The 139,797-nt window shown below is 51.7% G+C and overlaps 5 protein-coding genes across 11 annotated transcripts; 3 read left to right on the top strand and 2 right to left on the bottom strand.

Annotated features, from left to right (window-relative positions):
• Positions 1 to 64,515: 64,515 nt before the first annotated feature.
• On the bottom strand, positions 64,516 to 74,976 carry SERINC2 (serine incorporator 2). Its single transcript, XM_049820217.1, has 10 exons — positions 74,875 to 74,976; positions 68,333 to 68,494; positions 67,579 to 67,766; positions 67,393 to 67,472; positions 67,102 to 67,239; positions 66,808 to 66,977; positions 66,628 to 66,718; positions 66,360 to 66,495; positions 65,810 to 66,022; positions 64,516 to 65,288 (listed from the first exon to the last, which is right to left on the bottom strand). The coding sequence occupies exons 1-10, from the start codon at positions 74,911 to 74,913 to the stop codon at positions 65,150 to 65,152; spliced, it is 1,356 nt and encodes a 451-aa protein (XP_049676174.1). The 5' UTR covers positions 74,914 to 74,976; the 3' UTR covers positions 64,516 to 65,149.
• An 11,873-nt stretch (positions 74,977 to 86,849) lies between these two features.
• LOC126047053 (cAMP-dependent protein kinase inhibitor alpha-like) lies at positions 86,850 to 100,479 on the top strand. Of its 2 annotated transcripts, XM_049820220.1 has the most exons (5): positions 86,850 to 87,296; positions 98,325 to 98,417; positions 99,218 to 99,336; positions 99,719 to 99,870; positions 99,949 to 100,479. In XM_049820220.1, exons 4-5 carry the CDS (start codon positions 99,726 to 99,728, stop codon positions 100,029 to 100,031), a joined length of 228 nt encoding a protein of 75 aa, XP_049676177.1. In that variant the 5' UTR covers positions 86,850 to 87,296; positions 98,325 to 98,417; positions 99,218 to 99,336; positions 99,719 to 99,725; the 3' UTR covers positions 100,032 to 100,479. The 2 variants fall into 2 exon arrangements, with proteins under 2 accessions (XP_049676177.1, XP_049676176.1); XM_049820219.1 differs by lacking the exons at positions 86,850 to 87,296; positions 98,325 to 98,417 and having other exon boundaries at positions 99,218 to 99,373.
• Positions 100,480 to 102,683: 2,204 nt separating this feature from the next.
• On the top strand, positions 102,684 to 107,094 carry FABP3 (fatty acid binding protein 3). The gene is made up of 4 exons (XM_049820218.1): positions 102,684 to 103,595; positions 104,329 to 104,501; positions 106,582 to 106,683; positions 106,796 to 107,094. Exons 1-4 carry the CDS (start codon positions 103,376 to 103,378, stop codon positions 106,847 to 106,849), a joined length of 549 nt encoding a protein of 182 aa, XP_049676175.1. The 5' UTR covers positions 102,684 to 103,375; the 3' UTR covers positions 106,850 to 107,094.
• A 989-nt stretch (positions 107,095 to 108,083) lies between these two features.
• ZCCHC17 (zinc finger CCHC-type containing 17) lies at positions 108,084 to 124,652 on the bottom strand. Of its 6 annotated transcripts, none has more exons than XM_049820051.1 (8): positions 124,632 to 124,652; positions 124,077 to 124,222; positions 123,599 to 123,656; positions 122,084 to 122,184; positions 120,335 to 120,426; positions 119,462 to 119,562; positions 118,025 to 118,173; positions 108,084 to 108,924 (listed from the first exon to the last, which is right to left on the bottom strand). In XM_049820051.1, exons 2-8 carry the CDS (start codon positions 124,116 to 124,118, stop codon positions 108,745 to 108,747), a joined length of 723 nt encoding a protein of 240 aa, XP_049676008.1. In that variant the 5' UTR covers positions 124,119 to 124,222; positions 124,632 to 124,652; the 3' UTR covers positions 108,084 to 108,744. The 6 variants fall into 6 exon arrangements, 5 of the variants coding, with proteins under 5 accessions (XP_049676008.1, XP_049676006.1, XP_049676005.1 ...); XM_049820049.1 differs by lacking the exon at positions 124,632 to 124,652 and adding an exon at positions 124,301 to 124,604; XM_049820048.1 differs by lacking the exon at positions 124,632 to 124,652 and adding an exon at positions 124,323 to 124,604.
• A 247-nt stretch (positions 124,653 to 124,899) lies between these two features.
• SNRNP40 (small nuclear ribonucleoprotein U5 subunit 40) lies at positions 124,900 to 135,848 on the top strand. Its single transcript, XM_049820046.1, has 10 exons — positions 124,900 to 125,210; positions 125,430 to 125,559; positions 126,121 to 126,214; positions 126,834 to 126,999; positions 127,496 to 127,618; positions 128,609 to 128,729; positions 129,486 to 129,568; positions 129,993 to 130,054; positions 133,368 to 133,471; positions 135,242 to 135,848. The coding sequence occupies exons 1-10, from the start codon at positions 124,935 to 124,937 to the stop codon at positions 135,289 to 135,291; spliced, it is 1,209 nt and encodes a 402-aa protein (XP_049676003.1). The 5' UTR covers positions 124,900 to 124,934; the 3' UTR covers positions 135,292 to 135,848.
• Positions 135,849 to 139,797: the final 3,949 nt, after the last annotated feature.

Here is a 139,797-nt window from a genome sequence, read left to right as displayed (position 1 = left end):
GGAGCTTACACAGGATCACAGGCGATCTGGGGAGCGGCAAGAAAGCCCTGTGTAATGTTAAAAATAATAAAACCCAGATAGGGAAAAATACCTTGTGCTGCTTCTTTTTCACCCTCCAGTGTCTGGGGTTGTCTCTGGTGTAAGGTCCCTGGAAAGGGCCCTGGGAAATGCCTCTCCTTCTCATGGGTGAGATGTGCCTCGTGCCAGCTTCCCGGGGCAGCCCCACGGCAGGGCTGGGCTGTGCCGTGCTGGGTGCTGAAGTGGATCTGGCATTTATGGACTGCAGGGTATTTTCCTTAGCCTGGAATTTGGCGCAGGTTAACCCTTCCCTTGCTGAAGGCTGCAGGGGCATTCATAGGCTCAGAAAAGGGCTCGGTATCCACCACCTGACGCTGGGCCAGCCTTCAGATGTGTTTCTGCTTCATCTTGGGGTAGCACAAGTAGATATGCACTAACAGACATGGTAGAGGCACTGCTGCAGCATCACAGCCTGCCTGGGCCCTGGGGTACCCCTTGTATCGCACCCTGTGCAGTTGGACCTCCCTGCTGGCAAGGCTGCACTGGGTGGATAGAGAAAACCCCGTATTATGTCTTCACTCTGCGGTCCCAGCTTGGTTATGACAGAGACACAGCAGCAGCGGTCCATCAAGCCACGCTCACAGTTCGGCTGATTTCCAGCCAGAGCTATGGGCTTTGGCTCCCCTCTCACAAGCATCTGGGCACACATGCTGGCACACGCGTTCCACGCTGATAGCACTGCCCTGCTGAGAGCCCAAGGTGCAGACGCCTTTCAAGCTGGACAAAAAAGCAGTGTTTTCCTCTTAACCAGAAGATGAAGGAGAAAGACCCTTTTGAAATGGAGAAAGAAAGCATGGAAATGATTAGAAAACACCTGAGTCTTTAAGATACTGCATGTTGCAGCTGACCATATAGCCATACTATGCCATCAACAACTTACTGCCTGCCTGCATTTACCTAAGCAGGCTGCCTGCCAGTGACTCCAAAGCTAATGCTCTGGACATTAGTAAATGAATACGGAGCTGCCTGCTTAAATATCCAATAGGAGAAAGTAGAATGGATTGTTCTGTGCTTATGTGACTAATTGGATTAGAGAGAAATAATTTAATGATTTGGAAGTAATGAGTTACTGGATGGCTGATTCCAGCAGAAAGTCCGATGGTGGCATTATGCCAATGAGAGCACGCTCTGCAAGTGAGATCTCACTTGAAGTTTGACAGGGAACCAGGGATAGGTCTTGGGCATGGGAGAAAGCTCCAGGGCTCGTTCTGATCTCATTTTATGCCTTCATAGCTCCATAGCCCCAGTTTGCACTGATATCCCTGAGACTCTGATCAGGCCTTGGAAATTTAATTGTGTATACAGCCTTTCCTAAAGCTGTGGAGCACTTCTGTGGACTGTGCCCATTCCACCAATGAAGAAGGATGAGATATCTAGGCACTGATAGCATCTTTTGGCTGCCTTGATTGCTTCTTTGTGTAAATTGTATTCTGAGGGTTTTTTTGACCAAAGGTCCTAAGTTTGATGTGATATGCTGAGGTGTGGCGGCTTTTGGGGGGTGAAAAGGGGATGTCTAGTCCACTTAGTCCATGCTAATGAGATATGGGCTTGGATGCCTTACGTGGTTCTTTCTCTCTTATGTTGCAGCCACCTTCCTACTGCTTTGCAGTGAGAACAAGGGTTTCCTGGCGTGCAGGGTTCTCCCTGTCTGCAAACCCACTCATTTCTTTTGTATTTCTGCAGCTGCTGCTCAAGGGTCTTGAGGTAGTTTGAAAATAGTAACTTCTAATGTGAAATTCAAGCTGGTGGATGTCCATTTTTGCACAGAAAGAGACACCCTGGCTCACTGAGATGAAATGTGTGGCTGAGGTCATGCAGCAAGAAAACTCTGTAAAGACCAAGAATTAGGGAATGACACCGCTAGCTTTAACTGCAGCTCCCATACAGGAAGACACAGAGAACCAGGGAGGAAACCAAGATCCCCAGTTTGGGGTCTTGTCTGAATCAGCAAATGCAGACACACTCTGAGCCCCTTGTGCTCCTAGGAAAGGTTTCTTCCTTGTCACAAAGAAAGATTTGCTGTTATCCACCAGATAAGGTAAAACAACAACAACAAAAATATCTCCAGTGCTATTATTAACTATGTTCTTTGAGTTTTGCCAAACACAGGGATTAATAAGACAATTAAAGAAAATAAATCTGATTAAGATCTTGAAATACCATTTCATTCATCTGTCAGAGGAGAACTTATCTGTAACTACCTGGTTTTGAGAGATCTTTGTCTATCCTGTCCTCCAAATCCTTGGAGGGCAGGCTTCCACAGCCACCCCAGGAAATCCCCTTGTTCAGAAATCCTACCATTAGATACTTTTCCTAAACTTTAACTTCCAGCGTCATCTCTGCAGTTTGCTCCTTTTATATTTTGTCCTATCTCCCCTGCACACAGGGTGTACGTTCCACCCTTTCTCTTGCTGGTAGTCCTTTGTGTGTTGGAAATTGTTACTGTGTCTTCCCTCAATCTTGTCATTTTTAGACATCTCAGCCCCTGATCCTTCTTGTTCTCTTCTGTGCTCTTTCCGATCAGCCCGTATCTTTGCTGAACAGCAGAACTACCTTTTTTTGCAGCAGTATAACATCACTGCCAGATGTTCAGTTTGCAAACCATTATCTTCTCATGTTTTGTAGAACCACCCAGATGTTCTCCTTCCTGTATCTATATGATTATTCTTACCCTATATGCCAAACTTTGCATTAAGCTTTATCAGAGAGCATTACATTTCTTTGGGATATTTTTCCAACTGCCAAGGTAATTTCGAGTCTTAACCCTCAGCTCAACATGCTTGCAGCTTCTTCCAGGTGCCATTGCATGTGCAGCAGGTTTATTCCCTTCTTCTCTCCTCTCCTCTCCTTGCCTCTCCTCTCCTCCAGCTATTAAGGACAACAGTGAACAGTGTTGAGCTGCTCCATGTACAGTGCCAGTAATACCATTCTAGCAGTGAGCCCTGAATCTCCAACATGGTTTTCCAACCAATTTTTACCTTGCAGTATTTATCCTTAAGACCTTATTTTCAGAGGTGACTTAGGAAAATGCTGTATAAGGCAATACAAAAGCCTTCCTAAATTCAAGATAAATTACTTTTTACTGTTCCTCCTTATCTCTTTACTCTCTCTTGCTCTGTCAAAGAGGAAATTAGATCAGTTTGCTATGATCTAACAAATTTGTGTCAGCTATGAGTCACCATACATCTCAGGACCATCCTTCCTTATCAGACTAGTAGTTACACAACAACAAAGGTTAATACCTTCAAACTAATTTTCAGTAGTACTAGCCACTGTTTATTACCCAGAAAATTGGTAAATCTCACAGAAAGCTAGAGATTCCTCCATGGTTAGAGTAGCCTTGTAAAAGCCCTTGAACGCCAGACACCTTGAGTTGTGATCTTGGTGTCTACAATCAAAGCTGTCTTTCAAATACATTGTAGATTGGAAGTTAGTAGTTGATAATTTACCAGTCACACAATCAGTGCTAATTGCTATGCTTCCCTTGTGGAACAAAGAGACTGGGGGGAAAAAAATGGATAAAAAGATTTCTTTAGGAGAACAGTAGCTAATTCACAGATTTCTGTTATTAGCATTTTCCTTATTTGGAAATGTAAATGTTCCAAAAATACGTTCTTATCAGCAAAGAACAAGAAATTTTGAAGTCCTTAATTCCTTGTGTGTCCTTAACTGGGATATATGTTAATACTGATGTACACAGCTCAAGGATTATTCACAAGTTAATAAAATTCATCTGACTGCGTAGGATGGACTTTTTTGGGTTTCATTCATGGAGAAGCTGTATTGTCTAGTATTTTTTTATATCTCATAGGATCTATTTATGAATGTATTCAGGCAAGTAAAATATTTCCCAGAAACTTCTGGTGGCCATTTAAGTCCAGTAAGCAGAAGATACTCATTTGAGTCAGCAAACCTCATAAAGGAAACTCTGTTGAGTTTTTGGAAGGTCTGCAAAGAATTTCTGCCAAGACTTTACATAAAATGAACATAAAAGACCTTGAAAGTTGGGTGTTTCTTCACCTTTTCCTTAGCACTTCAAAGAATTTGTAATGGCAGAAAGCGGTATTGGGAACGGAGGTGGTGATCCTTGGTTTCCATTTCCAGAGATTCAATGTCAAAATGCTGCCTGAAAACATCTGTTTGTTTGGGTTTTTTTCATCAGACACAAAAGTTGTGGTTTAATGTAATGAAAAATGATGCCTTTGTTCACTCATTTTGAGTGCTCTTCTTGCATGATGGAAGCTTCACTGCAAGTATTTGTAAAGCTAAATCACCATCCACATCAAACCAACAGTGTGGTTTTTGGCAGCTTTGTTTTTTCTTGTAGGGTAGCCTCTTGCCTGTGGACATGTGGAACTATTGTTCAGAACTGGATTTACGTCCATCGCAGATTGGTTACAGACTGAACAGCAGTGATGACATCCTTGAAATTTCCATACATTCCCAGCATCATTAATCATCTCCAGACAATCTGAAACAATTGAGTTGACAAGTCATTGGGAAATGCCCTTTGCTGGTTAATCATGGATAGGGTTAAGATGCTGCCCTGCTACTTGCCAAATTCTCTTTTCTTTCCTAGATGCATGCAGGAAGATGCAGGTGTATTTAGCTTTGGGGGCTGACAGAAGGCTTGGGAGCATCTTCACCCAGTGTATTAATAACACCTCACCCAGCTACCTACCTGATGATAGTTTCAAGACACAAATCCCATATTTAAGATCTCATAGTCTTTAAAGTGGCTGAAAATACTAGAGTTTGGTCATCTTGGTAATCCAGCCCTTCACTCACAGCATCTGTGCCTGGATGGGACACTTCAGGTAGGGACTTCCTCACCCTCAGGACAAAGAGTTATCAGTCAAGCAGCCATTGTGTCCTCAGGTTCTTCCTTGTAACTGGAAGAAAATCAAACCCTATCACCTTTAAAAAACAAGATAGGGATCAGCTTTCTGGACTATCATTTTCCTAAGAATGAGAACAGCTAAATTTTGAAACTTTCTTGCATCCTCAGCATTGCCATATTAAATTCAGTCATCTTCACTCATGGTTTAAAAATATCTCCAAGGAACTGCAAGAAAGCTGCAGAGGAGTTAGAGAGCCAAGTTCTCTTAGAGGTACTTTCTCCCAAGTGACAAGACTGCCTTGGTCTGGCTCATTCCTGAGTCAATCCTTCCCATAACCACCACTCTGGATGGCTTTCACAGCTAATAGAAGATAACAATGCCAGCAGATAAATTAAGAGGTGCAGTGAGGGAGAAATTTTTAGGAGATTTAGAAAGGCAAACTGGTGAGTCAGATGGAAAGTCACAGAGAAGCTGACCCATGAAGCAAAGGTTGTGTGTGAGAAAGATCTCAAAACAGCATCAACAGGAGAGCAAAGATGTAGGAGCTACATGGACATGAGGAGGAGGAAGGGGAACAGGATGGGGCAAAGTCCTGCATCTTTGCAGCAACAAGCCCAGCAAGGTGGGCATTTCTAACAAAAAGGAAAGCAATGGACACACCATTGACAGATGCAACCTATGAGTTACAGCCCAGGTTCAAATGGTGGGTGCTCCCAAGTGACCACCAAACTTAGGTCATCTGCCTTCTTTCTTTACACTATTACCATCGGCTGATGATGGGCCTGGATCTGAGGAAAAATTTGCCACATCATCCAAAATTCCAAAGAAAGGAGATGGAGCTGTGTTGGTTACACTGACGGGACACACCACCAAGGGTAGTCCAAGAAGATCTGATCTTTGACTAGGGATCTGGGCCTTCTGGGAAACATCAGCGGCCCCAAACATAGGCTAAAGTAGGAAATGAAAGGCACAGAGCTGGCAAAATCAGAAAACCAAGCTTTACCTGTGTCACACTGTCTCTCTGATGAGTTGTACAGTGTTTATGGACTTATTGTTGTTCCCCATTCCTGTCATTCACACTCTGTGGGCTAGGCAGCCACTCCATAAGATTACACTGTTGCAAGCAACGTTAGAAATAAATAAATACAAAACAGTAATTCACATTAACATGGACAATTACTGTTCTAATTTTATCCCTGTGTCCCTAGGCCTGCAAGGAGACGGGAGATCCATTTTTCTATGTACTAACCAGGCCAGGCTGTAAAGTTTTGGTGTCCCAGAACAAAGAGAAGCAATGTAGCAGCTGGGCAGAGTAATTAAAAAATTTGCTTAATTTGTTCATTTAACATGACAGACTTATTTAGCAGCTTTGCAAAATTCAGTCAAAACAGGTTCTAGCAAATACAGATCAGGAATAGACCTCAAGCAGTTACGGGCTCAGCTCTTTTTTGGGGGAAGGAAAACAGAAAAAATTACATCATTCTCTCTTTTAGAAGACAAAGCATTCATCCTGTTGGACGAAGCTCTTGCAAATACAAGGATATAAAAAATTAGAGTTTCCCTTGCTGCAGCTGCCATTACACTCACAAGTAAGAGGTTATTCTGCTTTATACCAGCACAGACTCTGGCTTCACATAAGGAAAGCCCTTCTTCTCCTGCCAGCTTACTGGTTTGGGTCCAGGTCTCAGAGAACAATCTTGGCACCTTCACTTAGTCCTCCTGTGAAAAACCAGTGTATTTTTCTGCTCCTACAACAGCCGCACACACAGGTATGTGGAGCTTGCCTCGAGGAGCACAGAGAACATGCTTGTGCAGGGCTCTGTTCCTGAAGTGTGTGTACAAAGCCTTTCCAAGAGGACTGCCAAAGCACATTTTCTTTTCCCAATTTAGAGACTGAGCATTCAGCAAGGCATCTCGGATAAATGTGTCAGCATCACCCCAGCCAGGAGATTGCCCTCCTGGGACTGAGGACAGCAGGGCAAGAAAATTATTCTTCATTAATTCTTGTACTAGGAAGTTGCACCATGATGTGCATGAGGCCACAGAGGACATCCAACATGCGCAGAGCTCCTGACTCTGCTTTCTTCCCTGGAAATCACAGCAACAGACAAAAAGCAAATGGGAAGTCCTTCCAACCCTCTACACCCAATGGAAGAGGAACTTGAGTCTTGACATAACAAGAAGGGTCTTCTGAAGTCACAGCAAGTTTCTATTTGCAACCTGGGAAATGGCATTCCCAAAAAATAAAACAGTTCCCAAAAGGTAAAACAGGAAGACACTGAGTTCTGGAAGTGTACTCCACTAACCGCTTTAGGCTCCTTCCTCTGCACTCACCAGTGCCTGGGCCCAAGGGCATGTGCTTCCATTTATTGTCTTTGCACTCTTGTTGCCCTTCCCTTGCTCCTCTCCATTCCTTTTCTTTCGGATTGGTTTGATTGGCTTTTCTACAAATTGGATGTGCGGGGCCAGAAGTTGATCATTTCTTAAATTGACCCATCCTGCCTGGCTCACTCTAAACATATCACATGCAAGTTCAGTGGTGGTTGGCTGGTCTGTGTCTCTCAGGGTTATCCCAGGGCTGTCCTACGCCTATGTCATGTTCAGCCCACACTACTGCAGCAAAGCTTTACTTTGGCTTACTATGATGGCCTTACCGGCCACGGTGTTCTGTAAATCATACAGATTAATAGTCTCATGGAAATCATATGCTTCCTACTGTACAAAGAAACAAACATTGTGTACACATACAACAGGGCATGGACTTAACACCCCTTGGGCAGCTCTGAGGACTTTGATGCTCCTTATGTGGCCAAAGGTACATCAGTCTCCCCGGCACCAGGACAGGGCTGAGGACTCTGCAGTACTCTCAGATCCAGGTCTTCCAAGCAACTTCTAAGCAACTTCTCCATAATGACTCATGATTTCCTTCCAGGAAAAGATTTCTGGGACAACCCAGCAGCTGCATTTCTCCAAGAAGGGATAGAGTTCAATTACATGCTTTTCTTTTTTTCTATGACTGCTGAAACCTTTGTTTATAATTGAGATTACTTGGAATTAGCAGTCCTAGAAAAACAATGGCACAGACTGACCACCTTCTTCCAGGGCCTCTAATCTTTTGCTTTCTGCCTGGTATCTTTTGGCTTGAGTTTCATCATGAAGTTTCAATATAAACAGCTTCCAAAGCATAGGATACGAGTCACCGTCCAAAAAAGTGCAGCAATAACTACAGACAGGCATCCAGTAAATAACTCTGTGGAGGCAGCAACTTGCATTCCTGGGGCCAAAAGCAACCCTGGAGTAAAGGCCACCGAGTCAAATAAATCCCTGCTGTTTCCACTGAGGGTGGCTTTGGCCCTGTGTGGTAGCAGATGTCAGAGATTATTCTGATGCACAGTGTCACGCGGGCAGAGCAGATTCACATTACAGGGGTCAAGCTAATACCAGTGCAGTTTTGGTTGGAGTCGACTCTCTGCCTGCTCCTGACTTTACACTGAATGTCAAATTCAAATAGACTTTGTTGGTCTGCAGGCAGGGTCCCAGCAGCCCCTGGGAATGAGCTTTCCAATAATTTAGAGGTTTAACCTCCTCCTGCCCACTGGTGAAGTTATGGGCTTTCTGACCCCCCCATCCCCTCCTTCTGATGGGGAATTTCTGGCAGAAGATTGAGCAGCTTGCAGTGACCCTGGAAATAAGTTGTTCGGAGTTGAACCTAGACCTACCCAGCCTCCCTGTGCCTCAAGCAAGACCTACCCACTCCGGAGAGGATCCAAATGAAAAGCCATCACTCTGCTGAGCTTCAGCAGGGGGGTCTCCTTTGAAGTATTCCCCCATGTTTTTCTCCTGTGGGGCTGGGATTTGTTCCTGCCTTGTGGAGAGCAGATTTCCATGCTTGAGCTCTTCTCATACCCCTAGCCGCACCAGTACCAGTGCATGCACCCATGGGGCAGGGAAGCCCACAAACCCCACCATCTCTGCATTTTTCCCATCTAATACCCTGCCAAGGATCTCCCCTGCATGCAGGGACCCATTGACACAGCCTCCTGCTCCCTACCAAGAGGTCCCCAGGCCTTTGACCACCAGATGGGCTGTATGATAAGGGTGACGGAGCTGAAAGGGCAGTTCACACTGCTGGGACATGGGGGTGCCCTCTCTGTAGCAGTGTCACGGAGAAAGCAAAACTGAAAACATCCTCTGGATCAAATTGCACCAGTGCAGGCATCTCCTTCCTCCCCTGTGAGACTTGGGGGATCTGGAGACACCGCTGTAGCAAGGACCATGGTGTCACATGTCACCCAAAACACTCTGAGAGCAGCCCCCAGTTTCACAGCAGGGCAGTGCCTGCGCTCGCCTCCATTCCCCTTGCCCAGGGCGATTCAGCCGTGCCCACTGCTGCATCCTGAACACCTTTCCAGGAACTGCTCACTGCCTCCATCCTTGGAGGGTTTTGTGGTCTCAGCTGAGACAGGAACATGCAGACTTCCAGACTACATAATACCAGGGCATTAAGGCAAAGAATAATACAACACCTTAGCAAATGTGCCTCTCCCAAGGCTGCTGAAGAGCTCCTGCACCTCTAGCACTGGGAGGCAGCAGCAGAGACAGAGGCAAGGAAAGCGTGCTCTTGCCTCATGCACCTTGATTCATATTTAATCCCTTCTCCTCCCTCCAGAATGCGTGTGATGCTTCTGTGCATCTTAGAGAAGAAAAGCTCTCCATCATATTGAAATGCAAAGCTTCCTCATTAGAATTTAATTTGCACCAATACAGAGGAAATTATCATGTCAGTGCAGAGAAAAGAAACAGTGATTCAGGAAAGAAGCTTTTTGATAAATTGTACCAAGCACTTTTATCACCATAAGCTTAAATGAAGATTTGGCTCAGGGAGGTTACATGGCTTCATAATGACCTTCCGTGCAAGGGACAGATGGCCCCAGTGACAGTGTGAGCCCTTCCTATTTTTTTCCGAGTAGCTGTAGCAGTTGTCATGGCAACCCTCACTACAACAAAACCCACAAATATATTTTCAATTAATTCCTGAAAAAAATCTAAGAAGTGGGACACATTTCTCACAAGAGACAGTGACACCTGCGTTGGTATTTTCATGGTGGTTATTGTTCTTCTGCCAGACACTCCACAGGCAATGTGTGGAAGCTGTCCCTAGCCCAGACATGTCTCATAAATGGGAAATTTGTCAGCTGGGAGTGATGTTAACCCTCCTCCAGCCCTCCCAGTAAGGCTATCAAGGAAGCTGCCAGAGATACCCAGTACACAGTGCATAACCACCCCAAAGTGGAAAGTCTCCATCCCTATCACTTCTCCATAAGGAATGGAGGCAGCACTTTCTTAGCAGAGGTGCCAAGACCAAGTGAGACTAAACACCAAACCAAGAAGGTATTTAGGTGCTTCTGAAAGCACTGGAGTTGCACAGTAAAACACCCTTTGGCTGTGAGTGGCCCAGAGCCAGAGGGAAGGCCACCTCCACAGGCAGCCTGAACTAGGGCTGGAGCCTTATTTCATTCCCCAGGCTGTGGGAAACCATCTGCCCTAAGCTGGCTTGGGCTTTTCTGGCTTTCCTGCCCTGCATTCTACAGTACCATGTCCAGACCTGATCTTTTTGCTCAGTGCAACTGCATTTTTTTTTTTTATTTGTAGTCACTTCCTTCTCTTTTTCAAATCATCTGCTGTCTTTGAACATCTGATTCCTCATTCAGAAAGACAGATGTTTAATAATTGCTCCATGTCTCCCCAAAGTGTTCCTCCCCTCGCATTGCTTATGTTGCCACATCTTTCTGGAGAAGGAATTTTTCTTGTTCTCTCTGAGCCTGCCTCGCAGAGATCATGAATTACAGAGCTCACTCACTTTGATGTCTCTAGCACTTTGAGCCAAGTTTCTCCATTCCCCCATTGCCCGTTGCACTGGGAAAGGATTGTCTTGTTCAAGGCATGGGGATACGGCGATTTGGGAAAGGAACATAGCAGTCCTTGAAGAAAAACTACAATTACCAACAAGAGGCCTCTCCCCAGGGTGAATCACAGCACTTTGATGCTTGTTGCTGTCCACACCAGGCAGCTTCCCAGCTTCTGGCTCTGGATGCTTGGCTGCCCACATCCTGACTGCATGCCGGGACGGGACCGAGGCATGTCCCCCTCGCTCCGCACCCACATCCCCATGGGCCAGGAGGAGCTGCAGCTCACCTTGACCTCCAGTGAGCCGTGGGCAGCCTGGGTTATCCAGACCTGGGAAAGGGGTGGTGCAGGGAGCCCTGAGGTGCTTCAGCCTGCCACCAAGAAGCGGGCTTAGGACCATCATTCCTGAAGAAGGGCTCACAGCCCTGGGGCCACAGCAGCAGGAGGATAGCTAAAAGCCTGGCAGAAGTTCATCATTGCTTATGCTAAACTACCCCAGCACCATGAGCAACTGCCTGAAACACTGCTCAGGGAGGCTATGGACTTGAGGGTGGTTTTGTGGGCAAGCCCAATGGATTTGAAGCTCAGCTCCAAATGAGACGATGTGAATGGCAAAAGGCTGAAGGAGTCAGGAGAGCCTCGTGGCAGGGTGAGGGTAGCACAGCCTTTAACCAGTGCTCTGCAGCTGAAGGGCTTTTGCTTTCGGAGATAGTCCAGGCTCACTGGCTCAACGCCCTACCTGCTGCCACCTTCTAGCTGTCATTTCAAAGCACTTTCCTCTATTATTCACTTTTCTTAATAACAATATATTAAAAAAAATCCCATACAGAAAAAAATTGCTTGCCCTGTTCAGGCCTATTCGTTCCCAATGGTTTTGTCCCAGAATAAACACAGACATGTTTTGAAGCTTGTTGTGAAAGGAGATTAACTCTAAAATCTGCTTCCTGGCTTTGAAGGCTGCAGACCAGCATGGCTTTTATTATTAACTAGTCATTAGACTGAGTGACATATAGAACGAATAATTGCTTGGTGTGTTTGGGGGTTGAAGGATGTTAATTAAGAAGCAAAATGTTTGTTTTTTCTTGCTCTGAACAAAGCAATCCGAGGGCTTGCGTTGTGCTGCGCTTTCCTCCCAAGAGGCAGGTCTGATCTCACTCTCCCAGGGGGTTGGGAATGTGAGTGTCTGCAGCAGCTCCGCTCCCACCACTGCGGTCGCGTCCCTGGGGTGAGCCGCTTTCCCCCATGAGGTGATGTGAATCAGGGAGAAACATGACAGGAGCAGCCGGCGCTTGTGGCTGGGTGAGCTCAAAGCTGTGCAGGCGATGGTGCACGGGCAGTGCTCGAGCAGAGCCGGCGCTCCCCTCCCTGAAGAAGTCTGAGCAGCTCCAAGTGGGCATTGGGTGGGACCCAGGTCACCCAGCACCGATGGCTGAGGTCCTGCCGGAGGCAGAGGAAGAAGGGCAGTGCTGAGGACCGGCTGCAACCATACAAAGCGGTTTCCATTTCTCTGCTGCCTGCCCTGCTGTGCCGGGCCCTTTCTTTACCGCTTGCACCTGATTGCTCCAGGCATATTCATGGCCTCCAATCCATCCGGATGATCTGATTTCTAGAGCCACAAAGAGAGGCGCTGCTTTCACAGGCTGCTCTGGGAGGAAAGACAGCAGATCGCTCACTTTAGGGCAAAATTCTGAACTGCGCAAATCAACAAAATTATTTCAGGAATAAATTTAGTCCCTGCCCCCCCAGTCCAGCTTTTGTTCGTGTGATGGATAAAAGTGTCTGTTCTGGGAGTCTGGGAGCCTGGAGGGGAAAGACTGCCATGAAGTGAATAGGGAGAAGATCAGGCTAGGTAGCTCAGAAGATCAAGAAGAGACCAAAGGCAGGTGTGACGTTATGATGAACGCAAATGGTGCAAATGGTGGCATGTGACGCAGAGCCACGTCCTGCAGCATGACACACTCCCACCTCCGTGCCCATCACCCTGCAGGACCTTGGGCACCAAGCTCAGCACATCAGTCCCTCTCCCTGGGCTATTCCCCTAGCTGTGCTGCTTGCTGAAGACTTTGCAGCATCGCGACCAGAAGGTACTACGTTGCCTGTCATTAGTTATTTGCTTGCTCCTTACTCTGCCATCATGCTGCCTCTCCTGGCGTGCCTGGCTCTTCTTTTTGCAGCTCTCCAGGTTCAAGGTTTGATGTCAACAGCTGTCAGAAAAGGAAAATACAGAAGAGAGGGCTGGCCTTGCGGGAGCCTGTTGGCAGCAGCAGAGCCATGGAGAAGATGGAGAGCAATCAAGCAGCAGCATTGTCTTCGCATCAAGCTCAGCTGCATGCCAGCCCTGTGGCATGGAGGATTTCTGAGGGTGCTGCAAAGCACTGAGGCTGTTTGTTTGCAGGAAATAATAATTGGAGGTATGGCTGCCCTGCCAAGTACAAAAAGATCCTGACAAGTCTAGGTTATATAATGCCGCCCGCTCCCTCGGGCGCTGCGCCAGCGGGGTAAGGAGAGATGCGGTGACCTTTCGGCAGTGACACATCAGGAGAGCTATGTGACTAAATTCAGCTCTGCCACGCTCCTGCCTGCTGACGTTACACATGAGAAACACCGTGGTCGGCACTTGCATATTGCTTGGAAAATATGTCCTACGAAGGGGGACGGGAACATCACATTATGACCCGCTGGGTGGGCTGTCCCCATGTGTCACCTGTGCAGGAAGATGCACTGCTCAGGGAGAAAACCACGATTAGGGAGGCAGAGTGATTCAGCTCAGCATCGGACTGCTTCTTGCGGGCCATCTCGTGGTCCAGGCACTGGAGAAAATCCATGTGCAATGTAGTCAGTGTTTCAACACTAGTGGAGCTGGGGGGTCGTTTTGGCATGGAGGTCCTCCATGCTTCACAATGCAGAAGAAGGTGAAGGTGATGCCCCAGATCTGTTCTTCTCAATGTGTCCTTCCTCTCCCATCCTTGCAGCGCTACTGTCACTGGTCTCCATCCCTGTGACACCTACCAAGTGCCTGGGCTGGGCAATGGGGCAAGGAGGAAAACACGAAACGGCCAGATAGGGCGAAATGGGTCAGGCAGGACCAGCACAGTAGTTCAGGGTATGGAACAAGAGTAGCATCAGGGATATCATTGCAGCACTTGGACCATCATGTTGGCGGCACATACACAGAGATGGTGTAGGTATGGCCACCAGTACTGTATCTCGATAGTACAGGCATGACCCATGGCTCTGATATATCACCCTTCTGCAACACAATGACCCCAGAGGTCCTATGCTGCTTTAAGAGCACAGTATGCTGACCTGATTGCTGGGATGTTTATTGTATATCCAAGTAGGGAAGCAAAGAGGAAGAGAGGAAAAATGATAAGGTGCCCTGCAGCAAAGCTTGGTGGTTACCGCAGGACAATGGGAAATCCTTTGGCTTGCAGGCACCCCACTTGGAGCCTACCAGATGGGCTGCAGAGCCAAAAATCCCACGGCCTGGGAGATCAAAGTGCTCTAGCTGGGTGAGAAGTGGCTGTTTCTCCCTTGAAGGGGAATGTGAGGGAAAGAAAAAGCAGCAATTTCAGAGCAGTTTCTGCTGTGAAGCTGTTCCAGTTGGCACATCCAGCAACCCACTCGTGTGCCTGAAGAAATTAGACCTTCATGAGGATGGTGAGCTCCCAGGGAATACAGACTTGAACGTCCATGGTTTGCTGCTTGCTCTTGTACTGAGCCTTAGTCTTACTGTTAAGATTCAGCCATAGTTTGGGGTAAGAAGCTGTCAGTCTACTTTGTTCTCCGTTAAGGAGACTCAAGGAAAGATCAAACCTTGCAGGACCCTCTAAGAAATTGCTGTTGATTTTCAGGATCCTCTGAATCTACCAGGGCTCTAGAAACCCCAGTGTACTGCACAAAAATGTAGCAACCTTCCCTGGTAAAGCTGTGCCGAGTTGGACAAAACGGACACACAGGATGGAGGTGAAATATCTTTGCAACACCACACAACAAGTTCATGCTAAAGGCAGACCTGCTCTATGTTCTCCCAAACCCCAGGTCCCTCGGGGTCCACTTGCGTGCAGACAAGTCATGGCTTAATCTCTGGGGAAAAAGATATAACATTTCGCCCACCTACTCCTCTTTTCAATCCTCTGGGAGAAATAAAGGAAGAATATCTGTTTACTGAATCATGTCTGTGTCTGAATTTTGAATTTCTATTCAGCTTAGCTTGGGGCTGCATTAACATAGCACTTTTCTTTTACAGCACCCTAAATATGTAGCTGACAGGCCAGGCTCTGCCCTGGACAACGATCATCCACCCAGCAGGGCAGTGCAGGCACACAAGCCACACTGGGGACTTGCACTGGCAAAATGAAATGCCAGTGGTGATTTTCAAAACAAACTTGTTGGATGATACCTTCCAGCTTGTAAAACTCTGCCGAAGATGTGACAGCTCAGACTCTACACCTATTCTGCTGCCCTGCTGCTTGTGAATGGTGATCAGTACTTACATCGGGTTTATAGGCCAAATATTTTGCTGTCTCCATTCACAATAAGATTTTGGGTCTGAATATTTAAGGTATTTCACTTACACTACCTCAGCAACCCTCACAGTGACTGATAAGGAGGCAGGAGAGAAGGTTTTGGTATTTCTTGTGTGCACTGACCACAGGGACCATCCCCAATCTTACAGTTGAGGAGACGAGGTACAAAGACGTTAGTGGGAAAAGCAGTGCTTCGAGGAAGCTGGCAACAGCCCAAAAACTCAGCACCCAACCAACCTGTGGCAGCAACGTGAGCATGAGCACAGCATCCCCGCAAGCCCAGCCTCTGCCACCCTGGTAGCTTGCTCTTTGCATGGGGAGGACAGAAGAGCCGTTGTCACTGCATTGTCACTGTCACACACTGGATTGCTGCTTATTGAGCCCACAACGTCCGAGCATCCAGGGCATGTCCTCCCCCAAAACTTCAGTGGGGCAAGGGAGTGGGAAAGCCAGCTGGGAACACTGTGAGATAAGGAAAGAAAACTGTTCCTAATGCTGATGGTGGGTGTTTATAGATGCTATAAGTTTTCCCTTAAAAAATTAAGCTTCAAATTGAAGCCATTCTCAACACAAAGAGCAGAAATAGCTTTAACTTAAGACAAGCAGGAGGAAATAAAAAAATAAACTTGTGTTAAGATGGACCTAAACCTTTTCTGGAGGGAACCGTACACCACCTCTCCCCCTGAGAATATGGAACGGGACGTGAAAATCAAAGAGGTCCATTTTCAGGCCGGTGAGATACTTTCCCAGGCTGCAGCACATGCTTTCCCAGAGGCTTAACCCTGTGCACTCCTGTCTTTTTTCTTTTTAACTCATCTAAAAATCCCTTGGTGAACTGTAGGTTCATCAGAGTTATTACACTTCTTAACGAGAAAAATCTTATAAAATAAGACCAAGACATAATATTTACTGACCTAACAAAAGAAGTTTCTCACACCATGCTGGAAAATTTTTGCAAGCATGGCCAGCTCCTGCCCTGTGCAATTCAGATTTCATGGGGGACACCTGTCTTCCCTTTCAGCTAAGGTTGTTGAACAATCAATAGCAGTTTCTGCAGTCCTTACAACTGCATTCGTGGTTACTGGTGTCACTTGCCAGGTACTGCGCGACTCTAAATGCTTTAAGGTGGTCAGATATGTAGGAATTTTAAATCTTTTTAATAAGTAAACAAAAATGGCTAAGGGAGGAGAGGTAAAGGTCAGGGCATGATCCTGGAGCTAATCTCAGAGAGGCAGCTGTACCCGGAGCAGGCTGGGCATGGATTAGCCGACAGTGGAAACTCTGAGCCTACTGCCTGATTTATCCAGGGAGGAATTTGCTGCAGCTGGGGTAGGACTGCGTTGCCTTTTCTAACTGCACCACGGACTAGAAGTTTTGATGCTCAAATCAGCTTGCAGAAATATAGAAAAGAATCAGCCAGGAAGAGGCCTTGAGGAGTTTTCTGGTGTGAGTTTCTCCCTGACACCTGTTCTTCCAGCCTGCTTGCTGTTCATATTTGTTCTAAAGTGGGTCTGAATCTTCTTTTGGCTGCAGTTTGAGCTCATCTCTGTGCTCTTCACCGCAGGCTGCAGGTTGCTCCTCCCTCCCTTCAGCAGACACTTGATGTGTTTGAAGACTGCTGGGCATCCCATCTGCGCTGGGGCATCAGCAGCTCTGGTCCCCCACTCCCTCCCTGTAGGTCATGTTCTCTACACTTCTGTTTTTCTCTCATTCTTCACATCCTCTCTCTCTTTGGTTTATTTTTCTCTTGAATCCCATTGCCACTTGTGTTCAGCTTACAATCCACTAGCTCCCACTTTCTTTTTTTCCTTGTCGTCTGCATTTGCTGCCCAAACAGTTCTTTCTATGCCTTATTGGTGCAACAGCATATCTACGGTGCCTGGCGCTTGCCCCTACTGAACTGAGGTCTGCTTTTTCAGACCATTTCTTCAACTTGTCAAAATAACTTTTAATTCAAATCCTGTGCTCCAACATGTTTGCAGTTTCTCCCAGCGGGTGTCATCCCCAGATTCAGTGAACAAACTCCTCTGTCATGCCAGTCATGCTAACCTGTTCATGCAAGCATGGCCCATAGGTGTAATATAATCATGCACTTGAAAAGGACCGTGTCTTGAGCACAGTATGGCAGCGTTCCTGTTCCCAGGTTGCAAGTAGATGCTCAGACAAACAGTACAGAATCATAAATTTTTCAGTGATTTCTGAAGTCAATTCTCTTTGAACATACCACTGATGCTAGCAGTTCATTGTGCATGTACATCTGTGGAAGCGGCGGTGGGGAAGGGGGGGTGGTGTGTATTTGTGGGAATATGACTGTCCTTTGCAGAAAGCAAATACCTGCACAAGGATGCCAAAATGTCGTGCCAAAAATGCCTGTATAGCTAATTTTGGGATGCTGGCCAAAAATTAGAAATAGCGTCATTGATTTCAGCAAACCGGTTACACATCTTGACTGACACACATCTTGTGAATAATCATGGAAAAATTTTGTGGGTGACACAAGAACCAAGTTTTGTTTTCACTTGCCAAATAAACAGAGAGTGAAGAAAGTCACATAAACTGCTCTGTGTTTACCGTACGGAAACAGGAAAAAAAGTGTTTTGGTTTTGTAATAAGCTGCATGTAGCAAATTATTTGCCTGACTAAAATTCATAGGAGTAAAAATGTCTGTGGAACAATGATGGTCTAGAAGACTGGCCAAACCCTTCATTCAACAGAGCAGTTACTGTAGCTGCATTAGAGATTGCAGAAAGCAAATAGATGGTAATAGCCACATAACTCATCTGAAAACAAGTCAGTCCTTTTATTGCCTTTTAAAGTCACTTTTTGGTCCTCCAGTAAATTGTCATTCAAAAAAACTCTGTAAGTTTTTCTCATACATCCTTTTAGACTTTCCAAGACCCAGCCTAAGTTTTCCTTTGCCTAGATCCTTCCCAAGAAGTTTTACCACTGCAAACCATCCAAACTGTTGTTCCCCCGTCAAGGTAGTTAGCATTTCTACCTGACAGACAGCATATTGTCATTTAACTTATTCCTTTTGTAAATCCTAAGCACATTTAGTCCTTTTGGCCTCCTTTGCAAAACCGTGTCTCAAAAAATCCCTGGAGGAATTTGCTCCAATTTATCAGCATCACTTTGATAATGAAGTGTCTATAAACAGATACACAACCTTCTCTGCAACCAGTGTGATCTGTGAAACAACACGAACATTGCAGCTCAGAGCTCTGGCCCAAATGCTGAGATTATCTCTTGCCTTTCAGATACTAATATAACTCCTCCTGGTCAAAGGTTCAGCATACCTACCCTCTTGGACTGACAAGTTCCCATATGCTTTCTATACAGACAAGGATGGGATGCAAACAGTCTCATACGTGACCACCTTTGTTCGCTGGCCCCAGAGGTGAGTATCCACTCACTGCCATGTCAAATGAGGACAGCCTGTCCCTTGGATCCAGATACAAGCTCCCATCAGGCTCCTCTGGCTCCATGGAGTGACACCTTAAGCCATATCTGTTTTGCAACATATGTCCTGAGACTGTAATGACACTGATAGGGTTGCCATGACAGCTCGTTCTCCATCCAAGGATGGCACGTTGAACAAACCCTTTTGTTTCTCCCATAGCAGCCTCTAAATAACAGCAACAGACTGCGCTGCGGGCTCCCATCACTGCAACATGTGTGTCCATCCAGGTTCCTAAATCTGATGGACATAGCCTCCTTGAAGGACCGTGGCACAAGTGTTTAGGTGATGGGGCTGGTCAAAACGCCAACACTTTCCATTCGAAAGCCTACTCTTTCCTACCAGCTGCTGTTGTGGTTTATTTTGGAGGGAGAAGCAAGAAGCCTGCCCTGGCCCTTGATTGCAGTATGCTGCATTGCTACCTGGTGCTGTTTCACTGCAATGATGTAATGCTGTAGAGAGCACATGTACCGACAGAGACATCTGCATCTGCATCACACGAACACGTGCAGGGATAGCAGGGGGTGAACTGCCTTGTAAAGTGCTTATTGCTCAGACACCTTCACCTTGCCTGTTTCTGCAGCCCCTGTCCCTGGGGAACAGCGGATCTCACAGTCTGTAATGCACTGAAATCAGTAGGACTTGGGAGCCTGGAAACCGTTAAAAATGGGGATTTTTGCAACTCACCAAAGCCGAAGCAGTGTCTCGTGTAGGGTAAGCTGGTTAAGCTCTCAGACTATGGTTTGGCTCAACCCTGCTACCTGCGTTCACGCTGTTTGGCAGGCGTTCTCCCAAGACCCTGCCACTGCTGTCCTCCCTCCCTCCCTGGTCTCTGACTGACTGGGGAGGAGCTGTGAGGCCTGGGCTGGGGCTGCAGGAGGGACTGCTTCTCCCAGCCTTGGGGTGTCACCCTTTCTCTCCTCTCCCACCCCGCTGATGGGCTGGTGTCCATTCTCTCCCATTCCCTCTTCTCCGCTCTCAAGGTCAAGTCCCCACCATTCCTTCCTTCCCTTCTCTACCTTCAGCTTCCTCAGTGTTTTGGAGTCTCTCCCTGTCTCAGACCCTCTCCATCCCATTCAGATACCGACCTGACCCTTTGCAACACACCTTGTCTCTTCCCATCCATTTCATCCTTTTCCCTCCCCTCTATGGCTGCTCCTCTGGGACAGCCGCTACCGATTTCATCCCTTCCCCCCCATCCTCCCTCTCTCCTGCACAGCGCTGGGATGCTGCCATGGCAGGAGGGCTGGGAAGGAAGGGCTCGAGGATGGTTCAACTTCAGCCGCAGAGGCAGGGCACTAGCAGGCAGGCAGGCATTTCTGCAGCACCCTTCAAATCTCTCCTGCAATCAGGCAGTTGCTTTATGTCAAGAAAGACTGTGTGCCTGGTAGTGTCTGATCTGCATGAATACAGCCTACAAGAGAGATGTAGCTAGGAGTTTTGTTGCCACTCCAGTAAATAAAAAGCAGGCCCTTTTATCATTTTAAGTGGCTTGTTTTTCATCTGGAGGTATGTGGAATTCAAACAGGGCAATAAACTTCAGTGTCTCTTTTTTAACAGACTTTGCCCTGTAAAACACATCCAGACCTACCATGCCAAGACTCATGTGATGCGAGGGTCAGGCAGGGATCACTCTTCATTAGCAGCAGTAAAAAGCCAGCCCTGCCTCTCTCTTCCAGGCAATTCCCAGCTCTGGTGCAGCCAAAGGGAGACCATTAACTGGGAAGGCACAGTCCTACCCCAGAGCAGCAGCTTTCCACAAGACACTACGGGGAAATTCCTCCCTGTGCATCCCCCAGCGCTGCTTTGCACTCATTCTCCTGACACTTTGGTCACCCAAGTGCAACCCAGCCTTCAGGGGTGTATTTAAGCTCATGCACCAAAAATCCTGGAGCTGCTGGGGCACAGACCCACAGCTCCGTGTCCCCACTAGTCACCTCTGCTAGACATGGTGAAACCCAACAGCAGGCCAGAAGACATCACGGGGGTTTGTTAATGACTCGGCTGCTGCTGCTCGATTTGCTGGGGCTTGCTTGCTTTTTTAGGCAAGCTTTAGAGAAACTGTGGGCCAGATCCAGCTTGCTCTGCAAGAGGCGAGACGCCTTTTGCAGACATCAGTGAGAGAAGGAGCCATCCCACTCAGAAACCACTACGTGTGCAAGTGGCACAGCAGGGTTTTATAGACTCAGCTGCAGGAGTGCAGACTTTAGCCTGCCCCATCTCCTTCCCTGCATGATTTATTTTCCACGAAGCTTTGAACCAAAAGTCTGCTGTGATTTCAAGAGAAGAATCCATTAAAATAATTTAAAGCCGGAGGTGGGCACTCTTAATTTTGGGGTGTGCTTATTTATAGTTTGGTATCAACAATTATAAAACATGTGGACAGTTGCAGAATACAGAATGGCTTTTGCAACCGGGTATTGGAAGCGATATCCTTCTGCCTCAGCACTGTGACTGGTCCTGCTGCTTTCTCAGGCTGGGGTTTGCATGCAGGTCCTCTGAGAATTGGTGAGAGAGGGCAGCTCCAGCCCTCAGCTCCGAATTGCAGCATGTCCATGCTGATGAAGCCATGGCTTTCAGCGGAAAACACAAAGATGACAACCTCCTTCCCTGTAACCCTCCAGTGTCATCTGCTCTCTCTGTGTTTCTCTGCCCTCATCCCATTGCTTTTTTATTTCTTGGATCACATATTAACATTGCTGTAAAGCCAGGTTACTGCTTTAGCCTGTTGTAATTAACCAGCATGACTTTTTAATCTATTAATTTATAATTGAAAACTAATAATAGCATACACTGGGGTTTGTCTGGTATTTGGGATCAGGCCTTTTAGCTAGCAGAGGGATGAGATAGTAAAATAGGATCACCTCCTAATCCCATGCAGTTCACTGCCATCCCAGGAACCCCTGAGGATATCAGCAGTGCTGTGGATGCTGTGTGAAAAGTTGCCTTTAAATTGTAGGGTTGATCCCTCCAAAATGTCTAGCAGTGACGATGATAAAGGGCAGCTTGGTCCACCAGGTAAGGCACAGGTTTAGGACACTTAATTAGAAAAAGTCTATTTACCCAGCTCCAAGTAGTTTAACGAACTGTTTCTTCATTTAGCTTCCTAATATCAGAGGACAATTATATGTTGGCTGAGCAGGACAGCTACTTGGTGTAGGGAGGAGAGGATGAGTGTGCTGGAGAAGCTCCAGGAGAAAGAAAAACCACATCAAGGCTGTCTGCCTTCCCCATACTAAATTACAGCACCCAGAGAGGAATATGCCAGGGGTTGGGTAAGAGCAATGCAGGAGGCCGCCTCGTGTTGGAATATTTTTCTTTGCCTTGGGTGAGTAAATAATAATCTGTTTTGGAAAATGTGTTTAGAGACACTGTCTAGCGCAGAAGCTGCAGGAGGAAAGCTGAGCGCATTTGCCAAGGCGGATGCATGGACAGTCATTGAGCTCAGCTTCAAGGAGGTCTGAGGCTGGGAGAGCTGCTGGGGCTGGAGAGCTTGTGGGGTTGGAGAGCCAAGGGCAACCTCCAAGGGAACCTCCAGCCACATGGTTCAGATCGTAGGCCCCAGGGACCTGCTGAGGGTCCTTCATCTGATGGGAACGGTAGCAGGCAGAGGTTTGCTAGAGCATTTTCAGTCCACAGACCAAACCTCAGGTGGGCATATCGCTCACCTTGGTCTCCATCCACTGACACTGCCATGTCCTTTGCACTCACAGGAGCAAACCTGTGGCTAATGAAAAGACACGACTGCACTCACCAGAAGAGACAGTGGCATTGCTAAAAGAGAGGTCCTGCATGGGCGCACTCACGCGGGGACAGGTCTGAGTGAGGGGGAGGTGAAAGAGTGAATTTAAGGGTAAAGGTTAGTGAGGCCAGCAAGCAAGAAGAGGAACGACCTGAAACTGCATCAATGATGGGTGCGGTTGTCAGCGTGTAGCCGAAACTGTGGTCAAGAGGATGAAATTATGTAGGAAATGGGAGGTGGCACACAGCAAGGAGTGCAGGGTAGGATTGCACTATTGATTTTAGATGTCTCAAGGCTGGATGCCTATGCCAAGGCCAGCCCCCTTCAGCTCCCTCCATGTCAAGGCAAAAGCTTGAGTGGTCCATCAGGCGATTCATTTGCCATGCTTTGGGTGGGAGAAATGCTCCCTGGGAATCCCTGTTTCTCTCCTTTGGCTACAGGTAGAGTCTGAGGATGAAGCACCTAAGGTGGGTGTTGCATTTCTGCTCTTTCCCTCCCAGTGCAAAGCCTCATCCAACAAGACAGTTTTGCAGCCACATTCCAGCTGACATTTGAACGTGGATGAGCTGAGAGCACATCAGAGTCTGAGCATGTGTCTAGGGGCTCCTTGGACTTCAAAGGACAGGAGACACAGACCACTCTCCTCCCAGCAAAGCAAGCTCTCCAAACAGCTGTAGAGCAGAAAGAGGCCAAATTGGAAACCCTGCCAGCCCCTGACAATATGTGATCTATGTGCAGTTTAATGTTTGATGGCTGATGTCAAAGAGAATTCAGCTAAAGGCAGGAAGAGAAACACAAGGAAAACAAGGGTAGCTGTGCAGGGAGCCAGCTTTATGACTAATGCTACCTTCTGAGTAATGCTTAAACTGAAACATAAATAACAATAAATCCAGTTCCACTCCATCCGGAGGACAGAGCAGAGCCCACTTTGCTTGGCCAAAACAGGCCTCAGTGTTTAACCACAAGAAAATCCTCCTGAAGTTTTATTACTTACTGCAAGGACTGTAAAAGTCCCTCGGTTAGGAAATACAGCTTCTAGTGGATTTACAGCATGAGTGCTTCATGGACCGTCTCCTGTTTGGTTGCATCTCTGGAGGTGGGACAAGATGAGATGCTGGTTAGTACTGGGGAATGTGTTTCCATCAAAGCTCATGCCCAGTCCTGTCCCACTAAGCCTTCCCTGAAGCTCTTTGGACAAGTGGCAAAGCTGAGACCCCGAGTTCTTCTGTCATTTTAAGCTCCCAAACCAGGGGCCAAACAGCAGCTCATTGAGCTCATGTTGCTTTGCTGCTGGACACAGGTCTGAATTGGGCTGCTCTTCTCCCACCTTTGCAGCTCCTCCTTTGTGAAGCTTGGACCTCCCTGGGCATTCAGCTCTGAGATCGGCACATCCCTCTCTCATCAAGAAGTTGTGAGACCTACTGCAAAAAAGTACTCAGTGCATCTGGCTATCTGCTGCTCAGCATTGCGTTTTCTACATTGGGTTTATTGACACCTTTGGGACACTATGGGGGTTTTTTGGATCCAGATTGCTTTGTCTGTTTAAGAAAGGATGACTTTTTGCCAAAGAATGACATCTCTGGTGGTTCAGGGTAGATGGAGACTCCTCCATGGTGGAGCAGTGCGGTCAGCTGAAGGCAGGCAGTGGAGTGTTCTGGGGGATGGGATTTGGCCAGAAAATGGAGAGCAAGGTCCAGAAAGATGCACGAGACACTGCAGAGCATTTCTGAAATAAAAGAGAAAAAAAAAAAAAAAAGAAAGAAAAAAAACTCTTATTGGTTTTCAGCCCAGAATTCTCAGAATTTTGATTTTCTATTAGAAAAACATCAAGTTTCTCCTGATCCTCTCCCAGGGGAAAGGAGTTGCATTTTTTCTGCCTAGGTCTATTATCTGTCCATTTGTAATCTCTCAGTACTGTGACTGGGGTGCATCGTGGGGCTTCCAGCCTTCCCAGGTGCGGGGAACATCAGAATAGGTCAACCCAGTAGTTCCTGAGACACCAGAATTAGGAAGAAAATTCTTGAAATGCTATGTCTTGTGATTCTTGGATATTTGGAGCCTGATTTGTGAGGCAGTATCATAAATGGGTGATTAGTGGAGCTGCTAAGGAGATCTTGGCTTTCTCCCCTCTCCCCTCCCCTGGGAGGTATAAATCCAAATGCTGTCTATAAGAAATGCAAAATAATCCTTCTGCTTCGTGTACGTAGCCAGAGAACTGCATCCAGCGGGCACCGCCTTTAAAGAGAGATGATGATCAGCAGGAGACAGTCTAGAAGGCGATCAGCGAACGTGATCAGAAGTTTTGAAAACACGACCTGTGGGGAAAGGCTGCGAGAACTGGGCTTGTTTAGTCTAGAAGCAATGGAAGGGAGACATGATAACAGCCCTCAGCTATGCAAGAAGTTGCTGCAGGGAGAAGGGAATAAACTGTTCTCCATGTTGCTGGGTACCAGGGAAGGGTAATTTAGAGTAATTGAGGAAGAACATCCTGATGGGAAAGTAGGGAAGTCCCAGGTTTGGCAGTGGAGGAGGTTTGGGGTCTTACTGGTGCCCACCAGGGACATGGGGTGGCATGATCTGGCAGGGGATGTCTGATGCCACCTCCTGGGGTCTCTCCAGCCCTGTGTTCTCAGATGGAAAACTTTCAGGCCACAGTTCCTCTACAGAAAGGTTGGTAGGTGAACCCCACAAGGTACCACTATGATGCCCATGAACACCGGACCACTGACATGACACGGATCCCTGAGCTCCTTCTGTGATCAGATTTATAGGGACTGAAAAGAGGACCGGGAACCAGGCACCTGCTGAGCCCTAGCCACGCTACATATCCCAACAGGGGAAAGGCAGCAGGAGCTGCAGAGGGAACATCATGTCACGATGCATGTCCCGGCAGGCATGACTGAAGCCATGCTGGCTGACTACACAAACTGCAGCACACTGCAGAATATCAGCAAGAAAAGACCTCAAAAATTTCTGGGAAGGGGAGCAGCTGGCATTTCTAATTCCTGCTTCATCTTTTTTGGTCCCAGCCACGGAGGGCACCTCTGGGGGCTGACATTTTTTCCCAGCCCTCACTGGGAGAAAGCATCAGTGTCTGGAGCCAGCACGGAGAACCCGTGTTTGGAGGCCTGGGGAGAGCATGTGGTTTTGACGTGGAGGCCAAGTGCTTTGGAAGTGAATACTTTAACTGGGTGGTCCTTGAAAAAAAATAAAAAATGAGGGACAGTGAGAGATAACACATCCAGTTGGAGCACACGCTGTGGTTATACAACTGAAGTTTTTATTGCTTGTCAGAGAAGCAAGCAGACCTGCGTGGTCAGGGACACAGGTAGACCTGCACAGGGGTTACACTGCTTGTCACAGCCATCCATGGATCTGTGGCTCTGGGTGACAAAGTGCATTGGGTCACCAGAAGCTTTGTGGCATCTCAATTTAAGAGCTGTAATCCCAGCTGGATCAGAGTAACCTTGTTGAGAGAGCAAAGTCCAGAGAGCCTGATTGCAGCCGAGTCCTGGGTATTGCTCCTTCCCTGAGCTTTTGTTCTCAAACCCATGGCTCAAAGCAGCAAGTTTGAGTGCATTTCTTTCAGATCTGCGTCAGTGCTTTTCCCAACAGCTTGGCAAGCAGCATAAACATCCATCTGCAGTTGTCACTGGTAGCAGTGCACATCATCTGGAGAGAAACTGGCTGCTCTCAGACACCCAATCACACAAGGAGCAAACAGTTGCTTTATTTCTGAGTGGGGCTACACAAAACATTAGGCACCTCATTAATCTTGTGTTTAATTCTCTGCATGAGGCTCACTGGAAGAAGGAATAAATTCTACATTTTAATTATTGGGGGAATAGCTACAGTAGCCTTCCTAGCTCTTTTTCATTCCTTGCTGTTGCACTACAAAACGTGGAAGATGGCAGTCTGTTGTCAAAGTTGTCCCTGCTGTCCCTCAGTGTTTCCCCCCCACCTCTGAGCACTGCACAGCCTACGGGTGGCAGGGAGAAAAGGCTGACACTGACTTCACTGAGTCCTGAAACTGGTCGCTCCCACATCACTAGAGAGACCCAGGCAAAGCAGCTGGACAGGAGCTCTGCTGCCTCAACCTCCTGACCACCAGCATGCACCCTTGGGGCTGTAAATGCACCAAAACCCAGCTCTCCCCTCTCCCCCTGCATGGGGCATTGGAAACTGGTTCGAGGAGCTCAGACTGGAGCAAATCGCTGTGCTCTGACAGATGTCTTCAGGCTGTCATGGCTCTTAGCTCTGGAAAGGGTATGAGTAAAGGTCACAGCTTTGGCTTCCCTGGGCTCCATCCCAGCCTTTGTCCCTTCCTAGATCTGCAGGCATGTTCAAAGTCAGCTCTGGGTACAGTCAAACTTCCCAACACAGCTTTGGCACTTGCCGTGTTCTGCCCAGCATCCCTGGCCCCAGGCAAGGCTGCAAACATCCCAGACCTGCTGGGACAACACACTACCAGTGAAGCGTCAGGGGACTGCCTGGGCAGTGCTCACATCTCAATCTCTCATATTGGTGGCTCACAATCGGCAGGGATTTTTCTGTTCGAGGCCTTTCTTTTGCTTCCTCTCCTTGTCTCTTTTGCTGCTCTGGCTTAATAACCAATTTTTAACTGGCAAAAATAAAGTGCAGCCACCTGCTGAAATGCAGCTGAGCTCAATGCAGTGTGTCCCACCTGGGCATCCCTGCTTGGAGAAGAACAGCCTGCAGACCGTGCACTGTGACCATGCCCCCTTCCATGGTTCATGGCTGTAGCTGCCTGTCACAAGATGACTGTATTGTGGTGGGGGACACCGACACAGGCTGCCAAACCATGCTTCGTGGGGCTAATTTGATCAATACAGCTGTGGCTGCTGGCGCTCACAAACATGCAGCAGTTGTTTCTTCTGCACAAACACAAAGCGTCAGCTTTGCAAGTAAATATGCACGACTTGGCGGGCACAGACGAGCCCCGTCCCCGGCACTGAACCACTTTATTAGCAGGTGGGACTGTTCGTTAGCATAGGACTACATCCCCTGTGTCCTCACAACACCCCCAGCAAACAGCTCAGCTCTGGAAGCCCTCATGCCCCGGAGCTGTCTCAGGCGATGAGTCCCCTGAGGAAGTTTTTGTTAATTATCCTCAGCCTGCCTCCAGAAGACACATCTTGGGGGAACATCATCCCTGAGCTTTCTGCTGCCGATCAGGGCCATGGAGGCACCCCAGAAATATTTTAACGTGGCTTTGTGGTGGTTTGGCTGGCAATGAGGACCAGGAGGGCTGGATGCTCAGGACTCCCATGTGAGCCCAGCTCTGCTGACGACCGTGGACTTGTGCTGATTTACACCAGTGGCAGATGTGAGGTTTGGTCTTTACTTAGTCATTTCCTTGACACCTTTTCTTTCTTCCTCTTGCTTCTGCTTTTCAGAGGCTGCTAATAGACTTGGAGCTCTGCAGTGGGCAGGAATGTGACCAGTTCATCTGCAAGATGAAGAGCTATTCCCCACCATCCCTGGCTCAGAGGCTGCCAGAAGCAACCTGAAGAGGTTTAGTTAGGGTTTAAAGGTAAAACACTACTAACTTAACCCTCTGTGATTATTATCTGCATATGCTGTGATGCCTTCCCTCCTCACACCCTCATCCACAGGCAGGACGATGCCCACCAGCATGGCCAGTAAAATGCTGCCTCAAGGTAGACTTGGCAACAGCCCTCTATCTCAGCTTTCTACCAGCTCCATATCCCAGCGCATCTCCATCCCCAAAACCCTGGGGTCAGTTTGGGCATGGTGGAGACTGCAGCCTTAGGCTGCCTTGGCCTGGGAAGGACATGGCGGAGCAGGGAACGTGGTGGCTGCTCGTGACAAGGAGCTGCGGTGTAAATCATTCAGCCTCCCTTTCTTCAGAGATAAGACAAGCTACTTGATCAGTTGCCTGCTGCCAGATCAGACGTGTTACAGCCCCAGTTCACCTGCATCTGCCCCAGTGGCAGCATCAGCTTGAGTCTCTCTCCTTTGCCTCCCTCCTGATTGCTAAGGACCTCTCAGGACCTTCATTAGTTGTGAGGCTCTGGTCAGCTGACTGACAGATGCAAAAGGGAAAGGGGCTGATCAGCTCTGCTACCTCTTCCCTCAGAGCAGATTTATAGTCTGAGGAAGATGACCCTGTTAAATACAGTTTACTACACTCAAAATAGAGATAGCTATGTGAAGGATTAGGCCCAGTAACACTGAAGACCTGCCTGGGACACTGAATAGTCTGATGTGTGAATATAACAAAAACCACATTTCTGGGCATGCATTGGCTCCCTGCCTTTCTGCAGGGTGTTTATAGGTGCGAGGATGCGTTATAATCGTCTTTGGGCAGAGAGCTTGAGAGATCCATGCAGCAAGCATCTCACCTGCTATTGAGCATGATGGGACCTGCCGAGACAGAGATATAGAATTAACGCCTCCCTGAGAGCCTCCTCCACAGCCACAGGAACAGGCTGCTGGGAGAGAGGAACCAAGACGGTGACAGAGATGCTAAAAAGGAAAGAAACAAAAAAGCCAGTCTGTTCCTCCTACTGCTGCTGCAGGACTGGAGAGTATGGTCTGAGCTCTCTATGCCCAGGGCAGCTGCCATCTGTCCTCCCACCACAATGCTGTTCGGGCTTAAGAGGTCCCGCCTGCCCTGCTTACTGCCAAGATCCCCTTCCTTTCCCTTCTCCGAGATAGCTGAGGTCTCCCCAGCAGCCCTGTGTCAAAAAGACTCCCTCTGGCCACCCTGTCTACCCCCCCGTGGAAAAACCCTCACCGATCTTACAACACCCAAAGCTCACTTTAATGGGGAAACCTCTAAAAAGCTGCCCCAGGCTGCATGTTCCTTAATGCAACCTCTTTTTCCACTCTCCCGTCTGTCGTGCGTGCACCCTGTGTGTGTGTGCACCAGCGCAGGATGATCTGTTGGTCTTTAAATATGATTTATAGGAAAATGAAGCAGAGGAATCTCCCAGCAGCTGTCCCTGATAAAGGGGAGCCCCTCACCAGGCAGCAGCCAATGCTGCCTGCTGCTCCCAGCACCTCTGAGATGAAAGGAGAAAACACTTGTCTTGAAGACAAACAGCACCCAAAAATGCTGGCAACTCCCAGGAAGGAGAATTTACTACCAATGAACAGCAAGGCTGGGGTTTTTTCCCTCTCTCTCACCATGTGGCTTTCAGGCACACAAAATGCTTTCCAAGCTAGCATTATCTGTGTGGAGATTACTCCTCAAATGTGAACAGGAGCCTGACCAAGGCATAGCAGTGAAATCATTGGAGTTTATTTCCCCTTCTGCAGCACATGGGAGATGCACAAGCCAGAGGTGTAACAAAAGGCATATGTTTTGGCATGCAAAGAGAAAACATTTTTTTTTTTTTCTTTTCCAGGGGCTTTTTTTATTTCTCTGGATCCACTGGATTAATTACAAGGCTATATGGCAAGACTCTGAAATTGCAAGTCTCGCGAGAGAGGAGAAAGGTTTGTTGGTTCTCACACATGTCTAGAAATGGGGAGGTCGGAGTTTTCCTTCTCTGTGTGTCCAGAGACACCTCATTTCTGAGCACTGCTGGGTTTTCTGGCTGTGCTGGGGATTGTGCCGTTGCCTCCCAGCCTCACGTCTAGGAAGCAGGTGATTATGTGATAATCTCAAGCTTCATTGAAAAAGCCAATTATTTGTTTTGGAGAAAATGTGGAAAACTTGAGCCCTACAGACTCAAAACCCAATGGGCAAACAAAAGGAGAAAATAAGCCAGATGGTTGTTTTTGCCATATTTTCTTGCATAATACTGTTTTCTCCCAGATTGTGCTTACAAAACTTGGTTGCTGCCGTTGTACATGTCACTTCTAAACTTCCTGATGATCTGAGACTTGGCGGTGGCTGGCAGCGTGCTCACACAGGAGAGCCAGCCTCTGAGCAAATACTGTCACTTCATTAGCTATTTTTAACAACAACAAAGATCTTGACTTTTAAATTGATCCTACTATATTTAAGGAGGAGGGGGGTGTCTCACTCATTACTTCTGATTTTTTGGCATTAAAAATTCAATTTTTGCTTCTTTCTGCCTCAAAAAGGCAAGAGGAGGATAATTTTCATAACTTCTCTCCTGGTGTGAATTTACTGCAGGATTAAATACTTCAATGCTTTGTAGAGGGCTTTAAGAAAGTTAGCAAGAGAGCCAAGCATTGTATTTCACAAAAGTATTACGTGCTGTGATGAAAAGGAGGGGATGATGCCTGGCTTGTGATTGCCAGCCACGCCGTGGTCATTAGCAGAGCTTGGCACTGCTGACTTGCAGCCGCACAGAAACGCTATGCATGCTAAACACATGCAGAAATCCTGCAATGGGGCATAGCCACACTGCCCTCCCCAGCTGGGTCCAGAAGATGCGGCCCCTTTCCAAACCAGGTCATTCTTCATCTTAAAAGTTGTCTACATGAGTTGAGCTGTTCCCATTCTCCCCTGGAGAAAGCAAACCCAGCAGGACTGGAAAACCTGAGATTGAATCTTTTCTCTGCCTGATTTGAAGCTTGGACTGTTTTTACCTCTTTCTCTAAGCAGAAGGCAGCAAGGTTTGTTGTCACCCTTGCTCCATCCCATTAAAGCCATCGCTCTCTGAGACAAGCTCCACAGCCAGTCTCCATGCTGGGGGGTTGTGTAACACAGGTGAAAACCCTGTCTCAATTTATATTTAATCATTTATACAACAAGGAAATAAAAACCAAGGATCCTGTACCTCTCTGGCATTTTCTTCCAGCTGTGTATCGAATGAGGATCCAGGCAACCAGCTCACAGGCGTGAATTGTGCTGGCTGGAGGCGGTGGTGGGTGTCTGTGTGCTGCTGTAGATCTCTGCAACAGCGATCATGGGTCATCCATAATTTGGTCCCAGTGGGTCAAGCTGGATCCATTGACTGCAGGGCTCTTCTCCCAGACTTGTGCTCGCTGCACTGGCCCCAGCAGCGGTTTGCAGTTAGGACTGGCCAAGCTGATGGTGCGTGAGGAGGGGGACAAGCACAGGACATGGATGCTCGGAGGCTGTGGCTTTGTGGGGCAACAGCAGCACCATCACTGCAGGAGTCAGGGATAGGAAAGGCTGGGTTTGTAGGGTTGAGTGTCTCTTGATGCCATCCCCTTCTTGAGGATGTTCACAAGGATTTCTTCCCTCCCCTGTTGATTTCTCAAGATGTTTTCAGGAGCTTAAAACCCTTGGCCTTCACCGCCCAGACTGGCTCCCTGGGGTCCCACGCTGCAGAGGGGCTGGCAGAAAGCAGAGAGTCAGAGAGCAAGACGGTGTTGTCCTTAGGTGCCAGGCTAAAAAGGGGCTATTTTCATTCTCACTGAAACAGAGAGGAGGCAGGACCCCGGGCAAGAAGCAGCCTTTTACAGATCAGGCCTGAAGTCCCTTTTGCTGACTGGCACCAGCGAATATCCCAGGTGATGGTGACACCAGAGCCCAACTTTCCTGCTGCTCTGCCCCTCTACTTTCCCCCAGCTCCATCCCTGTGAGCACCACTGGCTCCTGCATCTTGCCAGCCTGTGGAGTGGAGGCAGGGTTTTAATTTGGGCTGGGGCATCAAGCCAGAGCCATCCCACAAGGATAGGGAGCTGCAGGTCCTCAACCTCTCCCTGACAACTGACGTCCCTCTGGGAGTTTTGCAATTCAACAAAGCACGTGAGATTCAGGGGGTTCGTCTCCCCTCACAGATGGCTCTACGAGGCTTTCCACAACTTGTTGTTCACTCATTGATCAAGAAATACTAATGAATGTACACATGGAGGTCAGAGATTCTTATTTGACAGTGCTGGAGGGGGCTCAGAAGGGTGCTACGCCAAGGTCAACCCTTTGGAGGCATTTGCAAGATTGGGATGCGATGAGCTTTGCTGCAGCAATTCCATGGCTCACTAGCTCCACGGCAGTGTATGTGTGCAAATCCCACCAGGCGTTTCAGCCTCAGCTCTATCCCCTCTGCCCAATTTCCTGGGCTCTGAGATGAAGCAAGGCAGTTCATGGCTCAAGTCATCACGTGTTGCCCAAGATCGTGGCTTTCCTTGGGTGTCTGTAGGTAAATGGATTTAGGTGCCTCCAAATCCGGATGTCAACTTCCAGATATGCATTTTAAAACTTTCCTCCTTCCCTTCATTTCCCCAGTGCTTGGTTGTCATCTTCTTTAGAAGATGCAAGAAAAGGCTCATTTTTATGTAATCCAATTTTGATGGGAAAAAATATTTTCTTAAGGCACTTTAGGGACCATTTAGCTTCCCAGTTGCCAAGACTGCCATATAAATTTGCCGATGACATGACGTTGTTATCTAACACCTGCTAAGAAAGTGGCATAAAATAAGAAAAACACCTTCATAAGAAATTCCCAAATTGTTTGTCTTCAGGTAATGGATTAAATACAGATGTCAATTTCGGACGCAAAGAAAGAAAAAGGAGAGGAAAAACAGCCATACTTGCTTTTTTTGCTCTTCTTTCTGCTTGTATGTAATCAGGGAAGGGTTTAGAGAGAAGCAGGTACCATCTCTAATACAGAGTGAAATATTCACTTTTTGATGGGACACTCCTCATCTGCCCTAATCCCATCTCTCTACACGTAACAAAAGTGAAGTCCTTTGCTTCCCAGAGCTAAACGGAATGCAGCCAGGACATTACACCTGTTCTTTAACTGAAACAAAAATCTCATTTTTAAACTGTCCAAAATTACCTTCTTTTTCTTCATCAAAGGATACAAGGAAAAGAGAAGGTCCTGGAGGGTGTATGTAATTGTAACTCTTACAATTATTAAAAATAAAAAACCCCAACATTTTATTAAAGAAAAACCCTACCAAACTTGAAGAAATCAGCAATTATCCCAGGGCTACCTTATTTTTCATTTTTGGTGGGGAAGAGGTTCCTTTGTCTCCATGGTTAAGGTTAAACTAATTGTGCCCTTGGCTCTTCAAGAGAAAAAAAGATAAACGCAAGAGGAGGGTGGCAGGAAATCACTAATTCCTCAGAGCAGTCCTAAACTGGTGTAAATCTGCTTAGGTCTGTTGGTTTCTGTCTGCTGTACCAATTAGTGCTGGCTGAGGATCTGGCCCAGAGTTTATACCCTTTCTGATTTTTACTTTAATTGCTGTTTCTGGATATAATTGTGCAAAGAGGCCTATTAATATTATCCAGTAAAAAGGGGTGATTCACTAGCCCCATCTATAGCATCATTGCCTATTAAGGCTGTCTGAAACTCCCTTTCCAAGACTCTGCTTGGAGTTATAATTTTCATTTAAATCATTTGTGCTGAAATTCTCTATAATGGAGCATCCACCTCAGGCTGATTTTCTTTTTAAGGGGCAAGGGGAGGGGAGGGAGTGAACTTCAGCCAAAACAATTCAGCAGTTTCTAAGAACAAAGTTAGAGGAAAAAAACATATTGTTTTCCCCAGCCTGCTAATTCTGGCCAACTTTTGTTCGAAAAGTTGTGACCTCCCCATGCTTCACAACAGGGGCCTGTAGGGTGATTTCTGGGTGAAGTCTATGCCATTTGTTACCACCAAGAAAATTCAGGTTGTAACTGTACGGAAAAAAAATGCTGCAAGGGCTTGGTCCAGCAAAGTAGCTTGGTGCGGTATTGTTTAATCAACTGATTTGGTTGGATGGTGCTGCCACAGGGAGACCTTTTCTTTATGTCACATCCCAGCCATGTGTCCTTGCCACGTCCCTGGGCTCTCCATGCCCCCAACTCCCACCCCCACCATGCTGGGCTCACCCTCCCCATGCTGGGCTCAGCCATCATGGGGCTGGGGTTAGTATTCCACCGGATCAGTGACCTGAGCTGACCTGCTGCATGGTGGAACGTGACCAGAGCAATGAGAGGAAGGGGCACATATGTTCTGCAAGGGCTTGGAGGGGGGAAGCAGGCTGCCAGCAGCCCATGCTGATGTTGGCTTGTGTTTAACATCAAACCTCAGCTGTACATTACAGGGATACAACCCCTATAGCTCCAACTGCACGGGCCACAGCTAGTCCATCTGTGAGCAGGACCCTCTGTGCTCACATCTCTCTGTTCCAGTGACACTTGCTTTATCTGCAGCTGAGAGCAAAGCCATGGCTTTCCCCTGGCCTCAAGGATTGACCGGTTTGAGGTCTTGCAGGTGAAAACTTCTTGAGTCAGATCCAGGTTTTACAAGAGCCAGGAGTAGGGGTAGGCTGGAGCATGGAAACTGGGAACAGAGCTATAGGAAAATATAGGAAAAGCTTCTACAGGAAAAAAAAATAGGAAAATATAGGAAAAGTTTCTTCTATAGGAAGATAAAGGAAAAGCCAAAGGGATTTGAAACTGGGGAAGGAGCAGGGGATGGACAGGGAACTGGTGGGGTGGAACAGGCCACTCCACCCAGAGGTTCACGGGATGCCCAGGATCAGCCACACAAAGGGATGGGGAAAGACGAGGCAGTGCGCCAGGAGAAGCTCCTGGAGTGGGAGCCACAGCACAGGGAGGGAGCACCTGAGGAAGCAGACTGCCTTGAAGGGTAGGTGCAGTGCCAGGGATTGTAGGGGCGGCTCCACCATCAAGGGGAGAGGACAGGGCAGGCATCACACGACAGAGGTGGGCAGGAGGGGCTGTAGGTTCACGGGATCGTTTAGTGGGAAACTGGGTGGGCTTCCCCAAGTGATGCTACAGGAACCAAGCCAGGACCAGGAAAGGCCCAAGTCCTGTCCCTGTGGGAGGCTGTCAACATGCAGCATTTCCACTCTCGTTAGTGGCAGCACTACTCAAGCACCGTGTTGGGAGATAAGCTGGATGTCACTTCTGAGGTTTTGTGACTGTGCATGCTGTTAATCTTAATTTTACCTCGTTTATTATCAGCAATGGCATGTTGATAAAACTCTTCGTTAACAGTTGGGGCATGTTAGGAAAAACTCTTAAAAGTAATAAAAATAACTATGGGAGAAAATCCTCATAAATTATGAAGCAATATTTGAAAATTCCAAACTCAAATATTAATGTTTTCCAACAACAAATATGGTCTAAAAGTATTTTTCCACAAGATGTTGCAATGCATATCTTGGCATTAAAAAAAGTGTTCCCGCAACAAAGTCCTTATGAGCTCTAGGCAATGTTTTCCTCATATTATAAATAGGAAACTGAGGCCCAGAGATGGGGAGTTTCCCATAGTCCATTAGTAAGTTAGTGATGGAGCCAGAAATCCCTTCTGTTAACCCAGTGTCCCTGGGTAAGACTATGCAGTAGAGATGAGCACTGCCTTTAATTTTCCATCAGATGCTAAATGTCCTCTTTCGGTTTAGATCGGTACCTTACCCAATTCATTACATGCTCTTATTTCACTTGAGAAGATATGGGAATTCTCACTGATCTTGGAAGAAATTGCTTTTCTTTTTGCTAGGAATAATTAGGAATGCAATTTATCTCCCCTTAATTATGAGTGCAGGAGGATAAATTTGCCTTGTTAAATATTTATTGTTCAAAACCAGGTAGTAAGAAGCAAAGCCCTGGGACTGCAGCCTAGGAAATATATCCCCTGGTTTCCAGTGTAACAATTTAATCTGCTATTCTGCTCCTCAGATCAGTTTTCCAATTCAATGTGCAGCACAAATTCACCAGGGATAATATAAACTTTTACTGCTACTGGCTTTGGGGCTACGAAAACCTGGAGTTTCAGTCTCTTGGCTTGGAGATCAATACGGAAACTTAAGTGGCTAACATCCCCATACAAGGCTAGAATTTATTTTCTGTGGTTGTCTATAAATCAATGACAATATAATGTCCATTCTGCTCATGCCTGCCTGTAGTTTATGGTGAGTAGCCATCCAGAATTTGACTAATATGTGAAACTATTTCTGTCCATCTGGTCCAACAGGCCAGGCAGGCATGTCAGAGAAGAGTAACTCTTCCAAGAGCTGCCTTTGTTCATAATAAATCTCCGATTAAAACCAAACAGATGTGGAGGGTGGATGTTTCACGCAGACCTTCAGCCGCATCCTGCATTGTTAGCCCAGGACCGAAACGCCGAACTCGACTCTGCAGAAGATTCCCAGCATTCTTGGATTGTTTCAAATCGAAGCCTACTGAGAAAACATCTCTGTACTTTCAGGCCATTTGACCCATCAGGTCGAGAAAATAAACATTTGAAGAAAAGGCATATTTCTGTTAAATTCATATTTACAAAATCCAAGGGCTCATTTCATGCTCTCACTCACAAGGTGGCAAGTGCCCGTGGCATGGTCCATCCTATGTCAGAGGCAGTGACCTGGTGACAGGACCACTTGCAAGTTTGGGGGCAATTCCTGCTCCTCAGCAAGAGGAGCTCCAGGGGAGAGAGATGCTAGTGGGGTTACCCTGGGGAGGTTATTAGGAGTAAGGAAGGAGCTGCAGAGGTAAAGCCCTGATTTCTGCTGATGCAGGACTTGACCCGTACCTACCCTACAGAGATGTGACCCCACAAAACCAACTATTTCTGTAGGGTTGATTTGGGTTTACAGAGATAAATCCTGTTGGCAGGGCCTGGAGAGTGGAGGGGCTCTGCATGGTCATCCCAAGGGCATACTGTTGCCCGTCCGAGTAATCTCTGTTTGCGTGGATAAACACAAAGTGAAAAGGGATCTTTTCTGAAGATCATTTCCAAATTGCCCTTATCCTCATCTCTGACAGTGGCAGTTAATTGCCAGTAAACTTAAAGTATCAGGAAATAATTCAGCACACAGCATGGATCCAGCATTTGAAATTCATTGTCAGCAGAAACTGGGGACAAACACCACTGATTGAGAAGGGGCTGGCCAAGACAATGACCAGCGTTGCTCTCTCTGGTTATACATTAAGGGAAAGGCAGACTTTTTTCCAGATGCATAACATGGGATGATCATGTCCAAAGAGGCTCTCTCTGGAGACAACACTGCACAGCTGGCATCTGGATCTCTGTCCACATGCATGGTGTTCAAGGTTGGATGCTGCGCGTGATACCACCCTGGAGGTGTGAACTTCAGGGCCAGAAAGGACCATTAGCTCATCTCATCTGGCCTCAGGCAGAAAACAGAGGCTATAAAATTTCACCCAGTTACCTCTGTTTGACTAAAGCATCTGAACCAGAAAAATACCCAGACTTGACCTGGAGATTGTGAGGAACAAGGACTGGGTTCCACATGGTCACTGGCTCCAACGTTGATCAATCTCAATGTCAGAAGCAGGAGCTGTGTGTCCAAGAGACCAGTGCCTGGCCCTGAGACCACCTTCTGTCTGGGAGGGGCTGAGGAGCCATTGCAAAATGGCGATTTCTCTGCTCCCTCATCAGTCTTGAGGGACCATTATACCATGGCATGAATACATTCCACTCCACGGCTTTCTTAAGAGCTGCTTTAATTACAGGAGCATCTGGAGGCCCCAGCAAGGATGAGAGTTTTGTCCTGATGGATACTGTGTGCACAGAGTGAGAGATGCTCCATCCTGATGGATTTAGAGGCTCTGTTGACAAGAGGCTCAAAGGGTGGGAGGAGGACAAGAGAAAACCTCTTCCCCAAGGATGACATGCTGGAGGAGAGTACAGGCTGAGGCCATCTGATCAGCTGGAGCAAGCACAGGCATAGCTGCACATGGGTGTAAAAATGGGAACTGGCCAGAGCATGCTCAGAAACACAGGAGTATGGGAGTCACTGGTTATCTGCTCTTTCCATGGACCACACGAGACAGGACAGGCAGGACCTGTTTATAACCATCCATCTCCCAGAGCTCAGGGCTACCTCTCAAAGCATCCATCCACCAGCACAGTGCAAGTGACCTTACTTCGGTCACTGTTCCAACATGGCCAGTATTAAGATGCAGCATGCAACACATTTCACATGTCTGGAAAGTAAAATTCCTCTCATTGCTTTGTTTCCTCTGGCAGTGAGTGGAGAACCCTTACAAACCTGAAACTTTTTTCCATAAGTGAATGTGGGATGTTCTCCTGGGGTTGCCTTTAGTGTTTGGCAGGTGTGATGGATAGAAAAAGGGAAAGGAAACCACTTTTCTCTTGACAGTTTTGGGTTTAGCTTTTCCAAGAGTTCTTTTCCAAATCTGAGCTCTGCAAACAACACTCACGTTTATTACATCAATCTCACAACACTTGAGCAAGCTGGGACTAGACATCCCAAGCTGGGACAACATGAGCCTCCACTTCTTCAGCTATAGCAAAATTTGCAATTCCAGTTAAGACTAGCATCGCGTTGCTTGTGAGGCTCTGGTTATGGGCAGGATCACATGCTGCTCACACAGCTGCACAAAGCCAGCATATTGTTTATGTTGGTGCAGCACAGAGCTGATGTGCCACACTTACAGGTGTCAAGTCTGTTCTGTGCTGTCTACCCAAGTAATGTTTACTTGTTGAGTTGAGGGTTTAACAGAGAAGTTTAAAACTATTAGCTTTGCTGTCTAGCAGCAATTTGTGCACGTGGAAGCTTCCTTGCCAGCTCCCTTAACCACTGTTGGTATAGGCTGCCGTGTGGCCCTTTGGCCAAGACTGTGAGGCTGAGAATCACTTGGGAGGATGGTTGTCTTGAAATGGCTATAACAGCCTGATTTGGGCTGCCTGGAAAAAGTGAAAGAACAAGTTTATCTTTCTGTTTCCATTTGAGAAAATAGGTAAATGACCCTGTCTGGGTCTCTTGTGCCAGCTCCCTTTGGATAGGCAGGAATTCATCATCGTAGGGGTGAGTATCTGGAGATGTCTTCAGCAGTGTGGGCAGATCTGCAGTGTGACTGCAAAGAGCACTCCAAATCCCAGATTCCTGAAGGAGCTCCAGCCACTTAGACTCTCCATTGTCCCTCCAGTCATTGTTACAGCCCCAGTGTAGGCCACACGTTTGCTTTATGGCCTGGGTCATCCTCACAAGCCCTGCAACCTCACATGACCTTCACCCCCAAAGATGTGACCTTGAGACTGTAGCACGTTTGGACTCCAGATGGACCCAATATGTCCTGCATTGTAGTACATGCCAACCACAGCATCCCATGCCACCCATTCCCAAACTGCACATCTGTCATCTAGGTGACAGGGAGCTCAAACGTAGAAGCAGAATTTCCTGCTGGTTCTCCAGCCACTCCAGAGAAACCATGTGCATTTTTTTGGCATGTGTTTACTTGTGTGTGGAGGACAGTTTCCTCCTGTACCCACCTGGCCTGACCAGGATGGGGGGACCCAGCAGTGCTGGTCCAAGCATCGAGGCTTCCCCAATGCCCCGTTCCCTCTGCCTAAGCTGGCAGATATGATCCAAGCACCTGAGTCAAAACAAAAGGGTTAATGAAGGCATAACTGGCCCTGGGAATGTAACTGTTCGCACATGTATTGAAAACACAGATAAAAGGACTGGCAAGACCATATGTGCCTCTTGAAACCTGCCCGCATGCTTTCTTATGTCTCCAAGGCCCGCTTCCTTCTCCCTGGCCGGGTGACAATTTACCTCTAGGACCTGTTGCTGGGTGAGACAGCAAGATATTATCACCCTCCTGCATTCCCCGAGTTCACACTCCGCTTCCCAGGTGTTGCAGTTACAGCTGTTTTGTTTCTGCACCTCAGCTAACACTTTCTAAGGACACTTAATTTAATTTTTCAACAGTTGTTATCTCTCATCTACAAACACCTCCAGTTTGACACATTATATCCTCTGGGTGCTGGTGAGCAGCAGAGAAATCAACAGTACTGAAGTAAAAGTTCCCTGCTAGACCTGCAAATAAAACTGCATCCATAATCCTTGCTGCTGTCCTGATGTGACTTGCAGATACTGAATACTTTTGCTAACTTGCAAAACTGTTCAGAGCACAAAACTCCGAGACGTTCCTCCTTCAGGTGACTGCTTTCGGCTGTAGCATGCAAGTCCCCACGGCCTCCAGGTCTTGCTGCTTTTCCCTGTGGTGGATAGGAGTTGACTGAGGTCTGCCACATCTTCATGGGGGCTGTTTTCAGCTCACGCTACTGGAATATGCTCATTTGCTGAAATTTTTTAGATGAGTTTTGCTCTGATGACCTTGTCCAACACTGCTTCACCTCCCCTCCTGCTGTAGCCTTTATTATCCATGCTGCCTTCTGTTGCACAGACCATTTATTTGTCCAAATACAGTCTTCCACTGGTTTGACCCATAGAAAGGGTCCTTACTGAACACTTTCAGCCTGGCTTCACTGAGGCTTCACCAGGCTTTTATTCCAGCCACTTGCGCCCTTGACTCTCCACGAGTATCTTCCAGGCTCATTCCAATAAGCTTTATACTCTCTGTGTCTCTCCCAGAGAAATGTCCTCCAAGAAACTGCTCCTCCACACCCTCCCAGCTCTCCTGCATCTGCCCACATTTGGTACATCACACAGTGGAGGCACTGGCACTGGATTTTTCTATAACAATTGAAAGAGCCAACTATTATCTCATAAGCTCCAGTATCTTCTTTAGAGCCATTTTTTTCTCCCTGATATGGATGTTTCTCAGGACACTCTGGCAAGGACATGGGAGTAACTGCCAGCTCCCTGACTCTCCTCCCCATTCTTTCGGGTCACTGAGACAACAAAGGCTAGAAAATGCAGGATTTTTGTGCTAAATTCTGTAACGGAGAAACCCTGGAACTGAGACTCCTCTGACCTAGCTTTAAGCTTTAAATGTCACCTTAAACTCCCCAGGTAGCCTGTAGAGACCAGCAGGCACCTTCAGATGGGGAGTCATCTGTCCTGCCTTAGAAGGCCACCATGAGGAGATGAATTGCTCTTTAGAGGAGCTCCACTGCCTTCAGAGGAAGCCAAGGGGACTGGTTAATATTTGGTAGTCTAATTTTTAGGCACTAAATTAGGGCAAATGAATCTTCCTGCAGATGTCATGGCATATGGGAATCCCTGTCCTTCCTTTAAAGATGTGAGATCATTTCAACCCAATGCCATCACAGCAACCAGCCAGCTGTGGTCAGGGAAGGCTGGGGTCATCTGGAGGGGCACATGCTGGTGTGCTGAGTTTGGGGTTGCCTGGTTTTGCTGATCGTGTCTTTCTCAGAAAAAAAAAAAAAAAAGAACACAAAAAGTACCCACTTCCAGCAGCTGTCGCAGGAAAAGCTGTGAGACATGCGCTCACACTGCTGGGTTTTGCTACCTTACATGGAACACACTGTGCAAGACAGATCCTGATGGGACTGAGGTTCACACATTTCCAAATCCGTCTAAAAAAGTTTTGATAGAAAATTCAAGTGAGATGACACTTTAACTGGAAATAACAGCAGCAGAGAAATCAACAAACTTCAGGCCTTGGAGTCTGTTCCTTCATTTTCATCAAATCCAGCATATTCGTCTCAAACTGTCTGGAGCAGACGTTCTGTGCATTTTTTTTAATCCCAGAAGATACCACAAACAGTTTCTGTTTCAAATTATGAAGTAATAAAAGAAACCTCACCACACTGATGTTTGTTACTAATTATGTTACTTATGTTTTTATATCAGCAACTCCAAGCTTAAATCCACTAGCGATAATAATCAAAAAGCAATTCAGGTCAAATTTTACAATCCTTTAAACATATTATCTCTGTGCTTCCAATCAAATAATCAGTCCCATATTATATTCCTATAAGACATGACCAGCATGTTCTGCAGATGTTTCTGAGCATAAGCATAGCTGTCTTCTCTGCTAACGTATAGACGGCTGTGATCATATGATTACTATAATCCCATGTCCAGGAGTGTAATTCAAGCTTGGGATGCCAGGATGGCAGGAGAAGACGGACCCAGCAGCCTATTTAGAATTCATCTTACAGGTGGGGAGCTGAGGCAGTGGATTTTTTTTAAGGATAAAATCCAATAGAGCCCTTAGGCACCTAATACAGCACTAGGAGGGGTTTACAAAGCCCAAGGCCCTGCTGGACCAGAGAACATGGGTCCGAGGGGGCAGGTTCTGATGTGTTTAAGTAAATCATTGCTGTCCCTGGTGTCTGCAAGTGCTCAGAGAGGACAGGGCAGCTGACACCCCTCTCAAGAGCTCTTATATCTCAGGAGAGAAAAATTATTTTGAAAAACCTATTCTTACTTACGCTCCAAAGTCCTGTTGCTTCTGTGGTTTGTGTATGCAAAGGGAAACCACCAAGGCTTCGTGCTCTGGGGAAGCATCCTGCTTCCACATGGGTATCGTTCAAATCCCTGTGACCCCAAGCCCGCTCTCTCCCCACTGATGGTTGAGCATCCCTCTCACATTCCATAGATGCATCCCTCTGCAGCACTTTGCCCCACTGTAGGACTTCTGGGCTTGTCAAAGTGGAGCTGCCTGACCTGCCTGTAATTTCCAATCCTCCTCAGATCATTCAGGAGTTAAACCATATCTCCCTGCATTTCACCAAGGCTGAGTTGTTCTGCACTCTCTATCACTTACGGTCTTGGCTTTCTCCCCTCCCAAGTGCTACCTGGGGAAAAGGGATAACGCAGGAATTTGAATGCTGTGATACCATGGAAACTAAGCGCAGTTCCTACAGAAATGGGGCAGGTAAGAGAAACCATTTTTCCCAATACTGTCAGATATTGATGCCTGTCTTGAAAAATCCTCTGCCAGATCCTCATCCAGCACAGACCAGTGCTAAGGTGCAAGGAGCAGCTGTCTCAAACCAGCTCAGAGGCTGGCTGGTAGCACCACGATCTGCATGCCCTGCTCCACTACAGCTCCCAGCTGAGATCAGGACCATCTCTGCTTTTTGCTTAAGCTGCTTTCAAAATAAAAAACCTAACTGGAAAAAGCCCCAGTCCCTCCCCAGTGTCCCAGCAGTATGAGTACAGCTTCTTGATTCCATGCCTGAGCTCACCTCACTGTGGCTGAAACAGGGATAGTCTGACACTGCCGAGGGAACACATCCACCCCACCCCACTCCCAGCTGAATGTGCTGCCACACATCTCAGAGACACACTTTTCTCCAAATACCCATTTGTGGGGTGCGCTTATCTACCCCATTCCTGTAGTGAGGTTCTTCTTTGCAAATTCTTCTCTGAAACTCACTTGTAGCTTTTGTCCTTCAAACACTGCCAGTAAATGCATCTATCAAGTGCATCACAGGTGGTGTGTTAGGAAAAAAAGGTTACCTGACTCCAGTTAAGAGGAAAATGAGTGGGCACTTTTACACTCTAGACAACTAGAGCTGCAACAGGTTGTGCAGATGGATTTAAGGTTGAGGGCTTGGTTTGCCTTTGAAAAGCCTGTCAGTGAGTGCAGAAATCCCTAGGTTGTCCCTGGTGTTTGTGTCAAGTCACAGACCTCCTGACAAGAGGATTTGGGTCTGCAGGATAAGGCATCTGAAACACAGCAGCCTTCGCACTGCCGTGCTCATGCTGGGATTTACTAGCCAAGCTAAGGGAGGCTGGGGACAGTCAGGCTGGAGAAACGATTGGGCAAAATGCGTTAGAAACAGTCCTTGCTGTCATGCCACACTGGAAAGTTTTAGCAATATGAACTTCCCTGATGCATCTGCAGAAAACAACCTGTGAACGCTGCCAGCCCTTGTGCTGTGAAAGCAGTGGCCAGGTTTCACGCCTCGGCCGTCCCTCCTTGGATGGCCCCACCTGCTACGCAAGCCCCATGGCAGCTCCTCAGGGGATTTTTCAAGGCACTTGTTGGGATAGGAACAGTCTTCCTGGAAATCTTCCAGTCCTTGTGACTGTGGGCAAAAATGAGGCAATGCAGGCAGGCACTGAAGGAGCAGATATCCATCTGCAAGGGAAACCCCTCCAGCTGCTCCTGGCCTGGGGAGAACCCCTGTTCTAATGCCAGGGGCACAAGAGGCACCTGAATGTGGGTACAGCAGAGGAGCAAATGCAAAGGGAAGGCTCTCGAGGTTTCCTCCTCCACGGTTCTCTCTTGCATTGATGGCAGCCCTCTGCACCACCACAAGACACCGACCCTCCCTTCATTTGGCCTGGAAGAGGCTCCTTTGCCGCCAGCTTAGCACTGAAGCCAGGCTAGGGTTTGTTGCCAAGCCCTGTGCAAGGACAGTTGGTCCTGCCTGCTGGGATGAGCTGCTCTAACAGAGGAGAGAGATGAAGCATCACTGCCCTCTACCTCCACTCTGCACCCCAGCACTGGAAGGGGAAGGGGCCGAGATGCCCACATGTTTGCTATTAAGCAGCAACAGCGTTTCCAAGGATGGGTCCGCAAAGCCCAGGGAAGCAGAGCTGCCAACAGCATCATCAGAAGTGCGTTCAGCATTCAACCATCTCTGGCAGCCAAGTCTTGCTGGCTGGGTCTGATGGGATCATTGGCTTTCCTTCTTAGTGTTGGTGGTTTTAAGAAGTTGAGCAGCTCTGCAGGAAGCTGATGTGCTGCTGGCTCCCAGCCTTCATCTGGGGGGCTTGGAAGCTCGGGGGATGGGCCCCTCAGGACAGATGATGGGGAAACTTATTTGAAAAAAAACCGGTTTTGATTAAAAATATTCATTGGTGCTCAGCGAACAGGGTAAAGCCCCTCTTTTATGGAAGCTGAGAACTCAAGGTTTTTATTTGTTGAGTGAGCAGTCATTTTCTATGGAAATCGCGTTTTCTGCTGGAAAGATAAGAAGTGATTTTAGGTCAGAAAAGTGTTTAGGTGGAAAATTCCTCACTGGCTGGAAAGGTTCCCCCAATCTCCCTGGAGTATGTGGGGAGTTGGGAAGGGAAAAGGAGCAGCAAAGTTTTTAACCCAGCTATAAAAGAGGCTCTCGGTGCACTCATAAACTAGAACAGCTCCCTCACCATCACCCCAGGGACTTCATGGAAACCTAGATAGCTTGCAGAGTGGCAGATTGCATGTGGGTAGATCAGTATGGGGAGAGAAAGATATATATGGAGATTGACAGTATAGAGAGACGTCAAGTTTTGGTTCATCTTTTGGCAAAATAGCTGTTTAGTTTCTTCCTTGCCCCTTCCACAGGGAAAATTTGGCCCAGAGTGACTAAAACGAGGGTGCCTGTGGCACGTGCCAGAGCAAAATCATGTTCATAGAAGCTAAACAAACCAGGTCCCCTCCTGCTCCGTGCATCTCCCAGGTTGTTTTCTGTCACACAAAAACCTGCTATTCTAGGGACGCTAACAAGGAACGGGGAGGTCAAGCAAGTCAATCAAATGCATGATTTCTCCTCATTTACTGGGCAGGAACAGTGTCTGCTGCAGAGCTCTTAGCTCTGAGCCATGCCAGGGAGGAATCATTCCAACCCACACGCTGGTTCCTACAGACCTTAGGAGAAAGATACTTATTTAGAGAGTTTTGCCCTGCTTTTGAGCATGAAGACAAAGTGTTTGCAAAGGTGCCGGGTGGCTCTGTGACCTCCGACTTGCTGCACTGTGACAGCTCAATTCAAGGCAGGGGACCAGGGACTCCACAATTTGCTTGCACCACGAGTGGTTAGGAGAAGATCCTCTGCAGGTTGCTTGGAAAGGGTTTGTTGGAGGGCAGAGAAATACTCACACACACACACACACCCCTTGTTTTTCTCCCAGAACAACCTAATTTAGATAAGGTTGAAAAGGATATTGCTGGGAGAGGTGATTTTTTCCAGGTCGGGCCAGGGCATAAAGGGACTTAGGCTGTCCCCAGCTCTGCAGCTGCCTTCCCCGAGTCAGTAGTTACCCTATAGCAGGGCAGAAGAGTCTCTCAAAGGGCAGAAAAAGCAGGAAGAAGAGTATCATGGGGCAAAGCAACTGCTTTTTTAATAACTTGTTAAAAACAGTGGGTTCTGCTTGATTTCCTCTCTGGCGATGGTGTGGTGTTGGCATGACTGCCTCTGAGGTCTGGTTGCTCACTGACAGCCCAGCTCCCACCAGAAGAGCCAAGAATAACCCCAAATGGGAGTCATTAATAGCTTAAAAACATGTCAGTGACAAAAAACAGAGTAAACTGCAGGGAAATTAGGACGCTGTTTGTAAGGACTAATTAGGCGTTGCATGGAGCATGGCAGCCTCCTGTGGGGATACAAGGGGGACACCTGCATCACGCTGTGATGGAAGTCATGGGCGGTGGAACTAAGGAGGAGGAAGGATGAGGAGGGACAAGGAGGTGGTAGTTAACCCTGCGAAGCAAAGTGGTTTGTGTGCCTTGGGCAGACCCAGGGCAGGGGTGAGGACAGGGTACAGGGCAGGACTTGCCCTGGCTGAGCTGCCCACCAGCAGGAAAACAAGCAGCAAGGAAGGATGCTTCCTCACAGGCCACCTCCCTCCTTCAGCCATCTCTCCACATGTCACCACTTCTATGGGGCCAGCTGCCCTTTGCATGGTGGCAGGAACAAAGACACTTGCTGGGCTAAGCAGAATCTTTACAAAGGGTGCTGGGATCTTTGGATGGTCCCAAATCTGACCAAGGCATGAGCAGAGCAATGCCAGGCAGGGAAGAGAAAACCCTTCCACTTGGATGCAGACAACCTCCAGTCACGAGCCTCCCACCTTCTCCGAGACTCCAAAGCCTTTTCCCACCACTGAACAGCAGCGGAGATTCCAGAACCACTTCCCAAAATTGTCTGACAAACAATGGATTCATTTTTGCTGGTTTATATACAAGTATTGGGCTTGTTCGTCCTGTCCTTAGATCCAGTTGTGCTATGGCTAGGACAACATGGGTGTCACCCTCACCAGAAAGCTGGCGAGATGCTGAGGGAAGCATGAGAGCCTGGGAGAGATGTCCAGAGAACTTGGGAGCCATGAAGATGGGGGTGAAAAGAAGATTTCCTTGAGCAACCCCATAGCTTGGAAGGTACAAGGAGGCCTGGAAAGGACACACATGGCCCTGGAAGGAACCATGGCACTGACAACATAAACATCTGTGTCTCAACATGTTTTGTTCCAGAGGTCAAGCACAGCATCACCTCCCTGAGTCCTGCCAGCTCCTGAAAACGCACCAGACTGGGACCCTGCTTGTGCCCCCCTTCCCTATCTGCAGGCCCTCCCCATATCCATCACCCTTACTGGATGCGGGAGGGGCACAGGCGTGGGTCACTGAGCCTTCATCAATGTCCAGGCCTGAGGCTGCTGGAAGAAAATTCCTGGTGAAGCATGGGCTCACTGAGCAGGCTATTTGCTTTATATACTTGTACAACTATATACATATCCCTTATATATGTGTATATATATGTATTTATGAGTGTGTGTTTGTACAAGTGACTGCACAGTCCACTGTGGTACAGCTCCTCCTTCCCTTCTGCCCAACACTCTTCAGCAGTGAAAAGATCTGCTCAGATTTTAAAAGCTCCAAGAGAAAGTTGCCCACCCAGAAGACAACCCAGAAACCCAAGTACACAGGGCTGTACAGTTCCCTGTGCTCCACCGGATCAGGAGGACAAGTGCAGCAAACACCACCTCAGGGTACAATACTTCCCTGGTACTGGAGAGGTCCTGCCCACCTCCTTGGCCATGTTGACCACTCCCAGTATTGTCCAAGGTTGGAGGAGTCTTGCTGCTGGACAGGTTGGTCTGTCACCCTTCAAGGAGAGGTGATTTCCAGGGACTCCACAGCCTCAGCCTGGCTTTAGTGCTGGGTGGGCAGGTATACGCTGGAGCTCCAGCTCCAGGCTATGGCTTTTGGTGGCTTTTGGTGGCTATGGGCCAAACAGTCACCCTTCAGCACTTCTCCTCCTTACATGGCCATCACTGCTCTGGACATACATGACCACATCGAATTTCAGTTCCTCCAGAGGAAAACCAGCATCCTACAGGAGCCTGGCTGAGGACCTGGAGCCACCAGGAGCCACTCCTAGGAGCCATTTCCTTCCCTCTCCTTACTACTGCTTCCTCTGTGTGCTGCAGTGCTGGGAAGGGGGAGTCTTTGCAAGGGCTCTGTCTAGGCCGTTTCCTATCGAGAGCTCCCCAAAGTGACTGAAAGGCTTTTAAATTAGCTGAAAGGAAAAATAAAATAAAAAAAAATCTTTTAAAATGCGAAATGAAGATCTTTTTGCTTTGAAATACAGAAAGCACAGAGTATCTTAGTCTGACAAAGCACAGATAGAGGTTCGTGCACAACTTTGTCCCCAGGACATTACACATGACAGCAAGCTCTGGCCAGCCCCACCAGCCCCAGGACATCCCTCCTCAACCCCTGCAGCCCTTCTTGCAGCTCCTGCCATGCCAGCCTTCAGTCTCCTCCCCTATTCAAGGGATCCAGGTGACCTCTGCTTTTTAAATGGGCATAGCTCAGACTGGAGAACTCAAGCAACTTCTGCTGTGGTTATGTCCTCGGCTCACAGCAAGACACACCAGGGTGTTGTCCCTTCAGCATTGCCACTGGGTGAGGTTCAGGTCCCGGGGTTTCTTCCTGGTAGAATCACGGAAGCCTTAGCTGAAAGGGATGTTGGAGATCTCCAGTCCCTCCTCCCCCTTGGAGCAGGTCTATCACCATCCATAAAGCAGGTCAGCCATGGCTTTGTCTGGCCAAGCCTTGAAAACCTCTAAGGATGGAGACGTCCCTACCAGTCTACCTTAGGGCTGCAGCACCCCCCCAGTGAAGGACCTCCTGTACCTCCCAAGTCACAACTATGTCCACTGCTCCTTGTTTTACCATCCACCAGTACCAAGAAGAATTTGGCTCTGTCATCCATCATTTCTATCTGCCCTTCAAAGAGTTGTAGGCTGCTGTTCGGTCCCATCTTGGTCTCCTCTTCATTTGACTAATAAGCTCCAGAGCCTTCCCTCAGCAGTTGGCGTGGGGAGCTGCCAAGACCTCAGCAGGCTCCAAATGTTTGCTGTCACTCTCTTTCCTCAGGAGGGATCTCTGTTCTCTCCAGAGGGTCCCCATGACCTCTTCTTCCAAGGAATATAACGCAGGCTTGCATAGATTTTGTCTGCCACCCCCCTGCCCCAAGGGAACGCAGACATTGTTCACTCCTCCAGATGTTTCCAATACAAGCGTTGTGTTCCCTCAATTTGCAAGCACAGATTTCTTTGAGTTTGTTTTTAACTTGTCCCAAGCGACAGTCATACAAATGGGGTCTGGCCCACACAGCTGGCCCCAGCGTGCCCACAGAGCTTCTCCTGTCTGTCCATACAAGATGTCAGAAGATTTCCAGACTGCTCTTTCCCTGCTCCCCAACAGGTGTCCATGGTCAATCCCTGCTCTGTCAAGCCTGCTGGCCACCAGGCTTACACCTAATATGTTGTTGCAATTTCAGTTCATATTCCAGTCAGTTTTCAAAGACACTTCAGTCATTTTCTTGGCTCTGTTAAGCATTCATGGCTGTGTGTCCTCTACGCTTGACATGAGCTTCAAAACAGCAGGGGCAAATTACAGATGTATTTGGGGAAGTGAGGGGAGGGATACTGGGTAGTTATTAAATTACTGCATGTCTTAGAGTCCCATAAGCTGTGGCAGGACACAATGTTTGCCCCATCAGCCACCTGGCTGATGCCAAGGTCTGCACAGTGCAGTTTGGGTCCCTGCAGAGACAGCAGGTAACTATGGGCTTGCCTCAGTTTCCCAAAGCGAAGCACCATGGATGTGGTTCAGCTCTGCAGGAGCAAATGCACCCACAGGCGAATCTCCATGCAGCCAAGCCCTGGGCTAGTCCTGCAATGGCATGTCACACCTCAGCCATGTAGCACTCGTGTCCCGGCACATCTGTGCGTTGTTCGCAGCACCCGGTGGGGGAGGCAGGATGCATCCACTTTCCTCAGCAGGCTCACATGAGCCAGCAGTTAGTGCTAGGAAGAGAGCCAGGCGCTACGTGGAGAGAACCAGCTTGTCTCCAGCTTGCTGCAGCAGTCATGGATGTCCATATTACTAACGACTGGTGGAAGAAACGGGTCAGGGAGAGAACTCTGGGTTTAGGTCAGAGAATCCCTGTGGGATTGACAAGGCACCTTTAGCCATTTCTTCCTATTTTCTCTCTTTTCTGCTTTTCTGCATCCCTGCATAGAGCCTGAAGTAGTGTGGATCCAGTGGATCCAGGGATTTAGGGGAAGCTACAGAGTGTTTTAATCTTTTCCTGGCTCAGGCTTCATTCAGGATTGTGACCCCCTGCTATGATCCAGGAGGGGGTCCCGAAACGGTGTGTGAACTGTTTCACCAAAATCCTCCTTCCCTGCCTGACTTCCTCCTCCCTGGCCATGGCTCAGCGGGGTCAAAAAAGGGAATATGCAGTATAAAATGGGAAGATGAATGAAAAAAAAAACCAGTTCTGCCCATCAGAGCATCGTGCAGAAGGGTCTCCTGTAGACATGATCCTTAGCGCCCAGCTCCAAGAGGCTGGCTCTTGCAGCTTGGACTTAGCGATGCTGAGCGAGCCCTGCATCCAACAGGCAAGCACTGCAGAGAGCTTTCAGGCTTATAAGGCCAGCTCTCCAAACTGCTTTTTATTGCCTAAAAAGGATTGTGACATTTAGTGGAGAAAAGGCCACCAAAGCGCACGTCGCTTGAGACACCAACAGAGCCCCAGCTGCTGGCTGCGGGGACCACCCGATGCTTTCCTGGTCTCCTGGCACAGCATCCTGAGGAGTTAGTAGAAAAACGATCAGATGAAGGTGGAATATGCAGCAAGGAAATGTAATTTTTTTTTTCCCTGTGTCTAGACCTGTTCCAAAAATCATTTAGCAAATTCATCCACCTGGCAGATGAGAACATGACTTTTATTGTCCCGGTGTAACAGTGCTGTGACAGCTCTGCCTGCGTGAGGATGGAAGGGAGGCAAGTCTGCAGGGGTGAGTCACAACCATCATTAGATTAAATAGCACATAGAGAAAAAAATGGACATACTTGCTGTTGTCCATGCACTTACTCTGATTTGTGGTTAAAAGCTAGTCCTTATTCACCAGCTATATCATTTTATTTAATAAAAAAACTTATTTCTGCCCACAAACATTGCCTCTTTCATTATGTCTTCCTCAATAAAGCACTCCTTGGTGGAGTTTAAGGATAATTATTGGCTGCTTTATTTCTTCTAACAACTGCTCAATCTCAGAAGTCACACAATCAATGACAAACACATTCTTAGAGTATGGAAGGAGTTTTATTTAAAGCAAAAATATGATTCACCCTCAAATTTTACATTCAAAGTGCTTTAGAACATGAAAATACATGGTGAACAAAGAAGGTCTTGCAGCCACAATTCCTAGGAAGCAAAAAAAAACCATAATACTGGAATTATTTTGATTGCAACCCGAGACAGACCTATGAGCTGCCCATAAGAAAGCCTGGCAGGTACAGTTTCATAAAGTCACCCCATGACGAGGTGTGCACTCATGTTAGAGGAGAGTGTTACTGGGTTGACACGTCATGCTGGATCCAGCCTGCTGCTTCTCTCCTCAGTCCCTGTACACAGAAAACCCCTTTATTATTCTAAGAAGGGGCAATTTCTAATTGCTTCAGCTCATTTAGGACCTTGGCCTTTACAAAGCTTTTCTAAGTGGTGTCTTGATGTTCTTTTCCACTGTCTTTTTTTAACAAAGCCCTTTCTTTGATGAGCCCAACTATGGACTATGCGAATCCTTAAGGATTTCTTCCCACATACCTCCCAGTCCCTCCTGCATCTTATTTTCCACTCAGCCTCCTTTGCTCTCAAGACCTTGCTTGTCTTACTCCCCTCAGGCTGGACAGCCCAGCCAAGGGACTTCTGCCGAGCGATGCACAGTGTCCCTGGAAAGGACACTGTGGCTACGGCCACATTCATGTTCCTTTCACAATGTCCCAGGGCACAGTGCAGTTGCAAATAAGATCCAGCAATCCTGCCTGCCAGCTTGCATCATTTTTCAAAACCATATTAAGGCCCATCTCACCCTCTCTTAAAAATAACGCACATCAGGACTATTGCAGCCTGGGAACTGGCAGTCTGTGGCTGATGCTCACAGCCCCAAGAGTTTGTTTCTGGGGCCGAATGTCTGCAGTTTACTTTACTGAGACTATGGCTCACATCTGCTTAGAAAAATGGAAAGCTGCAATTCAGCACAGATTGAGCTGCTCGATTCATAAAAGTCAGGGAAAAATTAACAAGCACATGCCCACCCTGGAGCTGCCTGGAAAACAAATAGTCATTAAACCATCTTCACCTGGAACCTTTTCTGTGTCAGGCTGCAGTGGTGGTGAGCATTTCTCTTCAGTGAACTCTGTCAGTCCGGTTTCATAAAGAAAATGGGTTTGTGCAGCTATTTGGTGGGGGGATGTCAGAAGAAGACCCCCTCGGCTCAGCCAATGGCTGGGTTTTGTTTGGTTTCTGGTCCTACCTGTAGCCAAGAAGTGCAATGTGGGAAGGAGAAGAGGAAGCAGAGTGCTGGGATGGCAGCATGCAAGAGAGGGCAGAGCATCGGTCTGGGACCAAAACACCCTATTTCCTGCACTACACCGGCTTCCTTGATGTGCTTGAGAAAGTCATCATGCCTCAATGTCTCCGACTGTAAATGATGACAAAGGAAAGATGGTAAAAAGTCCAATATCTTCATTAAATAATGCTCCTTAATGCTTTTCATGAAACAGTGCCACTCAGCACTGCCATTCATGACTGCAGGCTCTGAACAGAGAATGGATATATTCATTTTCCAGGTTGCACCAAAGCAGTCCCACCAACACACTGGAGGACAGGGCTGGTGTTCGCAGAGCTCTTGCAGATTCGGAGAGGTTGATGTGAAAAACCAGGCAGCGCCACACAAGGAACAAACACAAGCCCCCATGGCCAAGCTGAGCTACTCGGTGGGACAAACACAGGACGGCACAAGGGGCTGGTGGGAGCTCAGTGAGAAGAAGAGCTGGGGGTTAGAGCCGATCACAAGCTGAGCATGAGTCAGCCATGTCAAGCTGTCACAACCGATAAACAGCACTTTGGGATGCATAAACAGGAAAATAACTGCAAGACACATAAAGTTGTCAGGCTGCTGGATGGTGGGTGTAAGCGGGGCACGGGCACGCAGTGCTGCCTGCCTGCAGAGGTGCACGGGGAGCACGGGAACGGCTGCTGCAGCGAGGGACCTACGGGGCAGAGTCCGACCATGGCCAGTGCCAGAGGGGTTTGCCTGGGGAGGATGCAGCATCCCCAGGGCCAGAGCAATTTAACTTCTCTCTGGGGGATTTAAGGCCCAGAGAGAGAAATATCTGACAGGAATGATGTATTTAGGGTTGATCATGGGCTCACATGGGTTTACAGAGACACCCCTGAGCTCCTGGAGTAAACACTAGGTAATGTCCCAGGACAGCTGAGCATGAGCAGGATGGGACCTGGCAGGCCCACGGTGCTCCCATGCCTGCTGCAGCCACGGGCAGCCCTGACATGACATAGGACATGATCCAGGACCAGCTCCAGGTGCAGAACCGTCTGCCCCAGCAGGGTGTTCCATCACAAACAGTCAGATGCTCCCCCGCTGCCTGTGCTGGACCAGCCTCACGGGTAGCTGGAGAGACGGAGTGTGACCATGGCCGCATCCAGCCATGGAGGCTGCAACCCCCCAGGCGAGATCCTGAGCTGCTCATTTATTTTTGATATCCTCATGACAACCACAACGCAAGACTGTGAGAAAGGGAGAAGCAGCCCGAGCAGCTGCCGTCCCCAGGGAGATGCAGGGACAGGCACCCAGGCGCCCTGTGCAGGGAAGAGGCTCTTCCAGCAGATTTCTTTCCCTGTTCAGGTCCCTCTCTGGAGCAAACAGTCTAATAAAGTACCTTCCCCTACCTCCTCCTTAGCCCTTATCCCCTGGAAAGGAAAAAAACCGCCTGCTCATTTCCTAGACCCAGCTACCCCCAGCAGCCCCAGTAGAAGCGGGGGCTGCAGAGACGAGCCATCCTCACCCCGGTCCACGCGCCCACAGTCGCTGGAAGCGTTGCTCGCTATCAGCTGAGTCTCACTCATTACAGCCCCAGATGGTTTGCCGTGGGTGGGGATGCAACCCCCCCACTACCCCAGCCTCCCGCTGCTGCCTGCACCGTGCCCAGGGCTGGCAGCAGGGGAGAGGAGGGGGGTGGCAGAGGCTGAGGTGCTGCTGCTGCCCCCAGGACACTGAGTGTGTCACCCCCCCGGGACCTCAGCTCCCACAGCAACTGATTTCCTTGGACAACAGCTTGCTCATGCATCTATCCGGCTGGGTCCCAGCAGCAGAGGTTTGGGGGCTTTCGTGTTCTCTAGCACGCAAATGTGTGTTTGCAGGTTTTTAAGCAATTTGGCAAAAAGTCCTCCTCCCACAAAATCCAGGAGGCAAAGCGATCTGGCACTGAAGAAGAGCGATGCAAAGCCAACACCACCAGCAGCCAGGTCTGGGCTGCTTTCACAGCACCCAGAAGGGACCGTGGGCATCGCTGCAGCTGCAGCACATGGTCAGAGAGCAGGACCTCGGGGCATCGCTGCGAGGGGAGGCCTCGTCCCTCCTCAATTCCCCGCTGTCTCCACAAGAAGCAACAAAATGACAGTGGCAAATTGCATGTAAATCCTCCAGCCCAGACCCTCAAAGGCACTTTGGTGCCTCAGCAGTGGAAGCTAAGCCCTTAAATCCTTCTGCAAATCCAGGCTGCAAGCTTGTAGGAGCGGGCACTGCAGTGGCACCAAGGTTCATCCTCCCTGCACACCAGAGAGCACAGCCTGGAGCTTCACTGTCTCCCAAGCACCAGTAAAGACTTAGTGCAGAAAAACATTTACTGACACAAATGCACAGGGATCAAACAACGTTCCCATAACACCCTGCTGCATTTGCCCCTAAAACCTTTTGCGTATTTAGTGTCACTGCATTACACTTGGATACGTCCATTCTTTTATGTGAACCTCCAGCCTGACCTGTTTCAACTCCTGCCTTTGTACCCCCTGCTCATTCCCCTGCCTGACCTCCTGCAAACCATACAAATCACAGAAAAGGCACAGAGCTGAGCAGAAACCGGTCCCTGCCTCTGGGCACGTGTGCTCCCTTCCTGCCCCTAGCAAACCTCCAGTACTAACACACCTCTCACACAGCAGCCATCCCAGCTGTATGGTGCATCGATATCCCCATGACAGAGTAGTTGTCCCCCAGCTGCTAATCTCCCTCTCTCTCTGCTTGAACAGCCCTGCCACCTGCCCTGGGTTTTGCCCTGCAGGTGATATAACCAGCCTTTGGGAGAAGGTGAATGGGAGGCTGTGTGTGCGCTCAGCTGCTCCTTCACAAGGATTAGTGGCATTGCCTTACACAGCCCAAGCAACAAATTGTGCTAATTAAGTGCAAGCTCAGGTTGTGTCTGATTACAAGAGTGAGGAGCACCGAGCAGCCAGGGGGATTCTTGCTCCCAGAGGTCTACTTGGTGATGGAGAGCAGCAAGATGGGGAAATGCAACCAGCCCATGCTCTGTCCTTTCCCTCCCTTGCATGGGGGAGCGGGGAGGCCTGGCTGGCAGGGGCTCTGCACGTGGAGCTATTCCTTTCAGCTGAAAGGCCATTTTGTTTGTTCATTTAATCAAATTTCCTCCAACTTAGCGAAACTGCAAAAATTCCCTCTGAATCCAGTTTCAGCCTGAAAGCTGTTTGAAGCAGCACGAAGAAATGGTGCTGCAGATATTCCCCTGAACACGATGCAGGCTGTTTGCTGGCCACAAGTGTTTCTGCGACAGCCCCACTAGTTGTGATATTGCCTTATTTATTACTGACCAAAATCATGTGGATTATTAGCAGCCTACCTGCATTTGGATGTCAGGATGGGTCTGAAGCACTGTGGAGCGATGGACGCATGCGTCTTCAATGCAGAGTTCAGTGCCTTCCCACTGCCTCGGCTCCTGGGTGGGCAATGCCACAGCAAGGGGTGTCCCGTGCGGTTTTGGGTGTCACAGGTACCAGTTTTTAACCCCAGCACTGGCCTGGCTTTCTTTGCGACACTGGCCACTTCTCCAAGCTGTTTAACCTCCCCTTAATGGGCCTAGCGGGTCTGGGCTGGTGTGGGGTGCTGGGATTAGAGGTGGAGTTGGGGTTTGATGCTCAAAGAGGAGTCATTAACTGGGTTTGGGGATCACTGCATCCTTTGTAGCCGAGGGGAGGTGGATGGAAGGGGCTGGGGACAGGAGACATTTTGTTCCCTGCTATTTTGCCAGAGTAGAAGTGCTGCAACAGCAGCTGGAGGGCCCTGGGGGTAGAAAAAGGACCAGCAGCCTTCAGGTACTTTTATTTTGTAGGTTTTGCAGTCACTAACATCAGTGTGGGGAAAGGATGAAGCATGTGACAGCACTTGCCAGTGAGGTCAGGCTGCCATTTTGAGGACAAACACCAGGGCTGATGGAGCCATCTCCATCACTCCCAGGTATCAGCAGCCAACCTCTCTCCCAGCCCAGTGGGGACTGTGGGGCCCCAGGTAACCCACCCCACACCCTCCCCAGACCAATAGGGATGGCACAGGATAGTACCACAGTCTGGAGCAGCACGCTGGCTGGGTGACCAGACTCTGGCCAGCCTGTCCTCATGTTGCCGCATCTCCCAGCTGCATCAGTGCTCCATGAAAGCCCCCTCTGCCACCGGGGCGGGGGGATTTCTGCTTATGAACATCTTTGAGATGAGCAAGTGTTTATTTCTTGCATTGAAATTCACTGGTAGTATTAGTACAAAAGGGAAGAAAATGTTCACTTTGTTGCATTAAGTCCCTCGTTGTACCTCACCACGGGATTGCCCCTCCAGGGCTGCGCCATCAGTGTCACCGCTGCGGATCGCCACGCTGGAGGGAGAGCATTGCTGTGGGACGTGGGGAGCTGCACATCCCTGGCTGCAAGGGCAGAAGGGAATGAGTCAGAGAGGCAAAGAGGGGGAGGGAGGCAGCTTATGAAAAGTCCTAGTTGTTACAGGGAGATGGGGAAAAAAAAGAAGAACAAAAAAAAAAAAGGAAAAAACACAACAGAACTGCCCCGGTGCTCCCAAGAAGACCCCGTGGAGGAGGGTGACATAAGGGCAGCCTGTGCTTCCCACACTGCTGCCTTCTTTGCTGACACACGCGCCAGCTCCGAGGGTCCCCAGCACCTCCCGCGCGGGGCAGCGCGGACATCTGCGGCAGCCCTACGTGACGGGCAGCAGCGGGCTGGGCAGGAGGATGCTCTCTGGGATAGGGTTTCTCCAGGACCTGGAGCAAGCTGAGTCCTTGAAATGCTGGGACATGACGTGTCGCCTTGTCGGCATTTTGGGAGGAGGGAAGAAAAAAAAAAAAAAAGTGGAAATGGGACCCAGTTGAAAGAGCCAGTTGAAGGTGCAAGCGTCCTTCAGAGCAAATGTTTCCACTCCTTGGTCAGCCCCCTGAGATCTTCTGAGCTGGGGGGCTCAGATCCCCCCTTCCTTGAGCCAAATGGCACTACACTTGAGGGGATGCTTGGGGGCTTATGGCCCCAGTCCAAGCACAGATAACATAGATGATGCTAGTAAAAAAGTACAATGGCAGTTCTGTGTGGCTTGGAGAAATGCCCTCTTGAGGGCAGCCTGGCAGGGCCAACCCCATGGGGTGTCACAGAGAGCCAGCAGCCCTGGGACAGGCAACGGGACCGTGGGATTTAGCTGGAAGAGGATAGTTTTGCTGGAGATGGGAAAGGAGACACCCTATAACTTCTTGAAGTGCACGTGCATGCAGGCTCCTGCTAGCAAGGAGGGACGAAGGATGGGTTTTACTTGATGGGGGACTGAGCGATGCGGGATGACCTTGTGGCTGTTGCCTGCAGGAGCTCTGGGGTGCCCTGTATGTACCCCACTCCCCCAACCATCTGCATGAGCAACAGGGAGGGCTGCAGAGTCCAAGCAACATCATCTCCCCCCTTGCTGACTCCGTGTGTTCTGAACAAGGATTTGGGGGTGTTCAGAGCTGGCTCCACATCTGTAGGCCCAGTGTTATTTCTACCTTGGGATCTGGAAAACCTCAGCGTGGTATGGTCCTCACCAGTGGAAACCCGTCATCTGCCACAGCACCAGCAAGAGCTTGCAGGGACCTCTTTGCAGCTGAGGCTTCAGCAACTCCCACGCCAGGGAAAGGTCTGTGTCCTGTTCCCTGTCTTGCACCAGCAGCCATGGCTCTTGGGCACCAGGAGGTCGCACATGTGTCTGGAAAGAGCTCAGATCCCTGGGAGCAGCTGAATATTGTATGGTGTAAACTGTAGGGGGTGTGGGCAACACCTGTCTTAAGAGCACTTCTGATGGGAAATCTCAACTAATGCAGGTGGCAGCAGTGATGGCCTCCAACAACCCCCTCCTGTCCCCGGCTGGACAGCAAGGGACATCTCCCCGGTGGGAGCAACCTGGAGCAGTGATGGTCAGCACTTGGAGATCAAAGCCCACTGAGAAAGTTCTTTAACACTGGCATGTCCACGGTCCAGCTCCAGCCTATGGGGGTCTGTGTCGCCCCTGGCCGCCATCCCACCCTGCCTGACCCAGAGCTGGTGCTGAGCTTCTGCAGAGAGTCACGGCAGGGATGGATCGATCCAGGAACTCAGCAGTTTCCCATCTGGGTAAGCTTCTCCCTGCTCCAGGGCCGCTGTGACTGCAGGAGCGTTCGTGCATGGTGAAAAAGCAAATCTGCACTCAGTATGGGTTTCTCTGAGCATAAGCGAGCCAGGCTGGTGGGATGGAGAAGGCCACTGAAAGGGGTGACAGCAGGGTGGGGACTGGCAGTGAGACTTCGTGTCCCAGTGAGAACCAGCGGGACAGCCCCGCTGCACCCCAGAGGGCTGGTCACATCCTCCAGGGCCACGGCTCACCCTCCCGCTGACTGAGCTGTAAACAAGAAGACAACACTCACTTTTTTCTTCTTTTTTTTAGGAACCAGTTTTGGGGGGGTTTTATCCCCGAAAAATGCCTGCAAAGCTGCAGCAACTTGAGTATGTTACAGGAGGATGTGTTGGAATGAGGTTAGCTGGGGCGAGGCTGCTCCGCTGCCTTAGGGAGCTGCTGGAGATACAGTCTGTTCCCACTCACATCGGCAGATATTTATAGATACAGATGTTTCTCTAGCAGCAGGGTTCAAGCTTGATTTTTTTTATTATTTTTTTTTTACTCCCTGTCTTCCTTCACATCCCTCCTTTGCTCTTCAAAGCAATGCTGAAGGTAGAGAAAGCAGCTCCAGAAAGCAGCGGGGAGGCAGAGGGGTCACTCCCTGCTCTGGGGTTTTAGAAATAAAGTGTTAGAGTGGGATCAGGTGCCCCTGTGTCCCCGTGCAAGGCCGGGGGCATCTTCTTAGAAACCCACAAACCGCCACCCTGGACCACAGCTGGCAGCCGGCCCAGCTCAGAGCGGGCTCTGCCTCTGGGCGCAGCAGCTGGAGAGCACCCAAGGGAGTGGTATCAGCCTCATTTCACTGGGTAGAAACCACAGAGAGTAATTCTCTGAAGTCAGGGAGGGAGCTGAGCCCGGGGCTAAGTCCCCTGGAGCACCCACAGGGCCTGGCCCAGCGTCGGACCGGGGGATGCTTGATCCATGCATCTGCAAAACAACACAGAGATATTTGGGGCTAAGTGGTGCTGGCCCTTTTCCTACCCCCTGTGGTGGGTTTTCTCCCCTCCGAGGGGTCCCTCTCACCCCTTCCCCGGGGCAGGGCTCAGCCCTGATGCCTGCCCATCGCTGTGGGGCTCTGCTGCGCTCAAACACACACCGAGGAATCCTCACAGATGATGCTTGCCCACAAGCCCAGCCAAGCAGCTGTGATTTTGCAGCCCAGCTTGGCTTATTCCTCCTGCTACTTTAACCCCACCGGTTCCCCAGTATCTTCCTACCCCAAGGAAGGTTGGTTGAACATCTTGGGAAAGAGAAAAGACCCACTGAAATAAATCTGTGCCCCGGGGGGGACAGCATTGGGCGATGCTGCCTCTGAGCGTTGTCTTTGGAGGCTGGGCAATGGCTTCGCTCCACAATTAATTATACATGCTCTGTGGTCCGTCTGGGAGGCATTAATGGCTCCAGATGCGGATCATGGGGCTCTGCGTGGCACTGTAAACATGCTGGAAGTCCAATTTGGATTTCCCCGGGTGCCTCATTTAAATGAATTATGTAAACGCTTTCCCCTCCTCTTTTGAGCAAAAGCCAGTCCGGCTGCTGCCCAATGTGTTAATCCCATGAATAAAATAAAAAACAAGGGAGACCATGCATTAAAGAGAATAAAACGATGCTGCGAAGCCCCTGGCAGCACTGGCATCGCCTGGGGGCTGGGGCAGGCAGAGGAGAGGTTTGGGACTGTGGCTGCCCCTGTCACCCTGGACGAGGGCATTGCTGGGGTCACCCCTCTGCATGGCCCTAACCCCCTTGATGACTGGAGCAGCTCCAGGAGGGTACTGTCCCCATCCCTGGGTTTCAATTGAGTTTAATTTGGCAACGCAGTGATCACAGTTCTCTTTTGTAAAGCAAACTGCTGAGTGACTTTGCCTGGGGTGCCCAATTTCCCCCGTTATCCCTATTTCCCCCATATCCATCATTCTGAGGTGCCCCGCGCCCCAGGGAGAGCAAACTAGAGCACTTAAAGCCACATCAGTAGATAGTGCCCGTGCTGGTGTGTGGATTTCCCGGTACGTACATGGTCTGATCCTGCTCTCCAGGCTGGGTCTGAGACTCGGGTGCCCAATGGGGAGGGACAGGCAGGGAGGGCACCCAACCCAGGGCTGTGCTTTCTGCTGAGCGAAAGATGGCAGATGTTCGCTGATGAATTATTCACCCAGAAAATTAGAATGAAAAGGGTCACGCCACTTCTGAAACAAGGTGGCTGCGGGTGCCCCGGGCTGGCCCATGCCCGCCAATGGACCATTTACTGAAGCCACCAGGATCTGGAGGCCAATGATTCTATCTAAACCAGGCACACTTCGGAGACAGCCTGTACCTCGTCATCACCAGCAGAGCTGGAGCAACCAGCCCGTGCTGTATATTTAAATAACCAGCTAGCCTCCCAAAAGTATAGTTATGTGGGGACATTTCCTTTTGGAAGTGACTATCACCAAAAAAAAGGAAGTTTTTAGACCCTCACTGCCTCTATGCCCGTTGTGCAACACCCATACACAAAAACTCTCCTTGGCGCCTCCCTTTTCTGTCAGACCCGTGTGTGAGAGACTGAAAGAGTTAATGTCTCAAACATTGTGGTGGGGCAAGTTCTGCTTAATGACAAACTGTCCTTAACAAGGAACCCTGCATAGCAAGGAACCCTAGGTGTAAAGCAGCCCAGGAGCACCCATCAGCAACAGGAGAGGGAGGCTGTGCCAGAGGGTGCACAGATCCCTGGTCTGATAACGCTGTTCTGATGTGCTGAGCAGGACAGCTCACCATGCACGGCGAAAGATCACCTCTGCAGGGAAGGGGAAGTTACTCCCCAAACGACCCCAAGCCCAAAGGCTCACAAACCGCTCATGATGCCTAATTAGCCTAATAAGTTCAAGTGCCTGCCCAAAGGCGGGACAAGGATGATAAAAGGACAGAAACTGAAGCCCCATGTGTGCAAGCCCACCGGGACTGGACCCCTCGGCTGACTGGACCAACGCTGGACCCAGGACCAGTGACATCTCTCTCTTCTCTCTCTGTCTCTCTCTCTTTTTTTCCAGAATCCCTACCCCTTATCCTGTTAGACATAAACTGTTGACCAAGTCTGGGACTAGGGGTAGATCCAGCCGCCCCTAGGCGCGTCATGGAGAGGGAGTCTAGAAAGCAAGGGGGTCTGCTCTGAACCTCAGGACTCAACGGGAGGGCTCTCCTTATTGTCCTCCCTGAACTGATCCCCAAATAAGCAAGGCCTGTAATATATGTTTGGTGATGTAGGGTCAGCACGTTACACAGTTTACTGGCATAGTTTCATGCCAATTTTTGTGGTGAGCATGCCAATTCTTGTGAGCAAATAAAAGTTGAGTTTTGTGAGTTAAAGGATCCCTGGTGTCGTTTCACCTTAATCCTGACCCAGGAATCGGCAAAACTGACACATCATCCTGAGAAATTGGGACGTGACACCGTGATGCAAAGCCATGGCTGGGGAATCCCAGGCGTAATTCTGGGCTGTCCGGCAGTGTGTGCCTCTTAGGTTGCCACCCTGAGCTGGAGGGCGACAGCCTCCATGGATGCTCCCTGCAGCCTCTCCCGCAGGCTCAGGTGAGCTCAGGGGTGATGCCCAGTTGGCAGGGGGCTGCTTCCCATCCCCCCTACCTGTGGATGATGGGATATTGGGACTCAGAAACGGATCTGGCTTGCTAAGAAGCAAATGCAGAACAGCCACAACTCTCCATTCCCATGACAGCCACTGGGAGGGGATTGCAAGGGCCCAGACTGAACGCTGCATCTCTGCCCATGAGCCTCACTCATGTCATGCTTAGGCCTGGGTTTTTTTGCCTTGCCATCAATCCATCTTTTTTAAATTTATTTATTTGCATTGAAATATACAGCCAGGGCTTGCAATAGCAGCCAGGCTTCTCTGTGGTTTGAACTCCTGCTTCGGGGGCTCTGCAGCTGGACGAATGTGAATAGATAAATAGAGTCGGATGGGACAGCCACATCATAGAGGGAATAACGCACCATAGGAAGGTTTTTCTATGCTGAAACCCAAACTCAAAGGATGCTGGTGGCAGCGTGGCTTGGCAGCTGTAGCAGAACAGCCAGAGTCACCCCGAGTCGCCCTGCCTCAGTTTCCTTAGTTGTTTTGGGGCTGCAATGCTCATTACATTGAGGTGTATTTGCTAGTGGTTTGAAACATCTCCTGAAGAAAACAGCAAGCAAAGATTATTCGTATTTAAATAGATAATGGATAGGTGGCATGAAGTGAAAATAAATCTTGTAGCAGACCCTTGTGCAGTCCAGGCCTTCTCAAGCCGAGGGAACGAGCACATTGCCACTCACTCTTGGGTTATTCCAGCAGCGTCACACTGGAACTCTTTGGATATAGCTGGAGAGCCAAATGAAAGAACAAGGATTTCTTGTTTCAGAGAAAATCCCAGGGACGAGGCATTTTGGTGGTAGCTAGAGACTTGCTGCTGGCTCAGCTGGAGACTCGGGACACCCTGTCACCGTGTGACCTCCAGCTGCTGCTGTGTCACATTGGCAAGTGTCACTTGCCCAAGGTGCTTGTGGGGCTATTCGAGTCACCCTGGTGCCGGTCAGCTCCCTGGTGCGTTGCTGCTGGTCGCACAGATGGTCTGCACTGGGGGCTCCTGCAGATCCCCCCCCCCCCCCCCCCCGCATGGCCTGGGCTGGAGTGGCAAAGGTTGGGGGCATCTGCAAACACACTGCTGGGGGTGCATCTGCCCCCCTCCCCCCCCGCAGTTTCTGCCCAGCCCACCCCCCCCAGCACTGCTCACCCCCCCCAGCCAAGGCTGCCCACCCCCCCGCTGCCCGTACACCCCGGCGCAGGTTGCCTGCGGGACGCGGGGTGAGGGTTGCTGGGTGCAGGGTGCGCGGTGGGGGGTGCTGGGAGCGGGGAGCAGGGTTTGGGGGGGTTTCGGGTGGGTTTGGGTGCCGCGGGCCGGGTGCGGCAGCGCGAGCTGCCAGCTCCCCCTGGTGGCCGAGGCCCGACCCCGGCCGAGCCGCTCGGCGTCCCCCGGGGATGGGCCCAATCGCGGCTCCGGCAACGGGCAGGGCCGGGGCGGGGGGGGACGGACCCTTTCCCTGGGAGCCGCGGCTGGGGTGGGCGACGGGCACCTCCCGCCTCCCACCGCCGCTGCAGGACAGGGATTCCCCCCCCCCCCCCCCCGCCAGAGGGTGCACCCACCTGGGGTCACCCCCCCCCCCCCCCCGCGTGTGACGAGTGCGTCCCAGCACACCGCGCACCCTTCCGCGGTGCCCACCCCATCCCCAAGTGCCCCTGGGCACGGTGGGCACCCCTGCCCTGCGTGCACCCCACCGCGTTGCGCGCCCCGCGTTGTCCACTCCGCTTTGCTTACCCCCACCTGCCCCGCGAGCAACGTGCCCTCCTCCGGCAGCAGCTCTCGGGGTCCTGCAGGCTGGCAAACAGGGTCCAGGGCTCCAAGCCGCCGTGCCCCCCCAAAGCGATGCCACCCCTGCCTGCACCCACGGGGCAGCCAGCTGCGCCCTCACCCCGGCGTTAGGTATCTCTAATACATTTCTCCTCCTCCACCTCCCATGCACCCAGCACACACGGCAGGAAAAACCCCAGGAGGACAAATCTGCCAGGTTTATTCCAAACAAGACTTTATTCACAAGGCAAGACACTGGGGCCAGGCCAGCACAGCCTGCAGGAAGCCCGACCTGTCCTCCAGCAAGGACCAGGGACCCATTCTCCCACAGGGACGGCTGGGCAGGAGAGCCCTCGAGGAGTTGGGGCCACCACTGACGCTGGGGGGTGCAGTGGGACATCTGCCTCCCGCCACAAATCCCCGAGATTTGTTTTCCTCCAGGCTGTTTTGGAAGGCAACACCGGCCGGTCCTGGGTCCTGGTACACAGCCGGTCCCCCAGAGCCCCTCCAAAAGGCACCGCAGTCCCGGGGCACCAAGCGAGACGACGACAGCAGCTGGTGAAAACCAAACCCTCCCAAGGCAAGGCGGTGGTCTCCGCTAGAAGAGGGTATGGAGGTACCGCCAAAGGCACCGACAAACATGGAGATGGTAAGAGCTTTATAAACATCTTCAAGTTTTTCTCAGCCCTTGCTGATTTTCCCTGCTTGGCACTTCATGCCTTTCAAATTAAAACAGAAAACCTGCAAGAAGGCACAACCCAGCATAGCAGCTCCAGCATGCAGAACCTGAGGCCGAGGCAGAGCTGGGGCTGTCCCCAGCCTTCAGGGACAAGCAGGATGCCCGGGGCCACCTTAGCTGAAGTCTCGGTTCGGCAGCACCAGCGGAGCCACCAACGTCCAGAGGTAGAGCAGGAGCCCGGCCCAGCTGGAGCAGATCTTCACCCACACGGCCGTCCAGGGGCTCGTCAGCACCCGCAAGCTCTCATCAGGCCTGAAACAGCAAACAAGCAGGCGGCACCCGTCACTGTGCTGCGCCTGCAGGGTGGCATGGCGAGTATGGCGGGCAGCAACTGCACTGGGGAAGGATGGAGGCTGCGAGCACCGAGCCACAGGTGCAATGCAAAGAGCACGGAGGAGAGAGCGGAGGAACCCCGTGCCTGCAGCCACGCAGCTCCTGGCAGCTGCCTGCAGCTCACCCAGGGGATCTGACCCCACCGCTGCAGCCTACAGCACCCCAGGGGCTGGGTCCCTGCTCCCCCCACATCCCAAGGGATCCCGGGCTGCACCAGAAGATGCTGCAGTAGACGGATAGTGAGCCCAGGCACAACCTGCCACAGGCAGTCCTATGCTACCTAAAAATAATTAACATGATTAGGGTGCACATTAAGTGGGCTTGCACACAGACGCATCTCAGCAAACAGCTCTGCCCAGCGCAAGAGCAGGGAGGACACCAGGAGAAGCGGATGCAGAGGAAGGGGGACAGTCCCTGGTCCCCACGGGGGCTCTGCCCACCTGTACCAGTTGGTGAGAGTCATCATGATGTAGAGGGCAGCGAGGAGGAGGCAGAGGTGGAAAAAGGTGTAGTTGTAGGACACGCCGTCCTGCTCGTTGTCGTAGGCACGGTGCAGCCCGCTCTCCATGGCCACTGCCTCACTGCCCGCCCCAGCTGCGCTTTCCTCCGTCAGCATCAGCTTGTTGACCTCCGGGTGGTCCGAGGAGCGGATGCTGCAAGCAGAGGGAGAGCAGGCTCAGGGCTGCCTGCCTGCTGCCTCCTCGGCTGCCCCCCAGCCCGAGCGGGGCCATCCCCAGGACAGGCAGGGCAGTTTGCGGGATGCAGCTTGTGTGGAAACCCTAAAAGCTGCACCCACAACCACTCAGGGCCACCTGGCTGTGTCCCTGGGGACTGGGACAGCTTTGCAAGAGGCACTTAGTGACAAAAACCCTGGCCCAAGCTACGACCTCCCCTCCAGCATCGTCTTTCCCCAAAAGTCTCCCGATGCCTCTCTGCTGCGGGCAGGCAGAGGGACAGTGCAGTCCCCGGGGACATGAGCCAAGTCCTCACCTGATGAAGAGGGTGCAGAGGATGAAGATTATCAGCCCCACAATGCTCGGGGCGTCCCACCAGGTTGTCAGCAGCGGGGTGGCTGTCGCTGAGACGGTGCTGTTCCTCACCAGCAGCGTGGGGTTACAGGTCTGGGCTGGGGAGGACATGTAGGGAGTTCAGCACCTTTCCTCAGCCCCCAGAGACCCAGGGGTGAAAAACAACCACCCCAGCATGTGGTCCTGCCCTGTGCACCACCCTCCCAAACCCGAGGCCGCATCCTGCTTACTTGGTACGTTGGCCAGGGCGGACCAGGTGACGTAGATGGTGTAGAGGGTGATGAGGGATGCCTGCAGCAGCCCCGAGTGCGGCTGAGCATCCTGCAAACGCAACGGCAGGTGCTCAGGGCTGGTTGTGTACCCCGCGGTGTCATGGCCACTGGCCTCCCAGGTGCCCCCCACTGCCTCACCTGGATCTTGGGCAGTATGGACACAACAGAGATGATGAGGCAGAGGATGAGGTTGATGCTGATGAGGACCTTGCCCTCTGTGCAACCCTCGGGCTTGGTGTAGTAGATGTAGAGCAGCACTATGGCCGCAATGGAGGTGGCATAGAAGATGAAGGTGAAGATGCAAAGAGCTGGGGGAGAAAGCAAAAAGGAACGAGGCTGGAGCAGAGCCCGAGTCTCCACGAGCTCAGTGTCACCCAATCCCAGGATGAGCTTCCCCATCCCTAAACCCTTTGCAGTGCCAGCCATACCGACCTGCGTACCAGCCCTTGGCATTGCTCTCGCCCGCATTGTGCAGCCACAGCTGGCTCCAGGAGTGGGCAAAGTCGATGAGGAGGACGAGCTGGATGAGGATGAAGAGGAAGGAGCCGACCACACCAAAGTAAAACCAGACTTGAGGGCAAGAGAAAAACCAGTTAAGAGCAGGGAAAATGGGAATTTGGCAATGGGGCACATGGCAGCAGGGGTGCCAGCTCCAGCGCCAGGTTTGATCCTGTGCTGAGGGTTAACCCAGAGATGCAGAGGACAGTGCGGGCAGCTCCTCACCTGAGGTGAAGGCACCGTCAGGGATGTAGAAGGCCCCCACTGTGATCCCCACCAGCACCAGGAACTTGAAGAACCAGAAGCTGTGGCAGGAGAGAGGAGGCATGGTCTGCAAGCAGGAACCCAGTGGGGAAGAGGGAGGCTGGCCCTTCCCCACACCAGCATCCCCCCCCAGGGATGAACGCTCACCCGTTCTGCACGGCAGCTCGCGGGTCCTTGCTGCTACGCACACACACCATGAGCAGAGCGAAGAGGAAGAAGAAGGCGGCCATGGCGAAGCCCATACGGTACACGGCTTTGTGGCCCAGGAAGCTGCTGCAGTCGACGTGGGTCTGGACCCCCAGGACCGACCCGCTGCCTTCACAGAAGCCGGGGAGCTGCAAAGGTGATGGGAGGGTGAGCATCACGCCAGCATCCCGCACCCATCACGAGCCCTGGTGCCACCAAAGATGGGCCAGCCCATGATTGCTCCACTGCCACCCATAAAGCAAGCCGTTGGCCTTCCTGGGGACAGTGGTGGGGTGACACAGCTAAAGCCACCCTGCAGGTCAGTGGAAAGCTGGGATGAAACCAACATTTCCCAAAAACCCTAGCCCAGCCTTCGCATTAGGTCAGCCAGCAGACCTCAGCTCCCTGCATCTGAAGTCCCACCTCCATGACTGCAAGTCACTTGGCCAGTGGAACCCCAAAAACAGGACATAGGAAACTTTCCTGGGAGACATCTGGGCAAACTAGATAATGCATAAAATTATCCCACTGCATTTTCCCTTCAGTGGAAAGCTGGGGTTAATAATACCCTCTCCCAATGAGATGCTCAGAAAAAAAGGAACAGAAGCAACATCATGCCCCAAAAATTCACTTTCTGATTCAGTCTCATGTACCTGCCACAAGCTAAACCTCTTCCCTGTGGTGAACAAGCCCAGGACCTCCAGGAGTTATTTACCTTGTGCAGCTCCTTCTCCACGCCAGGGATTATCATAATGATGGACACAAGGGTGCCGAGGAAGAGGAAGAAGGTGAAGAGGAGGCGCGAGACAGTGGAGTTCTTGGCCGAGGGGCAGCAGCCGCAGAGCAGGCATGGTGCAGAGCCGCAGAGACAGGACACCTGCAACGAGAGCATCGCTGCATCGGAAGGGTCAAAGTTGTCCCCAAAACACGTGCCCAGGTCAAACCGTAAGGAGAACTGCCCAGCAATCCACACCACTGCACCAGGGGCTTTGCTTAGAGCTTCTCGCCAGCCAGCATCACAACCTGTACCCTGCGGGACCTCATGGAAATGGCCCCAAATCCCCCCCAAAAGTTGCTGAAAACCAAAAAAGCCACAGGAATGGGTTCACTGTAATAACCAACCAACTTGGAAAATGACACCAAGAGTCTGGGAGACACCCTCATCTTCTTTTTTGCTCCCCAGCAATTGCATGCAAAAAAAGGCTCTGGTCCAAACAAAGCACTGCCCTGCAGGAGCTTCTTTTCTTTACCAAATAAAATGAGTTTGTAAAATAATTTAAGGCTGCCTTTCCAATCCAGTACAGTGCCATGGTTTAAGCCCAGCCAGCAATTAAGCACCATGCAGCCACTCACTCACTCCCCTCTGACCCGGTGGGATGGGGGACAGAATTGGGAAAAAAAAAGTAAAACTCATGGGTTGAGATAAAGACAGTTTTAATAGGACAGAAAAGGAAGGGGGGGAAATAATAGTAATAATAATAATAATAATAGAATACACAAAACAAGTGATACACAATACAATTGACCCTGAGCCACAGTGTCCCCCAGCCAACTCCCCCCAGTTTATATACTGGGCATGACGTCGTCACATGGTATGGAATACCCCTTTGGCTCGTTTGGGTCAGCTGTCCTGGCTGTGTCCCCTCCCAACTTCTTGTGCACCCCCAGCCTCTGCTGGCAGGGCAGTATGAGAAGCTGAAACGTCCTTGACTTAGTATAAACACTGCTTAGCAACAACTAAAACATCAGTGTGTTACCAACATTATTCTCATCCTAAATCCCAAACGCAGCACTATACCAGCTACTAGGAAGAAAATTAACTTTATTCCAGCCAAAACCAGGACATACAGGATGGGGAAAACACTGATATCAGCATCATGGGGAAACTAGCTTGTTCTGCCATCCTTCTCCTTCCCCAAAGGCCACTTTACAGGTGGGGAAACTGAGGCACAGCATCCCTGGGAGTCCATGGTGGGTCCTGGGTTCCTAAAGCCAGCATTGGCAGCACTGCCAGGTGCATGCTTACTCCAGGGTCTCCCATTGCTGTGGGGAGCTGGGCAACTGGGGAAACCCCAGCTTAACGAAACTCAACTTTACTACCTAGCAAAACACTGGTGGGGGTTTCCTGCACAAGGATTGTGCAGCATAAGGCTTGCAGGGAGAAAAAGGAGATTTTTATTAAACTATATTCTTAGACTTCCCTGGTTCCTGCAAGCCATCGCCAGAGGAGCGTTAGGGAGATGCTGTTTGCATCCCACCAGCTCGGCTGGGCTGGGCTGAGTTGAGTTGAGTTTTGCTGCTCCAGTATACACTGTTGTCACCAGCTTGTCCGACAATTTGGGTATCTACCTGCCAATTCAATACCTACAAAGTTTGGGAATGCATCAATCATTTGCCTTAGAGGAAGAACAGCTGCAAGCGTTTTGTATAACAAGTTTTAAAGGCCATGACGGGGCAGGAATGCAGGATATGGCCATAGCCAGCCCTGACTGTGACATCCCTGAGCTGGGTGGGGAAGATTTTCAGCCTCTTAATCACCCATGCCACCCCCAGGATGTCCTGGCTTGCGGCCACATCCTGAAACCCCTATTTTCCCAAAAAAGGGTGAAGTTGGAGAATAACTAGGGCATTTTCAGGCAAGAGAATGGAAGAAGCTTTTTGGGATGGCCTGTCACTGCTGGGTCACTAATACACTCATGTGAGCAGAAGGTCCCATGTTCAATATTTGGGGAAAAAATAGGGGAATAAGGTATCTCGCGGGTTTGCATTGAAGACGCCACACTCTCGGGATTTATCGGGGTTGGTTGGGGAAGTAAACCCAACATCTCACATCAAGGCAAAGCAGGTGTCTGTGCCCTCCTTCCCGCTGAACCAGGAGCCAGCGTTGACCCCATGTAAACAAACAGATGGGCTAAAATGCTAAATAAAACATCAAGGGACCAAAAAACTAAATTAAAACTAAATTCCCAACTCTGCCCCACTCCCCATGGTGTAAGCGGGAACAGTGAGGCTCTCAGGACAGACAGCCCAAGCAATGCAGCAGCAAAATACACCCCAAGTCCTCTGAAATAGGGAAACTTCAGGCTATTTCCTTTTTTTTTTTTAATATTTCACTGAAGCCATCACACGCCCACAGCCTCACCTGTCCCACGCATTGGCCCAGGGAGCAAAGAGAAATCCCCAAGCAGGTACTGGCAAGCTTCCAGCTACAGGTATTGCCTAGAGACCAACTGGAATTAAATATTCGGAGTTTGTTTAAAATACTACTGCTTTGCTTTTAAAATATTTTTCTGTAGCTAAAACACATTCCCAAATCCACTTATTTAAAAATTTAGACCACTGGGCATTTTTAACTCCTGTATCACAGGCAGCTTCTTCCTAGGAAATCCTGTGACCATCTTTTGTCCTCAGCAAACTACCTTCCCTCTACTTACAAGCTAACTTCATTGATTTATTTTGCTTTTGATACTTCATTTCTTCCCTTTGAACAGCTCTTCCTCTCCTGCACTTGAGACACATCAGCCAGCCAGATGTACTTGCAAGCAGAAGGGTTCAGCTCTCTCCCACTATTAAGGGATGTGCACATGTTGTGTGTTTATTATGGCTACGTACTTCCTAATTGTGCCCAGCAATCAATATTAATTAAATATCACTACATATCAACACAAATGTACATTTCTCATGTGTAAGAAATGGACGTGGCAGACAAGAAAACCAGATGTTGAGCTGCTCTGTGCGCAGGACATCAAACCTGCAGCTCCCTCATCCAGGATGCTCACGGATGCTCATGAGCAATCACTTTGATGCCCCCGAATCACTAGAGGTGTCTTTGAATTTCTTTTTGAAACACAAGCACATCATTATGAGAAAAATCACCATCTTCCTGATTTATTCCTCTCTACCCACATCCCAGCCCCACGTCCCAGCCCCACCAGAGGCTGTGCTGAGCTGACAGTACCCACGGGAGCTGGGATGGGTGAGAGAGCCCTCGCATCCCACAGGGACCCTCATTCCACCTCTCCAGGAGCTGCTCAAGGGACATCACTTCATGTTTTCAACTTGAAGGCAAGAAAAAACAGCCTTCAGTTAGAGACTGCTTCCTTTCAGGCTCATTAAATGCACCACTTGCACTAGAATGCATTTAAATGTGCCACCATTACCATATTTCCCCTTTTAATAAAAAAAAGAGAACAACAAAAATCCCTTTTAAGGCAGGATTACTGCATTACTTCACCTGACCTAGCAAAGCACCTTAGTGCACCCTTAACTTTAAGCACATCAATACCTCCAGCTCCTCTCCTTTCAGTGCCAGCTGAAACAAAAAGCACCAGTCCTAAAATCACTGAAACCAGCCTGGAAAATCATGAGGTTTGCTGTTGTTTAGGAGATTGTTGGATTTGAGGGTTCAGCCTCACATCCAAACACCACTGAAGACTTGCAGGAGGCACAGGCTTGGGTGTCACGTTTTCCCTGGGGTCGGTGCAGGTGGATGGGGGTGCAGGGGTGTCCACAGGGCCAGGATGGAGCTGGGCTGAAGGAAATCCTTGCTCCACGTACAGCCTCCAAACCCTGTGGTTGACCTCTGAGAAAGCTGCAGGTGGATGAGGTAGTTTCTAGTATGAGGTTTTGGGGAGCCCACAGCATCCCTGGAGCCTGCCGAGGTTTATTTTCAAGGATGACTCTTAGAGGGCCAACCTCCATGGCAGTATTTCAGGTTTTGCAGCCTTTTGCAACCATGGGAGTGCAACTGCCAAGGTAATGGGGTACAGCAGCCCAGTTCCGCTGACCTGCTTTGTGCAGCAGTAATGTGAGTCCCGTGTCACCCGGTGCCTTTTTTCACAGCTCCTGGTGCCCTTCTTGGGTATCCCCCTTTAAGCACCTTTGCAAAGGAAGCAGATCCCTTGTGCCATGTGCTAATCTGACCTGCTGCCCGGGCACCTCTTGAATTCAGTCTTTCTCTTTAAAAAGCAAATGGGTTAAGAGCAAGGAAAATCCTCCCATGTTAAGGCAGCACTGGACACCCTTTTGTACACCTCCTTTCAAAGACTTTCAAAGATGCCCGTAAGTATGAACATGGCCAAGGGCCAAACAGCAGGATGGAAAAAGCCAACTGAGGGAAGTGGCTGCAGCATGAGAGCGGTGGATTAATGAGGAAGCATCGGTTTTCAGCTGCTGCAGATGAAAGATTAACCTCTCCAGTTTCGCTGTCGAATTCCTTATTAAATCCAGCTCACCTCCAGTGCAACTTGCACATAAGGGCTGCTGTGCCTCCCCTGCCTGGTGACTAGGAGAGAGTGGCCAGAGCCGGACAAGTACTGTCCACCCAGTCCAACACAGGGAAATGGAACAACATGAACCCAATTACACCAGCCCAACTACACCACCCCAGCAACACCAGTCCAACTACACCAAACAACCCCACCACCCAAACAACACCAGTCCAACTACACCAGCCCTACACTACCAGCCCAACACCACATCTTCTGCAAGCTGCCCTCGCCCCAGCAAACTCAGGAAGGCAGAGACTGAGTCAGCCAAAAGCAATGCCGAGCAACCAGTCTTTATCTCCTGTTAAATGAATAACCCGGCAGGTTAATCAGTACCAAACCCACTGGATCAGGCACAGGCTCTGGAGGCTGGTGGCTCTCATGTCTGGCAGGTGGCTTTGCCTTGGTACAACGAGGCTGATAGTCCCCATGAGGTTCCCAAACAATGCCAGAGGGCTGCACTTGCCCCTGGGGTTTGCTTAGGCTTGGGCTGGCTTCTGCTGGCAAACACCAACCCTGTCCCGCAAGGAAGGCAGCTTGAGACCACCACACTGCTCGTGGCAGCAGTGGGCAGCCTGGCAAATCACTGGAGGCAGAGAAAGGGAAATTTTTTCTCACATGGTGCAAAGTTTCACTCAGGAACAGCTTGTAGAGTTTTAACGGGACAGTGCTGAAGAGATGGCTTGATAATCTGATGCTGCTTTGAGTCAAATGATGCAGGCTGACCAGAAGGACTTAGTTCAGATTTTCTTATTAAAAATTAAAAAAAAAAATACAAAGATTGGGGGTTTTGTTTGGTTTGGGGGGGGTGGGGTGGGGGTCCCCTGTTGTGGTTTTTCAGTTCAGAATTGAGCTAAAACACCCCTTTAGCCAACCAGCCCCAGGAATAAGGGGACTATTATATAGGAATATATATATAATAAGGAATAAGAGAACTAAACCTGTATAGCAACTCTATCCTGTTACCATGGCCTGAGCCAGAATAGGTTTTTTGGGGAAAAAAACCCAGAACTAGGCCAGAAACCTCCCCAGCCCTGCTCCAAAGTAACTCCCTGCTTTTCTGACACCTGCCCATAAGAAAAAATATCGGACGTGTTACAGACGGAGGCCTTGCAGACCGCCCTCCGTCCGATCTTCCATTTCAAAAGCTCCCGTTCGTTAAACCTGCAAAACTTTGAGGTCAAGTTGCGAAACTGGCCCCATTTCCAGGTCTCCAGGCCAGCGGCTCTTGGGTTGCTCTCGCAGCCCTGCCTTGGCCCCGTGCCCGCAGGTGAGGCAACGCCGGCCGTCGAGCAGCCGCCTGCGTCACCGGGCACGGCACCCCGAATCACGCACCCTGCACCCTCCCTGGGCCACGGCACCCCACGCAGAGCCTCCCCCACCCATGGACCTGCACCCCCCCCCCCCCCCCCATCCTGGCTCTTACTCCATCCCCAGCCCCGCCACTTTGGGGCTCGGCAGTGAGAACCAGGCAGGACCCCCGGCCTCTCAGCATTGCATGGGTGCAGGGGGACCAGGACCCCCCCCACTCCCCCAGGTGTAGGGGGGGCATCATTCCTCCAGCTCCCCACATCCCCCAAGCGCAGTGGGGTCCGCTCGGGGTCTCCCCTTCGTACCCCCGGGTGCAGTGGGATGCCCTGCTCCGGGGGTTCCCTCCATCCCCCCGGGGGTCCCCTCATCCCCCCGGGGGTCCCCTCCCTCCATCCCCCCGGGTGCAGCGCGGCGCACCCTCCGGGCTTCCCTTGGACCCCCCGCGTCTCCTCAGCCCCCCCCCCCCGGGTGTACCGGGCCCCATCCCCGGGGCGCCCCTCAGACCTCCCCGGGCCTCCCCCGAACCCTCCTCCGGACCCCCGGCACCAGCGGCTCCCCCGCCCCCGGGCCGCGCCCGCCGCTGCGGCGTTGGGACCCGGCGCAGCCCCGCTCCCCGCCTCGGTCCCGTTCCCCCCCCCCCCCGCCGCCGCCGCCGCCCCCCTCCCGGGCCGGCACTCACGCAGCTGAGCAGGGAGCAGACGCCGAGACAGGCCCCCATGGCGCGGCCGCGGCTGCCGCCGGCTCCCCGCTCCCCTCCGCCACCGCGCTGGCTCCGCCCGGGCCGGCCCCGGGGCCCCGAGCTCCCGCCGCGCCTCCCCCCGGGGCGGCCCCCGCGGCGGCGGGGGCGGGTCCCGGGTCCCTCCCGACCGCAGGGGAGCCCCTCCACCGCCGCCCCGAGCTCCTCGGACCAGAGGGAGCGGCAGCCCCGGCCCTGCCTTCACCGCCGACCGCCGAGGGGACCCCGCCGACACCGTGGGCCCGGGCCGGAGCGGGGGCTCTGGGGAGGACGGCCGGGCCCGCAGCGCCGGGGCTCTCTTTCTTTCCCCTCGAAGCAGCCCGCGGGCAGGGCCCGGCTCCTCCGAGGGGTCCCGAGGGGTGTTTTGAGTGTGTTCGCGGTGAACCGGGTCCCCTCGAAAAGGCCGGGTCGGGGGTCGGGTCCCCCCCCGCCGCCTGTCCCCAGAGCAGCTGAGGGTGCTGCAGGGAGCCTGGGGTCACCTGGCACCCGGCTCCAGGAGAGAAATTAATGAAGCCCTGGGATTTCGGTGGTTGAATGCCGCCTGTGCTGCCTGATGGGACCTTGCTGAGGGCTGCCGAGGGCAGACATGGGGTCAGTGACTGCGCTTGAGGCCCAGGAAGAGCGGAGTGCTGGGCTACGCCTGGCCATCAAGTCCTACAAGTCCAGCACGCCCACCAGCTCCAGCCCACCCACCGTCTCAGAATCACAAAATCACAGCATGGCTGAGGCTGGCCGGGACCTCTGGAGGTCATCTGGTCCAAGCCCCCTGCTCAAGGAGGGCCATCCAGAATCAGTTGCCCAGGACCGTGTCCAGACGACATTGGAATATCTTCAAGGATGGAGACTCCGCAGCCTGCCTGGGCAACCTGTGCCAGCGCTTGGGCACCCTCACAGTAAAAAAAGTGTTTCCTGATGTTCAGAGGGACCCTCCTGTGTTTCAGGTTGTGCCCACAGCCACTGATCCTGTCGCTGGGCAACACTGAAAAGCGCCTGGATCCGCCCTCTTTGCACCCTCTCCTCCGGTATTTACATACGTTGATGAGATCCCCCCTGAGCCCTCTCTGCTCCAGGCTGAACAGTCCCAGCTCCCTCAGCCTTTCCTCATACGTGAGGCGCTCCAGTCCCTTCATCACCTTCGTGGCCCTTTGTTGGACTCTTTCCAGTACATCCCTGTCTCTTGTACTGGGGAGCCCAGCACTGGCCACAGCAGTCCAGGTGTGGCCTCAGCAGTGCTGATCACTGGATCACCTCCCTCGACCCGCTGGCAGTGCTTTCCCTAATGCAGGCAAGGACACCCTTCGCCGCTTTTGCAGCAAGGGCACGTTGCCGCCTCATGTTCAACCTGGTGTCTACCAGGTCCTATTCTGCAAAGCTGCTTTTCAGCTGGGTGGCCCCCAGCATGTCCCGGTGCCTGCAGCTGTTCTTCCCAAGGGGCAAGACTTTGCCCTTCCCCTTACTGAAGTCCGTGAGGTTCCTGTCAGCCCATTTCTCTGGCCTGACGAGGTCCTTCTGGATGGCAGCATGACCTCTGCTATACCAGCTACCCTTCCCAGTTTGGTGTCATCTGCAAACTTGCTGAGCCTACACTCTGCCCCATCATCCAGATCGTTAATGAAGATGTTAAACAGGACTGGACCCAGTGCAGACCCCTGGGGTACACCACTAGTGACTGGTCTCCAACTAGACTTTGTGCCACTGATCACCACGCCTGGGCCTGGCCATTCGGCCAGTTTTCAACCCACCTCACTGTCTGCTCATCCACCTGCATCAACAGCTTCTCTGTGAGGATCTTGTGGGAGACAGTGTCAAAGGCCTTCCTGAAGTCCTGGTAGACAATACCCACTGCTGTCCCCTCGTTTACCAAGCCAGTCTTTTCACTGTAGAAGTTCAAGTTTGCCAAGCACGTCTTCCCCTTAGTGAAGACATGCTGACTTCTTGTCCTTAATGTGCCTGGAAATGCTTTCCAGGTTTAGCTGCTCCATCACCTTCCCAGGGATCGAGGTGCGGCTGGCAGGCCCATAGTTCCCTGGGTCCTCCTTGCCCTTCTTGAAGATAGGAGTGACATTTGCTTTCCTCCAGCCTTCAGGCTCTTCTAGTCGCCATGATCAATCAAAGGTTGTCGAGAGTGGCCTCGCAATGACATCAGCCACCTCCCTCAGCACTCGTGGGTGCATCCCAGCAGGGTTCAGGGACTTACGTATGTCCAGTTTGCTTAAGCATCCCCTGACTTGATCCTCTTCTACCAAGGGTATGTCTTCCTTGCTCCAGACTTTCCCCTTGGTCTCTGGGACCTGGGATTCCTGAATATTGGTCTTGCAGGTAAAAAGGCAAAGAAGGCATTCAGTTCCTTAGCCTTTCCCATGTCCTGTGGCACCAGGTCTCCCATCTTCTGGAGCAATGGACCCATATTTTCCCTAGTCTTCCACTTGTTGCCCTTAGCAGCCCCTCTTGCTGGCTTTGACAACACACCTTCTAGCTCCAGCAGACCCCCCAGCTCCAGCAGACCTAACAGCCTGAACCCACTCCTCCTGCAGGACCAGATCCCGGGCAAGGGGGTACGAGGGGCATCTGCCTGCACAGAACCCAGGGTGCGAAGCTGGGGCTGGGCAGGCAGCCGGTCTCCCTGCTCTGCCTGCCCCGCCGGAGTCTGGCACGTCTGCTCAGAGTGGCGAATTCTGCTCTGCTGCTGGCATGCATAATTCAGGGGCTGAGATAAACTGGGATGTCCTAGCCCACTTCCAGACCCTAAATTTAGACAGCGGGGAAAGTACATGAGTATGTGGCAGCAGGCAGGCTTTGGGGGGCACGGGGCTGGGCCAGATGAGGAGCCAACATGCCTCCTGTCTCCTTGAGGAAGAGGAGGGTGTCACGCTTCTTGCTCCAGAGGTAAAGATCTAGGGTTCCGCCTCCGATCCGCGGTTGGCACAAATTTTAAAAAAGCTTTTCTAAGCCACCGTGGGCTCCCAAAAGCTGCCACCTGATTGCAGTCCTGCAACGGGAGAAGTCAGCACCCATAAATTGCTCACTGATCTCAGCTGATCTCGGGTTGCTTTTCCCTTTGGGAGAGGGCCGGGCTGTGCGCTGGGGACCTGCCCGGCCTGGCTGGGTGCGGGCACGGGTCTGGCAGCGACGGGCTGGCTCCAGGCTCAGCCCCCCGGGTGGGAGGCGGGGGCTCTGGCAGCTCCCATCTCTTCCCGGCTGGCCGTGGGAGCCCGGTGACAGCCGCAGCAGGAGTGTCCTTCGGTCCCTGTCCTCCCGGGAAGGACAAATCTGCCCGAGGGGTATTTGTCCCCTGGGTCCCGCTGTCCCCCTGTGCCTTGCCCGGGACGTGAGCCCGCTGGCACGCCGGGAGCAGAAATCCCACCGGCTCCATCGACCCTGGAGGGCACCAATCCTGCCCACACTGTCCCCTCGTCCCCTTTGACGACGCCACCAGATGGCAGTGCCGGTGTGAGACCGGCCACGGCAGTGGGGACGGTGGCTGGGCTCGGGCCCTGCCTGCTCCTGAGTGGCCAAGCAGGGCCCCGGCTGCCAGGATGGAGAGGGCTTCCCCCCCCCACCCGTGTCACAAGGGTGTCCCCACGCCTGGCTTTTGCTGGTGAGCAGAGTCCACGCCACCAGCCACAGCATCAGCCCCTTCTCGGGAGGTGGCTTGTGGTCGGCAGCAAGAGCTGCCCTGGGCCGGACCGGGACGCAGCGAGGCAGGCAGCAATGCCACAAGTGACAGAGCTGTGACAGTCCCCCCCGTGCACCAAAGGACACGCTGGTTTTACATCACCCTGCACACGGGGGAAGATGAGGAATGGGAGAGGACGGATGCTGCCAGAGCCCAGGGACGTGTGGCTGCCTCCAGCCCCCCCTGCAACAGAAACCCCCAGACCATGTCCCAGTGCTCAGCAGGGCTGGGAGCATCCTTGCCCATGGACCTTTTTTCTGCTTTACCTCCCTTTCCACTCCTCCCGCATCACTCAACATTCCTGAGGCACCAGGGGACATCTTCTTTCCCTCCCCTCAGTCTCTGGTTCCTTAGGGGTCAGGGTATCATTTTCTGCCTGCCGCAGGGGATTATAGGGCTGGGGATGGCACCAGACTGGCAGGCCAAGCACAGCTTGCCAGGGATGCCCTCCCACCCGGGAACCCGGGGGGGAAAACAAATGATCTCATGTGACTGTATCTGGGACAATACCAGCTTAGCCGTGGGCGCAGCCAGAAGGGTTCCTGCTGAGCCTGAGCAATGCTACTCATGGATAAACCTACATTACAATAATTAATAATAATTAATAATCGACTCTGTATTTGGAAAACCAGCTAAACCCATCAAGCACCTTTCCTCCAGAGCATCGTCTAGTGCAGGCAAATGCAGGCATGGGGTAAGGTGCATTTTTGGGGTGATGATTATGGGTTTGACGAACCCATAGTCCATGGAGCTGTTCTGTCTCTGACACCCTGGGGGCCAGCCCCGCTCCTGGATGGGACTTTTAGGGCACTCGGGACCCTTCCCCTCAGCCACCAGCTGCCATCACAGCCTTGTGGTTTGGGTGTTTTGGGGAACTGCTCCAAGATGTCAGGGTGCTGTTTATCCATGCTGGGAGGTGTGGGGGGTCCCCCTGCCCTTCCCAGGCTGCAAGAGAAGCCAGACAAGGAGGCCAGGGACAAAGCTAGCCCCGTTTACTTCCAGCAGTATATTTTCTCAGCTGTGCTGCCTCTCTCGGGGTTTCCAGCCCCCAGACAAGAAGGGGGACAGACAAAAAGCCAGTCTGGGATGGGAAGGACAAGTGCAAAAGTCCTGAGATTGAAGCATCTCCCTCCCCCCTTGTCTAAGGATGCCTTCGAGTCAGGGAATTAGTTTTCCACTAAGCTCTTCTGTAATAAACAGAGACACAGGAGGACTAGCAATGGGCGATTGCTTGGCCCTTAATTACAGACAGAGGCAGGGTGTTCAGGGTCACGGGAGCTGGGATTCAAACCCAGTGGAAATGAAGGGGATGATTTTCAGGAAGACCACTGCAGGCACCTTCAGAACCTTCTGTGCTTGAGCTCCTGCTTTGTCCCTTTTGTTTACCAGGACCCTCCCATCCTGCAACACCACAGGCTTAGCAGCCGAATACACCTCAAATGCATCAGCCCTTGAGACCAGCCCAACAGAGGAGCCTGATGGAAACAAAGAAAATCCTCTGAAACTAGTGATGGGCATCCCACCTGCTGGCATTGCTTCTGGGAAACCCACTGAGCATCGGGATTTGCATTTGGCACCCTCTTTGAGGACCTTTTGCCAGTTTGAGATATCTTAAAGGCCAGCGGGGCCATGTGGAGCTGATGTGGCTGGTGGTTTCTGCGATGAGCCATCACCAAACTTATCACTTGTCATCCAACAGGCTGAGGTCTTCTCCCCAAAGCCTCTCCCAGCTAGAAGAGCAAAGGGCTCTGAGGCCGAGAAACGCTGGCCGCCCTCCGTCCTTGAAGCTTGATTTAGCCTGGGCTTGCAGACACAGTGACTGACTGGAAAAGCTTTGGCATTTCCCTGCTGAGTTTGGACAGACGCTGTTTGTCTTTCTCGTGGCGGTGGCCAGATGCCTGGCCAGTGATGGATGGGAGTGTCGCGCAGGAGTTTCTGCGCTGTCACAACTGCTGGGTCTCTCATGGGGTGGAAAATCTGGGGAGGAGGTGACTCCACTGTGAGCTGAATAACGTCACCAAGGTACCAGGATCTGAGTCAACAGAGACGGCGGGGTAGGGAGGTGGGAGGAGGAAGAAGCAGGGTGAGACCTTGATCTGAAGGTCTCCTCAGTCCACCTGGCAGGAGGACCTGGTTCTTCCTTCATTCTCAGCCTGCAGCCTCCACACCACTGGGTGCTGCTGCTTTGTCGCTTGCCCCAGCTCTGGGTTTGAGCCCCCCAATTTGCTTTCCCAGCACCCAAAGGCTCCAGCCTTCCTCCAAACAACAGCACAAGCCTCCCCGAGACCCTCACCTGCATTTCCCAACATCCCCTGGGTGACCGGGTGTCCCCAGTGCCACCTGGGTGTCCCAGCCAGGGCAATGCTGAGGGGATTGCAAATTTGGGATGCCCTTGGAAAACTGCATATGGTGCAGGCAGTTTTCGAGCCTGTTCATTTTCAGCCTTAACGATTCTTCCTCTCGGAGAAATGGCTAATGAGCCATGGGGATCCAATTAGATTTCTCCAGTCAGCCTTTTGCCTCGTTCCTTGCCGTTTAAAATAAAAAAAAAAAAAAAAAGAAGAAGAAGAAAAAAAAGAAAAAACCCAACAAGCACCGGCGTGGAGACAATCAGATCAGTGTCTCCTTAATGAGTTCATGGCTCCGGCGGAAATATCTGTCTTTGACAGGAGAGGCAGAAACCGAGCTGCACGTGTGGGCGAGTGTGCTGTGGGGTGGGAGCCATGTTCACCCCTTTGCAGACCCTTTGTGGGATGCGGGTGAGCCCGCAGAGTGCCTCGTCAGGTTTCGGGTTTGCTCCCTGCACCAGGTGCTTTGCACAACACCCATCTGGATGCCCAGAGTCACTCAGCTGTTCTTTATGAAGCACAGCAGCAAGCTGGGGTTTTACACCATGTTTCTGTAGGATCAGAGATGCTAATAAAGCCCAGTTGCTCTCCAGCATAAAATACTCCAGCTTGGGTGGAAGGACCCCAGGAAACCCTGGGGTGGGAGAGGAGCGGGGCTACCAAGGTGGGGAGAAGTGATGAGATGCCATTGGGAGCATCACAGCAGCGGTGATGCTCACCTGGATGGGGATGAGACACCGCGGGGTGAAAGATGCCACCAGCAAGGACCTTGTTGTCCCCCCCCAGTGCTGGCAGACCCCACACCCTGTCCATGGTTGCGGCAGCTCTGCCGAGCCCCACGTGGCCCTGCCGAGCAGATTTTGCTTAGCTGCCTAGGCTATATTTAGCTGCCTGTAAAAGGGGTTAGCAAGCAGCGCTGGAGCCAGTGGCACAGCTAAGAATGTCAACGTAAGAGCAGCCAGGGATAAAAAAAGCCCAACCCAGGCACTGGGAGCTTTTCACAAATCCCTCTCGCTGCTGGAGGTGGAGGCAGGCAGGCAGGCAGGGCTGCAGGCCGCAACTGCATCCTCCCAGGGTGGTAGCAGCGAGTGATGGCTACTCGCCGTCCACTTGGTTGGTAATTTGACTGCTGTGATTTTGGGCTGATTTGGCTGGTTTGCAACATCCCAGCATTCAGCCGGATGGCAAGGGTCTGCTGGGGGAGAATGGGGCCTGAAATTTGGTGGTTTTGGTTAAATCCCAGGGCTTTTGGGGCAGGCATCCCCCTCCATGGACATGAGACAGTGGCAGGCAGGAGGGACAGCCTGCTCCCCCAAGCCGGGAGGTGTCTGTGAGGCTCCCTCCATCCCCATCCAGGCATCTGGAAGTTACTGGAGCATGAACAACAGATTTGAGTGCTTTTTTTTGCCCATGAAGACACCTTATTGGGACGCTTTCTTTATGCTCAGTTAACTTGAACACACCTTTCTTCCAAAGGCTCACCTCGCAGCCCCGATCTGGCCTCTTAAAGCAAAAACTGGGCAAGTCCCACCATGTCCCAGCTCTTCCCAAACCCTCCTGTGTTTCTATGAGCTCTTCTGCACTATCCCGACCTTGCCTGGGCTCACCACCTGCCTGTGCAGATGGGGCTGCTGCCCAGAAACATCAGATTTAAACCAATATAGGAGTTGATACATTGGAAAGGTCATTTCCAGAACTGTAGCTAATTTGTCCCAGAAATAATTTGCATGTTCCGCTTGTCCATTGGGGCAAGTGATGAATATTTCGATGGCTGGGCCCCAAGAGAGGCACTTAGAAACATTCGATGGGGACCTCATTTCCCTGGCGGGACAGCAGCTCTTGTGATGAACTGGAAGCAGGATAAGCCCCAAGCTGTGGCTACATCTGGCTGCATGATCCACCACGCCTTTGGGTCAGGAAAGAGCCTCTGCTGAAAAAAAAAAAAAAAAAAAAAAAAGACATCATTATTTTGGTTGAATTTTCCCATTCTGCTGGGAAAGGCTAAATTGCAGATGAGTTGCAAAGACCTGTGGAACTCATTGCAGGTGTTCAAGCTGCCTTGACCTACAGAAATATGAAAACCAGCTCATGTGCTATCCCCCATCGTGGAAGGGATACACTGGGCTGTGCCTGCACCCGAGGGCTGCTCGACTGCATGGCACAGTGGGGGAAGATCTCCACCACCTCCATCACGTTGTGCCCGGTGGGAGATGATGCTGCATAATCGATGTGCCCTGCGAAGGAGGGTGCAGCAAACCCAGATCCAGATGGCTGAGTACTCAGAGCAAGACGATGCCCAGGAAGGGCATTGCTATCTGCTGTGACCTTAACGTCTCCTATCAAGGTGGTATGGAGATGTCCAGACTTTCGTCTCAGCGTGACGCTCCACCCTGCCTGGTGACAAATTGCCTCCCTGGGAGGTGTTTGCTGGCATTTTCCCTCTTGTTTTAAATCCTCCAGGCAATGAGATGCTCTCACTGCCTTTGGCCTCTGAGATCTCATAGGCAGAATGGGTTTTCCCAAAGGTTGAACATGTTTTCTGCAGATCCATCCTGCAGAAGCCCCCTCCATCACTCTGGGCCTGGTACCCCCCATGCAGGGATGGCCCTGAGGCCATGTCCAGCTCAGGCTGATGGAAAGTTCCTGTCCCCAGCCAGGGAGCAACCTGCAGGTCCCCAAACCCTGTGACCCGTGTCCCAAAATAGCACCTTAACGGAGGGACTGACGCAGCCCAGGGGCGAGCTCGGCTCAGGAATAACCTTTCCTCCACGTCACCTACGTACCCAGCGAGAAATCAGGGTCTTAACTGGGCTGGAAATTAGGAAGATACGTCTAAAAGAGGAGCAGCAAATTTCTGCTTTCCCTCGGAGGTGACTTTTAGCCCAGAACAGAGCCTGCAGCACTGGGCAGGCAGGTGGAAAACAACCCTGCTCCTCCCCTGTCTGCACCCCTGGGCAGGGGGACGCTGCTTCCATCCCTGGGGGGCTGCCCCAGGCTTACGGCAGTTCGAGGGTTGGTGGCTTTTAATGACATTCCTGCATAAGTGGGATAAAGCAGCTTGGCAGCAGCAGCAGAAGGAAAATACCCTCCTGACCCCTTTTCCTCCCTATTGTGGACCCTTTTTTTTAGAAGAAAATAGGGTTTAAAGCAAGTGGCAGAGCAGGGAGTGGTCTGATACCGAACTCTCTGGTTTCACCTCCCTGATGGATAAAGCAGGGACTGTCCCAATGCTTGGGAGGGCACCGAGAGTATATTTTAGGTCCTCCATCAGCAGGGATACTCACCCTGCCAGGAGCACTCTGGGAAGAGGATCTCAACATCTGCAAAGCCTGAGAGCAGGCACTGAAAGAGCAGAGGAAGAGCAGAGCAACCTTTGCTCCCGTGTCAGTACAGCACCAAGCACCGCGGCACTGCCCCGTACCAACACTGAACAGGTGCTGCCTGATAAGGGAATAATTTTTCCCTTCCCAGCTGCCATGCCGACGTGCTTTTGCATTGCTGGGGCTTGTACCCAAGAGTTTTGCGAGCTTCAGCTGGGAGTTTGGGCTCCTGATGCTTACCATGTCCTGGATGCAGGCAGGTTTGGAGAGGTTATTCGGTGCTAGCAGTGCACTGACTGAACATGGAGGGACTCGCACACTTCTTGCATGCCTCAGTTTACCCAGCTCCCCTAGCCCAGCCATCCCCAAAGGATCACACTGGCAGAGGGAAGCATTCAGCCTAGGTAGAAATTTGGACCGTGCCGCAGCTCTCCCCGGGCAGAGCATACCTTGGGGGCACCCAGGAGCTGGAGGTAGGGAGACCCTCCGCAGGGTGCTCCAGCAGAACCCTCCCCAACCACCCTGGGCTTCCCTCATCTCCCTCCCTGTCCGCTCAACATCTCCTCCCTTGCTCCCACACGTTTCCCGGAGCAGAGGGATGGCAGCCATCCCCCCCACCCGCGACAGCCAGTGTCACATCCGATCAGGTGCCAGCCAAGATAAACATCACCGATGCTCTGCCCGAGACTGCTCCGGAGAGGGGAGACAGTCAAGGAGAAAACGGAGCGTGAGGAGCTAAAAATAGCAGCTGGCGAAGGCTCTCCTCCCCGCCGGCCGTGCGGGAGCTGCCAGTCGCCCATCACCACGCGTGAGCGAGCAGGCAGGATAGATGTCGCTCCCGCTGGCTGGCGGGGCCAAGTGGCTCCAGCACCCCGCACCCCGAGCTGTTGGGGGTACGGGGGGTACTGGAGACAAACATCGGGCTGAGACCGGCCAAGTGCTGGCTGCTTCAGTGACTCTTGTCCCTCTACAACCCTGGCATTGGGAGGCACGTCCGAATTGGCCTTGGTGGCTGGTGCAGAGGTCAGGAAAGCATCGCTCTTCCCGGGTCAGCAACCGCTGCTGGGCCCGGCTCAGCTGCTGGCTTCTCCTGACAGTCCACAAGCCCCGGGCGGTGCTGAGCTCCCCCGGGGAAGGGACAGGATGGGCACTTTGCTCTGGGTGCTGAGCATCACCCCTCACCATCAGCAGTGAGAGGAGATGGCCAGAGCTAGGAATCTGGGAATGTGGGCCCAGCCCCACTCCTGCTGGGAACAGCATCCTGGTGCAGGGCCAGGGGAGCAGGGACTCCACCACCCGGGTGCACCCCACTTCCCCAGCCCTGGGGACATCATCTGTGCACCTCGAGAGCCAGGAGGGGACGTTTCGGAGCCTCTCACCGCAGTTGTGCTGGTTCCCTGTTGCACACACAGGCGAGAGCACGAGCGGCAGCCCAAGGGGGTGGGTTGCCATTCCTGTGTGCAAATTTGAGTTGCTTTTAATTCACGCTGGGGGGGCTCTGTTCATCGCTGCCTCAGCCCTCCCTCCCTGTTCTGCTCCAGCTCAGGGGTGCGGGTGGGGAACCCCCATCACATGCACTCGGTGTTGGCTGCGTCCCCCACTCAAGGTGATGCTGGTGTCAGGCCAGGAGCAGCCCGGGCTGCCAAGACGGCAGCATCTTGCTCTGCGCCCAGGCTCTGCCCTGCGTCCTTGTCCTGCGAGTACAGTCCTTGTGCTGGGCAAAACATGGGGTTGTGACATGATCAGGTGGATTTACCAGCCGGATCCAGGGGCTCCGAGTCCCCCTCCCCACCTGCTCTCCCCACCCCGGGCAGTACACGCCCATAGGGGTGCAGCCACAGATTTCTAAATTATTTTTTCCAAAGATTTTTGAGCCTGGCAATTATTTTTGGCTGAAATAAATGCGCAAGGAGGTGTGTGGGCTGGGGCCAAGCTGTCCCAGTGGGCGAGCAGAGCCCTCCTCCCCCCCCCCCCCCGCGGGGGCCATGGGGCTCCTTCCCCAGGGCTGCAGCCAGGAACCCTAATTCAGAAGAAATTTGTGGGGTTGCACTTTTTTCCGAGCAGAGCTGCTGGCCACGCTGGGCTACGAGCCCCCCGTCCGAGCTGGTGGGTGGTCCCAGTGCATCGCAGGGCAATGTCATATGGAGCCTTACAGGGCGGGGGGAGAGGGGTCCCCGGTTGGGGATGTCAGACCCCCCCCCCGCCAAATGTCTCAGCGCGGGGGGCAGACACAGCCCCCGGGCAGGCTGGCAGCCCCGCGGCGAGCAGCAGCCACCAAGTGCGGGGCCAGCCCGGGGCGGGGAGGGGGGGCGTTGCGGGGCGGTCCCGGCCGCGGAGAGGGGGGGGGCAGCCCCCGGCAGAGCCCGGCGGCGGGGGGAGGCGGCGGGCGGGGCGGCGGCGGCGGCGGCGGCGGCGGCGGCGGCGGGGGGGTCCCCCCGCGCGGAGCGGGGGCCGGGCGGGGGGAGCGGCGGGGAGCGGCGGCTGGGGGCGGGCGGGCGGGCGGCTGAGGGCGGCTCGGCCCCGGGTGCCCCAAGGGCTGCCTGAGAGCCGGAGGCTTCCCCGGGGCTCCTGCGGAGCATCCTTCCTCCCGCCCGCCCGGCGGGCACCGGCACCATCGGCACCGGCACCGGCATCGGCGCCGACACCGACACCGGCACCGGCACCATCGGCACCGACACCGACATCGGCACCGGCACCGTCAGCACGGGCACCGGCACCGGCGGCACCGACACCGACATCGGCACCGACACCGGCACCGGCACCATCGGCACCGACACCGACATCGGCACCGGCACCATCAGCACGGGCACCGGCACCGGCATCAGCACCGGCACCCGTAGCAACATCAGCAGCAGCATCGACACCGATACCGACAGCAACACCGGCATCGGTATCAACGTCAACACCGGCGCAGGCTTCGACACCGGCAGCAGCACCAACACCGGCATTGACACCGGCACCACCATCGGCACCGGTATCGGCATTGGTATCGACGTTGGCACAGGCTCCAGCAGAGCCCAGGTGAGCAGCTGATGGGTGGTGGGTGCAGGGGACATGGTCGCACCGAGGCCCTGGGCCACGGCGGTGGATGCCCTATGCTCACGGGTGCTGGGGACAAGGTGCCGACCGTGGGGACTGGGTGCCCACCCTGGGAAGTGGGTGCCCGCCCTGGGCACCTCCATGACAGCGCATCGGAGCAAAGGGAGAGGCAGAAGGCTCAGGAGATGGCGGTGGTCTCGGGGGACAGATGGGTTTTGGGGGGATAAAACTTCGCGGCAGGCTGCGGTGCTGAGCAGGGCAGTGGGGTGTCTCTCGAGAGCTTGGGGGGGTCTGTGCCCATCCCACTGGGGGCAGGTGGCTCTAGGGAGGATCAGCGTGAGCAGCAGTCGGACACCAAGCAAAGCTCGTCCATCTCAGGGTGGGCACTTCAGATCAACCCCCATGGTTGGTGGCACCTCTCTCCATCCTGGCACCCACCCCTGGCCCCTTAACCACCTGCCTCCTCCTTCCTCGCAGGTCCTGGGGTCACCACTGCCCCCTCCACCTTCCACCCTGCCCCATCCTCATTGCAGCTACCCAGATCCCCCCAACCTCCCCAGCTCCAGCCCTCAGCTTCTCGGATTAGAGCTTCCCAGATGATTTTGGGCCCTGGAAGCTGCAGGGGCCCCAGGCAGTGAGATCCCAGGGAGAGCTGGCACAGGGCTGAGCTCCGCTCTCTGAGGGGGACATGCTCATCTCGTGACTCCTCCTGGGGCAGCATCCTCTCGGGAGGAAAGGGCTTCCCCAGGGACAACCCCTCCTCATTCCCTTCAGGGCATTATTTTGGCAGGATGCCCCTGCAGATGCTTGGATTGGGTCCCTTTGGTCCCAGGAGCTGGCTCCTGTCCCCTGGCTGGGTGTCAGTGCCACCAAGGAGGTGGCAGAGGCAGGATGTCCTCTGCTCACCCTGACTACTCACAGCCTATGACCTTGGGGCTGTCCACCAAGGGTCACCTCAGCCCCTGCCATCACAGAGGGCTGCCCGGACTCGTCCCGGGATGTCCCTCCCTTGTCACAGCTGGGCAGGAGATATAATGGGGGGCGGAATGGCCCTACTACTGTCTCCACCTTTCATCTGCTCAGCAGGAGGTTTTGGAGGGGAGGGGGAAAGGTGGTGGCAGAGCCAGGTTCTCCTCACTTTTTTAAATTGGGGGAGCCACAGCATTTCCTCCCAGACTGGAATGCTGGGAGGCAGAGGGGAGGCGGACAAGGTGGCTGGGAGCTGGGGATGCTCGGTGGGAGGCTGTCAGTGGCTGTGGTTGCAGCCACCCTTGGGGGAAGCCTTGGGGTTCAGCTCCTGGTTCAGCCATTGAAGCTCTGGCACCCATTCCTGACCTGGCCCCATGCTCCCTTGCAGGACAGGGTGCTCTGGTCCCCTGTGGGGACATGGCACCACAAAGGATGGGGATGGGGGGCTACAGCCTGGTTCTGACCTTGGCTCCTGGGGCAGGCGGTTCTAGCGCCTGGCTCAGCCAAGGGGCAATGAATCTGGCTCTGCTCCATCAGGACTGGGGATTTCAAGCCGTGCCTCTGACCCTAGGGTGCCTGCACAGATTTCTTCACTCCTTGGCATTCAGTCCCTTCCCTGCCGGCTCCCCAGGGGCCGGGCAGGTGTCACTGGGTGGCAGGGAAGGTGCTGTGACAGCCACCACATCGGGGAATCCCAATGATGCTCCCAGCATGTGTACGGGGGAAAACATCTGGATCACCTTCATGCAAGGCCTCGCCACGGGGGAGGCCCATCAGTCCCTCCCAAGGGGATGCTGCCAGGGGAGCTGGACACCCTGGAACATAGCCATCTCCCTTCTTGGATGAGTTGCAGTGGGAAGGAGAAAATCTGCTGGCTGCCAGGGACCTGGGGGGAAGCACATGCCAGGGGCTCCCCAGGGAGCTGGAGGTACTAGCTGCAGCACATGGCCTGCAAAGCCGTCAGCTGGCTCAGCTCCCCAATATTAATTATCCGGGTGCCTGCACATGTCCTGCTGCTTTGGCAGAGCGAGGAAGACTCCTCCAAATTCAGTGCTGCTTCCCCAGGGCACACCACTGCCCTCTCTGCCATAGCCAGCTGGATGCAGGAGCACCCATGGGTTGATCTGGGCTCTCCTTGGTGTGACCGGTCCAGCCTTTGTGTTGGGACCAGTATCCCCCAGCACGGGTCTGTGGATTCACCAGGCAGGTGGGGACCCGGAGGAAGGGGAACTGGAGGAAAGGAACCCTGGGGGTGGTGAGCAGGGGGGGTCCCTGTGTGGGCCCTGGATGTGGTGCAAGCACTAATGCGGTGCCATGGGATGGGCGACATGGAGTAACGCTCCCCCCACCCGACTGCAGCAGGACAGGGCTTCAGGGAGCCAGCAAACACTCCCCAACACAAGGAGCTGGACCACTGTCCTCTCCTGGTGCCAACTGGTGGCAGATGGAGATAGGGGACATTGTGCTGGGAGAAGCTGGCGAAGAGGCTCCCACAGTGCACGGCTCAGCCCACGGCCATCCAGCTGCATTTCAGAAATGCCTCGTGCCTCGTGTCACCCAGCCCACGGCATGGTCAGGCACATGCTTGGTGACACCCAGCTGGCACCCTGTGCCCCAGCAGATCTCCCAGCCCCTGCCCCAAGCAGCCCACAGCCCACGTCGCAGCATCCTCATGGCTCCTTGAGTTTCCCCTGGCACAAATCCCTGCACTGTGGTACTCACCCACGCGATCCACAGCCAGGAGAATCAAGGACGTCCCTGTCCCCGTTGTCTCAAATGGGGTCCATCAGCTCCCACCCAGGATGCTCAGGCTGGAGGAGCTGATGAAGAGCCATTTGGGGAGGAAGGAACCTGAAACTACTGAAGAATGAAACCAATTTAGATGTGGGTGACACGTTTATTATGCAAAATTATAGTTTGTGCCGTAGTTGGAGCAGCTAACTAAAGGTTACAGTGGGAGCTGTATTACACGGGGCTCAATCACCATAATTACCTCCCATTAGATCACCTGCTTTGCAACTGAGACGTGTGGTAGGAGAAGCTCCTGTTTACCTCCCTTGGCTAAAGGAGCAAGTGCTGATTTACCCGTGGTGCCAGGTCCCTCTCCATGGGGGCTGCGGGTGGGCTTCTATCACCCCTATTGCATTTTACCCCTTGGACTTGAAAAGGACCTGAATGCAGGCGGTGGGACTGAGAGCAGACCCACGGGGCGAGGAGCACTGGGGAGACAGGCTCAGCCCTCCCACACAGCACCCAGCACCCTTGTGGGGTCCCTGATAGGCACCCGAATCCCCCAGGGGAAATTCCTGTTCTCCCACCACACCAGCAATTAAAGGTAATTAATTGATGGGGCTGTAGGCAGGGATGCTCACAAGCCCTGAAGAGGTCACAGCCCACAGGCTGGCAAACACCCAGCTGGCCTGGGAGCCTCTATCCCTCCCTGGGATGTGGTGGGATCTCTCCCTGGGATGCCTCCAACCCTCCCTCCACCCTTCCCTGGGATGCAGGACAGCATCTCCTGTCCGGGAGGTTTGGGCAGTGGAACACAAGCCCGTGGTCCCAGCTGCTCACGTGTGGGCAGGGGGATGGCTCTGAGCCGGGGGAGCTGCTGTTTGGTGGGTCATCCCAATCTGCACCCAAACTGGCGTGTGGGTTGAGGGTCTCGCCCGCTGCTGTGCTCGTGCTGCGTCCTCCTGCGTGGCAGTGTCAAGCTGGGTCACGTAGCTGTCACCTCCCCCCTGCCACCAGGAAGCCAGAAGCTGCCAGCGCTGCTGGCCCTAAGGATTTGCCACGTTCTGACAGTAAATAACCACAACCGGAATATCGCTGGTGATTTTCTGGGTGCTTTTCATTTTCCTAATGCCAATGAGCAGGCAGGATGGCAGGGCCGGCGGTGGCTACGGTGCAGGGGTGGGATCATTTTGCTCTCCCAGAGCTGCTCCCACTCCAGTGTTTTGCCCAGCCCATGTGTCAGAGCCCAGCGAGGGAGCTGCCGGGTCCTTCCTCGTGGATGCCATATTGCAAAACAGCTCCATCCCTGCTGCCAGCAGCTTTCCCCGAGTCCTGCCTGCATCTTTGCACAGGGACCTCGCACCTCCCGGCTGCCAGGGAACAGGAGCCCTGCTCTATATGACGGTAAAAGCTGGTATTAGCACAAAGCGAAGGAAAAATTGTCCTCTCTGAATTTTCCAGGGGAGAATTGGGAACCCAGGAGAGATCAGGCAGGATGGGAAGCAGTGATGTGCACTGGGCTGGGAGCTCCAGGCTCCAGTAGGATAGAGGAGAGGACCTGGGATATGGTTATTTCCTCTCCAGGTGAGTGGGGCTCAATGCACACCCCAAGGCCAATGCAGCTAAGGTTATCCATCCCCCTCCCTCCTGCACCCGGGTTTGGGGAGCTTTTGGGTGCAGGATAAGACCCTGGCAAAGCCCAGCAGCAATGCTGTGCTGTCAGCCCACGTGCTCGTGCCTCTGCCTACTGAGCTTTTTGCGTTTTGCTCTTTAATAAGAGCAACTCAGGCATGTCCAGGAATGAAATTAGGATGGTCCAGAGGCCGTCGCGCATTCAGGTTTCCCCGGTGCTTTCAGCATCTGCCTGGGATGCCCCATGAGCTGCTCCCACGGGAAAAGATGCCTCAATTTTATCGATGTATAGACTTGTAGGAGATGCTGAGCTCAGCAGAGCTGTGTTGGGATTAAACTGCCAAATCCTCCAGAGCAAATTTTCCTGGCCCAATCCAGGTCTGCAGGATCAAAAGGGAATTTTCTCTGTAGTCACTATCCTTTGGGGAAGCCAAGGCATGATGTGTGGCATGGTGGTGAGCACCTCAAGGTCTGGAGGCACCCAGATACTAGTTTGCAGCTTTTGGGTTTGCCCTGCAGCTGCTCAGGGAAACTTTGGGTTGGGATGTCAGCAAGCGCATGAGCTGGTTTCACTCTTACCCTCGAGCAGGACTTGCTCTGATTTGTGTTTGCAGCATTATAAACCAAAGTGACAGTTTATTCAAATAGCCTGAAATCCTGTCTGGAGAGACTCAGGTTGGATTTTATTTTTTTCCTCGCTTTCGTGAGGGTATTAAACAGAGCTGAACTCTGCCGTCATCCCCGAGCACAATGAGACCAGGATTGATGGAGCAATAACGCACCCTTCATTTCTCCCAGTGACTCCATCCTATGGATGTCAGCAGCAAAACCCACCTCTTGTGCTCATCTCCCTGTTGGCATCCAGGAACTACAGGGAATTAAGATTATCAGTTTTGGAGTCCTTCATTCTCACTCTTTGCCTTGAATGGGAATTTAGGTACCAATATCCAACAAGCCTGGACGAGCCTCACTGCAGAGCCAGTGAAGGGAAGTGTTTGTGTTCAGTCCAGGCTGGTGTTAGCTAGGACACATCTCAGGTTTTAGCATGAAAAAGAAATTTCTAAGTCCTACAGCTGAAGAAAAAAATCCTAAAAAAGTAAGTCAGCCCTAAAGCACACAAAAAGGAAACAGAAGGTTAATAAAGGCAAATGAAGGGCGATCTTTAAAATCATCCTTGTAACTCAGGGAGAGGTTTGGGTGGAATAATTCAGAATTGGGGTATGAGCAGGGATGGGACTGAGCTTAGACCTGGTCCTGCCCACCCACAGGGCAGTGGTGGGGACCAGGGAGGGAGCAGGGGAAAGGGAGAAGAGGGATGTCAGGATGATGGATGGGAGGAAGAGACACTTCAGCATGCCCCAGACCAAGGGATGATGCAGTCCAAGCACAGGCAGGAACCGTGGAGAAGAGGGAAAGCAGGTCAGGCTGTGAGGATGGGTATGCAAGAGCGAGAGCAGGGAGGAAGGTCAAAGTGCGAAGCAGGACACAACGGGAAGGGGCTTAGAGGGTAACGAGAATTACTGCTCTAAGTACATTAGTCTAACGAGGGAGATCCGCTGCTCAGTGGCGAGGGGAGGTGGTGGGAGCCCACGTGTTGGATGCCTTCTGGACAATGGTGTTTGCTAGCAAGTGCATCGCATGGAGGGGCCAACCCCACTGGTACGGGGCTGCGCTAGACCATCTCAGGTAGGGCCAGAGATTTGGGGAGCTGCCAGTGTAACCTCCTCTCTGAAAACCTGCTGGAACGGGTCCTCAAAGCTTTGGGAAGGATCTGAGGCCACAGGGTGAGGAGAAGCCAAGGAAAAATGGGAGAAAAAATAGTGTGAGACCTCGATGATGCTCTGAGCATCCAGGCACAGGTTTGCTTGGGTCCCTGCACTGCTTCGCTCCGTGCTGCGTCACCGTCACTCAAAACATGTCAGGCAGGATCCAAGTTGGCCCAGGCACCTTCCCAGGCTGCCTGGAAACCTGGTGATTTAGGGACAAAATTGTCAGTCCATGGTCGGAGAGGTTCCGCTGCCAAGGGCAGGCAGCGAGGTGCCAGCATCCCCCTGCGGACAGGTGCTGGCAGCTGCTTCCCTCCCAGCACCGCTTCCAGGAGGGATCACCAGCTCGAGGCACTTGGGTTGGGACTTCCCTGTGCTCTGAGCTCGAAGCAAAACCTGTTCTCTGTGTCACTCTCCATCTTCTTGTTAAATATTCCCGCACCAGCTACCATCCCTGGGGCCTTTTCCCTTCTTGTTTTCTCCCCCGTGCCCTGGAGATGATGAGTTTGGGACAGTATTTATTCCCATCCTTCCCTCTCGCCTGGATCCTGGGAGCTGTTTATGGGCTGCTGACAGCTGACGAAGCCCATTTCTATGTGGCAGCGAGTGCCTGCTCAGCACCTCCAGGGCTCCGACACCGTCAGCACTGCTGCTACGTCAGGCAGGAACGCTGCTGCCTGCAGCCGCATCCCTCGAGATAAAACCACTGGGACCAAACCTGCTGCCTCCATGGGAGATCTCTCAGCCCTCCAGATTTTATCCTGTGTTTAATTATTGCCATCTGCTATTCCAGGCTCCAGGGGCTGCTTAGTCTGTCTGGTGGTTGTTGGTCTCTGGTTAAATCAGCCCCGTTGGATTTTCCTTCCCTGTGGACTCATCGTTGATTTTCCTGGATGATGCTCTCATCCCTTTTTGATCCAGGGCAGCTCTTCCCAGCTTGCAATGCTCATTTAATTCAATGTTATGGTTACGCTTCCCATTTTTCATCGTGTTCATCATCGCTTAATAACATCAGCGTCATGGGCTTGCAGGTGGATTTTCAGAGGGCTTACGCTGGGCTGCAGCATTTCCCAGCCTGTCATCAGCGGGGCATAGCACCAACCCCATAACACATTGAATTAAACAAGCATGAAGAGCCTCTCTTATAAAGAAAGCTGAGAACATTAAATGGTCCAAACCCACACTTCCAAGTTAGCTAACAACCCATCAACCACTTTGAATCTGAAAAAGCAAATCGTAATGCCTAAAGTTAAATGAATCCATAACAAAACTTTACAGCCATCGCTGTAACATCTCCCCGGTCCTAAACATCCCAGAGCATTTCTGGTTCATGTGCCCTGGGAGGGGAAATGCATTTGGCAAAGCTGGCCAGAGTTACGTGACCATAGTGGGGACTGCGAGATGTCCCATGGTCCCCATGCTCCAGGTGCTGGCTCCAGCAGCAGCCACAGGTACAATTTTGGGTGAGCCCCTGAGTGTGGTCTGCTCCGTCCTGCCCTCCGGCACCCCAAGTTGTTGTGTCAGGGGGACATCCCTGCCTCCATCGCTGGGGAGGATGCATGGATGTGCTGCTGCCTGTGGAGGTGTCTGACCCCAAACTGAACCCTCAGTCTCTTCAGCTGCTCCATCCCTGGGGTGGTTCACACTTTTCTCTGCCTGTTCAGCATCTTCCTTCCTTCCCCCAAGGCTTTTATATCCAGGGAAATGGGAGATTAAGTCAAACCTTCAAGCAGGAATGTTGCCATGCCAGAGGGAAGACCTCCACCACCAAACCCTGCTGCCCATCCTACCCAAAGCCCGCAGGATGGGACTGAGCTCCTCCTGACACCCTTGGCTGGTTTCCTCCCACTGATGGCAAAGCCCAGGTCTGGCACGGGGTGGCCGTAGCGTGTCCCTGCCCATCACTGCCTGTGCCTGGCGTCACTGCCTGCAGGTGGTAGGGAAAGGGGTGGCTGTTTCCAAGCCAGGTCAGTCCCTTGGCTGGGTCCATCCTGGAACTTCCCCAGCCCAAGGCTGGGAGAGGAGGATAATAAGGAAGAGGAAGAGGAGGTTGGGTGCTCTTCACCCCAAACCACTCTCCTTCCCAGGTCTGATGCTCTGGATCTCAGCAGAGGGGTCCAGCTGTAGCACCTCCTTCACAAGCCATGGATTTTGGCTTTTTGGGGCTTGGATGTGGAGGTTTGGAGCAAAAAGCAGGTGAGCAGGGAGCAGAGGCTGGGGCAGGAGCCCTTCCTCCCTTTGCCTGCAGGTGCAGGAGCTCCCCAGGTGGCTCCAGGCTTAGGATTCATTCCCAAATGTCAAAGGCAAGCAGTGGGGCAGCACCCAAAACAGGGCTTAGGAGATGTTTCCTGCAGCAGATCATCCTGCAAGGAACTTGGATGCCAAAGGCAAGGTCTAATCTTGCAAAAGCTGCCCAGGCAGCCTGGGCACTGGGCATGGGGTGGGGTTCTGCAGTAGCATGGGATGGGGAGCAGCACATCCCAGCCGCTGTGGGATGGCAAAAATCTTGCTTCTCTTTCATCTCGTGATCACGTTGCATCTGGCCCATTGGCCTTCAGCCACACCGTCACCTTCCTCTCTTGTGCTTTAAATGGTCGTCACCACAGCCAAATTATGCTACTGAGCATCCCCAGCCCATACACAGCTCAGCGTGTGCCCACAGTTCTTGCCCACGTGGCATGAGAGCATCAGGGGTCAGCGGCACCATGGGGACGGAGACCTGGGGAGCTCTTTTGTTGGGGGGATGTTGTGTTGCATGAAGATGCCTGAGGTTTGGGAACATCCCAGCCTGGATATGGTCTTGTAGGACATTTTCTGGTCTCCTGGTGACCTCTGTACAGGAGGCAGTTTTTGCCATGGTGGGGCTGGCTCGATTCCCAAGGAACTTGACTAAGGGGACACGACACATCCCAGCGCCATGTCCTCCCTCCACCTCTTCCCAGTATCTTCCACTGCAGCCCATCTCCAAAAGGGATTAAGGTTTATTTCTGCCCTACACTCCTATATCCCATTAGGGGCATTAAAGCAGGAGCCAGCGGCCCTGAGGACCTTCCATGTGACTCCAGGAGCTTTTTTAAATTGAGACCATGTTAAGCCTCCCAGAAACAGTCCCTGCTTAGAGGGAGAAATCCCCACTCGCTGGGCAGAGGCCCCAGGTTTATGCAATGTTATTTGCCCAGTACCAGGTTGGATTTGCTGCCTGTAGGACTGGGAGGACAGGGCAGACATGGGTACCTTGGACCTTGCTCCCAAGGGAGCCCAGGGGTGCAGGGGGATGGGGGACAGCCCAGTGGGCTCCCCATGACACTGATGCTGCATCCCAGGAGTGGTCAGCATTCCCCTGTCCGTGACAACCCCCCAGGGGTTTCAGTCCCCTCCAGGGTCCCAGTAGCTTTTCTGTCCATGCCAGTGTGAAAGTCCCGATCTCTCTGCATGGCTTTTCAGTGCACTGGGTGAGCATATGGGGTGTAACCCCTGCCTATATCCTAGGCACCCAGTCCCCAGCGTCCCTGGAGATGTTTAGCTACAGGAAGGAGATAGGCAGGATCCAGCCTGGTCTTGAAGGCTTGTTTATTGCCTGGTTCTCCAGCGCTTGAGCCAGCAGGAGCTGGTGGGGCTGCCAGGAAGGCAGTTTTGATCCAGCCCTGCAGGGGTCCCTTCTTGCTGGGATATGCAACGAGTCGGTCTGTGGGAAGCCTGTGTGTGCGCACATGTACGTTCATGTGTATGTGCATATGTGCATGCGCCCCTGCACGTGCACACGCATGCCTCTATGCATGCATGCATCTGCATGCATGCGTGGCTGCTTGTGTGCATGCATGAGTATATGCATGTGTGTGTGTGTGTGTGTGAACATGAGTGTGCATGTGTATGCTCATGCACTCACACCATCACGCAGGCCTGGCGTGTGAGCCCCCAGGTCACCCCAGCCTCTGTTCCCACAGGGTTGCCAGGGTGACACGGCGGGTGCTCCGGTGCCATCACAGATGCTACACGCTGCCTGCCCGTGTCCCGGTGCCCAGAGCAGGGGCTGCGGGGCCGAGGGCTCCCGCTGGGTGAGCAGGCGTTGCTGCAGGGTACTCGCTGCGAGAGGAAAGACGTGAGCTCGAACCTGTGGTGTGTGATGAGAAACTCTGTGACCAGGAGGTGACATGGTTCCGGCACTAACAGGAGCTGGCAGCAGCCCTCGCACTGACATAGGGGTGCACACGTGTGCTTGCGTGCCTACAGGGCACATGGCATGCACACATGTGTGCCAGGGAGTGCCATGCCTGCACACGCATGTGCCACAATGCACCATGCATGCACACACATGTGCCAGGGGATGCCGTGAATGCACATAAATGTACCATGGGACACCACGCATGCACACACATGTGCTAGGGGATTCCGTGCATTCACACACACGTGCTACAATGCAGCATGCATGCACACACATGTGCCAAGGGATGCCAAGCATGCACATATGTTTACCATGGGATACCATGCATGCACATGTGTACCAGAGGGCACCATACGTGCACACCCTGGGGCTCAGCTCCAGCTGCATGTACACATATGCTCACACACAACAGCCCAGCCAGAGGTCATGCATGCAAACATGCACATACGTGTGCCAATGCACACACATGTTCCAATGCACAGGCAAATGCACACAGCCCCAGAGTGCCATAGATGGTGCATGCGTGTACACCTGCACAGGGAGCATCACACCTCCACCAGTCTCTGCAGCAGCACAGCCACCGCTTGCAGGGTCACAGACCCTGCCCTTGTCACACACCTGAGGCTCACTCTGTGCCTCAGTTTCCTCACCTGAAAAGGGCATGGGTCCTGCCCCACGTAGGGCGGCCACCCCATGACTAATCTTACCTCTTGGGTTAATCATTCATGTCTCCTCCTCACACGCAACCAGGGTCACTCGTCCTGCTCGGCACAGCGCCTGCTCCCAAGGACTCGGAGACCTTGGCTCGTCCTCCACCTGAGAGCAATTCCCAGGGGGACACCGGTAAGTTCATCACCCCCCCCAACAAGACAAGCTCCCACTGCCACCAGCTTGGGGACACCAGTCCCAGCATTGCCCCCAGTGTCTGACCTGGAGGGACTGGGTCTGCTGGGGTGATGGCTTGGGGGTGCCTATGCCCCATGAATGGGCAGAGGGGTTTTGGGACGGTAGAGGCCACCCCTGTCCCTGCAAGGTCTTGTGCTACCTCCTGCCTGCAGCTGCAAAACCCTTCTGCAAAAGCCCAAAATAGTTACCAGCACTGAGCAAACAACCCAGTAAGGTCCCAGCAGCAGCATGCACCAGGGGCAGATCCATGCCGGTAGGATCTGCACAGTGCCCAGTGCTGGAGGCTTCCTGGGACAGCCCTCCTCCTGCTCGAGGAGACTCCAGCATCACCAGTGCCTGCCCTGGCTCAGCAAGACCTGTTCCTCAAGGAACACAGTGGGGTCCCCAGGTTGGGGACGATTTGCCCTTGTCCCCTGGCACTGCAGCCGGTCCCGCTCTGCCCTCTCAGCCTCCCTTGCTGTCCCACCTCCCCACTGCGTGTCACCTCCATGTCCCCATCCCTGCTCTCCATCCATACCCTGCTGTCGTCCCCTCCTCCTGCTTGCCCACCAGGGACAAGGGGTCCCTGCCCTTCACAGCCCAGCTTGGTGGAGCCACCCAGGGAGGAGGGTGCTGGGTGCTATGGGTGCCCCGCATGGGGACACAGCCTCTCCCACCCCCAGGCTTGGCCCTCGCTCCCTCCTTCACACCCTGTTGGCACCAGCCCCATCGCTGACCCCTTGCTCTGCCTCCCCCAGGTTGGAGCCGGAGGGGACCCGGCCGGGATTCCCTGTCTCCCGTGGGGTCCCTCACTGGCTGGGAGACGTCGAGAGGGGGAACCGCCAGGCCGGGGAGCAGAGCAGGAGCCTGGGCACGGGTGAGACGCAGCACCAAGCCAGGCTGGAGGGTGCCCGGTAAGGCTGCTGGGGGTGGAGGGGTGCTAGCGGGACCCCTGAGGACCCCCCTTCCTCCATGATGCGGTGACCAGCAGAGATCACGGCACCCAAAGGTGCCAACGCTGGGGACGGGGGAGTCCCGGGGGCAGGGTGGTGCCCGCCTTTGCTCCTGGAGAGCCTGCATCAGGGTGGGCAGAGGGGATTGTAGAGGGCTTAGCCTTGCTCCTTGGGCAGCTGCAGGCAGGGGATGCTGCCTGCCCTGAACTAGAGCATCCTGCCTGGACCAGAGCCACCCTCCCCACTCAGGGCCTGGGGGCCACCTTGCCCAGTGGTGCTGACGCAGAGGGGACCGTGTCTCTCCAGGGTTAGCATGACCGAGGTGGAACCCGTGCTGGACTTCGCATCCTCCGGGAGAACGGGCCGGCGCAATGCCCTGCCCGACATCCTGGGCTCGCCGGCCGGCGTCAGCCCCTCTGACCTGCCCCTCAAGCTGGCCGAGATGTCCCTGAACGCAGGTAGGTGATGGGGAAGATGGAGGACAACACAGGGCGGGCGGGAACCGGAGTCACTCATGCCCTCGTCTCTCCTCGCAGGCAGCGCCCAGGAGATGCAGTCTCCCTCTGCGGAGGTGCCCCCTCCGCAGCCCCCCAGCCCCGAGCTGAAGGACACGTCCTAACCCCGCTCCCGGGGGGAAACATTGCTGACCAGCGGAGGAAAGAGGAGGCTGCAGAGCATCAGCCCAGCTTTCCTGGCACGGCCGGAGTCCGCTGGGTTTTCCTCGGTGCTACGGCGGCGAGACCGTCGGGTGTCATCTCCCCCCCGCCGTGGGGGGAGCATCGCATGGCGGGGACCTGCCGTGACGAAGGGGCGATTCCCACCCACGCCCTGGGTGAGGACCTCGGGGAGGGGATTTTTTTGCCTCCCCAGGGGGGAGGAATATTTTTCTTCTGGGGCATTTGGCAGAACCGAGCACAGGGGGTTCGCCGGGGGGACCTTTCTCCTCGTCGCAGGAGCAGCCCGCGGGTGTTTCGAGCTGAGTGTGGTGTTCACTGTGATGTTTTGGGTACCACCTCCGTCTCCTGGCCTTTCTTCCCGCGTGATCCAGGAGCCTTTTTCAAGAAGGCGGGGGGAAGCACTGCACAACCCCAACAGCCCCCCCCCAGCCCTTAAGCAAAGCCCTCCCCCCCTCCAACCCCGGCAGCCAGCACCTTGCTGAGGAGTCCCATCAAGGAGCGGAGAACCCCAGGGTGGTCCCTGCCCCAGGGGTCTCAGCTCCTGGGGACAGGGGGATGCCGGTGATTTCCAGGGGGATAAGCAGAGTGATGCTGTTTTGGGCATCCCCAGCCCTGCACATCACTCCAGCTTCCCATGCCAGGGCCACCTATGGGTCTCCATTCCTGCTCCCCTCCTGCAGCCTTGGGATCCCTGCCCTATCCCTGGGGATAACCCAGAGAGGGAGAAGAAGCAGCAAACGGGGCCAGCCAGGTCCTGCGGGACTTTGGGGATGTGCACAAGATGGAGTCGGGCTTTCCCAGGCTCCGGACTTGCTCCCCAAAACCTCCGCTCCTGCTAGTGGGTGGGATAGAGACCCTCCTGCCCAAGCCGGGGGAGGAGAGAGGCCAGGAAGGACTTGAGCTGCCCGGATCCTTGCCCAGGTCAAGGGCTGGTTTCCCAGGCTGGGGTTTGCTGGCTGGAGGCTGGAGAAGGGCAGAGCGGTTGCACGTTGTGCTGGACCCAGCTCCATCACGGATGGTCACCTATAGCTGTCGCTGTGGGACCAGCAAATAAATCTCAAAGCCCAGGTCCACTCTGGTCACCACCCGGGTGGTGACCAGGTCTGGGAGAGCTGTGCGGGGCTACACACGGAGCCACCATGTCCAGCAGCACCCATCCCCAGCACCTCACTGGGCTCCTGGCAAGGACACCAGCTGCCCGTCCCTTGGTGTGGAGGCCAGCCCTGGCCAGGACGTAGTGTCATGTGTGCGTGGGCATCCATGTGGGTGGGCATCCGTGTGTGTGCATGCACACGCATGTGCATGGGTGTCTGCGTGCATGCCTCTGTGCATGGAGCACCCACATGTGTGGGCACCTTTGTGCATTCATGTGCGTGGGTGTTGTGCACATGGGTCTCAGCGTGCATGTGTGTGCGGGGGGGGGTGGGTGGCCATGTGCATGGGTGCTCCTGTGGGTGGGTGTCCATTTGTGCGGGTGAGTCTCTGTGAGCATGGGTGTCCATGTGCATGGGCACCCATGTGCATGGTGGGTCTCTGTAAGCATGGGTGTCCACACGCATGGGAACTTCTGTGGGTGGGTGGGTGTCCATGTGCATGGATGTCCATGTGCTTGGGTGCTCCTGTGGGTGGGTGTCCGTGTGGGTGTGTGTCTGTCTGCAGGGATGTCTGCGGGGGTGGGGTGCTGGTGTGGGTGGGTGTCTGTGTCTGTGGGTGCTCCTGTGCATGGGTGTTCTGTAGGTGGGTGTCCATGTGCGTGAGCAGCCGTGTGCATACGTGTTCATGTGCATGAGTGCATGTCTGTCAGCATGGGTGTCCACATGTATTGGTGCTCCTGTGGGTGGGTGTCCGTGTGTGGGCAGTCATACGTGTGAACATCCACATCTTATGGTCCTGTTGTCTTGGGGGGAGGCTGGGAGCACATGTGGGAACCAGGACTGTGCAGATTTGGGACACCGACACCCAGGGTGAGGGGACAGGGGACAGCCCCTGCCCTTTTCGTCCCCTCCAGGGTTGGGTGGGTGGGTGAATTGGGGCTCTGACTGCCCGGGACCTTGTCCAGGGAATAAATCGCCTGTCTTGCCCTGGGGAGCTGTGCCCTGTGCGGTGTCCCAGCTGGGGCGGGGGGACACCCATCCTGCGGGGTCTGGTGCCTGTCCCCCCCGGGACAGGAGGCAAGGGGGTCCTGCTCGGAGGCAGTGCCGGCAGGAGGAGGCTGAACACGAGCTCCTGGCTATTTTTGGGTATCTGTGGTGACACCTTGGGGCCAGGGAGAGGGAGAAATTGTCCCCAGGTCCCTCCCGGACCTGGTCACTTTGACACCCATGTCCCCAAGATGGGGGGACGCACTGCAGCCACAGAGCTGGAGAATACCAATTCCCCCAGCCGGGACCCTCCACTGCCTGGGGACAGGGGCAGGAGGAGGCACGTCCTCGGGGAGCCGGGGAGCAGGGGACACCAAATCCCATGGCCACAGGTGACCCCCCGGCACGCTGGGAGGGAACTGGGGGATGCACTGGCACTGACTCTGCTGCCACTGGAGCCCAAAGCAAGGGGAGACGGCGGGGGGGGGGAGGGGGACACGGACGACGGGGGGACGACACAACATGCTGTGGGTCCCATAGCCCCATGACTGGCCTTGTCCCCAGTATCGCCCCACCACACAGAGCATCCCTGGGGGCACACGTGTGTCCCCAGAGTCTCCACACACACAGGGCAGGGACAGGGTCACACTTGTCCCCACACACACGGAGCAGAGGTGGGGGTCACACATGTCCCCAGACTCCCCTGGATGCCTCACCCCCCCACCCCCCCACCCCCCACCTCCCCAGTACTTGCTGTTTCTCGTGCCTCAGTTTCCCCAGCTCAGCTTCCCTGTCCCCAGGACACATTATCCTGAAGGACACTGCCATTGCTGGTGTCCCCACGTCCTGACTATGCCCCACCACCCACAGACGACAGGCAGCACCCACCCCCACACCCCTCCCCACCTTGGGGCAGCCATGGGGTGGGCACACACCTGCTTTGCCCAGCTCTGCCCTGCCTCAGTTTCCCCACATCCCGTGCCCTTTGGCCACCCTGCACCACCAGTGCAGAGACCGTACACAACTCATGACACAATTGACCCACTCTGGTCTCCCCATCTTTGACCCAACCCAACCTGACCCTCCGCGACCAGGGGATCTCAGCAGAGGTTGGTGGCCAGTGACAGATGACGGGCTGAGGTGGCCGCTGGCAGCGCTGCCGGGGAGTATTTCTGGAGTGCGGTTGTGCTCTTTCCAATCATGTGATGAGGACATTATTTAAGGCGGCTGCGAGGCCGGCAGGCAGCTGCGAGCTGGGCGGTGCAGTGCCACGCTCACAGCCAGCCAGACCCCCGGGACCCCCATACACGCGTGTGGCTCTGTGTGTGTGTGTCCCCCTGCACCCCCTCGCCATGGTTGACGCCTTCCTGGGCACCTGGAAGCTGGTGGATACGGCCAATTTCGATGAGTACATGAAGGCGTTGGGTGAGTGGGGGGGTGTAAGGGGGGGGGGGGGGGCTGGAGTCACGACATCATCCCCTTTTTTTTCTACCACCCCCCTCATCCCCCAATTTGCCTGGCCAAGCCCCCTGCACACGGGGGTCTGGCTGGGGGCGGCTGCAGGCGGTGGGGGGGTCGCTGCTGCCTGGGCAGGGTGGTTTATGGGGGGCTCTGGGGCTTTATGCCTGGGGGCTTGGGTGGGGTAAGGGGGCTCTCGTCCTTCCCCTGCCCCCTTCCCGGGTGCAGCCCTCGGCGAGGGAGTGGATGCCCCCACCGGGGTGCAGGGAGCCGCCCAGGACCCTTTCAGCCTCCCCCCCCACCCCAGCCCCGGAGCTCCCCATCACCCAGCCCCAGCTCCTGCCCTGCTTCTAGGCAGGGTTGGTCCCCACCCAAGAGTGGTCCGGGCAGAGTGGGGGTGATGCCAGTGCCCCCCCACCCTGCCCACCCCTGGAGCTGGTGGGTGCTGGTTCAGGATCCATCCCCGAGCAATGGAAGCGTTCCCAGCCCCCCCTCCCCGGTCCTGCCCTGGAGCCCCCCCCAGGCGCGGTGGGCACACATAAAGCCCCCCAGGACCACAAGTGGTGAGCAGTTTTGGGGTTCACCCCCCACCGTCACAGGAAGGAAGAGCTCCGGGGTGATGCCGGTGGGGACCAGAGGCTGACAGCCGCATCCTGCCCCTCCACGCACCCTCAGCTCTCCCCCACCTTGCACCCCACAGGGGTGGGCTTCGCCACCCGGCAGGTGGCCAGCCTCACCAAACCCACCACCATCATCGAGATGGCGGGCGACAAGATCACAGTGAAGACCCAAAGCACCTTCAAGAACACAGAGATCAGCTTCAAGCTGGGTGAGGAGTTTGACGAGACCACGGCGGACGACAGGCACGTCAAGGTGAGCCCCCGGCCCCCGTCCCCATCGCGTCAGACCCCAAGAAAAGGGTCTGTGGGCTCTACTGAATCTGGCCATCAGGTCTTGGCTCTGGGGCTCCATCCTTTTTGCCTTTGGAAGGGTAAAACCACTTTGCCTGCTGGAGCTGGTGCTCAAGCCCAGTCTCACCCAGCTAAGACCCCCCCACCTCACCCCATTTTGCAGTGGGGTTTTCCCCCCGGGCAGCAGCACAGGGCCCTGGAGCTGCCAGGAAGGTTGTGCAAGAGCCAGGCTTGCAAATGCCAGCTGCCCGCCCAGGGGCTTGCTCAAGAGGAGGCAAGGCGACGTGGTGGGGTAGCAGCAAGTGTTGTCCCCACTCCGGCGGGGGGGGGAGAAGGGCACAAGACCTCTTTGTTGAGCCCTCTCTTGGCTTGGCCTACAAAGCAGGCAGCTCTGCAGGCAGGGATGGAGCAGCTGGGCAATCCTGCCTGGCCCATGCCTCCCTAGGGGCTGATACCTCCCCGGGGGTCTCTGAGGAGGCCAACACCTCCCGGGTCAGGCTGTTCCTCCCTGTAAAAGCAAGGAAAAAACACCTCGAGACAGGTCAGAGCTTCTTTCATGGCCTCTCCCATCCTGCACAGACATTTTCCCTTGCAGGACTGATCAAGCCCCTACTTTTTCCTAGTTTCCCAGCTGCTGTGATGGAGCAGCTGGCAGCCCCGTGCCCCCCACCCAACCCCAGGGGCACTTCAGGGGAGTCCTTGGGGCTCATCGGACACAAAACCCCTTCTCGACCCCGATGCAGCAAACGCAAGGGCTGGGCACAAAGCAAGGACAGGCTGAAAGGGGACAAGAGCGAGCAAGGCAGTAGTGCCGGGCAGATACAGGGCAGCACATCCCTGCCTGCAGCACTGCCGCCGCTCTGACCTGCCGGAGCTGGTGGAAACTATGTTCGAGACGTATGACCTGCTGCAAGCTCCTGCCCACAGCCCAGGGACGTGCCCTTCAGACGCCCCTCGGCCGGTGGCCAGAGGGCACACGACAGGGCAGCGGGGGCCAGGATGGCTGCCTGAGCCATGGGGCTGCACGGGATGGGGCAGGTGGGGTCTGCCACGCTGTGGGGTGCGCCGAGTGATGGGGCACCCAGGATGAGGGGGGGTCCAGGGCTGTGGGGGCACCCGAGCTGTGTGCAGGGAGCTGAGTTGTGGGGAGACCTAAGGTGTGTAGAGACCCTGGCTGTGGGGGACCCAAGCTATTGGGGCACCTGAGCAGTGGGGACAACCCAGCTATGGGGAGACCTGAGCTCTGGGATGGGGGGACCCCGAGCCATGGGGGGCACCCAAACCTTGTGGGGACCTGGGCTATGGGGAGACCTGAGCCATGGGGGGCACCTGAAAGGCAGCACCCGGCTGTGGAGGAGCTGGGTGGGGGGCACGGGGCAGAAATGGGGTCGGGCAGCCGGTGCCGCTGCCTGTCCCAGCACAACCCCGCACCGTGCTGCCCCGCGGCTGCGCCCAGCCGGCTGTCACACTAACCTTGGCAAGGGCCAGGCTTCTGGGGCAGAGTCAACAGCAACGGCTGTGCAAACAGCGGCCCCGGCAAGCAGAGGCGTGTCTGCTGGATCAGCCCCTCCAAAAACCCTTGCCAGGCCCTCCGGTTCAAAGCACTGATACCTGCCCCACCTTTTTGATCCCTCCAGCATCGGAGGCAGTGAGCCACACTTGGGAGCGGCCAGGATCAGGTCCCGGCAGCCCCAGAGCAGGATATGGCCCTGGGCAGGGCTCCCTGTGCTGGCCCTGGGTCAGGGAGGGCAGGGTCACCGTGACGGTGCCCACAGCGGGGTTACCGGGGGGGCAGCCGAGGCCATGACCCAGCCAGCAGACAGAGCAGGATCCAGCCTGTGCCGAACTGAGCTGACAAAGTCAGGAAGGATGCTGCCAGATGGGCATCCCGATGGTGGCACCCGCAACCTGTCCCTGAGCCCCATGGGGCTCCTGGGTGAGCACAAGGACACCCAGCATCGTCCCCTCCAAGGGACAAAGCCCCCAGGAGCCAAGAAACCCCAGGGAGGAGGGTAACAGCAGGTCTTGCTCTCTCCCTGCAGTCCAAGGTCACACTGGATGGAGGCAAACTTGTCCACGTGCAGAAGTGGGATGGGAAGGAGACATCGCTGGTCCGGGAGCTGAAGGATGGGAAATTAATTCTGGTAAGGAAAGAGAGATGGTTTTAAATCGGAGGGGTTCAGCCTGGCACAGGGCAAGCCAGGAGCTGCACCGGCTTGGCACAACTAACCTTCCCAATACCATTTCTGCCACCAGACTCTCACCATGGGCAACGTTGTCTCCACCCGCACCTACGAGAAAGCGACATAGACGCCGTCCCCATCTCCCTCACCCGTCACCCGGTCCTGCATTCGCCCCCATCCTTGCCCTGCACCAGGCACGGTTTGCCATGGTCTTGGAGCCCACTGTACCCGCTGGGGTTGCCGGCTGCCCCGTCCCCATTGCCTCGTGGGGCTGCTTGGGGCTTGGGTGGTGGTTTCATGGTTTGGGTTTTTGTTTTTTTTTTAATAATGGGAAAATCCACATGGAAAAATAATAAAGACCATCTTGTTACAGCTCTGTGATCAGTTTACTTGGAAAAAGGCTTTTCTAGCACATGCTCACCCACAGCATTGAACCACACCAGTCTCAGCCAGGCTACAGGGAGGAACGTGGGGGTTAAATCCAGCCCAGACACCCTGGCAGCAATGGGGTTAAATGACCAGTGATCCCAGTAGCCAGTCTTAGCCAGTTCTTTGAGCTGTGGAAATCAGAGGTCCTTGTAGTTAGAAATGTGCTTTTCAGGGCTGAATATTAGTTTACTCCCACTGCAGCTCTGCCATCAATCGTCCAGGATCCAGACACACTCCATCCCAGCAGGAGCGACCTTTCCACCACCAGTGCAGGCAGGCACTCACTCACTCTCTGCCAAAGCATCAGCTGATGGTGCACACCCAGCAGTGCCCAGGCCAGGAATCAAGGTCACGAGCACTTGTGTCTGGGTTTGGGAAAGAAACTGGTCCAAAAGGGGGGACTCAGCCATGGGGAACTGGGGTGAGGAGTGCTGAAAGGACAAAGCACAGGAAGAAGGGGCAGGCTGCCTCCACCAACCCCAAGTCCTCCTGCTATGCCAAGGGGCAATCGCCAGCCCAACTCTCACTTCCCTGTAGACACCAGGAGCGACTCAGCTCCCCCTTTGACACATCTGCCCAGCAAGGACAAGCTGCTCCTGGCAGACTTCCTCTGCTGTCACCGCAGCCTGGAGCAACCACAGACCCAGTGCAGGACAGTTCAGCCCTCTGTCATCCCTTCCCCCCTGACCTTCAGCTCCAGTTACAAGATTTATGGTCCAGTTGCTCCTTACAAGAAGGCACCAGGCTTCTCGTAGGGGTCATGTCATCACACACCCCCTTCCCACCCTGGGGAAGCTCTGAAAGCAGCCAAGACTTTCAAAAAAACCCTTTAATGCAGGTCTCATCCCCTCCCACAAAGCTAGCCCTATTTTTTCACTGCCCAAGGTGAAGCATGGAACATAGAAAAGAAAAGACCCAGTACAAAGTACAACTGGAGATTGGAAAGATTTATTTTTCATCACTTCGCAAGGTGGCAAACACACCACAGTTAATGTTTACTTAAAATACCTCCACTCCCCCATTTGCTTCTTACTTTTTCACTCCCAATGTTTGCAGATGAAATGAGTGAGGCTGGGGGAAGGTTTGCAGACCAAAGCCAAGCAGCTCCACACTGTTACTGGCTGAGAGGACATAGCCCCATCACAGGTCCCAGCAATTACCACCTCTGTCCCCGAGCACGGTGGAGGGACAGGGAAAGCACGGCTGTGCAGCTCCACCTTTTACAGGCAACTGGTTGGGGGCTGATGTCATGCAGGCTCAGTGCAGCTGGCCACACTGTCCAGGGGAACCGCCAAGCGCTGGCAGCTTACCCAGCGAAGCGATGAGGCTACAGGATGGGAGAGGTGCTGACGAAGGGGTGCAATTAGCCACTTTGGCAGGAGTGCCTACTGGTGGGAGAAAACGGCAGCTGGTGCCTAAAGTAACAGAGGACAACTTGTATCAAAGTCAACACCTGTAACACCCCACGCTGAGCGTTACTTTTAGGAGAAGGAAACTCCTTGTCCCTGGAGCAAGGGGTGCGCTGATTCAGTTCTGCTTGCTCCTCATGGTGTGCACCAGGGACTCACAATGCCAGTACACCTGCCTGCCTGCTCAATCCCGGGGCTTCTTCTTATGCTTCTTCTTCTTCTTCTTCTTCTGAGCCTTGCTGGGCTTCCCCAAATGCTTGGTCCTTTTGCTGGCTGGCTGAGCCCCATCGCTGTCTGAGTCCGAGCTGTCTGAGTCTGACTCAGAGGACTGCTTATTCTTGTGCTTCTTTTTCTTCTTCTTCTCCTAGCAAATGAAGGAAAACAAATAAAAAGCCTTGCATGTAGAAAAACTGTCACTTGTGCTCACCAGGGCAGCGAGACACTTTCTGTAATGAGTGCCTTGCAAGCTGTGACAGGGGCAAGCCTGTTCCTACAGGGAAAGTGCACACAGCTTCTGCCCCAGTGAGTCAGGATTTAACCACCGCTGTCAGTCCACAGCTGCACCAGGCAGAGTACAGCAGCTGTCAGAGCAGAGGCGGGACATCAAAATGTAAATCCAAGTCTGAAAACTGTTAGCAGAATCACAAGTGTCCTTGCCATCCCTTCACGGTCAGAGCTTACTCCATTACTTAAGGCTATTCTTTATTAATAAAAGTTGGCAGGATGAAGTCTTTTTGCCAACAAAATGGGTTTCTGAAATAACCAGCCGGACATGAGCACCATCTCTGCATCCCCACACCATCATCAGCCCACAGACTGCCAGGAAATGAGCACTGATGTGCTGAAGCACCCACAACAACACACCCTTCTCCTTGCAGGAAAGTCCAAGCCCAAGAAATGCCAGTCAGAGTTTCTTGCAGCCCTCCCTGGAGGGGAGCAGGGATGAGGAAAGTGCCCTTTTGCAAGCAGCAACTCTTTGCACAATCTCCAAGTAGATTGCACACCCTCCTGCTCTTGCAGCTTCCCCCCCTCCCCACCCCTGCACACAGGCAGAGTCCAGGGGCAGCACAGAGTCCCCCTGGCTGTGTTTCTGCAAAGCCCTGAAGCAAAAACTACAGAGCTCAAGACCTGACATTCAGATGCAGAATAAGAACAGCTGGTGCTGGAATAAAGCTCATCAGGAACTTTGAAATGGATCTAAACCCTCCATTTTGAGGCACGTGACTAACTACCAAGTAGAGATTACTCTGAGATCAATACCGCGGTATACCTTGAATCGCATCAGGCAGAGCCCGCCAGAACAGATAAAGACTATTTAATGATGCAGTATAGCAATTTGTATATATTTAATTAGAAAATAGTACTGGGGAGAGGATCTGATCTGCCTGCACTGGCAGTGCACACAGCCCAGCTGCTAGCCCCACTCTGCCCATTGCTTCATCCCCTTCCAGCAAGGAACAGGAGGAGAAATGCTGACCGCAGCTCTCAGGAGCCAGACGTGACCTCTGAGAGCCAGGGAGCCCAACAGCTCAGTAAACCACTGCTCTTCAGTCAGAGCAGGCCAGCGTTGGAGGCAGGCTGGGCAGCCAGTGCCAACCCGAGTGGTCCCGGTGCCCAGAACACAAATGGCTCAGAAGGTGTCAGCCAGCATGGTCAGCTTTTGTGCACAAATAAACAAGCATCCAGTTCTGATCCCAGCACAACTCACCTTTCTAATCCTCTGAATACCCGTAAAGTGATAACATAGACCAACTCTTGGAATAAGATGGAAGGTATTTTTTTCAGGCATATTTTAGGAAGATACTTTGAAAAAAGAAATTATTGTCCTGCAAAAATGAAGCATTTTGTCTATCGCCCCTTGGTTCTGGGAAGTAAAGGAAAGCAGCATGCAGGTGAGAGTGCCCATAAAATAAAGTAATTTTAGTATTTAGCACATGCTTAATATAAAGCACTTCCAGATTGCTAAGACCAGGAAGGGTTCCAGCTTTCCATCCAAGCGCAGCAACACTGGCCTCCAAGGAGGATCCACTGATCTCATCCATGGTCCCATCAACATCAAAGAGAGACTTTCCTGTGAAAATGGCTATCGTGAATTTTCCTTCTATTCAAGGACATACAGAAGACACAGTGAAAGAAGCAAAAGAGGGTTTCATGAAGCAGAGATGGACCAGCAAGGCAACCTAAGCCAATGCGATTGCCTGTGATAGGCTTAGACAACACCAGTGAGGAATGCAACCCAGCAAGCAAAGCTTGCTGCTTTAACTAAGCCATATACCAGCTTTTCTGCTTAAAGCGAGCTGCACCTTCCTGGGTGATCCACATGTGCTCACTGCTCTGAAACTGGTCCACCCGTAAGACTGGGCACAATCTTCCCCAAACTTGCTGCAAACCAGCATCCTAATCTCTTCCGTAATTTAACTATGCAGCCAGGTGCCAGTGATACAGATGCTACCACTAGCTGCATTAGATGAGCTTTTAACCCCTAGCATAGCCCAACTCCTTTCCCCCTGAACATACTTTATCTTTACTGGATGCACCTCCTGTAGACTGGTGTCATCCTGGGTTTGTAAAAACATGCCCTGCAGCTGAGACGCCACAGCAGCATTGCAGCAGGAGTCAAAGGGAGCTCTTGAAGCAGAGCATTAGCAAGGAGCCATGGCATTACCTCCCATGCTGACCACCACCTCCAAAGGGCTGAGCTCTCTGTTAGCAGTGGTAATGAGTCTGCTGAGCCTGCACAAATGAGTGGGAGAAGCCCAGGGCATTCACTTCAAGGCATCACTAGACCAGGAAAGGGAGTCTCAGTAAGCCAGACAAAAAAAATAAATAGCTACGTTTCCCCACCCCCCATCTCTACTTGAAAGAGGTTGAATGATGGCTTGTTCAGAGCACGGCTGTGCACAGGCTTTGGGGAGCCGCACAATGGGAGACAGACAGCAGTCAAGTGACAGTCCCAAACATAACACACAAACATGTTTGACGTTCCACTACACAAGGGAGTGTAATGGGAGCCCCCAAGCCAACAGCTCTGCTTATTTTCTCTGCCAAGAGTGTCCCTAATGACCTCAAGGCCACCCTTGGGCTTGCAGAGTTTTCCTGGGAGAGGTTTGCTGTAAGTCACCCCTGCCTTGGCAGGGCTCTTAGTGCCATGTACTCATTTCATGAGGAAGCAGAAAGAAGCAGCAAGGCCAAGGGCACGGTTAAGCCAGTCACAGGACTACAGGCAGGACAAGTCCTTGGGGAGGCCACCCTCCTTGGCCAGCTGCTGCAGACATCCACAGCCACCCTAGAAGCTAAGCCAAGGGAGAGAAAATGAACACATGATTAGATGAAGGGAATACTGGCAGTCAGCCACAGATACACGAGATACCTGTACAAAATCAGAATGATTGGGGTGGGCAAGTATTTCCACCTGCTCTAACACAACCAGGCACAGCACAGGGCTGGCCATGGCAGCTAAAGGTCCGAAGCCAGCATTGACACCGGTTTTGCAGATCCAGCATGAGATACTCCCTCCTCACTCAGATGCCCGCAGGTGCTGCCTTAAGCCTGTTACACACCCACCCCACCCAGGGAAAAAGAACAACCCTGGCTGGAAATGGATTGGAAAGCATCCACATAAGAAAACTCGCTTCAAAGAAGGAAGCCCATGACACGACAGCATGTGCATATTCACCAAGAGGACTCCAAGCTAAGAGACCAGCACTCATCAGTTCAAAACAAAAGCCAGAAGCAGCTGCTAAGACCAGCATGAAAAAATGAGGCAAAGGCTGGGGGGTGGGGGGGCGGAAATCCCCTGCAGTAACTGACTTCTACATCCCGACTCTGCATCATCTGCTATAGGCTTGGAGGTGCTCAGGTAGCTCACCAAGGCAGGCGAGCACATTAAAGCCAAGCCTGTGCTGTATGTAGGTATGCATTAACAGCAAAGGCACAGGGTTCCTGGTAGCCCTCCACTGCCACCCACAATCCTCCCCTGAAGTGCAAATAGTCTTAAAATTGCTTGGGGAAAAAGTGTCCCAATACGGAGAGCACAGAGAAGGCTAGGTTCTCCCCCCTCCTCCCCACAAAACACTTCTTCCATTAGCTTCAGCCACTTCCAGTCAAGTGCAGTTTCCATATGAAGGTTTAATATACTGGCTTACAGGAAGACACGCCTAGTCTGTCTACACTTCATTTAAAAACAACATACTCTCCCGTAAGAGTGGGGACACAAAAGGCCCAGCTAAAGACATCAATTTAGTATGGATCATGTGTCATAGCACCAGATACAGGCTATCAATTAGGGACAACAAAGGAAGGAAGCTAGTAGCTTTTTCCATGTGAAACAGAACTCTTCTAGGGAGGTAGAAGAGCAAAGAGGACACATTGCTTGGAGCTAACATCAAGCAAAGAGTCCTCTGAGACTCCAGGGAAGAGAACAAAGCACTGAGTTCACTCCACACCTAGCATGCTCTTGGCAGGTATCAGTTTTTTGTAGCTCCACAACAGCACTATGATCATTGACGTCACCCAAAATTTTACTGTCTACATTTTTCTGTGGGACAATACCAAAGTCCCTACAAAGTCCCCTACCCACAGACAAAGAGCAGAAGCAAATCATAACAGTCTTCAGAAGAGGCGGATGGTGAAGAGTTAAATGTTCTAGAGAAAGGGGCGCAGCAAGGAGAATTTTCTCAAGCTTTTCCAGCCTGTGCACATGGTGAGAAAGTTTGACAAGACCCTAACAACTAAGAGTTTCATTCCAGAGCTTGGGAAACTTTCTCAGCACGTGAAGGCTGAAGACAGAACAGGATGTCACACACGTTCCTTCAGGATTACAGGGGAAATAAGAGTACACACATGGACATTGTGCTGGCTGAAAAAAACCCAACCCCTCAGTCTCCCCTTTTTGGGGCTTCTAACAGCCAAACTGCTCACACTAACACAGTAAAAGTACTTTCAGTGCAGTAATGCAAGCACCACAGCATAGAAGCACAAGCTGGACTGCAAACACTGCAGGGAGCAAGCCAGCAACAGAAAAACTTAACGTTTGCTGTAGCAGGAGACAGTGCTGCTGTGAAATCATTTTGCATGAGCAGCACCCTTCTATTAGACCACAGATTTCTTTAAACTCCAGTGTCCCAGTACTGGGAGACAAGCACTCTGTTGGTTACTAGTCAACTCACCATTGCACAAACAGGAGCATTTCTCTAGTTTAGGTACGGAGAGGGCAGTGCCAAAGCAAAGGCCGGGTTTCTGCCTCCAGCAACAGCAGCAAAGCCCTACCACACCCTGAGCTGCAAACCTGTCTCCAAAACTGATGGCTGCTGATGGATGAAACTCAACTCAGCTCTCAGGCACACCCAGGCCCTCCCCCAGAACTGCAAACACTGCATTTGTGTAAACATTTTGAGTGGATTTTGCCCAAGCAGACTCCCGGTGTAAAGATGCAGAGAGGGCCAACAAGTACAAAGACCTGCACGTTAGGGTTTCTTGCATGTCCTGTCCAATTTATGTAACGATTACAATTCTACCAAAACAGAACAAACTTGCCTCAATAACGTTCCTCTACAAAACCCTCCTTGGGAGGTGGCATGCAGAAGAGCAACAGGCTGGACTAGAGCCTGATAGTGCTGGTTTTCCTACTGCTCTAGTTATTTTTAAATAGCTGGCACTAAGGGGGGACAACATTAGCACACTAGGGTCTCTCCTGCCTTTTGTAAGGCAAGTTGCCTCAGGCTATGCTTTAAGAATGTTACAGCAATTCATTCTTTCTGAAGGTATTTGATTTTGAGATAAGAGGGGAGTGTCCAGAACTCTCCAAGAAGTTTGAATATTTTTCACCAGGCCCTTTTGTGGAGTTATGGTCTCATTCAGAGACTTTATGTCTGTCCTTGTGAAAAATTAGAATGGATTTCCAGATACATGCCTTCCTGCATCACCAGAGAGGTGTCAGTAATCTTTCTAGTTTTTTTTTATTCTTCAAGAGAAAAAGAAAAAAAAGAAAAAAGCAAAATTCCACCACTCAGTTTAATTCCAAACAAGATTAATATGTAACTCTAAAGGTATTATTGTATGCCTTGTTTGAGGACCAGACAGAATCAACGTGATGAGAAGAATCCAGTCTATGGCCATTAAATAAATACAGAAAAGTTCAGAATAGCAGAGATAAGGACAGTGAGAGAACAGCATAGTGTGTGAAGAGCTGTGTCCCAAGCTAATGCCATGTAAGAACTAGTAGAACAAGTACCAGCTACAAGTGAGAATGGACTAAGGCTTGATGAACTACAGGTCACTGAACAGGTAACAATTAAGGTGTGGTTTTTACATGAGGAGACAACATCTGCAAGCAGATTGCCTGGACATCTTTTACACATGGGAGAAAGAACAGCAAAGTCTGCCTACAAGCCATCACAGGTCACATTCACTATGCAATTCCAACCACCATTGCAAAACCACCCCAGGGATAAATTAATCCATGTGTCTGAGGAGACAATGGGAAGCTTTTGTAAAATTTAAATTAAAGGGGTTACTCCTGCTGTCAAACCTGCAGACCTTTTCTTGAAAGACAGAGAAGAAAGAAGCAGCAGAAGGGTTCATTTCTTCTCAGCACGCCTCCCTCCCACGCAAGCACAGCACAGGCATGCTGCTGCGTTCCCATAGGAGCTCCTTCACCCTGTGACCCAAAGAGTAAAAGTGAAAGGGACACAGACACATGCCTGTGCAGCTGTCAGCAACTCCTCACATGCTCCCCAGTACTTCCGCACAGCGCTGCGACAGCAGCATCTCTGCTTCTCCCTCAAGTCACTTATTTTCTCAGGGATTACAGGAGGCAGGAGAGTGCTCTCATGAAGGATACTAACAGGGTGGTCTGTCACTAGAAAGACTTGTGCCCATGGTCACAGCAGAAACCTGAGCCAGTGCAGAGACCTGAAGCCTACAGCTATCTCTTAATCCTGTAAATGCTGTGGGGCTCAGGCACGAGAAAAGTGAGGAACTGAGGAACCATTGGGAAGGCAAGCCAAGAAAAAAAAGGGGTGAGGACCCCAGAGTATCTCGGTAAGGAGAGTAATCTCTGGGGAGAGAAAAGAGCACCCAGAAACTGCAAGGAAGCACCAGATCAAGGAAGCAGAAAATGTTGATCATGAACAACCAAAAAGGTTACTAAATACTATTGCTATGACACTAAACAGATGCTTGGTTGATAGCAGTTCTCTGTCTATTCATTTAAAAACATAAACTTTACATTTATGTTACAAGCATGGGATGGGATGGGGTCAGCAAGGCAATTGCTACTAGGTAGATTGAGCTATTTCTACTTTGTGTAAATCCCCCTGGGGCTTCAGGCAAGCAAGGAAGCATATGGTGGCTCCCAGACAAGATCACAGCAGGCACTCGAGACAACAAGGGAGCTATTCATTTCGAGGATCTCACATCCTGCCTCCAAAAAGCTCAAAGCTTTATTTTCCAGCACTGGAAAACATCTGAAAACTTTTGATCTCCTCCTTGAGAAGGGAGGAAGATCAAAGCAACAAGCAAGATTTAAAGGAAGGCTGTTAATCCACAGCCCCCCAAAAAAAATTAGTAACAAATTCAGGACAGTCACCCACATCTCCTGTAGTCTCAGCAGGGCAAGACTCCACAGGGAATCCCCACCCTGGTGGATGAGCACTGATATGATAATGAGTTATTTGCACACCTCAGTGTAATTTTCCCCCCCTACAGCATTTAAGTAACAGTTACACAAGCCTTTACCAAACAAACCATCACCACTGCTAGAGAGAAGAGAACCCAAGGCAGGACAATACCCAGCCCTGCAAAGGTATTACCAACAGCCTGCTCACACACTTCTCCGTGGCAAGAGGGAAGCCCAACGTCTGGAGTCCAGAAAGGTCAGAGTCGCAGTTAGCCTGGGATCTGAGAGGCAACTCTGTTCAATCATGTGCTTCCAAGATCAGAGTAGAAAGAAGACCACGTGTATTTTCTACTGCAGCGTAATGACGCTCTGCAGACATTCTTGAATAAGAGCCTACATAGTGGGAAAACAAAGCACATCTTGGGATGGAACCAGGCAACAGGACCGACAGTGAAGACATCCCATTCCTGCTACTGGATCAGCTATCCAGAGCACTACAGAGCAAACAAGAACTGCAAATTAGGCATCAGATTAATGCTAACTTCATTTTGTACTGACTGTAGGGCAGAAACAGGTATGCCACAGGGCAGTGGCTGACACAAGGAAAGTCACTACACACCTGGCTCTTCTACTCCAGTGTAGTCAACACCTACATTCCCACAAACAGCCCCAGCTACTCCTCTCTCAAATAAGAGCATACCGTAAGAGTGCCAGAAACCACAATACCAGTGAAAAACATGACTGGAAGCAAGACTTCAGCTACCAGCATCAGTGACTCTGGACTGGTCTGAGGGTTGTCATCAAAACAGACTCCTCTGTTGCCAGCATCTGCAGTCTCTCCTACTAGCACCAGTACTGGTTTAACTCCACAGTGAGCCTGGAAGAACACTAAGCCCTCAGAAGTCAGTTCTCGCTATGCAATTGCTAACACCATCTTTGTCCCTCTCTAGTAAAAATGAAATCCACCACCTTTCCTGCCTGTTGCTCCTGTCGAGGGATACAGACAGGCCACAGGGCTGGAAAGAGAAAAAGAAGAAAAAAGAAAAGAGGGGGCTTTGGAAGTGTCAGTAGAAGTTGGACTCCAGTTGTGAAGGGGCTGATGAAACAGTTTATGTACTTAAGTCTGGAACTGGAATACTCATTGCTGTATAAAGAGACTGACCAATGAACGCTCCTGTTTTGGATTCACGTCTCCGCTACATTTTATGCCAGCATGCTCTGAAGCCAGAGTTCAAACACTGGACATAAAAGGTCTCTTACCTCTTGACATTTTTCACATAGACAAAAATTGCTTTAGAGCCTGGAAATGGAGTATGCCCCCTGTGCAAATACAACCAGCAATTTTCCCCTGGCATGTGCAGATAAGCCCAGTTCACATCGCACTGGCTGGGTCAGGATACCCGCTGTAGCAAGGCAGCAGGGCATTGAGTTCAGATTAAAAAAAGGTGTTAGGGCAAGAGCAGCGAGAAGGGAGAAGAAACAGGGTTATTGGCAAGAATCAGAAATTAAGGAAACTGAAGCAATTTCTATAGAGCTTCACAAAGACCAAGGGAAAAAAAAATATCCTTTTCTCACTGTAAGAAATCTCTTTTGAAGACTGTACATTATATAGCACAAAACCATCTTAAAGACAGTTTAACAAGAATAAAGGGAAAAAGCGTAAGAATTACTAAAAAGTCTGAAGAGAAGATTCCTGTTTTGCTATAGAACCTGCACAAAACTCAGCCACTTTCTCAGCCCAGAACTGGCTACTCATAACCATGTTGCCACAGTAAATCACAGATGTAACTATACAGAACAAATTATCTGGTTCACTTTTCCAGGCCAGCAGTAGGGCGCTTCATACCTTTTTCCTTTTTTTTGGAGGTTCATCAACCATGCTGGTCTTTTTATCTCTTTCATATCCTGCTGCTGCCACCTCCTCTTCCTCCTCTTCTGGAATGAGGCTATATTTGGTACCTCCAGGCTGCATGAAACACTCCTTGGCAAAATGACCTGTAAAATAATGTTTGAAGGAGCAGGCCCCCTCCCCCTCCTTTTTTTTTTAAACAACTGCATTTCAGACACCTGAAGTGCTGCCAATTATCTTTCTATCATTAGTCACAATAAGAGAATCTACGCTGTACATTTTTTTGTCCTAGCATTTCAGATAGTTTAATGTGCCCCAATTAAACAAGCTGGGGAGCAAATGCAACACAGGTCATTCTGGGAAGATTAGTCAGGCAAAAACTAAGACACTTTTGTCTGAATAGGGCAATTGGCAGAAACATGTCTGTGCAAGGGCTTAAAGAGCATGGAAAAGTGTATGGGAAAGGGAGTAAACTGGCATGACAGGCACCTGGTAAATGAGACCAAAGCCACAAATATAGAGGAAATCAGCTCATTCTGGTTCTACCCTTTCTACTGGGGTGACATCAAGGTTGACCCACTAAGAGTTGTAGCAGAAACTACAGATAGATAACATCTACCTGCCTGTTACAAGTAGACATCATCATTAAAAAGCAGACTGAAAATACACAGTATCCAGTTTAAAGTTTTGGGGGTTCTTTAAAATGTTGTTTTAAAGATAGTTGTCTACTACAGAGAACCATATTCATTATTAACATTCTGCAGAATAGCATTAACTCCAGCTTAACCATTTATTCTATGGCTAAATAACCTAAGACAAGTAGGGTGCAGCAAAAACTCAATGTACAAAAGACTACTTTATGCCTCAACCACTTGCAAAAAGCTACTGAAAAGCCATCACATAAGCCAACTTCCTATTGCTGAACTAGGCAAAACACAAAAATTTCACCAGGTTAAAAAAAACAAACGCTTGTTTTCAGCTCTAAGACACTGCTCACAAGCTAACACTGTGTTCCCAACAACTGATCAGTAATTTCCACTGTTTGTTCTTCAGAATTAAATGATCTGGTGAAGGCATATGTTTATTTTTTAAAATGTAAAACTGAAACAGGACCTCAGCTACAAGAAACATTAACACAAATACTGCAAGAAGGGAACCTGTACTGAACCTGCACTCAGTAGGAAAGTTCTTTACAGGAAGCTCAAAGGGACACAATTTTAAGAAACAAACCTTTATAAAAGGAGTTCAGCTAAGTCCTTCCTTTTTGTAACAAGTGATTGAAAACATAGTTCTACTCTAAGAGAGACACCTGGAAGCACAATCCAGTCCTTATACACAACGTGAGACAGATGTTGATACAATCCTATCTACAAGTCACCACCTAGTTAGAACAAGGCTACATCAAAAGAACAAGACAGCCCTGCATAAACATACCTTTGCAACCACATTTCTTGCACACAGTGTTCAAGACAGCTTCAAGCGTGATCTTCTGACTCGTGTAGTCTCTGAATGTGCGTTTTTTCCTCTCGTCCTGACTGGAAAGAGAAGGACAATTCCATTTTCTCCCTCTTCCACTCTCACCCACTTTCACCTTTAACCCTGTGTATTTATATGGACACAACCTAAACAGAAGCTTTTCTCAATGTTGTTCTAAAAGAACCACTTAATCAGCTAAACCAAAGAACAGAGCTGACCAACTGCTCGTTAGAATAAACCACATTGTTAATAGCATATTTTACCTGTCACCTTCTACTTTTGAGACTGAGCACACTCTACACAAAGCAGACAAATGCAGGGAGCTGCAGTTACATCCTTTATACTAACATATTTTCTGTGTGAACACACACATAAATATACTTGCCCAGTATGAAAATAAAGCAATTTTATTTGACCCGCAAAAGATGTTGCAAAAAAAGGTAGACAAGGAAGCTCTGAAACATCCAAGCAGTTAAGATTTGATTTCATAGTATGTGAAAATGAGACAAATCCTCAGCTGGAATGATCAGTCCTTCCAGTACAAGCACACTGCCATCACAACACAGGAATGAAAATATGGCCGTGATGTGAAAGGCTGGAGCTCCCTGCAGCCTCCTCCAGCTCCTGCCTGCCTCTAGGCTGCATAACCAAGGGAATGCCTTCAGTCAATCCTCCAGCCGCTGCATCGCTGGGGGGCTCAGGGAGAGCCAGCCTTGCCCTCCAAAGGATGGAAGAATAAGTATGGCAGGAAAGCCAGGAATGCAAGGCAGGAAAGAGCAGGCAGTAGCAACCTGTCTGATCTGTTATATTCTGCTCAGTAGATTTACCTACTCAAGGGAAATATTGTTTGGATCGAGGTCTTTTCCTGTGCCTTGGTTAACAACCTTCATGGAGAGGGAAAGCTTCAGTTTGTCATCTTTCATCTGAAAGAGAAAGAGATGGAACAAGACAAATAAATGACAATGATGTTAATTAATACACTGTGTCTGGAGGTCTATAGAGAAGGAAGGAAACTGTTGGTTAGCTAAGAGCAGCACCGCAAAGGATACTACGTGGAAGTGCTTTTGTTCTATTATTTTGTAGCTGCATTTAGAGTACTCTAGCTAATAAAATAGCTTCTGTTAAGCAGCTGTCTCAGTAGTAAGACAAGCTCAAACTATAGGTCGGCTCAGATTAACATTCTGTTTTCAGTATGACCAAAGACAAGAGCTGTAGAAGAAAGTGCATGTTTGGAAGCTTTGCTACAATTCTCAAATCATCCACCCTTGAGCCAACTTGTATCCTGAAAAATAAAACTTTATATCCACTTCCCTATTTTGATCCTCTTATGAGACTAAAAATGTTTTAAGTATCTCTGTTAGGGGCTTACTCTTTTCTGAATCCTAGTAAGTCCTTGATTGCCACATTACCACTTTAGAAGCAAGAGCAAAAGTTGTAGGTTTGGGGGTTTCAGAGGTTTTTTAAGCCTTTCTTGCAACTGTCTGCATTTTCACCAATGCTGCTATTGAAGGTATTTCTGTTTTGTCTGTTTATGACACCCATGCAGCTATTTGCAGGCAATCCAACAATTAACTCTTCTGCTGTCCACCTCTACAACATGCTTCTGCCCCTTGCCTCTACAGCAAGGAAGCCAGGAGCCCAACAGCTGTGCTCCAGATAAAGAAAACAGTGGCTTAATAGAAACTTACACAAACTAAATAAAAGTTACAAAAAAAGCACACCACAGATGGCTTAAAAAAATATCTGTGAAGTCTTTCATATAGTTTTTCTATATTGTGTAAATAAGACCAAGTTTCTCAACCCATTTCCCTTATCTCACACAAAATTTTCCCTTATCTCACACAAAATTAAGTCCTTGTTTTGTACATCAACCTAATTATCTTCTTCTTCAAAAAAAAGCAAAGCATCTATGGCCAAATCCTGTGCAACTTTGAACTGAATGCTTCTACCTTGATCAACATAATACAGTCAGCTTGCTTTGTTTCCATGGCTCACCAAAGCACAAGTCTTTAGTTTTTGTTCCACATAATCTTTAAATACAGATGATATACCCATTGTCATTCTGCAGGAGAAAAAGGAATGTAGATGGGGGGTGGTGGGAGGGATGTAAAATGCTCTTCAAAACAAACAAACAAAAAGTCTGGGCATAATTCAATGACACTTACTTTCTTGAAAACAAAATGAACAAAAATCCCTAAGAACACTCCTGCCTCTCAGACTGGGTTTATATCAGCTCTTATCTTGGGATCCTTTCAAATTGTTCATTTAGCCACCAAATCACACAGTTAATGTGATACAAGCTGCGAAGGGGTGCGCAGGGAAAGAAAGGGAAGCGTTTTGTTACTTTTAAGCCAGAAGCTTTTATAAAGTCCCTTTTTCTGACCTGCATTGTTGCAAGTCACAGAAGCGATGTGCCCAAAGTCACATCTAGAGGTAAAGAGAATTCACCCATCTGTAAAATAGAGCCTGCCAAACCCCAACAAAGCAACAGGAACAAACAGCCTCTGTGAACAGAAGTTCTCAGTGTTTTCACAGTATATTTTATCACCGCAGCGTTAAAGAAACAAAAATTAACATTACCTCTTTTCCGATAAGCTTCACCCATACTTTGTCTCCAACATCTACTATCTCTGAGGGTTTATCCACATGGCAGGAGGACATGTGAGTCTTGTGCACAAGGCCTGGTCATGGTTTTGGAAGAGAAGAAAGGGAAAAAATAAAGACAAGTCTCCACTTCTCAGTTTTGCCCTCTATAACAGCAGTCTCCAAAGTGTGATGGAGGTGAGACAATCCTTTGGGAGTGTGGGAAGAAAATATTTTTTTACCAGTAACAAATAAAATAAAAAAATAATAGCACTTATTTCATCTTTAGCTCATCCTGTTTTCACTTCTATTTCTGAGTATGTTTTCTAATGTACATAACATTAGTACAGTAGTACACGTGTATAATTTATTAATAAATATACATATATTGGGGGTGTGTGCTCAAAAAATTAACTGATAAAGTTAACTGGGGGTTCACGATCAAAAACGTTTGGAGACCACTGCTCTGGGAGACAGGGCACATATTCAGCGGTTCCCCCAAGCAAAACTAACCACTGCTTTCCTCCGGTACATTATGCAGGTGAGAATTAACTAGTTGCATCAATCAAACACGTAAAAAGTCACCAAGATCTGCTCCAAATTAACTCAGAGAAGCAGGACCCCAAAGCAGTGTCTTCATACTCAACATATCAGACACCCATAAGGAAAACTAGCAGGCACTAACACCTGTCCCATTCTGCCTGTCCTCTGAGGCCAACCCAAGCACTGGAGAATAAAGAGCCCATTTCACACATCAGCAACACAATACTTTGCTGGCAAAGTCAAAAGCATGAAACACCATGGCTGCCCCAATCTCCTGCGCTTGCAAGGTCACACAGCCCCAAAATTGTATTTTTAATTTGCACGAATGACATGTGGGCTACAGAGAGGACAAGGGATACAAGGAAGGATAAATCTGGAAACACACCTCGCTGTTCCAAGATCACGTTTCAGGGCCTGTTTGCATCTCAAAACGACTTCCCTCCAGCAGCCAAGCTTCTGTCCAAAAACTTTTATTAGAACTGGCACTACAGTGACTGGACACTTCAGGAAGGGAGGCAGCACTGTTTGTGGGCCTACCAGCATTTGACAGAACATCCACCATAAGCTGCTGCTTTAGTAAAATGAGTTTGACTTTGTAGGTTTCCCACAAACATAGACAGAGCTTTAAGTCAGCTTTTCTGGTTTATTTTTTTATTTCAGCTTCATTTATATTGGCCATAAAAGAAGCTGGACAAATTATTTAACTGTAGAAAGTTTCTATGATCTGTCCAATATCTTAAAATGATTCTCTAAAACATCTGGAAGTTAGCAAAAAGCCCTCTGAGTCTTTTTGGTATTCATGCAAACATGTCAGAAGTACTTTCCAAGAACCTCAATTTCGTCCTAATTTAGGAAAAAACCTTTTATGAGCTTTTTCTAAAAGGTGGCAAGCCTTTAATTCCAAGGACGACTGCTTGGCTCAAACACACCAACATGAAACTATGTCTGAGCAAAATAAGAGAAACAAACCTTGTTTCCTGCAGCCTGGGATTTTTATAAATGCCCCGTATTCTGTCACTGTAGCAACCTGTGAAGAAACCAACACAACATCTAAAGGAAAACCCTTCACAAAACACCCATTTTCAAACCACAGGTTAGAATACGCACAAAAAGCCTACACAGTTCTCCTGCTTTCCTTCAGTTTTAGCCTTCAGGGCAAGTTAGGCACAGCACTGCTTAATAACTCTGGAGTAGGTGTGGTCAGCCAACCACTCCTACGTTATTCAGGTAACCATCTTGTACGTATATGCATGAAAATCTATATGTATGTACATAAACACACAAACACACATACAGAGCGGTGTATATACGTGCTACAGAACCGTCAGTTGCCCAAACTGCCGCTGAACTAAGTGGTGACTGAAACAACAAAATAAGGAGACAAAGAAGCATGCCACAGGCCGTAACATCTCGCAGGGTGACGGCCACCAGCAGCAGCCCCGCACACCTCTCCCTGGAAGATGGCGTAGAGCTCGGGCAGCGCCTCCATCACCGCAGGCCTCGCGGGGTCCAGGCGAGAGACGCTCCGATGGCCTCACCGGCTGAATTCACCGCAGGCTACCGCATATTCACCGCCCCAGTTCAGAGAGATGCCTTGAAAAGAAATATTAATGCACGAAAGCTCCTGCGGCCAGACCTATTAGCAGGCAACAGTCATTGTTCCACCCTGACCTGGGCTCAGTCCGGCACCGACCCTACCGCGCCCCGACGGTCTCTGCCCTCACACCGCGGGGGTTCAGCGGCTCACACCGGCTCGGGGGGGGGGGGGGGGGGGGGGGGGGGACCGAGGCTGCGGGGGGGAAGCGGCTGGGCTGGGCTCGAACCGGAGGCCCCGGCGCTAGCCCGGCTCGGACAGGCGGGGGGAGGCGGGACGGGCCCTGCCCGGCGGCCGCAGAGGAAGCCGGAGCCCGTCAGCACCCGGCGCGGCACCACTCAACCACCGCCATCACTCGGCCCCCGCGGCCGCCGCCATTTTACTCCCTCCACACCCCCCCACCCTCACCTCAGGGCACCTCTCCACTCCGCCAATCGCCGCGCGCAATGATGGCGGGTGGCAACCTCTAGCCAATCAGCGTTACTCGTGTTGCTGGCACCCTCCCTCCGGCTCCATCAGCCAATCCGCGCGGGGAGCGCCCGCCACCACTCGGCGCCTCTCTTCCGTCACCCGCGCGCCGGAAGTAAGCTGGAAGGGGGGGCGGGCCGTCCGGCCGCGCTCCGCCAGTCGGCGAGGCAGGAAGCGGCGCGGCCGACCAATGGGGGAGCGGGAGGGCGGGGCGGAGCGGGCGGGCGCGCGCGGCCGGCGGCGATGATCGAGCAGCACAAGCGGAAGGTCCCGGGCGGCGGCCCCGGCCCCGGCCCCGGCCCCGCTCCCGCCCCCGGCCCCGGAGCCGCCCCCGGTCCCGGTCCCGGCCCCGGCCCCGGCCCCGGCCCCGACCTCCCACTCGTGCCCGTGGCGGCCAAGCGGCCCCGCCATGAGCTGCCGGGGGCGCCGGGCAGCGGCGGCGGCGGCGGCGGCGCAGGAGCAGCAGGAGCAGGAGGAGGAGGAGGAGGGCAGCCCCCCCCCGGGGCCCTGCTGCAGGCGGTACATGGGCGGGGGAAGGCCCGTGGGGGGACTAGTGGGGGGCAGGAGGCCTGTGGGGGGATGGCAGGAGGATAAGGCCGGAGCGGGGTTAAGCGAGGAGGGGAAGAGGCCCGTGAGGAGATCGCGGGGCTGGGGGGGTCCTGGTCGTGCCCCGGGGGTGCCCCTTGTTCCCTTCCCTGGCATCCCCTCACCTGCCCCTTCCCGTGTTACCTCCGGCAGGGCCCGCCGCGCTGCTCCTCCCTGCAGGCCCCCATCATGCTGCTCTCGGGGCACGAAGGAGAGGTGTACTGCTGCAAGTTCCACCCCAACGGCAACACCCTCGCTTCTGCTGGCTTCGACAGGCTCATCCGTGAGTACCAGGCCCCCCCGTCCCAGCCAGCGCTGCGCAGGGCTGGGGCTCGTACGATTTCAGGCCGTTGTGCTGTGACGGGGTTTTATCTCAGCCGTCAAGCTTGCTGAGTCCTAGGAGTGAACTGCTTCAGCAGGAGGGCAGCAAGAAACTTCTTGTTGCTCCTCTGGCTGGTCACTGTCCTGCTGGTCCCTAGATGGGGCTGGTAACATGCCTTGATGGTCACAGCCCGGTGTTCCCAGGACCCTCGTGCAGGTTACCGTCAGTCTGCATTTGACTGCAGCCATCGCAGAAATGCAGTTTTTAATGCTTTGTGTTGCTGAGATGAAGGTTATTATTTTCCTTTATAAATTCAACTTCATCTAAACCCATAAATCAGCTCAAATCAGCTGTCTGTCTTTCCGGGGCTCACACGATGTTTTTTTTATGGGCACGCATCAGCCAAGATTGGAGACGATAGTGGTGACAATACGTGATTCATTTGGCTGAATCCCCAGAGAATCACTCCATCCACAGCATGGAGGTGTTTCCTGTACTTACTTCTCCCTTCCTTTCCCCCAGTGCTGTGGAACGTCTATGGGGACTGTGATAACTACGCCACACTGAAGGGACACAGTGGGGCAGTTATGGAGCTGCACTATAACACGGATGGCAGGTAAGTGGTGTGCGGACAGCTTTCAGCCTCAGGCCCAGCTCTTTCGGAAGGAAGGTGCTTTATCCTGGCTAGCGTCTCATTGCTCCTGCTCAGTCCATGTATGACAAATGCTTGTAGCGTGACTTTCCCAGATAAGGAGTGGTGCCTGTTTGAGATTAAGAAAAAGCATCTGGAGTCACCCATGACCCACCAGTGCCCTTGATTCCAGTCTTGAGGAACAGAGGGAAGTTAGGGTCAGTCATCTGGGAGGCACTGGGGAGGGAAAGAAAACAAGTGGGATATTTGCTAATGTAAAAGGCTGCACCGCTATTGCATCTGAGCTATTGCCACTGAGCTTTCCCTCCTGTGTTCATTCCAGATAGTGTTTGAGAAGGTGCAAAACCAATCTGTATGTATCTAGAAATGGGGTTTAGTTGGAGTTCTTCCAGTGTAGCTGCTCCACTGTCAGTCAGCCTCTCCTGAAACACCACCTTTGTCTTGGCATATGGGGGAGTTTCTTCTCCATGGTGTGTTCCCACTGAATATTTCCAGCTTTGATCACAGAACTTGAGAGTAAAAAAAGGTGGGAGGGGAGAAATGTTTCCAAAATTGAGAACCTCACAGCGATTCTTCTGTGCAGCATGCTCTTCTCAGCATCCACAGACAAAACTGTGGCTGTGTGGGATAGTGAGACTGGAGAGAGAGTGAAGAGACTGAAAGGCCATACCTCGTTCGTTAACTCCTGTTACCCAGCGAGGCGAGGACCCCAGCTTGTCTGTACAGGCAGCGATGACGGGACAGTGAAGGTCAGTATATTGTGTAAGGGGATAGTCTGGAATGAAAGTAAGAAAGGGTTTTTGAAAGAATATTTGGGGTCTTCCCACTTAAGTGGGCTAAATTCAGCCCTTCATTACTCTTATAATTCGTTATCTAATAACTTTGATTTCAGAAATAAAAAATTTGAAATAAAATTTGCTCTTTTTTTCCAGTAAGTCTTTGAGGGGGGGGGGGGGGGTGAAGAAGATTCATTTTGCTCAGTTGTACTTTTTCCACTGCACTGCATTAACAAAATATGAGAAAGGTGAGCCATTAATGAAATCTCGCATGCCAGCCCCTTTTTCCCTCCCTTGAACTCCTGTGCTCCACTCCACACTCTTACTATGTTTTTTATAGAGATCTCCTGAGATCTAAAAGAGGGGATTTCAGGAGAGCGTGCTGAGTGTCTGCCAAGTATCTGCAACTACCTGTAATTTTATCACTAAATATCTCTATGCAACTTTTACAACTGCCGTGTTTTTTCAGCTGTGGGATATCAGGAAAAAAGCTGCTGTTCAGACATTTCAGAACACGTACCAGGTTTTGGCTGTAACTTTCAATGACACCAGCGATCAGATTATATCCGGAGGCATCGACAACGATATTAAGGTAGGATGCCTGTGTCCTCGTGTGCCTTTCCGACTGCGCACACCTTTTCCATCCCATTACATCTTGCATTCATCAAGGACAAAAGTGGAGGCTTGTTGGTTAATTTTACAGTCACAAGAACCACGCAGACCTGCTGTGTCTGACCTCGCTGTTGATAGAGGGCCAATAAATTCTTCAGTGAGTTGCTCCAGCGCTGTTTGGCATGTGACAGCCTGGGCAGCCCTGGCATTCCTGGCCAGGCGTTCCAGCACTGCTGTCACCTGCTGGAGCTGATATGGTATGCTGGCTCTTCTGGCAGCTTGTGCCCATCTTGGAGGCTGTAGAGCCATATATGAGGTAAACTAAAGAAAATGTGGTGACACATCCACTCTCTCTGCCCTCTGCTCCAGTTTGCAACTTGCTTTGTCACCTGCTAGTGTGGAAAGTTCTTATTTAAGAGCTAGCTCAATGTTTCATTGAGCTGGTAACTGAGATTCTCCTGATAGCTGTACGGTTCAGTCTGTCTTACTGTCCTCTTAGCCTTGGGCTCCAGCCTGACCTAGGCATGGGGAGCATGTGCTTGTCAGAGAGCCATGGCTAAGTGTAGCACTGACATGACATCTGTTCGACACACCCCTTGAATGACTGCCCCTCTTTGGGAAAGAACAGTGTGAAATTTTGGAGATTGGACAACTGCTGCTCTGTGCCATCAGTCAGAGCTGGGGGAGCTATAGCCAGATAGAGGGGGATTCCTCCATGCATGGGGCTGCTGGCATTTAACTCCTTGGTTGTTGGACAAGTTCAGTAAGAAGTCTTCTAATGGGAAAATTCTATTTTTCCAACAACACACATTAAATTTTAGCCTCATATTTTAGCCATTCAGACCCCACCAACTGGAATCAAAAGCTGATGTCATCAGCTGACTGATCAGTACCTGTGAAACGCTTTGGAAAGAGCAGTTCCAACAGTCTTGCCTGTCTTTTTGTTAAATGGCAATGTTGTGTCTGAAAGGTGTGGGACCTTCGCCAGAACAAGCTCACTTACACAATGAGAGGACACGCAGACTCAGTGACAGGCCTCAGCCTGAGTTCAGAAGGCTCCTACCTGCTCTCCAATGCAATGGACAACACAGGTATGTCCTACCTGATGTGAGAGCACAGCTGTCAGGCGCTGCTCTCTTACACTAGCTTTGCATGGTGTTTGGGAAGGAACAGCTCAAATTGTATGATGTAGGAAAACGAGCCAGATGTGGGGATAGGCTGAAGGGAGTTTGGCTCCAGAGATAAAGCTTGAATTCTTGTTATGCTGGTGACAGTTGTGTCTTTTGCACAGAGGGAGCAGCTGCATCAGAAGGGTTTGTCATGTCTCCCGAAGGGCAGTGAGGACACAAGCTATGGCACACGTTATTTACGCAGACAGTTGAACGCAGTCTCAGTCTGGCTCTTGTCAGGGCGGTTTGGCTGTTTCCCCGCAGCAGGGAATGACAGCACGGTTTCCAAACTGCCTGTCTCCTGTGTGGGGGTGCTCAGCGAAGCTGATCTGATTAGAAGTGTGATCATGGAGTGTGTTAGAATAAAGCAAATGCTCATGTAAGGAGATGGTGGCTCGTTTGTGTAATAGTCGTTTTGGATTTTTCCCCTCCTGTTGGCAGTGGTCTTGGTGTAATTATAAATTTCTGCATTTGACCTTTCATATCAAAGCTTTCTGCAGGGGAAAGCTGCTGGTTTCCTTTTGCTTCTGGGGAAACATAGGCATGAAGAGAATAAGGAGCATGACCAGGTCTTTGCTCGTTAGCAGTGTGTCTTAGGAAAAGGAGCATTTGCAGAAGCTGACCTTGCCCCCATGCCTCTGCCATCTTCAGCTAATTACTGTGAGCTCTCTGTTGCAGTTCGCATCTGGGATGTGCGACCATTTGCCCCTAAAGAGAGATGTGTAAAGATTTTCCAGGGGAACGTACATAATTTTGAAAAGGTGAGTGTACTGGAGACTGAAACATGATTATTTGTAAAATGCTGCTGCTATTAACTTTTCTGTAAATTGGTTTTTAAATTCAAGTTTAAACCAGAAAGGCTTTAATAAGAACTCAAAGAAAGATTAATGCACAAAGTGGGATTCCAATTAAAGCTGCAGTAACAAGATTTCTTTGCTCGGTTCAGCTGTAATTAGCTGTAAATTAAGTATTTTCTACATTTACTATCTACTTTGTGTAAAATAACAAGGCACTGGATGTTTCCAGCAATAAAATAAAATCTGTAATTACCATCTCATCTTCTGAAGGGAGATCATTAAAGTGGTGCTTGTGATATTTAAAGTCTCATGGTGATTTTAATTCAAGTAGAAGGGGAAAACTAAATCTTTCTTTGGAAATAGAACTGTGCATGTTCTTTTATTTTAGAATCTTCTGAGGTGCTCTTGGTCCCCGGATGGGAGTAAAATCGCAGGGGGATCAGCCGACAGGTGAGTTACCACTGCGTTCGTCTGTTCCCATAAATTCCAAACAGTTTTGCAGCACTCCTGAAATGAGTTGGATCATGTCTAAAATGAATCTGAAGACTCAGAATTGTGCATAGAGGCATGAAGACCCGAACAAACCTCTGTGATGTTCTGTGAGCATTGTCTGCCCTCATTACAATAGCGATGCCTTTATATTGCCTTTGTGTCAGTGGAGGAGCAATGCATAGTTGTAGAATCTTATTATTATTGTCAAAAGCTGACTAGAGACCTGCATTGCTGCTTATGTTCAGCCACAGGACCCAACACTAGGACCGCCGGATGACAGGAGCATGGTTGTCCGTGAGCTAGGTCCCTTGTGGTTGGACTGATAGATGCTTGCGAGCATCTTCGAGACGCAGGGAGTCTGGGGGAGTGTGTGTAGTGTGGGGGTTATACTGACAAGGACCACAAATACCAGTTAAATTGCTGCAGGACAGCTTGCAGGAAGCACCAGTGGTGTTCCAAGGATCATTCTTCCTCCTTACTTTAATTAATGTGTAAGGAGAAATAAAGATCTGACTAAATTAGCACATATTGGACTTTTAAATTAGATATTTTGTAAAGTAAGGCAACTGAGGAGTAAAACAGGTAGAGGGAGGAAGCCAGCAGAGGGTCCATGCCAGACACTGAAGGTCACCATGAAGGATACCAACCTCCGCTGGAGCAAATCCAGACAGACTCTGAATGACATCGCAACAGGAATTCCTGCAGGCCAGAGTCCAGGGCATGGAGCAGTAGTAATCAGCAAATTAATGAATTTCTGATAGAGGATAGGGAGGACTTTAGTTCTCGATGTCCAGATATAGTGGGGCCAGCTGTCACAGCAAGTGGCTGAGACATGACTCTCCAGTCCTGCTGGGCAGTAACGGCGGTGCGCTTGGTGGAGGAATGCCTGTGTATCAGCCTGCTGAGGCTGTGGCTGATCCATTCAGCGGCAAAGTATGGCTGCAAGTCTTAGGCCATTAGGATAGTTCTGCAGATGCTGATGTAGCTCTGTGGTCTGACAGCAGCTTCGTTGTGGCATTCGTGGGCAAAAGCACACAGCCAGGTCCAGGGGCAGGTTAGACAAGGCTGCTCAAATCTTTCTGCTATCTCTGAGCTTTAGATATATTTTTTGAGGAGTGTCTGCTGGGAAAGCAAAGTGAGATTAAACAAACATTTCATTTGTCTGAGTACAAAATAGTTCTGCAGTGATTACTCTTCCTCTGCATTATATGGAGTGTGTGTGTGTGTATGTTGGAGGGACAATTACCTGAATTATTTTTTTTTGCTGTTGAACCCTTCAGAAGGGTTATAGTAAAATCAACTACTTAAAGTGCTTGCCTGCTTTGCCATACCAGATTAAAAACACAACAGCAGAAGGCTTTGAGAAAGCATTCACTACAATTCTTGCCTGCTAGATAAAAAAGTTGTGCTTGAAGAAATGCTGCTTTAAGTAACATGACTTAAGTTGTAGGCTTGAATTTTTCCTTTTTATGTGTTTCAAGCAAATAAGTCAAAGAATAGCACCAGCCTGAAAATGAGTGCTCTTAACAAAGCAGGTCTGCCCTGTGTTGGTATACACTGTCCTCTCTATCTAGCCAGCAAGTGTTATAAATTATTCAGTGCTTTTTTTGAGGGCGGGGAAAGAAGTTCAGTTCTATTTTAACTAAAAGACAAGCTAAATGTACAAGCAAATCTCGCTCTTCATCCGGTCTGCAAAGCCCTGACAAATGGAAAGGAACAGGTGAAACTGAGGAACCTGTTGCTGATAGCATTGCATAAGCCTGAAGCGGTCCAGCCTTGGTATTCAGAGCCTGGGCTGCATGTGGGACTGATGACACCCAGTATGTTTGAATTCATGCCGGTGAGACATGGGGATGCACAGTGGCATTTGCAGTGACCTTCCTTTGGAGGAGTGTAATGCTGTAGATTGATTTTACACGTTTTACGGGCTGTCCCCCGTGCCCTGACCCTCTGCAGTGCCCTGTAAAAAGTCATAGTTATGCTTCTGGGGCATGCAGGCAGCAGAGCTGCCCTTCATGCCAAACCCAGCCAATTACTGCCCTGCCGCTTCCCTTTTTTGCCCTGGCAGATTCTGGTTTAGCTGCCAGTCACCTCCCTAAAGAGCAAAATGAGAAGGGAGAGTGAATGTAATCCAGAACTGGCAGCTTTCCCCAGCCACCAATTTTTTTTTAGAGCTGGGAACCTTGTAACAAATGCCATTTCATGTGGTGAGGCCGTTGTGATTGGAAGGGAGGGATGCACCGTTCCTGTGCAGGTGGGGTGCAGCATCACTTTGCCTGGGTTGTAGAATGTTACTCAGGGCTCTTCTTGTTTTGATGTATTAAAAAATGCCACTCACTCCTACAGATGCTCACCATAAGCAGGGTCAAAGCATTGCTCTGCTTCCCAGTAGAGCTTTTGTGCAGCCACTGCACTGTGCAGGCAGCAATCAACACCCATGAGAGACAAGCAGTGATCTTGGGGTACAGCATGATTTACAGCAAGGCACCATTTTCCCCCACTCTGAGACTATTTATAGGAGTAACCTGGAAGTTGATCTGTGCCCCATGCCAGCAGTTTTTCTGACCTCCTGTCTGAAGGACCCTGTTGGCTTCTGCACTGCATTCCAGCCAAGGTGCAGTGCTCAGGCAGGACCTGGCCAGTGGCAGGTGCCCACGGTGAGGCCTGCGGGAGGTTAATCAAAGGGCTCACTGCAATCTGATTGGCCCTCTAATAAATGCTGGGAAATGGATCATGACTTTAATGGCACAGCAGAAAGAAATCCATATATAAAGCTGTTGGCTGTGAGGGATTACACTGCAGCAGGGGCTGGGAGAGCGCCTTGGCTCCTTACTGCTTGCCAGTCAGTGCAAACCAGTGGTGACTGCTGGGCTTGCGGGCAGGTATTTGTGAGGGCAAGAACCCTCTTCCTCACTCCCAATGCTAATTTTCTCCCTTAGCCCACTGTGGTGGCTGCTGTATTGAGGGTCTCTATGGCCTCATGCTTCCAAATCCATCTCTGTGCCACGAGGGGTGAAATGGGGCTGCTGTGCTGTGATGGCAATGAGGCTTTTGACACCAAATTAACATGTTAGCTCCTACCTGCTCAGACCTCTGCTCTTCTGGATTTGTCAGTATAGCGTTTTGCTCCTGAGAAACTCCTTGTTTATCCACACTAAGAGCTGCATCTATTTCAGCCCAGATGGTGGACTGCTGCAGGAATAAGCTGTTGGTGTGGGGGGCACCTGCTTTCCCTTCTCAAATGCCTGCACTCATAATGACTCTCTTGTAGGTTTGTCTATGTGTGGGACACCACATCCAGGAGGATTTTGTACAAGCTGCCAGGCCATGCCGGGTCGGTGAACGAACTAGCTTTCCATCCGGAGGAACCCATTAGTAAGTCCTCCCCACTGCAAGTTGTCAAGGGAAGTAGTTTCAGCGCTGGCTGAACTGCTGATCCTCTGGAAAATGGCCCCCAAATTGCCTGTGGCCCAGAGCACCGAGTATCAGACAAATTTAGGGGTAGCAGACTCCTGCTTGCTCCTCTCCCGTAGATGGGACTTGGGTTCGGTGTGCCTGCGGTCCTGGCCTGAGCGCAGGGGCTCTGCTTCTGTGTCCTGCCCAGGGGGAGACCTGGGTGGGGGCACCCATACAGCAGCAGGGTGGCTAGTGGTCTGGGCTGTTGATCACCTGCGGGTGGCCATGAGCTGTGGCTTGGCTACCGCTGCCTAGGGCTTGTCCAGACTCCCTCCCAAGGGCCATGCAAAAAGGTTTTGGGGTACCTGGGTTTGGACACCAGGGATATAGCCATACATTTGGTGATCACATGAGGACAGTGATCACCTGGGAGCACGTCTCCAGCCCGGGGTCTCTTAACTTACCCAAAAGCTGTAGGAAGCAAAGGAGGCTCTTTGTGCAGTGGGTTTTGTCCCAATTCTAGAGGTGTCCAGCATGTGGCACCATGTATCAGCGCTGTGTGAGACAATGCTCGTGGTGGCTTTTTCAGAACCATTTTAAATACTGTGCATTAGGTGAGACCAGATTTCCTCTCAGTTTCTTGGCGCAGCATGCGGCCCAGGCAGGACCGCAGGGTGCTGTTTGTTTCTATGGAAACACTTGCACCACCGGCCAGGTCACCGCATTGCTCCAGCAAAAAATTGACAAGAGTCAACCCCAAAGTGAGGCCAAGAGCTCGGTTGTGCCGAGGATGACAGTCTCTGCAGCAGGGCAGTGAGTTATGAGTTTGTTCCTTGGTTATTCATTGCCCTGTCTTCAGATTGGAGACTGCTGGAAGAGTGGAGCGCTCTCTGCTCCCGTTTGGAGCGAATTGTTTGCAATTGTATTCTGCTGAGCTCCTCTTTGTGACTCAATCACTCAGCTTAAAATAAAAATTAAAAACCCATCCAGGTGTTGCAAGCAAGTTTTGCAATTGATTTCTGTTAACATCTGGGAACGTTAATCTAGTAAATTGCTGCACCCACTCCACGATACTCATCTGCACTGGACAGTGCACAGGGAGCCAAAATGAGGCAAGATTACAGACACCAGTCTGTGAGTTCTTGTAGAAATCCCCCATATCGCCCCTGGACTTGAATGAAACCATTGTCATTGTCAAGAGCAGCACTTCTGGGTCATTCTTTTGATGCTTGTGTCTTGAATCCCCTGAAGAGCCTTTTCTGAGTTAAGGTGGTTCAGTGGCGTATTGGGTGCCAGCTCCATTTTGCCCGTTCTGATAAAATAATAACATACCAGTGAGGCTTTCCTGGCCAGCCTGTGCCCTCTAGCGGCATGCAGTCCCAATGGCAGTGCCCGGTTTGCAATCTGAATGCTCCTTGCAATGAAAATAGTGTTTCAGGATGCTTGAGAGCGTTAACAGCGTGTTTATACGCCTCTCTTTACCATTTTAATGCTTAGACATTACAGGCAGTACGCTGTTATGCCTGCCTTGGGACAGTGGAATGGCAGCCACAACACACAGCGTGTGATTAGGTATTGGAGTAGTAATTCCATGAAGTGTTTTAGGGAGCAAATGAAATTTGGCTTTCTAGATCACTTACAGCAAGCAAAATGAGTAGTTTGATTCAAATGATGTGTCATTAGTGGAGGTCTCAAACTGTTGTGTTTAATTTTCATATTCCTCCCTTCCCCCCGCTCTCTCTCCCTCAGTACTCTCCGCATCCAGCGACAAAAGACTGTATATGGGGGAGATCCAGTGAAGCTGACAAAGAGATGGTGGGATTTGTGCCCTCACAATCCTTGGTTTACAAAAGTCGGATTGACTTCTCACCGGTGCCAGGCCCTTTCACACTTGTGGCAGTGGGAAAATGTTGAAGCAGCTTGATGTGACAAGTCGCCCTCTCGCAGGCTGTAATGTCTGCGTGGTCTCGCTGTACAGCTTTTTTCCACCCCCCACCCTCTTTGGGGAGGAAGAAAAATTTGGAATTGAAAGGAATTTGGTTTTGGCTGTACCACCGACTATTAAACCTTACCCACATCACTTGAAATTGGTAACATTTGTTTAAAGTCCTTATGTGGCTTGTATATTCCCTGTCAGGTTTCTGTTGTTTTTTTATACGGTCAAAACTGAAATAGATACCTTTTTACAAGAACTGTGTGGTGGGATTTATTGTTCTGTTTTACTTTTTTGTTGTACGATACTAAATCAAGGCCCTCACTTGTATATAACCCAGGGAAACCATAGACATTAAGTTCATATAATCATAGAATGGTTTGGTTTGGAAGGGACCTTAAAGATCATCTTAGTTCCACGCCCCCTGCCATGGGCAGGGACACCTTCCACTAGACCAGGTCGCTCAAAGCCCCACCCAACCTGGCCTTGAACACTTCCAGGATGGGGCATCCACAGCCTCTCTGGGCATCTTGTTCCAGTGTCTCACCACCCTCGCTGTTAAGAACTTCTTACATCTAATCTAAATCTACCTTTTTTCACTTTAAAGCCATTACCCCTTGTCCTGTCACTGCGTGCCCTTGTAAAAAGTCCCTCTCTGGCTTTCTTATCGGCCCCCTTTAGGTACTGGCAGACTGCTTTAAGGTCTGCCCGGAGCCTTCTCTTCTCCAGGCTGAACAACCCCAACTGTCTCAGCCTTTCTCCATAGCAGAGGTGCTCCAGCCCTCTGATCATCTTCGTGGCCCTCCTCAGGACTCGCTCCAACAGGTCCATGTCTACCTTATGTTGGGGGCCCCAGAGCTGGACGCAGTACTGCAGGTAGGGTCTCATGAGCGCAGAGTAGAGGAGGAGAATCACCTCCCTCGACGTGCTGGTCATGATTCTTTTGATGCAGCCCAGGGTACAGTGGGCTTTCTGGGCTGCAAGCACACATTGCTGGGTCATGTTGAGCTTCTTGTCAACCAACACCCCCAAGTCCTTCTTGGCAGGGCTGTTCTCAATCCCATTCACCCCCCAGCCTGTACTGGGGTTTGCCCTGTCCCATGTGCAGGACCTTGCACTTGACCTGGTTGAACTTCATGAGGTTCACATGAGCCCACCTTTCAAACCTGTCTCAGTCCCTCTGGATGGCATCCCTTCCCTCCAAGTGTATCGACAGCTTGGTGTCATTGGCAAACTTACTGAGAGTGCACTCAATCCCACTGTACACGTCACTGACAAAGATGTTAAACAGTGCCGGTCCCAATACTGACCCCTGAGGAGCACCACTTGCCTTCAGAAGAGCAGCTTTATTTTTTATTCATGGCAATAAAAATGACCACATGAAATAATTATTGGGCTACTGCTGAATCCTGTTTTCATGTTTTGAGTAAAATCCAGCCATCTGCTGTAAGTAAGCGTAAAAGGAGTGAGTTTTCTGTGGCAGGCACAGCGTATTTGGTGCTCAGCAGTGGGGGAACCGGACTGGCTGCGTGTCCCCTCTCCCCAGCCAGGCTGGCGGGACGGTGGTATGAGACAGCGGCATGTCCTCGAGCAGCTTAGATCCGTACCTCATATACCTCTGGCTGAGTGCTTGAGACAACACAAGGGTGCCTGCACGCTGCCTCAGCTACAGTGGGGGAGACCTCAGCTTCTGCCAGGTCATGCCCTACAGCCACAGACCTGCTGCCTGGCTGACTGCTTGCTGTGCCCCAGCCCCAGGGCTTAGGCCAGGAGGGAATGGTCTGCACTGGCTTTTTTGGCCAAGGTTGAAACCAGCATCCAGCCCTTCACTGGGGGCTGAGCCTCAGCTGGGCTTTGTGAGAGCATGCAAGGGAGGGTTCCCCATGCCATGGGTTGTTGTCTGATGTTAATTAACTTGCCATGAAGAGTAGTATGTGCTGCATTTCTCTTCTGATTGTGTCCATCTCAGCTTTCATCCTTTTTTTCTCCCCCATTCCCCACCCCCACCCCCCCGCCATTTGCTGCCTTGGTTCAGGTTGTATCAAGGTGTTTCTCACCTCTCGCTGCCTTTCTGCTCCATCCCAGAGGAGGCTTCTTGAGAGCTGCAGTTCAGCTGGGACGCTGGAGCATGGACACGAGATGCTCCCACCCCAGCAGTGCCGTGCCATGGGACTGTCCTGCGCGGTCTTGGCCGGCCTTTGACCAGAACAAATCTGCTGCAGCCACCAGGTATTTAAGAGCTGGAAAATGGGTGCAGTTTGTGCAGTGAAAAGGGAAGTAGCACAGGGTTCCTTTGAGAGTATTTCTTGTCCCTGCTTTCCCTGCTGTGGGCAGAAGAGAAAAGCTGGAGGATGGCACGCTTGGGGCCAAAACAGACCCATCAGCTTTTAAGGAGGCAGGGAAATGTAGCTGCATGTTCGTCAGGAGGGGAGATGATGTCTCCTGGGCTTGGAGTGTGTGGCACTGTCCCTGGTCCCTGTCACCTGGGACAGCTCCTGTCCCAGCACCATGTCCTTCTGTTGGCAGATGGCTGCAGGCTGCCCCATCCCTTGGGGATGCGGGACCTCACTCACCATGGTGTTTCTCTTGAAGCCCTTGGGGCTGGAGCAGAACTGGTCTCTGCTCGTGGTTCCTAAATCATTGCAAAGTGACTTCGGGTGCAGACAGGGATGGGCTGGAGAGCACGGATGGGTTTAACCGTCAGGAAACCATTGACCCCAACTGTGCCTCCTTCACTGACCCTCCTCATCCATGGGATGACAGATTCGAGCATCAGGTCTCAGCAGAGCTCCAGGTTCACATCCAGGGAAGATCAGCTTCACTGGTGCGGGTCTGGTCCCCGTTGGCTGCCGACATCCACCTCCCATCATCCCCCCAACTCCCACCGGGAACGCAGGCAGGTGCCCACAGAACGGAGACACCTCTGCAGTTGTCCCTGTCTATCTGTCCCCACGGGGGGAACTGTGCATGGCTGGAGCCAGACATTGGGGAGGTGATGGTGCAGACACGGGAAGACCCATCACCAGATCATGGTGGGTGAATGAATGTATCTGAACAAATCACCCTTCAGTTGAAGAGGTGGGTGGAGAGAGCTGGAGGCAGGGGGAAGATTTATTTTTAACTCTGCAGAGTATTAAATAACGTGCCCTTAAACACATGTAAATAAGAGCTGGGACTCCAGCCAGGAGCACCGCGATTCAGGACTGACCTCCCTGGGCCCACTGGAGCAGGAGCCCTGCGCCCAGGCACCAACACTGTGCCTCTGTCCCCTCACTGAGGGCTGTCGGGCAAGGAGGGTGCTGGCACATGGATTTAGTGCTTAATTAGACCCTGTTACAATCCTCGAGGGTTTATGGTTTTGTTTGAATATATGCCCAAGTGTCACAGGGAAGAGAGACTCTTGGGGCTGAGCCAGTGATGCCAGGATAACCCTTCAGTTTACTGAATCTTGCTTGTTTAAAAGAAGAAAAAAAGGTTTGGTTTTTTTTCCTAATTCCCAACCCAGGAACCTTCAGGGAAATAAGGGAGGGGCGTCTCTCTCCCCCTGCTCTGAGTCCTGGATGGTTTTGTTGGGCAGGGGTTGCTGTGCCCGGGGTCCCACAGAGCCTGGGGGTCCCATGCAGAATACACGGCAGCTAGCAGCTCCCAGCATCAGGCAGTGGGGGCTGGATGGATCCACACCCCACACAGGGGCAAGCACCGGCACGGATGTCCGTGGAGCCATGACCCAGATTGGGTATATGATCTGGATTAACACTAAATCCCCCAGCCCCGAGGGAGCAGCCGGGCAGATCGAGCCAGGCACTGGGGCAGGCGGATGGTTTGCTTTGAGGGCATCTTCCTGCTGAGTGCACTGCTGGCACCCGAGCACTAGCAAACTCACCGCAGCGGTGAGCACCCAGCCCAGCTTCCCCAGCAGGTCCTTGTGCCCATCCCAGTGCTGTGAGAGAAATCTCTGTTCCCCAGCTCCAGGGAACCTGTGGATCAAATAAGTATTCGATACCAGTGGAAGGTGAGGAGGGAGACGCGGACAGGGGCAGCTCTGAGTTACCGCTGCCAATTAATGTCTGCAATTAGGGCTGGATCAATGCCCACCCGCCTGCGTTGGTGACGGATCGGACTATGTGCCGACATCCCAGCCCCTGGGGAGAGCTGAAAGCTGATTTAGGAGAAGCACCTACCTGCTCTTACGGGGACATGTGTTCAGTGGATCGTAACAACGGCGCTGTCAGGACAATTTGTGGATTTAATGCAATTTGCTACAGGGGGATACATAGAGCTCAGCAGGTTTAATGCTCTGCAGATCCCCACTGGGCATCGGTGAGCACAGCTGGCCTCGGGCCGCCTTCCCCTGGGCTCAGCCTTCCCCTGG

Source organism: Accipiter gentilis, chromosome 17 (assembly GCF_929443795.1).
Source record: "Accipiter gentilis chromosome 17, bAccGen1.1, whole genome shotgun sequence".
NCBI classification, from domain to species: Eukaryota; Metazoa; Chordata; class Aves; order Accipitriformes; family Accipitridae; genus Astur; species Astur gentilis.
This window is presented reverse-complemented; position numbering and strand designations above follow the sequence as displayed.

What these genes read in the sequence shown, in the direction of transcription:
- SERINC2 (XM_049820217.1), bottom strand. Translation starts at nt 74,913, where the DNA reads ATGGGGGCCTGTCTCGGCGTCTGCTCCCTGCTCAGCTGC. An exon ending in CGAGCTGCCGTGCAGAACGG is followed by an intron (nt 67,473 to 67,578) that starts GTGAGCGTTCAT and finishes CTCCTGCCACAG; the next exon opens with CTTCTGGTTCTTCAAGTTCC. An exon ending in ACTCTCACCAACTGGTACAG is followed by an intron (nt 65,289 to 65,809) that starts GTGGGCAGAGCC and finishes TTGCTGTTTCAG; the next exon opens with GCCTGATGAGAGCTTGCGGG.
- LOC126047053 (XM_049820220.1), top strand. Translation starts at nt 99,726, where the DNA reads ATGACCGAGGTGGAACCCGTGCTGGACTTCGCATCCTCCGGGAGAACG. An exon ending in CGAGATGTCCCTGAACGCAG is followed by an intron (nt 99,871 to 99,948) that starts GTAGGTGATGGG and finishes CTCTCCTCGCAG; the next exon opens with GCAGCGCCCAGGAGATGCAG.
- FABP3 (XM_049820218.1), top strand. Translation starts at nt 103,376, where the DNA reads ATGAGGACATTATTTAAGGCGGCTGCGAGGCCGGCAGGCAGCTGCGAG. An exon ending in CGGACGACAGGCACGTCAAG is followed by an intron (nt 104,502 to 106,581) that starts GTGAGCCCCCGG and finishes CTCTCCCTGCAG; the next exon opens with TCCAAGGTCACACTGGATGG. An exon ending in AGGATGGGAAATTAATTCTG is followed by an intron (nt 106,684 to 106,795) that starts GTAAGGAAAGAG and finishes TTCTGCCACCAG; the next exon opens with ACTCTCACCATGGGCAACGT.
- ZCCHC17 (XM_049820051.1), bottom strand. Translation starts at nt 124,118, where the DNA reads ATGGAGGCGCTGCCCGAGCTCTACGCCATCTTCCAGGGAGAG. An exon ending in TGAAGCTTATCGGAAAAGAG is followed by an intron (nt 120,427 to 122,083) that starts GTAATGTTAATT and finishes TTTCTCTTTCAG; the next exon opens with ATGAAAGATGACAAACTGAA. An exon ending in CTCCAAAAAAAAGGAAAAAG is followed by an intron (nt 108,925 to 118,024) that starts GTATGAAGCGCC and finishes TTCATTTGCTAG; the next exon opens with GAGAAGAAGAAGAAAAAGAA.
- SNRNP40 (XM_049820046.1), top strand. Translation starts at nt 124,935, where the DNA reads ATGATCGAGCAGCACAAGCGGAAGGTCCCGGGCGGCGGCCCCGGCCCC. An exon ending in TGGCTTCGACAGGCTCATCC is followed by an intron (nt 125,560 to 126,120) that starts GTGAGTACCAGG and finishes CCTTTCCCCCAG; the next exon opens with TGCTGTGGAACGTCTATGGG. An exon ending in CAATGCAATGGACAACACAG is followed by an intron (nt 128,730 to 129,485) that starts GTATGTCCTACC and finishes TCTCTGTTGCAG; the next exon opens with TTCGCATCTGGGATGTGCGA.